The sequence below is a fragment of the Dunckerocampus dactyliophorus genome, chromosome 6, assembly GCF_027744805.1.
Source record: "Dunckerocampus dactyliophorus isolate RoL2022-P2 chromosome 6, RoL_Ddac_1.1, whole genome shotgun sequence".
Lineage (NCBI taxonomy): Eukaryota > Metazoa > Chordata > Actinopteri > Syngnathiformes > Syngnathidae > Dunckerocampus > Dunckerocampus dactyliophorus.
This window is the reverse complement of record NC_072824.1, coordinates 5,992,622-6,136,800: the sequence shown is the minus strand read 5'-3', so window position 1 is coordinate 6,136,800 and position 144,179 is coordinate 5,992,622. Positions and strand designations below refer to the sequence as shown.

At 42.5% G+C, this 144,179-nt stretch overlaps 7 protein-coding genes across 12 annotated transcripts; 3 read left to right on the top strand and 4 right to left on the bottom strand.

Moving 5' to 3' along the window:
• Positions 1-17,999: 17,999 nt before the first annotated feature.
• Positions 18,000-20,770, top strand: LOC129182532 (homeobox protein Nkx-2.3-like). Its single transcript, XM_054778777.1, has 2 exons — positions 18,000-18,616; positions 20,060-20,770. The coding sequence occupies exons 1-2, from the start codon at positions 18,184-18,186 to the stop codon at positions 20,689-20,691; spliced, it is 1,065 nt and encodes a 354-aa protein (XP_054634752.1). The 5' UTR covers positions 18,000-18,183; the 3' UTR covers positions 20,692-20,770.
• A 9,034-nt stretch (positions 20,771-29,804) lies between these two features.
• On the bottom strand, positions 29,805-42,190 carry LOC129183126 (mitoferrin-2-like). The gene is made up of 4 exons (XM_054780020.1): positions 41,733-42,190; positions 31,110-31,338; positions 30,972-31,028; positions 29,805-30,573 (listed from the first exon to the last, which is right to left on the bottom strand). Exons 1-4 carry the CDS (start codon positions 42,072-42,074, stop codon positions 30,002-30,004), a joined length of 1,200 nt encoding a protein of 399 aa, XP_054635995.1. The 5' UTR covers positions 42,075-42,190; the 3' UTR covers positions 29,805-30,001.
• Positions 42,191-42,639: 449 nt separating this feature from the next.
• On the top strand, positions 42,640-52,107 carry LOC129182549 (ectonucleoside triphosphate diphosphohydrolase 7-like). Of its 4 annotated transcripts, none has more exons than XM_054778805.1 (14): positions 42,640-42,809; positions 43,196-43,299; positions 43,371-43,535; positions 44,003-44,208; positions 44,301-44,451; positions 44,584-44,687; positions 44,754-44,813; positions 44,885-45,033; positions 48,644-48,810; positions 48,932-49,136; positions 49,203-49,322; positions 49,391-49,476; positions 49,545-49,706; positions 51,286-52,107. In XM_054778805.1, exons 2-14 carry the CDS (start codon positions 43,292-43,294, stop codon positions 51,500-51,502), a joined length of 1,800 nt encoding a protein of 599 aa, XP_054634780.1. In that variant the 5' UTR covers positions 42,640-42,809; positions 43,196-43,291; the 3' UTR covers positions 51,503-52,107. The 4 variants fall into 4 exon arrangements, with proteins under 4 accessions (XP_054634780.1, XP_054634778.1, XP_054634779.1 ...); XM_054778803.1 differs by having other exon boundaries at positions 44,861-45,033; XM_054778804.1 differs by having other exon boundaries at positions 43,152-43,299; positions 44,861-45,033.
• LOC129182550 (CREB3 regulatory factor-like) lies at positions 51,235-78,970 on the bottom strand. Its single transcript, XM_054778808.1, has 10 exons — positions 78,681-78,970; positions 71,480-71,549; positions 71,332-71,399; positions 71,143-71,259; positions 70,296-70,977; positions 69,305-69,478; positions 68,963-69,152; positions 65,450-65,523; positions 64,740-64,868; positions 51,235-62,591 (listed from the first exon to the last, which is right to left on the bottom strand). Exons 3-10 carry the CDS (start codon positions 71,338-71,340, stop codon positions 62,476-62,478), a joined length of 1,491 nt encoding a protein of 496 aa, XP_054634783.1. The 5' UTR covers positions 71,341-71,399; positions 71,480-71,549; positions 78,681-78,970; the 3' UTR covers positions 51,235-62,475.
• Positions 78,971-79,152: 182 nt separating this feature from the next.
• On the bottom strand, positions 79,153-86,935 carry atpv0e2 (ATPase H+ transporting V0 subunit e2). Of its 2 annotated transcripts, XM_054780269.1 has the most exons (5): positions 86,712-86,935; positions 85,389-85,436; positions 84,738-84,836; positions 82,495-82,537; positions 79,153-80,491 (listed from the first exon to the last, which is right to left on the bottom strand). In XM_054780269.1, the coding sequence occupies exons 1-3, from the start codon at positions 86,813-86,815 to the stop codon at positions 84,743-84,745; spliced, it is 246 nt and encodes an 81-aa protein (XP_054636244.1). In that variant the 5' UTR covers positions 86,816-86,935; the 3' UTR covers positions 79,153-80,491; positions 82,495-82,537; positions 84,738-84,742. The 2 variants fall into 2 exon arrangements, with proteins under 2 accessions (XP_054636244.1, XP_054636243.1); XM_054780268.1 differs by lacking the exon at positions 79,153-80,491 and having other exon boundaries at positions 82,462-82,537; positions 86,712-86,934.
• Positions 86,936-101,093: 14,158 nt separating this feature from the next.
• Positions 101,094-112,453, top strand: LOC129183294 (beta-1,3-galactosyl-O-glycosyl-glycoprotein beta-1,6-N-acetylglucosaminyltransferase-like). Its single transcript, XM_054780381.1, has 5 exons — positions 101,094-101,113; positions 102,848-103,271; positions 104,332-104,425; positions 106,252-106,656; positions 109,178-112,453. Exons 2-5 carry the CDS (start codon positions 103,201-103,203, stop codon positions 109,661-109,663), a joined length of 1,056 nt encoding a protein of 351 aa, XP_054636356.1. The 5' UTR covers positions 101,094-101,113; positions 102,848-103,200; the 3' UTR covers positions 109,664-112,453.
• A 20,029-nt stretch (positions 112,454-132,482) lies between these two features.
• On the bottom strand, positions 132,483-142,016 carry LOC129183205 (beta-1,3-galactosyl-O-glycosyl-glycoprotein beta-1,6-N-acetylglucosaminyltransferase-like). 2 transcript variants are annotated; one of them, XM_054780194.1, is made up of 6 exons: positions 141,695-142,016; positions 141,040-141,136; positions 140,507-140,929; positions 139,353-139,446; positions 137,636-138,040; positions 132,483-135,380 (listed from the first exon to the last, which is right to left on the bottom strand). In XM_054780194.1, exons 3-6 carry the CDS (start codon positions 140,806-140,808, stop codon positions 134,895-134,897), a joined length of 1,287 nt encoding a protein of 428 aa, XP_054636169.1. In that variant the 5' UTR covers positions 140,809-140,929; positions 141,040-141,136; positions 141,695-142,016; the 3' UTR covers positions 132,483-134,894. The 2 variants fall into 2 exon arrangements, with proteins under 2 accessions (XP_054636169.1, XP_054636168.1); XM_054780193.1 differs by lacking the exon at positions 141,040-141,136 and having other exon boundaries at positions 141,695-142,013.
• Positions 142,017-144,179: the final 2,163 nt, after the last annotated feature.

Below are 144,179 nucleotides of genomic sequence, written 5' to 3'. Positions count from 1 at the left end.
TGTTGCAATACAAGAAAGCCAGCAGGATTTAAACGTAATTTTTCTAAAGTTTGTTGATATATATATGTTATATTTTATTTGATTATTTATGCTATTATTTATTTCGCAGATAGATTGCAGTCCTGTGGGAAACACTGCACAGCATACCATAGCACCCCCAACATACTGGCATCATTGCTTACCCTGAACAAAAGTCATGTTTTGTTTGACAGCGACGGTGTTCCATTAAAAGCGGCGACGCCGTCCCGTGGCATCGAAAGGTCGAGCATGAAGAAAAACACCAGTTCAAAACGGCCTCTGAAGTAGGACGTGTTCGTCCACGTTTGGGGATCTAAACGTCTTCCTGGTGAGGTGCTCTTAAGCCGGGCTGCAGCCAAAAGTCGCGCAGGGGTCACGGGGAAAGGGAGCGGCTGCAGCTCATGTGAAAGGAAGCGTGCTAGCGTGTGTTGTCATGTATGTTTACGTATGGCCTCCATGCGCTTTATGATGGATGACACCCCCACTTGAGCGCTCACATCCATCCAGGAGGCTGACGGGCTGGAAATACACAAGCTAGCTAGCAAGCGCAGGGAGACGCCGAATGAGGATTGATGGCTGCTGTTTCCTTGTTGTTTTTTTTTTTTTTCATAGGCCTAAATCACATCTGCTTAATGATCCACGCGATAAGCATGCCTTCGCCGTGAGGCCGTGTGACCTTCCAGGAAGTAAACAGCGCTCGGAGCGATGGAGTCGGGCTGTTGTGGCGAAGTGACAACCTGTTAGCCAGCTCATGTAAACAAACATCCTCACTGGACGCTTGATTCCTCTCGTGTCTGCTGACTGTAGCAAGTGGGAATGGCGGGGGCTGAGCAGTAAACACAGCAGCGCACGTCCGCAGCTGCTGGATGCCGAGCGGATGAAGACCATCAGGCCTCAAGGTCGTCTGTCCGGCTGCAGGAGAACGTCACTCAGCGTGACAAATTTATTTTCACCAGCGTGCTTCATTTGGCCACCGCTGGTCATCCCCAAAGTCGGGGGTGTCCAAAGAGCGGCTTGGGGGGCCATTTCTGCCCTGCAGCTTGTTTTGTAATGGATGAAATGGATGCATAAAACACACTTACACAATCAACAGATTAATCACTTCATTGATCCCATGATGGATATTAATTAACCCCTGGGGGTTGACGACCTCGTATTGGGGGAAAATGCGGCGCAGCATGAGACGCCACCGCAGAGACGCTCTGTTTCAACTCCCGTCCAAAGTGTAGTGAGTTTTTGAATGGTGCAAACCCGTCAAGTAAAACCAGGCTTATGATCAAGCACATTTCTCCAGATTTCATCCTTGTGACGTCGCATTTGTCGCTCATTTCAAATCGAACGTAAACATGCAAGGAAACATGACACCACCTTCCCACCGGCGGGAATAAAGCGCATCCATCAATCAATCAAAGCACTGGAGGCCAACTGACGGGGAGACGCGGGTGTTTCGCTACATTTTCTTTGCGCTCATGACTTTTTAATGATCAGCTTTTATATTTGCATTCAAACTTGTGAGAAGGTTTCAATGCACACGTAAAGACGTTTTTACGTGGTATGAAAATCCCAATCTTCCCTCGTCAGATTTTAGGTTTATGTGTGATTTTATGCCCAGTGTGTTAATACACCACAGTATGTTACAATGAAAACAACAAAATGACTGAAAAAGGAAAGCAAACAAGGCAAGACAAACAATTTGTAAGGGTCGAATACTAAATAATTAAATGATTCCTGTTCTGTGGTGGACTATTATTAGTCAAAGCATATTGAAATACAAGCGATATGTAGTATTCTGGTCACTAAGAAATGACACAAAACATTGAGACATTAGCTTACATTACATTACCTTAACACTGCATCAAGTCACGAAGTCACCCAAGGCATGTCCCACATGATAGAGCGCCTCCCATCCCATGTGGAAGTGGTACGTTTTTGGATTCTTAAGTTTAGAAGAAAGAAATTCGAGGCTCACTGGGTAGCTCGCTAGCTAGTGGCCGTCTCGAGTCTCTGCAAGAAGAATAACAGGAGTGTAAAGATGACATGTCTCCAGCACTCTAGTAATGTTAAAAAAAACGTATTTCAAAAGTCCAAAACAGGTTTTCTATGCTCTAACTACAAAAATATTCCATTTATTAACATTGAATCCCATATTGCGGAAATTAATTTATCGCTGTGGGGTCTGGAACCAATGAACTGCTATAGAATTCTAATTAAGCAAGAATTTTTTTTAAAAACAATAAAAATGGGAATAAAAGTGCAAAAAAGGCAGACAGTAAATGAGAAAATAACTTAGCTACGCGTTGGATCGTTTTAGCCCATTGAGAAGATGAAAAGGACAGGAGGACACCAGCGTGACCAACACTAACATAGCTATGTGATGCTAAAGTGCTAACATAACGCTCTACGCTAGGTTAGCATCGTCGCTGAGGAAAAACAAAATGATCAAACTTACATCTCCCACGTCTGTAGCTGACTGTTAGATGGTGGCAGAGCTTTGTTTTAAGATGGGTAGCGAAGCCTGATTTAATGAATGAATTGACTTATTTATTCTTAACAAACTATAAGCGCGTACACGAGGCCTGCTGACAACAACGCGGCGGACACTTCCTGACATTCCTGTCGTGCACGCACATGCACACAGACAGGTCTATACATGACATGTTCGGTCACATGTGACAACTAGTCACTCTTTCACCACAAACTCCCATAAGGCACGTTGGTAAGTGAATGGAAGGCAGTGCAGTGTGTGCGTGTGCAGGTGATTAGACGTTCCGCAGATAAACAAGCTGCTAATCCGGCGCAGGTCAACGAGGTCAGTGGCAGTGCCGCCAGAAGGAGACACGTGCACACGAAAGTAAACACAACACGTACATACGTGCACGCACACACACACACCCACAATAAAGGTATGTGTGTGTATGGTCAGACGTGGAATTGTCAACACTTGTATCATGTGATCTTGTTGTACATGTCAATGAAACAAATATATGAAGATGACTTTAATAGATGACGAGGATGAGGTTGCTTGCTGACGTAAGAGGAGCTAAACTTTACTCAGATAAGCATAGCTAGGCTAAGCTAAATAAAGCAAGGATACATTCAACTACGTTCCTCGTCGGTATACTAAGATGAGCGAAACCGGGGGCGTCCAAAGGCTGGCCTGGGGGCCATTTGCGGCCAGCGGCTGTTTTTTCCATCGGTCCGCAGAACATTCTAAACATATCATTTAACAAATAATAAAAATAAAGGAAAAATAAACAGTAATTTTACAAGAAGAAAGGTCAAAATATTAAGAAAAAAAGGTGGAATCTAACGAGAAAAATTTTAGTGGCATAAAGCTGAAATGTTTAAGAATTGTTTACATTTTTTTAAAGTCGCAAGGCTAGTTTACAATATTTATAGAGCACAATTTGTACACAAGGTAATGCAAAGTGCTTTAGAGAAAATAAGGGTGAAATCACTTCATAAAACTCATTGCGTAGAACATAAATTCATTCCGAAGTCCATCCATTTTCTTTTCACGAGGGCATGCTGGAGCCTATCCCAGCTGACTTCGGGCGGCAGGCGGGGTACACCCTGGACTGGTCGCCAGCCAATCACAGGGCACATATAGACAAACAACCATTCACACTCACATTCATACCTATGGACAATTTAGAGTCACCAATGAACCTAACATGCATGTTTTTGGAATGCGGGCGGAAGCCGGAGTACCCGGAGAAAACCCACACGCACACGGGGAGAACATGCAAACTCCACACAGAGATGCCCAACGGAGAATCAAACCCAGGTCTTCCCCATCTCCAGACTGTGACGGTGTTGGCCAACATGCTAACCACTAGACCACCGTGCGGCCCTCATTCCAAAATCATTACGTTAAAATTCCATAAGCCACTCCATGAAAGAAAGAAATTAAAAATGAATTAAAATTGAAGAGTGCAGATAAAATACATTCAGTTGTCATGTGCACAGTTGAACAGAAGCCTTTTCAGTCTGTTATGTTTTATGTAATATTAGGTTTTTGTAATATTATGAAAACAAACTAAACAAAATAAAGCTGGATATTTTGGAAAATATGTTTGGGGAAAGAGGTCAAATGCTATGGGAATAAAGTTATTTACCTGTAGAACATGTACAAAGACTGTTTGAGAAGAAAGTTGAAGTACAGTAGACGCCCCTACAACGTAAATAATCCGTTCCGAGAACCTTTATGTTACAGGGTTTTTATGTTATATGAAGCGTAAAATACATGTAAATAGCCTAATCCGTTCCAAGATCTTCCCAAACTCACCCCTTTGGCCCTTCAAAATATTCAAAGTCCACCAAATATGGTGGGAAAATATAAGAAAACATTAGCATAAACATAGTAGAGTAACATTCCAATATAAAATAAGGTAATAAATAAGATTACTGTAAATGAATAAAACTGAAAAACAAAAACAATCCTACCGTTCATGAGATGTCTTGATCAGGAACGCAAGTGGAGGCAGGAAGGAGGAGGAGGACGAGCCTTAAAGAGTCTAAGAGTCAGCTGGTCTCACAGACAAACGCACACGCACTACACGATAATGCTGTGTGCAAAATTTTAATTTGTAACTTCACTTAATTGTTTAAGTTAGTTTAAGGGCGACTACGAAGATGAAGGAGTTTGAAGGGACAAGCCTGTCTCTCACACAAACTCACGTACAGTACGTGCTGTATAACTCAGCCAATGAGATGAGAGCGTAGGCGGTGCCTCGACAATCAGCCAATGAGAGTGTGATGTGAGAAGGTGTCACCAAGTGTTAGACTGAACTTGCAATGACTTGAGGCATTAATAAAGTTGATTGAAAAAAAAAAAGACTTGCACTGACTTGAGGCTTTATGTTATATGGAATTTCTTCTGTAATACGAAGCAAAAACTTTACATAAATTCTTTATGTTCAGTGGAATTCATGTAAAAGGAGGTTTACGTTATGCGAGGTACTACTGTATTTGGAAAATTGCAACCACAAAACGCAATAACCCGCTTTTCCACCCATACGGCCATCCCTTGCTGCATCGCGAGTTGAACATCACGCCCTCACTCCATCGCATTTTTTCACAAAGTCATGAATTAATAAATGATTACTGTTGAATGGCTGAATGCGGCCTGTTATTAGTTTTTAAAACAAAGCATTTTGAGCAAATTGTACTCACGCTTGGCCTAAATGAAGCATTTTCAAGTATAAAGATGGCTAACTGAACTAACTAAACGAACTAAAAGACAAAATACAGGGCAGAAGGAGAGTTGTAATTGTGAATGTAGCATTCTGCAGTGGCCACCGGGTGGCAGGATTGTTCGGTGAGACAAGGTCCAGATGTGATCGCCAGAAAAGGCATTTATTGCAAGTTTAAATGATCTCACAACAGGCACAATAATAACAGCATATTAATCACCTGTTGGGGCCGTAACCCTTGACAAGCTAAAACTCAACTCTGAACCTCCGACGTCACTTCCTGACCTCCACACATCTGTCCACCCGCCCCCAAGGTCGTTTTATTTACGTCTTAAAGGGCTTATTTACTCTTATTATGCCCACTATATTGGGTAACAGACACGGTTACACTACAATTAATTAGACAATAGCCACCACAGGAAGTACACTGTCCAGAAAAACAACAAGAAACTGCTGAAGTGTGAGTCTATGCTATCTCATTTATGTCTAATATGTTTTATTTTCTCTAATTATATCTACTATATTGATTATAGGGGTGTTATTTCATGTCTAGAGGGCTCTAATAATGTTAAAAAGAGATCGTAAACAGGTTTTCCATGCCATGACCCCAAAAATGTCTTGACGGCATTATTTAAAAAGTGAGGGCACATTTCACCAATCAAAAGGTTTGCAAACAAATATTGCTGAAACGCGCCCGGAGAATGTACGTTTATTTCCACGCATCATGTGTACCAAGGACGTATGTTCAACGGGTCATGGTGTCACATGACTGCCTGTCACTCACGTGACCTGTCATCTTGTCATCCTGCTCAGTGAGCGGCCTCATTACAAAGCCGTCTCAGATCATTACAACCTCGTCAGCCGCACGGGAAACTTAATCACCACCATGTGCATGCACGCGCACGCGCGCACACGTACACACACAGCTGCAGGCTGTTTGTTCTTGAAAAGAAGCAAATAAAAGAAAATGCTAATTAACTGCTAGCATACAAAGAAGCAAATGCAAAAGTCAACTTTCATGCTAACAATTTTTTATGTTTTATTTTCTTACCTTTCCGCTTTGAAGTCTGAAACGTCCTGTTTAATAAAAAAAAAAAAAGAAAGAAAAGAAAAACGATTAAAGAATAAAATAAATCAATATGGACATCTTTTTCATACATTCATCAAATTCAATAAACTCATTGCTTCATTTTGCCTCTACAAAATAAAGGCATTTTTGGGGCTTGTCCAAAAATAATCACGTTAAAGAGGGATAGCAGTGTTAACTTCAAAAAATTAAAAAGTATATTGAGAAATCACACCATTGAATAGCATAATACGTTTAAAATAAGACCAATACTACTACTATTTTGGACTTTTCAAAATAAAAGCTTTTTTTCATGCATGAGCGAATAATCTACAAATTTCCAAAATAAGGAAGATGCTTTTATACAGGAAAAAAAAACAAAAATATTAAATAAGTAAACGTAAGGGTATAAAAATAGGTTTAAAAAAAGTTCCTCCTTGAAAAATGTCCTTCTCAAAAGGCAGATGTTTTATTGTTAACTTAACCAAAAACAAAGCAGGCCTTTTCAAAATAAAGGCTGAATTTAATTGGTTTATTTTTTTCTTTTTTTTTTTTAAATAAACTTTGTAACACGAACAAAACTACAACTCTGCAAAAGCAGTTGTAAGATTTTTGGACTTCTCAGTGAAAAACTTTTTCATAATGAATACACATTTTAATTGTGGTGGGGTAACATTTTACATATTGATATATATATTCAAAAATAAGAAACAAAACATATTCATGAATGAATAGTATCAATTGTAAATATGACCTTAAAAGGGAAATAATATATAAATACGATTTATTTTTGGGGGGACTTTTAATATTTTGGGAAAAACATATATAATATATATATTTTATATATAATATATAAAAAAGCCTGCCTTTTTTTTCTTAAAAAAGGGCAAAAATATTTCATAAGCAAAAAATGACTTTTCAAAAAGCAGATTTAACTTTTCAGTTTCAAAAATAAAGCCTGATTTCTTTGCACATGTTCTTCTTTCTAAACTTTAAGTAAAAATAATAAAAAAAAACAAATCTGCAGAACCTTTTAAAACTGCTTGTATGCTATTGTGGTGTACCTAATCAAGTGTCCAGTATGGGTAGCCAGAGTTGAAAGGTCACATGGTCCACACCTTTCACCACACACATACCCACACAATCACAAAGTGTGGAAGGTGAGAGAAGTGAGAGGAAGTTGGTCCTGCCAAGAGAGGCCAGAAAAAGCTGGTCCAGGCTGGTCCATGAGCGCCGTACTCCGGAGGCTCATGTTGGTCTTTTCTAGAAAACAGAACCTTTATCCGCCTAAACACCCGAAGCCCCTTTTTTTGTGTAGCGGTGTTGGGGGCTCTTTAGGGTGCTTGTTTTACCAGACAGTCATGACAAGTGTCTCCGTCTCTGTCCATTTGAAGTCCTAACACAGGCCCGTCCCTCACTAAAACTTCTTGTCAGACTTTCAAAAATACAAAGAAAGAAAAAGTCAAAGACTTTTTAGCCTTGTGGCACATTTATGAGGAGAAAACTAAAGAAATGCGCATGAAAAATTCACACGCTGCCAATGTTCCGTACACAGTGTATCGGCCACTTCATTAGGTACGCCCTCTGATACAACACAAGAACTTTGAATTAATTCAAATACTGTCAAATGAATTAGATCTTTGTATAGGATGTCATTCAGTTATTGCAGTTATTTCTTTCATAAATTGTTTTTTTGGAAGGCAGGGGTGTCCAACGTGCGGTCCCAGGCGCCAACGTGGCCCGCAGCTGTTTTTCTTTTCTTTACTGGGCAGCAGCATATTAAAAATAAAACTTAATAATAACAATGGATAACAATGGAGGATTTACTCTGATCCCAAAACGTTAAATGCCAACATATGCGTATATTATATATACGCATATGTCGGCCGATACCGCAGGATTCTTTTCGTGTTTTCTAACATGCAAAGTACTTTTGTTTCCATTTTTAATTCATATTTTTATTTTTTACTGCGACCATCAGTGGGAAACATTTGTACTTTGCTTTTAGGCTTTACATGAATAGTTGTACTTTTACAATGTTACGGTGAAAACTCCTGATTTCAATGCATTTTTATTTGACACTGAGATAATATCTTTGTCAAAAAGATGGCAGTGGTTGGCAAAAAAATTCATATGCATGTGGAAATTGTGTCCAAATAGAAATTGCGCTCATCAATCCAACTACCGATAGTATGGATACCAACGGTAGCATATGTATCAGGTGGATACTCGTGGAATGAGATATTCATAAATATAGGTGGGTTTTTTCTACTGAGCCCATTTCCACCATTGAAAGATTAAAAATATGCCAATGGTAAGTCAGAATTATCAGATAAAATGTCATAATTATGATTTAACATCATAATTATCGGATGGAAAGTCAAATTAGGAGATAAAAAAGTCATCATTATGTGATCAAAAGTCAAACTTATGAGATAAAAAGTCAAAATGATGAGATAAAAAGTCATAATTATGAGATAAAAGATGAAAATGATGAGATAAAAAGTCGAGGTAAAATGTCAAAATGTATTAGATAGATAAAAAGTTGAAATTATGAGATAGAAAATCCTAATTATGAGATAAAAAGTCAATCTATGAGATAGTATGTCATGATTTTGAGATAAAAGGTCGAAAATGATGATATGAAAAGTTGCAATTTATGAGATTAAAAAGTCACAATTTATGAGATAGAAAGTCATAATTATGAGATAAAAGGTCTAAAATGATGAGATAAAAAAGTCACAATCTATGAGACAGAAAATCCTAATTATGAGATGAAAGGTCGAAAATTATGAGATCAAAAGTCAAAATTATGAGATAACAAAAGCTATAATTATAAGATAGAAAGTGATAATTATGAGATAAAAAAAACTAAATTGCTGCCTTCTTTACTGGAGCCTTTGTCACATGGCACATAATTTAAACTTTTTATCTCATAATTATGACTTTCTAGCTCGTAATTCCGATTTTTGAGCTCAGAATTTTGGTTTGGTTTGGTTTGGTTTGGTTTAGTTTATTTGAACATGAGGGTTACAATGGAATACATCTCGTGAATCATTCTTTGACAGTTCCACATGTCCAAAAGGAGTAGGAAGAAGCAAAGCTTATTTAATCCTACCCCCCATCCGTTCTACATCTAGTACAGTACATGTAGTTCACTTCCTGGATTCCATGTCATGTTTTCTGTGATAGTCAGGATAACACATAATAGATAACGGTGAGATAGCCCTCCCCCCAAAAAAAGAAAGAACATTCATAATAATGATAATAATGATGACAATACTAAATAAATAAATAAATAAATAAGAACAAAGCTTTTTTTTTTTTTCCCCTTTCCTTTTTTTTTTTTTTTAAACACAACAAAGAAAATTATAAAAAAAAAATAATAATAAATAAATAAATAAAAATAAATAAATAAAAAATAAAATTTAATTAAATAAATAAAAAATAAAATAAAATAAAATAAAATAAAATAAAATAAAATAGAAAATAAATAAATAAATAAAATAAAATAACAAACCTGACAGAACAATCAGGACTCTTCTGCCTTGTATTTAGCAAACATCAACTGCTTGTATTGTTTTTTGAATTTGCTCATCTCTGTACATTGTTTGAGTTCTTTACTCAATCCGTTCCATAATTTAATTCCACACACGGAAATGCTGTGGCTTTTCAGCGTAGTTCTCGCATATAAATGTTTTAGGTTTAATTTTCCTCTAAGATCATATTTCTCCTCTCTGATTGAGAAATACTTGATTAGATTTTTGGGTAACGAGTTATTATTAACTTTATACATTATTCTAGCGGTTTGAAAGAATACTAAATCTGCGAATTTTAATATCTGTGATTTTAAAAATAAAGGGTTTGTATGTTGTCTATACTTGACATTATGAATGATCCTCACCCATCTTTTTTGCAGTACAGTGAGTGAGTGAAGATTGCTTTTGTAATTATTTCCCATATCTCCACACAATACATGAAATATGGTAATACTAAGGAACAGTACAGAGTGTGGAGTGATTTTTGATCAAGAACATATTTTGCTTTATTCAATATAGAGATATTTCTCGCCACCTTTTGTTGTATATTTTTAATATGAGATTTCCAACTCATTTTTTCATCTATTACAACCCCAAGGAATTTATATTCTTCCACTTTTTCAATATCCGTTCCATTAATTTGTATTTGGTCGTGCGTGTCCTTTCTACTATTACCAAATAACATTATTTTAGTTTTACTTAAATTCAGAGATAATCTATTCTTGTCAAACCATGACTTTAATATGACCATTTCATCCTTGACCTTTTTAATGAGTTCTTGTGTGCTTTCACCAGAACAGAAAGCAGTGGTATCAGTGGTATTTTGACTTTCCAGCTCGTAATTTCAATTTTTAATCTCATGGTTTTGACTTTTTATCTCGTAATTTCGACTTTTGATCACACAATTTTGGCTTTTTTTTTCTCATGAACTATTTTTTTTTCTTTCAGTGGCGGAAACGGGCTTGCCTGACATCTTGGTCCCGTGTTTTGGTTATCATTTTCATGAACAAATGAAAGGCTAAATCACAAAATCATTTCATGACCTTGAAAAAGTACCAGCATCAGTATCGGCAACACTGGCCCTGTATTTGCTTGGTTTCGGATCGATACCAAAACTTACAGTGATATTGAGGGCAATAAGATGAATTGTTAACTTGAAATACAATAAATGCATTTTGAGGTATGAATCATTTTATGTATGGAAAGTTCTCCAGGACCTTTGTGACATTTCAAGCGGCTCCACGGCACTCCTCCACCAACACGCACGCAGGCCGGACTGCACGTGCACGGCTGAGCGGCGGAAAGACGGAAGTAAAAGAACAACGAATCATTTCCCACATAAATCATACATTCCTGTGGCGGGTAAAAAAAAATGGGAGGGCGCGGGGAGGAGAGGCTATGTGTGGCGTGGCGCGTGACGAGAAGCAGAAGCCCGCCAAATCATCGTTCCACGCCATCATTTACGACGTGCGCGTGCACAGGTACACACGCGCGCGTTAGTATTTGGGATGATGACGACGTCCAAGCGTTGCACGTATTCCCATCAACAAAAATGTCATAAATGAATTCATTTATGAATGAATGAGTGATCATTATTTTAATTATTGTTGTTTCGAATCTAGTAATTATATTCCCTGAAATAAAGTTTGAATTAAACTCCGCTGGGGATATTTTGGATGGGTAAATAAGGATGGATTTTTAAACATACTTATTTGAAAGTATACAGTATAGTCCATTTTACTGTTCGAAAGGAGGCACGTTTATTTGTGAAATTATTTCAATATTCAAAAAATGATATTAGATAAGAGTATAATATAATATAATAAAATACAATCATATCAGATGGAACATAATTAAAAAGAGGATAGAACTGAATTAGATGTCATTGAATGGGAAAAACTTGATTATTGAATAAATCCAATCTATTTTTACGATGATCATAATTATTATTATTAAAATACAATTCCATTTAAGGTAATGCATTGAAAGATGTTCGCTTCAAAGATTTTGTTTGACTTTTGACTTCAGCTAAGTGGCTAAAATCAAGTCATAGCTTCTGAAAATGAAAAAAAAACGGTAGGTAAAACATCTTTAAACAGATAGAATTCAATGCAACAAAAACATACAGCATAAAATAAATAATTTAATTAATATAAATATTTTATTATGAATATTTTAGTTTGGTTTGGTTCTTTTTTTTTTACTCGTATTATTTCGTTCATGAACATCAGTGATGACGTCCTGTCTCATTCCAAAGAGTCTTTCATTTGATTTATTTAGTGGTATTATTATTGTTGTTATGTTTTTGCTTTGGGGTTCTGCTGCTGGTGCACGCGCACGCTGAGATTATCCGAGCGTGAAGAGCAGCCTGGCGCCTCCGAGAATGACAGCAGACAAGAGGTGTAACCTTTCCCATTGTCGCACACACAAGCTAAAGTAAACACTAACTACTGCAAAAATCTACATTTAAGTCAATCATGTTCGTTTCCATTTTCTCAAAAGTGCACTTAAAAGTAGTCGAAAAGTAATGAACTGCAAATGTTTAGCAAACCAAACTTGAAATAAATTTAGAAGGAACGAGTCACACTGAAAATATATGTTTACATAAGCGACTGTTGGTGGCCTTGACAATATACAGTATACATCAGGGTCAGCGTATGTAAGTCATGTGACTGTGTTGGACACACACAAAGGCTGCGGCAACACCGCAAACCAATGAATAGTCTGCAAATGAGTGTGAATAATTAAATGAGTTACCTGGCTTCACTTTTATTTTCGTCCCGTCGTGCACCGGTACATGTGAGGCTGCACGTCCCTGAAGGTCACACACAAAATAAACACGTAGTCATGTCTCATAGTTTGCACACCACATACATGACTTTAATACCAAAATAGAAATGGCTACCAACATTGGAGCTTCCATATTATGTTATTTTGGACCTATTTTAAACACGCATCCGAGGTGCCACAATAGTATGTTGGAAGCATGTTAGCCTTGATGCTGGATTTGAGACCGTCCAAAAGTGCTTTGAGTAAACCCTACTGTGAAGAGACCGTTTGTGTGTGTGTGTGTAGCTTTAATGCGAATGAGCTGTGTTTGTCTCCACAGAGTGTGTGTAGCCTTGATTCACCTTAGACATAAACACTGTAACTCTGCACTTGTCCAAGGTAGGGTGGTGAGCGATAACAACCGGATATCCATTTTGGTAAGCGAGAGATAGGCCTGTGTCGGTAGCAGCCTCCTGGATCGAGAACAATCAGCCATAAATCCTTAAGATGAATCCTTAAGATGTAGAGACATTGCACTGGGTATCGTGAGACTAGCAACCGGTTGACAGTGCGTCTCTTAAACAATGCAAGAGCCTCAGCTTCTAATGTTGCTTACGTGCTCCGTAGCTTAGCATGACTGAAGACGAGAATGGATCTAAATAGCAATAAAGCAGCGTTAGTCAGTCAACAGGGAAAGATTTTCAACACATCAGCAAAACATAAGTACATTATAGCAATCTAATTTATCTTATTTATTATGTATTGTGTAAAACTAAGACAGGAACAACATCAAATTAAAAGCACTAAATGAATACAGACCCACCATCCACCAGTACGAGCCTGGACTTTGATTTTCAGAGAGGTGCACCGAACCAAAATGCATATTAGCACCCAATAAGGTCATCAATTCCCACATAGTATCAGCGTTTGGGACCAAATATGAGGTGAAAGAAAAAGGGGAAAAATACGGTATAGTAGTCTATCTGTGCAGTGTGGGAGAAAGTCAGATGGTGCGTTCAAGGAACATCAAACAAAGTGGGAGAAGTCGCCACTCGCATTAAACATGCAAAAACTGTGGGATGTGAGTAAATTATTTTTTGAATAAAATAATGGCTCATATTTCCAAAATTTATATTATTCCTTTACATAAAATGTTATGTAGTATTTACATTGAAATGTAAGAATGCCACTTTTATACAACTGGTCTACATCAACAAATGTTTAATCCATCAATCGATCAAACCTGATTTATATAGGCCTTTACATCAGCTGTAGCTGAACAAAAGTGCTGAACAATGATGCAAGATAAACAGCAAAAACTAAAGCAAGAATAATATAATAAAACAATAAGTAACAAATAAAGAAAAGTGTCATGATGCTCTTATGTGCCAAATGCAGCTCAGAACAAATGAGTCTTAAGTTTTGCCTTAAACAAATGTAAGTCTGTGATGCTCCGCAATTCCACAGGTAAGCCGTTCCAAAGCCCGGGAGCGGCTACAGAAAAGGAGCGACCGTTCAAGCAGCTGTTGGTTGGCAGACCGCAGAGCTCTGCTGGCTCTTCTGGGGCGATGAATGTTTAAAAGCTGACATGAATAAGACGCCGCAGCACCATGAACTGCCTTAAAAACAAACATGACAAGTTTAAAACCAACTCTGACAGGGACTGGAAGCCAGTGCGGAGAGCACAGAGCTGGGGTGATGTGGCTCTGTCTGCGAGCGTTGGTCAAAATCCGCGCAGAAGCGTTTTGAATTGAACGGAATTGTATCGAATTGTTCCGTTTTTAAAATACATTGTTTTTTTAATTGTATCTTAACGCATGTACAGTATCGAGATGCCAATCCCTAGTACAACATAATAGATGCCATATATCACATACAACAACGGAACATGAAGGACAGGATGACACCCATGTGAGCGACACTAGCATAGCTACTGTACCGCATATGAGCTAAAATGCTAACATGACACTCACATTTTAACAGCAACATCGTGCTAGGTGTAGAGACTATATTCACTGAAGGAAAACAACATGATGAAACTCACGGCTCCCATGCCCGGCTGACTGACAGCAGAGTTTTATTTTAAGATGTGTAGCAAAGCCTGCTTTGAACCCAGAACTTCAGAACCCCACAAACAAGTGAGCCAGATGATTTTTCTCACGTTTGGTGCTCATAAGCAGGCTCTAGGGACACTACTACTGTTAAATATCACTGAAAGCACAGAAGACCTTCAACAATCATCTTTACTCTCGTCTTCCTTGTACATCCCAGGAACTCAGCATGATCTAAGAGAGAGAGAGAGACGTTAAAAGCTGCTGGGAAGTGTCGGCCCATTGCTGCTTCAGCCTGCTCATGGCGTGCTTAGATTTAGCGTTTATTTAAAGTGCGCGGAGGTGTCGTTGGCGTGCCAGCCTAAACAGGGGACGTTCTTGTTTGCTGCTTTTTTACGACACTGCCGCCATGATGATGATGATGATGGGAATGAGAGAGGGGGAGTGTGTGATGATGGGTGTGGGGCGAAAGCCAGGCCAGCGGAAACACGCATTGTTCCCATAAGAAATACTCTGTTCCAAGGTCAAGCTGTGGTCATCATAAAAATAATTTAGATGAATGTGGTTGAAAACATCTTCCTTAATATGTACAGCGTTCCCTTGTTTATCGTGGGGGATTGGTTCCCAAAATAGCCCGCAACAAGTGAAATCCGTAAAGTAGCCAACTCACCATGCACTTGATACACTTTTCTCAGACAGGCATGAATATTTTCTCACATTTCTCTCTTGTTTAAACACTCAAAAGAGTTCAAACCTTTGTTTGAATTTTAATGATCGACACACGAAATAATTAAATCACTCACTCGTATTTCACTCCAGTGACCGTGCCTTTTCGTCCCGGCGCCGTTCTGCTGTACTGTAGCGTTTTTGTATCCTTGTCAAAACATATTGCTGCAGTACTCCTCCTGTTGCAGTCCTCCTCCTTCCAACCAAAGATTCATTCACAGGCTAGCGAGCAAGCAAGCTAGCCTTGACACAGGAGACACAGCAGAGCGGCACAAAGGAGATTGGTTGACAATGGTCCACAGCCAATCAGGAGACAGAAAACAATGGGTGGTGCAGATAGACGAGAGGGAAGAGAGAGACACTCACTTCCCACAATGCAATTCAGCATTCATACGCTGTGATAACAAAAAAGAAGCACTAAAAAAGGTGGTGAAGATGGCTTCACGGAGGGCATCCACTGTCTGGAAATGATGTCCATTTTTGTAAACTTCCCTTGCCATCCATCCCCAAATGTTCTCCATTGGATTTAGATCAGGGGAACACACAGGATGGTCCAAAAGAGTGAGTTTATTCCTCTGGAAGAAGTCCTTTGTGAAGTGCAGCGTTGTCTTGTTGAAAAAGCCAGTCATTACCACACAGATGAGAGCCTTCAGTCATGAGGGATACCCCCTGCAACATCTCCACACAGCCAGCTGCCATTTGACGCCCCCGCACAACCTGAAGCTCCATTGTTCCACTGAAGGATCGTGATGGTGCCTCCTCCACTGTACTGTGTGGAAAACATCTCAGGTGGATCTCCTTGTCATGCCAGTAACGTTGGAAGCCATCAGGACCATCAAGCTTTCATTTTTTCTCATCAGTGAATAAAACTTTCTTCCACCTTTCAGTGTCCCATGTTTGGTGCTCTCATGCAAATTCCAAATGGGCAATTTTGTGGCGTTGAAGGAGACGAGGCCTTTGAAGACCTTTTTTGTTCTTAAAAGCCTTCTCTCGTAGATGGCATCTGATGGTAATTGGACTGCAGTAGGCACCAGTAACAACCTTCATTTGGGCCGAGGATGGTCCCGTGTCTTTTTAGACAGCCAATGGGATCATCCGGCTCAGGGCCTTGTGACTTTATTTGGGTCTACCACTTGACTCTTTTGTTCCAAAACCCTCAGGATGTTTGAAGACGTTTGAAACGACTGTCTTACTGCGTCCAACCTCAGCAGCAATGGCGCGAATATACGATGTGAGAGCGTTCATCAAGAGATGATGACAGTGTGAATACCTGACAGAGACCAACATTTTTGCCAAGATTTGGATTTTTAAAGGCTGCAGTCTTAAACTTTTGATCAGCTGATGAACAGCCTATGAAATTGCTTCGTCAAAAACATTTTTTGTCTCACTCCAATTTCTTCTTTTTGCATTTTGTAGCTTTACTTAGAACCTCCTTAAGAGCCAACAGTGCAAAAATTCTTGCAATTTTTCAACTCATGTTAAATTTGTGATCAGAAGTGTATTGACCTACATTAGGTTGCTTTTAGCATATTTCATGTACGGGGTGTATCAAAAGTATATTCTTTCTTTAAAAAAGAATATTTGGTGCCAAATCAAAACAAGTGTGCAAAAGGCATAAGAAAACACTGTTACTATACCTGTGGTTGAAGTTGTGGAGCTCCAAAGTCCTGAGGGGCAGGTGTTATTTGGTTAGGTTACATCCGTTTATTGGTCCCACTGTAAAAGAAAATAAAAAAAAACAAAGTGGAGCAGACAGAAGCAGATTAGTTTGTGCTTTTAAAAAAGGCACTCGGTTTTTTCCTGGAGGAATTTTAATTGCTCCCTCTGGGGGGGCCGGGGGGGGGTCTGCTTATCGTCCCAGGGTGGTTATTAATACAACAGTCCAGATAAAGAACGCCGTAGGATAAAGGTTTCTCACGTTGCAACTCTATATACATGCCATATATAATACATAATATAGTTGATAAAACTGTTGTTAATAGTCAGATCTAATAAGTTAATGAGTCATTAAATAGGCTTCTCTATCATTTCCAAATATGTTTGACTATTTGTTTTTAGCTTTGGACACTTACGGCTATCATTTTGTTTTGTTTCAAAGATAACCGTTATGTTTGAATGAAGTACTTCCTGTTTACAGCTAACATCACAACCGGAAGCAGTGAACAATAAAAAGACAACCGTCCGCCGCGTATACATGTGACAAATAGGTCTTTGTGTTGAGTTGACAAAGAATGCAGCCACAGTTTATGTCTAATTTGCTGCTGAAAGAGGAAATGTTATGGCAGTTTCGCTTTGGACACACGTGGGGATTTTTACGCACAAACGTTTTTCTGCGCACTTTAGAGGGGGCGAGATGCTTGTGGACAACAAAAGATGACTTTAGACAAAAACACACGAAGAAGAAGAAGAGTTGCTGGGTAAATATTTGCAGTCACTGTGAAGAACTTTAGCTGCTTGTTTCCTGAGTGCGTGAAAGCGCGCAGTGGTTGCAAAAGGGACAAATCGCACGCATGCACGTGCGCGCACGTCACTCGACGCACCCCTGATTCCCCCTCCCCCTCTCTTTTATTCCCAAAAGTTTTCCAGACTTTTCTCGTCCACGCCTCCCTGACAGGCGAGCAAGCAGAGGCCCACATCACACAAGTGTCACACATGAGAGCAGCAGCGTGGACCAGGACTAAGACTCCTACCTCGGCCATGATGGCCATGATGGGGGCTTAGAGGCACCTCCAATCACCACAGGGCAAGGCAGGAAGACGAAGGAGGAGGTGGTGGTGGTGGTGGTCATACATTTGCACGACAAGGACCAAAGCGCGTGCATGTTACTCGGAGGGCTCCACGTCGTGCACGGCGGCGAGGAGCAGGACTTGGACGTCATGATGCTGCAGAGCCCGCTCACCTCCACTCCCTTCTCCGTCAAAGACATCCTGAAGCTGGAGCAGCAGCAGCAGGCCTCCATGGAGCTCCAGCAGCACCAGCGGACTCACCTGGCCGCGTCACCCCGACACACGCACTACCACAGCCCGCCGCCCTCCTGCATGCTGGCCCGGGACAGCCCTCCGTCCTTCTCGGACGCCGACGACAACCCCATGGTCTACCTCGGGGCGCTGGCCAGAGGGGGCGAGGAGGACGACGAGGAGGACGATGAAGAACGCGGAGGGGACAGCGGCTTGTCCACGGACGTGTACGCGCACAGAGGCGGGCTGCAGGGGTCCAAACTGGAGACCCCGGACCTGGACGAGCAGGAGAGGAGTGAGTCTCTAAGGCCTGCACACTAAAATGACAAAATAAAACAATAAAGATCATTATAGCAAAACGATGTATGAAACAGAAAAGCAGAATAGTACAGAAATGAGTATTTATATTCGCATTCATAACCAAAAATAATCTTCAACCAAGTGCAACATTGCATTCTATCCTTGTTTATAGTGCACATTAAAAACTCAAATAAACCACATCATCAGAATTTTAAGGTCAATATCTTCAGTCGTATAGTAAGTGAATGCATGAAATAAAAAAGTAGTTTTTTAGTCAAAGTAAGTCAGCAGTTTAGGACGCAGACATACAGTATACCCATATAGTATTATAGTATAACATATAGTAGTATAGTATAGTATATAGTATATATATATACATATACATATATATTTAAGCCAAATAGGACGTGCCGCCTGGTATTGCTATCTTATTAAATACTTAAATTTTTTCTTTTGTGCCTTTTTTGAGGTATTTTCGGGTTGTTTCCAGCAAAGCAAAACACATCAATTATTATTTCACGTCTATGTGCTAAAAGAACAAATCCAGTGGTGTCCAGTGAGACTTTCGCACATCCAGTAGAAATAAGACAGTGTATTTTATTCAATTGAGAGTATTGTACAGCTTCCACGTGGGTCCAGCAAACCAGAACATTATCGTTTAAAAAAGCATGGGGAAAAAAACAAAACTGTAAAATCAGTGTTCAGCAACATATTTCTTTTTTTTATGATACTTTGTGTTATTTTATCATTATTATGAAATCTTACAGCAGGCTTGCAGGGAATGCACTGAGAATATAAACGAACAAGTACTGCATGCTTTCTTTTGCAATAAGTCAAATCAAGAAGTATAACTGCAGTCATAAAAATCCGCCTATAAACAGATGCTTTGTTTCCGTTTTGCTACACAGTATTAATAAGACTGAAGAATCTGAAGTCCTTCAAATTGGAGTCTTTTCTGGGCACTAATAAAAAAATAATAATTTATTATATAAAAAATGATTTCATTAGCTCAGCAGTGTGAATATACAATAACAGGAATAAAGATATGATATAGTTTTGCACTAATTTATATACAGTATTATACAGTAGGATATTTATATAATGTAATCAGAGTGTATTAGAAATAGTACCGCAAGATTAAAGTGCCTTGCATGCCTCAGTGGTTCTTTCATTTATATTAAGCATATGAGGGTAAGGATAATAACGAAATTAGGGGCAAATGTGTTTCCATATAGAAGAGTGAATAGAACATTCAACAACAATGTACAAATAAAGCATAAAGCATGTTCCATTGGTACATGCGTGTTTTCCGTATGAAGTAATTAACAAAAATAAGTGGGATTAGAATTTGAGTTAGAAAGTTGGAGAGTGAATTAAGTCATGAAACAATCATATTAAGAAAGCCAAATGATTGAGTGTGTTTCTCTGCCTCCTTCAGGGCTGCTCGTGTTGGAGCCCCGGGAGGAGGCAGCCGAGGGCGGCCATGGTGACTCTCAGCGGCCGGCACAGAAGCCCCGGAGCCGGCGGCGGCCCCGAGTGCTCTTTTCCCAGGCTCAGGTGTTCGAGCTGGAGCGTCGCTTCAAGCAGCAACGCTACCTGTCCGCCCCCGAGAGGGAGCACCTGGCCTCGGCCCTCAAGCTCACGTCCAACCAGGTGAAGATTTGGTTCCAGAACCGCCGCTACAAGTGCAAGCGTCAGCGGCAGGACAGGACCCTGGAGACGGCTGGGCAGCACCGCCCTCCCCCACCGAGGCGCGTCGCCGTGCCAGTGCTGGTGCGGGACGGGAAGCCGTGTCTCGGCGGTGGGGCGCAGGGCTACGCGACCACCGCGGCTCCATACGCAAGCAGCCCGTACGGCTACGGAGGCTACCCGGCCTACACGTACGGCAGCCCGGCCTACCAGAACACCTACACCTGCACCTACAGCAGCCTCCCCCCGCTGCCCCCATCCAGCACCAACAACGCCTTCATGAACTTGGGGGGGCTGGGCGGCTCTCAGCAGGCCCAAAACCACCAAGGCAGCCCGGTGACGTCCTGCCAGGGCTCCCTGCAGGGGATCCGGGCTTGGTGACGTCATTTAATTGAAGGACAAAGAGGACGGATGCACGATGTGAAACACTTTTATTGTTGCTTTCTCCTTTAAAGCTGTCAGTGAGTTTTTGTGTTGCAGAGAGATTTCACTTTTATTCTAATAAATAAGACAAAGTTTGCTTGACTTTGTGGACGTCATTGTCACATAAAGTGCTGGTCCACTTGGGACCTCTTTGTCCCGGTGCCAGCGGACGTGCTGAAAGGGGGAAGACAAGCTGGTTTCATGAAAGTAGTCCAGCACAATGGCTCTTATTGGACCGGCAGGGGAGGCAGGAGGGGGTGTGCAGGGTCCTCAGCAAAGACAAAAGGGACGCAGGCCTTCTGGAGATTGACGTCCTAATATTCCCACATGAGAGCGCATAGTGCAAATGTGCCCACTTTTGTTCCCCCTCGTCAAGCTTTTTGTCCCCCCCAGAAAGGAGCCGCGTGGTGCGAGGGGCAGCCGGGCTGGAGGTGGTGCCAGCAGGCGGGAGGGGGGCTTCTTGTCAAAGAAATGGGTTTTTATTGCTACAAGTTGCACCATTTAGCCAAAAAGAGATGGGGGGGGGGGGGGGGGGGGGGGGGGGGGGGGGGGGGGTACGGGCGTGGGGTGGTTCGAGTCCTGTGGTCCATTATGTTGGTTTGGGGTGGAGGGGGCTTGTTCTCACAGGTAACATTTAAATAGAATTTTAAATATGTCATTTAATAGAAGAAATAGCACAAACGATAAGAATACATCATTAATAATTGTTCACGTGTGTCCCTCAATGGACACACTTGAATTGCTCTTTAATGAAGTGTGTTAATTAGGCATTATAATGAAATGGAATAGGAGACATTCCCTCTATTAACTCATTGTCATTCTTCCAACTTGCACGTTCAACCAGTTAGTATACATTTTAAATATCTACATAACAAAATTTAGCAAAGAAAATTCTGCTTTTAAATAAAAAAAAAACTTTAGGGAATTATTAACATAGTTTGTTAAAAAGAGCAACATTCGATGGGGTTTTTATGTCCAAATTTAGTCATTTTAAATCAACTTAAGAAATGAAAATTGTATCATTTGGAAAAACAGCTGAAATAAATAAAGCACAAATAACTAAATCATTTAGTCATTCAATAAATATAGATGTTCAATTAGCATTATTGCTATGACAAAAATCCTCCACATGAAGAACAAGAAGGTAGTCGTTAAAAATGGATGGGTAAGATGCTAATTTCATGTTACTCATTGACGAGCAAACAAGTGCAGGTCAATTATTAACAACATGGAAGTGCAGGGTGTCAATTAGAGGGGAGGGACATCAATTATGCATCATTTGTCCCTCCTGTTGTGCTCTAATTGGACTCCCTCCAGTGTCACAAGCTTGTGGAAACATCTCCTGACTCAACAGTGAGCTTCTCAAACAATTGGAAAGCACCATAAAAGAAGAAGAAATCCAAAAGTGCCCCCTCCAACCCCCCATACAAACCCATGCTGACAGTCTGATGGGCTCCTTGCTCAAATTGAGATCTTTGGATGATCTATTTGGGATGAGACAGCGTTAATGGAGGATTGTTGAAGAGCTGATAAGGACGTGTGCCCTCAGGTGACGTACACAGACACAGGTGAGACACCGTCTCTGTCAGCCACTCAGGGGACACTTCATGAGGCACGCCACCTCATGCCAGAAATACTAAGATGACAAATAATGATTTTTACACTTCTTACAAGGTATTACTTAAACATGAGGTTTATTATTGCGCTTGTATCTTACTGAAAACTGCTTCTAATATTCGGAGCCTCTCAACTCTGCACTCGCCCAACACAGTAAACAACGTAACATTAAGGAGTGGGACAGGAGGACCCAAATGTTAGCAACACTAGCATAGCTATGTGAGCTACATGCTAACATTACATCTTAACAGCAACATCATGCTAGGTTAGCCTATACGCATTGAAGAAAAACAACTGATCAAATTTACAGCAACAGATAGTTGGCAGATCTCTGGGTGGCATTTTAAGATGTGTAGTGAAGCCTCCTTTTTTTCTGTGGGCGTATTCACCGGGCGGGCTCATCTTCCTTAAGCGTGTTTTTGTAGCAGATTCCTAAACCATGCAGAGTGCTCCTGTTTTACAGATGATCTTTGACAAATGTTTTTGCAAAAAAAAAAAAAAAAAAAAAAGAGCTCATCCCATTATACACTGCTCAAAAAAATTAAGGGAACACTAAATTAACACATCCTAGATCCGAATAAATGCAATATTCTTATTAAATACTTTTGTCTTTACATAGTTGAATGTGCTGGCAACAAAATCACACAAAAATGATCAAAGGAAATGGATTGTATTAACCCATGGAGGTCTGGGTTTGGAGTCACGCTCAAAATGAAAGTGGAAAAACACACCACCTGTTGTCTGTTCCATTTGCTCAACAGATTGTGAAAATGGTTGTCAATCTGTGTTGCTTCCTAAGTGGACAGTTTGAATAATGGTGCAGCACTTTTGACTGAGTGTGAATTGCGTGTTCCCCCTTTTTTCTTTTTTTGAGCAGTGTAGATGCCATATATCACGTACGACACAACGTTAAGCAGATGGACATGGGGACACAAATGTTAGCAACACTAGCACAGCTATGCGAGTTACATTAGATTTGAACAACATCCTGCTAGGTTAGCCTATTAGCCGAAGAAAAACAAAACGATCTAACTTTCAACTCTCCCATGTCTGCACCTGACTGACTGACAGTTGGCAGAGTGCTGGGCATCATTTTAAGATGTGTAGTAAAGCCTTTTTTTTTTTTTTAAACATACACATCAGGCTGGCTTATCTCGCTAAGGGTCCAAACAAAAAACGTTAGCAGGACTCCATCACACAAGAAAATAAATGTTTCTTTTTGTCAGCACAATTACACTAAATGGGTTTTCTTTTAGGACGTGTGGTGAAGCCTGTTTTTTTCCCCCCTCATGTTAAACACACACACTGACCATCATCAAAAATTCACTTTTGCATCATTTGGGTGCCTTTAAAGATTGCATCTGCAGTAAATATCACACACCATCAGTGTATCATCGCCATGGAGTGGATCCCAGCTATTATGGGATGCCAGCGCTGCATTTAGAAGAGTTCTGCTCATCGTCGTCTCCCGTCAGACTTCCTGACAGCAGCTAATAGATTTCAGCACGGACGGGAATGTTTGGTTTAGCTTCTCTCGATGGTTTCCCGTGTCCGCGGTGGGAGAGCGCGAGGGCGGCCAAGTTGGAGACGCTCCTTTGGCTCGTCCATCAGCCTTCTCTAAATATTTGCACGGCCGTCCACATTTATCCTGCGAGCGCCGCGGCTTTCTGGGGCAAAAACATGGCGTTCCTGGGAAGATAGCAGCACGTTTGTGTCCAAAAGATTTATCCCAAAGTGCCAAACACACATAAATTCACTGGGAGGCGTGTTTCTGTAAAAGTCATTAGGATCATTTATCAGCTGCAGCTGGGAGAGAAAAAGCACAAAAAAAAATCATCAGCAGCTGATAAATAAGAGTCACTCAAGCAGGGGTCTGCAAGGTGGGGCCTGGGGGCCTTTTGAGGCCTGCAACTCCTTATTTTTAGTTATTTTTTTTTATTCTACAAACAAAATTAGTCTCAGAACATTGTACAGAAAAACTGAAAGTGGACCAAATCCCCCCGAAACATTGGAACGATTTGAGTCGATTGAGAAACATGGAATATGGAAAACATTGTTCTTTTACTTTCAATAGGAATTTTGTCCCAAAAAATATGGAATTAAGCAAAATGTGGACATTTTTTGGAATGTGTGGCTCGCTGTGTCAACACAAATACCATTGCCATCATGTCCAGAATGAGCTGAACATTTTGATGTTGGAATGGTTTGTATGGGTTGATTGGCCCACACCACAGTTTGAGGAAACGCAGCGGTGTTGCAATTAATGTTGCGCCACAAGCGGGAACAAATATTGACAAAGAAAAGGGTATTTTGAATGGTAAGTTTAGCTTCAAAGCCCTGGCAGATAGCTCTCGCGACAAGACCAAAGTTATTTTGATCTACTGTCGCTGCGAGTACATCGAGTCCCAAATGCCACTTGCTGGACTCGGATGGAGGACTGAAGAACTGACAGAGAATACGCTGGAGCACTGCGGGTATTTTTTATTGTCATTTATACCGTGGCATACGAGCGTCCCAACTAACGGGTGCTTTTTATTTACGAGCCGTCTCTTGGATACGAGCTGCTAGTTACCGGCAGGCATTGCAGAAGACGGCTATTTGGAGGGCTGGTGTCACCTTAGCATGTGGGGACAAAAGGTGGAAGTGAGCGAGCGCACACACAGCGCTCAATGAGATGGCAGTAAAGGCTCGCGAGGGAAATATATTGCCGTTGTTATATTATTATTATTTATTAGCAATTTATTAGCGTTTGTGCTTGAACTGCTGTGTTTGCCGGAGGACAGAATAAAACTAAGAAAAGTGTGATAAAGTGTGTGTAAAAGTGAAGTATAATCTGTAGCCTGAATACAGTAGGGCGCCGTCCTACTTCTGTAAACGACTGACTGTTCTTGAGCACGTTATTTTTTGTAACTTCTCAATATTTATTTTTCTAACACTTATTTATTATCAAACCTATTTTTCATTTCACTTACTTGGTGGGTGTTTTTGCAAGCCTTTATTGTAAGAGAATTGAGAATTGCTGGAAGAGTATTAGATTTGAGTGATGGACGTTTGCCTTCCCAATGTCTGCTTTTGTTTGTTTTTTTAATACACTGGGGTCCATTTTGTGTTGAGCTGTTTAAAAAAACAACAGCCTTTAATAAACAAATTTGCATAAATCAAACATTATCCAGTCTTATGTTGGTAGGTGTATTAAAAAGGTCAATGATCTTTTCAAAAGGTACACTTACAGTATAAACACATTTCTGTGATTAATTGCAAGTTAACTATGGACAAAATGAGATTTTTATTGATTGACAGCCCTAGCTTTGACATATTATTGAATTATTGTGCTTTTACATACAGTATTTGTTTTTACACATTTGTTTTCACATATTGCATTTTTTTATTACTGTATTGTGTTGTTACATATATCATTGTTTTTAAATATTGTTTATACATTCTTGTTTCGTTATATTTGTACATATTCCATTGTTTTTTTTACATTTATTTTTTATTATTGTGTTCTTATATATTATACTACTACTTTTTATTTTTTTTACATGTTGAGGTTTTCAATATTATCATTATATCGTTTTTACATATTGCGTTTTTATCTATTGAAATTCGAAGAATATCAAACACATTTGTCATGTTGCGGTCCTCAGAGGAAGAAGTTTAACCCCCTCCACGAGTTTACAATGTGAGAGGCGAACATCACTCCTCTACTATCATCCACCTTTGATTCCGCCCATCCTGTGTGTAAACCCCGCCCCTTCGCCGACTTCATAAAAAGTTTCAAGAGCTCAACTGACTGCTCGTTATTGTCGCCCTGGAACATTCCAGGCAGTGGTTGCCATGGCAATGCGCTCACACACGCCCCCTATTCATCAGCTGTCTATCAACGCCGTGCCTCCTTCTCATTGGCGATTCACGGCATTGACGTGACAGCCACTTTACCGTCCACACTGTACGCTGACATGTGTCGCCATCTTGTCCTGACGTCACGGCCCACGCGCTCAGATTTAACCAAAGCCATCGCTGGACGCCGCATCTAGTGGGTTTGTCCACTGCTTGTGATGCGGCAACGTCGCCGCCATATTGGATGTGTCAAGGATGCGCTGTAAATGAATACAAGTAAATGTAGTACTTACTTTCATAAGGCGCCTTTCTACAAATAAATTTAAGTTAATTCCTCTCGATTAGACATTCACACACGCACTAATATACTTGGGAAACAGTTGGGCACCAAAAACATTATATTTGATCTTCTCAAATTTTTGGTGCCTCAGCTCTCGATGCGGCATCTATCTGTGTCTATGCATTTAGCAACAGGAAATACAAAATCATGCTAACATCATGCTAGCCACACCCACACCGGCTTAGGCGAAAACTTCAGAAGCGGTTTATATATATTTTTTGGTAGCAGTAATATACCCAAAAAGATTAAACCTATTTTTTGTCTTGTCCTAGCAGGATTATGCTTTATTATGGAAAAACTGCAGAGTTGATTTGTTTGTAATGCAAATATTACATAAACAATTGTATAAAGTTAGCAGGGTTACGCAGAAACGTCAACACCAATTGTTCATTCTTAACCAGACACAACTTTGTTAGCAAGGGTGTTTGTTTATAGTGCAAAGTAAAGCGTACAATACAATGTTTGTCTGTTTGCTAGGAGCATTTCGCAAAAAAAACTAAATTACCTTGTTTCTTACAAATACGTAAAATCTTTACGCAATTTTGGGCTTTTTGTTATCAAGATTACACAAAAACTAGAACCCTTTTTTTCAAGCAGTATTGTGCAAAATTACAACCGATTTTTTGTTTGATTAGAATGTAACGCAAAAAATACATCGACTTTTGTTAGCATTGTTATGTATTAAACATGTTTGTACAAACGTTGCATGCTTTTTGTTAGATTACACAAAATGACACAGATTTTTATTGGTATTATGCAAAAACAAGAGCAAATCATTTTGCTAGCACTATGGCACAAAACTACACTACCAATATTTTGTTTTATCGTGTAACACAAAAACCGCATCACCAATTTTTGTTATGCAAAAAAAAAAAACATAAAAGTTTGTCACTTTGATTTACCTACAAACTTTGCAATTGTTGCTCCTGATAGCAAGGTAATGCAAAAAAAAAAAATTAAATACGCAAAAAAATCAGTTTATTGCATACGATAAAAACTACATCAAATTTAGTTGCAACAGTATCATGCAAAAACGACAACAATTTTTTTTTTTTTTTTTTATCTCGTAACGCAACAACTACATCATCGATTTTTCTTTGACTTGAGCAGTTACGCAAAAACTACACAGCCAATTTATTTATGTCAGCGAGACCATGCAAAATAAAACTACTTTTTTTTAGTGACACAAAAGCATTACATTAAAAAAACTTGTCACATACACCAACATATACACAGCAGTTTTTTTGTGTTTGCAAGATTAGGCAAAAACACAACTAATGGCTCCTGTTTATCAGATAGTGCAAAAGATTTGCTGTTTTATTCATAGGATTACACAAAAACTAGCCAAGATTTTTTTTCTTTGTATAGTAAACGCAAAATCGTAGCAAGCGATGTTACTTTTTCTAGAGCTGCTGTATTCGTGAGGGGGTGTGTCCGGTTGCTGTTTACCTCCAGGCAGCCCCCATGGCCAAGAGTTGCCCGTCATGTCTCACTTTACCTCCGGGCTCGAAAGCTGATCAGTTACGTTGGACAGGAAGTCCTCGGAGTGGGAGGTCACGACATGCCTCCACCCTCAGCCTGGAGGGCTGCATGGCAGCAGCTGAGGTCGCAGCCAAGGTCAACATAAGGCGCGTGGATGAAACACAAGACAAATGAGGTGGACACGCAAACTCCAAAATCTCCCCTCCCGATTCGTGTGAGGAGCACCATCCTCCTGTCCAGCTGTGATAAATGTTCCAATTCGTGAAAACCTAATCTTTCCATCGACGCCCGCAGCTGACAAAGTTCCCCTTTTCTTTTAATCACTCGTGAAAGAAAATCCATTAATCTTCATTCACTGCTAGCAACGCGGCACGCGACTGGCGACGCCATCTTGTTTGTTGGCCACCCTCAACGTTCAACACCAAAGAAACCATTTACTGGCCTAGTAAGAAATAATGAAAATACAACTAATGTATAGTTTTAAGTCACATTCTTCGGTGACACATAAATGTAAAAAGAGGTGAAGCAGTGCTGGTAGTATGCAGAAGTTTGCTAATAAGTGAGTTCACGTTCGTGCAATTCGCCATCCAGAGTGCGCCGTCATCCGTCATTGGGGGCACATTTGCTTGATAGCAAACACAATCTGAAAAGTTGTCGTAAAATGCTGATAACTGATAAAATGATAAACGTAGGAAAAGTAAAACATGCAGTGTTCGTGCATTTGATTGTGCTTTACTGGCTTCGTCTGAACCACTTGTTTGACGTGGTCTTGTCTTGCATTCGAGGTATTGTTTTAAACATTTTTATTTTCATGCAGCCCCCACGTAGTGCAACACATACGTCTGATGTAAAATCCATTGTGACTGAAAACACTGACTGTAGTAAATCGAGCTCTAAAGTTACACGATACTACCCTCTGCTGGACACATGCGAGTATTACACCGGAACAAACACTACTTACCTTAAAGTGCGTGCGACTTACACCTGAAATGAAGTCACAGAAGACACTCAAGCACAACATGCGGGGGAATCAAATTAAACTAAGACTAAACAACAGAACAATGCAAACAATAAATGGCTCTTCAGCACAGAAAATATTTTGTACAGCTGTGGTGGTAGATGCTCACTCTTAAACACAGCTGTTTATAATATTTGGAAACACTTGCTGCTAAATAAAGCAGTAAAATATTAGAAGGTGCTGTGAGTGTGCTGCAGTTGAGTAGTTATGTAGTCAAAAGTAGAAAACACGAGGCGTGGACAAGTGGAATTGTGTCTTGGAGCACCAAGAGAAGTCCCTGCTTCTGCGAGGAGCTGCCTTAGCGACTTTATTTACAAGCAAACAAAAATAAAGGCGTCGCTTTCTAGCAGCGTTCAATCAAGCGTCTTGTTTTTCACATTACACGTTAGCTCTCGCTTTGTCGTCTATCGGGCTCTTTGGCTTGCCAGCCTTCTTTTAAAAACTTGGCAGAACATCGGTGAGCTTCTCCACTCACATTTCAACTTCTAGGAGCACAGCTCAAGAAAAGACAGACTAGTCTCTAGACAAGTTAGGTAGCGGTTTAGAGCTTCATTCAAATATACATTTCTATTATTATTGTTCTTATTTACACTGCTGTATGGCTTCCAAAAAAATGAAGTCATCCAAGTATTAGTGAGAGTTGTGCGTTGGCTGTGTGGCGGCTAACTGAAGGCAAGGTGTGACGTTACGTTCATCCAAACGTTATTTCCAGGTTAGCGGTCGCTGCTAACCGCTTGGCTCGAGAGAAGAAAATCAAAAATCAAATCAAAAAGAGACCGCTAATTTATTTTAATGAAAATGGGAAGACTTGAAGGTGTTTTGCTAAAATGTACTAATGGCGTGTGAGTGTGTGTATGTGGCGACACCTGCTGGCAGGGCACTCGCATCTCTTCTGAGAATAAGAAAATTCTTCAATTTCTTGACGCCCGAGAGCTGTGTGGGTGAGAGATTGCAGCAGGTAAACGGACCCTTCACTTGTCGCCGTCTCCGCGCAGTCGCCTCTCGTACTGCCGCTTGGTGATGGCGTACTTGAAGAACTCGTACACGGACCAGCTGATAGCCGTAGATGGCATCTGGTAAATGACACGGGCCTGGACTCCCTTGAAGAAGGCCCCCACGCCACCCGTCCTGTACACCGTCCGAAAGGCTTCGCCCAGACCGGAGATCTGGCGGGCGGTCTGTCCGCTGGAGGCAGCAGCGGCTCCTCCCACGTCTGCTTGGATAACGTGCACGGCGGCCACTTCCTGTGTGTTGAGCAGCGTCTTGCACACGTCGAGTGGCGTGGTGGCAGCAGCGGCCAGCGCTCCGGCCAGTGCCCCCGACACCACATGGGAGGTGGGGTTGTAGTGTCTGTGAGGGTTGAGCACCTCCTGCAGGTACTCGTAGGTCATGAAGTGGAGCGCCTGGAAGGGCACGTTCATGGTCAGCTGGGTGGTGTAGCTGCGGTAGAATGCCGCCACCCCCTCCTGGCGCAGCGTGGCGCCCACACAGTCCAGAACACCGCGGTACGGGGAGTTGAACATCTGAATGCGCTGCTTGACCACTGGAGGACAACGAGATGAGCAATGGGGGACAGACAGAGACAATGGGTGACGTTACTCTGGGGTGTCAGCAGGAAGGAGGGAACACTCGGGAGGAAGTAACTAGAAAACTACTCTGAGTCACTTAATTAACATTTATTAATTACATACACAAAAAAAGGCTGAACTCTGTTTTTGTAGCATCCAGACTATTGATGAAATAACAAAAACAAATACTCTATACTTCATATTTTACTGCATTTCAACTTTAGCCTTTTCTGATCTTTCATATTTGCACTGTTTCGATATTTCTTTACGAAAAGCCACACTCTGTGCTGTACTTTGCCTCCCCCATGTGTTCTAATGAGGAAATTACATGAAGTGTGAAGAATTGTCTGGTGGGGTTGTTAGTGTTGTTTACCTTCAGCTGGGTTCATGACGGCGTCATGGAGCACCGTAGCCATGCAGCCTGCCACTCCTACACAAAAACACACAACAGACACGCTAAAGACCACAACTACGCCACAGCCACACTGGATCATGTGACACAAACACTGACCGTTGGCAAAGTGGCTGTTGGCACCCGGGTGGACGGCGTCGCTCAGTGTGACCTTGATCTTCTCGTAGCAGGCAAAGTAGAGCGCGTGGGCGGGCCCCGCCCCCACTGCCAGGACGTTGACGCCTCGGATGGGCCGCCACATGCCCTCGGTGCGCACGATCTGCCGCAGAGCGTCCATCACGTTGCGGTAGCGTGCGCCCGGCTCGGGATGGAGGCTCTGCATGCGCGTCTGGGCAGAGAAAAATCAACGTTATTATGATCACGTTTACTTTCACAGACAAACGTTTCATTCATTTCACTAAAAAATGGGGAAAAATACACAAGAGTTTACTTGTGATATTTGGCATTTTTTAAACACATCAGCATCAACCTTTTTTTAATCCGATGGCCGATAAGAGATCAAAAGTGGAACAAATGCGACGCAACGTTTTACAACCCTACACGGCTAAGTTAGAGCGGCGCACCCAAACGCTGACATGAAGGTTGTAACTTCCGGAGTCCAAAAGACTTACTTACTTACGTACTTACCTTCGTGAAACAAGGTTGGCCTAGCATCCTTTTTTGCCCCAGTGATGCAAACAAAAACAAATAGGAGTATGACAAAATATCCATGTAACTCATTAACAAAGACTGGGAAATAAACTCATGTACTTCAGAGCCAGTGCTAGCATGTAGCACTGAAGCAAACAAGCTCCAGTCACGTACGCCGGTGCAGTAATTCTACACTTAATCGCATATATATATATATATTTCCTTGACGGGGAAGGACGTGTATGGCAGGAGCTCTGTTGATGATACTGGAAATTTTAACTATTTTGGTGCTTTCCTGACGATACCTCATGAACACAAGATCAGTGCTGCTTGCTGAATCCCCCAACTTTAACTTGGATAGTCGAAAAGTACAGATACAAGTATCGATACCTGCTAGCAAGTCTAGCTAACTAGCGAACTGCTGAAGTTCAAAGAGGTTGCTTAGCAACAATGCCAAACACAAAGGAAAATGATTCTGGCTCTGAATTCGAAGTGGGATCAAGATACCTAAATTTTCCAGGATACCTAGAGTGGAAAAATTCTACCAAAAAGTTCAACGAAACCTTTGCTAGTCACTTGGAGAGTAGAGAGATCACTACCACAAATAATGCGAGCAATTGAGAAGCTGCATTCAACTGCAGAGATACAGTCTGAAGAAAATAGAGCACAGAACAAGTATATAAAAAAACTAAGAAAAGAAGTCAAGAAGTTGCAAGATGAAACTACAGACCTGAGCGCTGCTCTTAAGGAGGTTAAATACCCTATGGAAGATATCAAGGCCCTGCAGGACGACATTAAGGTACTGCTGAATGACAATGCTGCCTTGCGCTCTGCTCTTCAGGACGCGATAAACCGCAGAGAAAATACAGCAATATGCAAGGATGTTAGGGTTCTGCAGGATGATATTAGGGCTTTATTGGAAGATAACGCTGCCTTGTGCACTGTTCTCAAGGAGGCTATAAACCATATGGAAGCCACCTCATGTACTGATCTTAAGGATGCTAAAGACCCCAGGGAAGAAAAGAGAGCACTATGCAATGATATCAACATTCTACAGGATGATATCAAGGCACTATTGAAGGATAATGCTGACTTTTGTACCACCCTTGAGGAAGAGAAAGAAGCAAAGGAGAATATCAAGGAGCAAATTAAAAACTTCATTGACGAGATGGATCAGATGGCACGAATGAATGATGTGGTCCTCACAGGGCTCCAAATCACACCCAAGTCAAGAGATGTTCCTTCAATAAAGCAACAGATTGCTAACTTCCTACACTCGAAGGAGGTGGATGTCGATGTCAACAGTATTGACACTTGCGTCCCACTCCATGGCAGGAACAACACCACACCTGTCATCATTAAGTTCACCAACAGGGAATTCAAAACTGCACTGCTGAAACAGGGAAAGAAGCTGAGAGGCACTAACGTCTACATGAATGAGCATCTCACAAAACGCAATTCTGACATCGCCAAAAAAGCACGAGACCTGAGGAAGCAAGGAAAGATACAAAACACTTTGAGCACTAACGGGAAAATCTACATCAAACTAAAAGGAGGTCCAGGAGTCGCAAGAGTGCTTGTTGTCCAAGATATCAGCGATCTGGGAACATATTAAAGACCATATGACTATGACAATAAGCATAATTGCAATAACCTTGACATAGTTAATAAAAGGAATTCTTGCATACAAACCCAGCGTCACTAGCAGTGCAAAACCAAAGAAGATGTGGATATCAACAGGAGAGGAAGGACAGGATAAATAGATAGGGAAAAGGAAAGGAAAAGGAGGAAAAAAGGGGGGAGAATTTTTTTTTTTTTTTTAGCATTTGTGTACCTGTATACTGTATATGTGTATACCGTATATGTATATATGTGCATTATTGTGTAGGTGCAGATGTAAGTGTATATATATGTATGTGCGTGTTTGTATGTGTATGTATACATATGTATGTATTAGCAATTGATGTGCTACAAAAAGGGGATAGGATTAAATAAGATCTGCTTCTTCCTATTCCTTTTCGGACATATGCATGTTCGAAATAAATTAAACCAATAATAAAATATTTCACACAGTACGTTTGCACACCTTGCATAACTGTATGAACCCTAATGGCGCACCACAACCAAGTAAATGTCTGCTCGTAGTACTATACATACACTTACTATACATACTGTAGTACTCTGATGAATTGTACTGCATGGAATAAGCAAAATAATTTAATTGTTGCCCATGTTTTCACTTTTACTGAATGAATATCAGCTGCAATTATCAGTTATCAGCCTCCTTCACTACTAAAAATCGGTATCAGTAGTGGTATTGGCCCTGAAAAACCATATTGGCTGATATCTAGTGTTTGCTAGTGGTGCATGATAATTATCGATCCAATAAATATCGGACTGATATGAGGAATTATGAGTATATTACAGCGCTGTAGACATGTAATAACACTCCTATAGTCACTTTTACACTCCTATTGTTGTTTATGGATACATATTGTTCAACTCTTATGCTGCCGGGACTTGAGATGGTCGCTAGCTAGCAAGTTAGCAAGTTAACCAGTTAGCCTCCCTTTTTTCCCCACTCTATCATGTCGGACATGCCATGGCTGACTTCACAACCTCATGCAGTGTTAAGGTAATTTAATGTAAGATAAGGCCTCAATGTCATTACTGCTGCCTAGTGACCAGAATACTACATATCACTAGTCTTTCAATATGTTCTGACTCACAATAGACCATAGTCTACCACAAAACAGCAATCATATATAATTAATTTCTGAAAAATAAGGGAGCAATAAACCAGATGCAATATTGCAAGGGACAAAATAGCTCAGATTAAAAAAAAGAAAAAAAAATTCTCCAATGAGGCAAGATTACCTGTACTGTGGTGTGTGTGTGTGTGTGTGTTACTGGGTTAAGTTGAGCAAATCACACCTGCACACCTTCCCTGAGCTCACTTGTAAACAACAACCGGGTGAGACTCGCTTACCTCATCAGCCACCTGAAATGCCAGCATCGTTACGTCGGTGTTTTGAAAGCCTACAAAGACACCAGCCGTGCTAAAGAAGCGGCCACACAGCCTTGCTCATGCAGCTCCACAAATCTCCCCCGCGTTCAGAGAGAGAGAAAGCTTTTTTGCCTTTGCAGGTGAATACCTGACAGAAAATCACATTGAATCCACATTGAATCCTTATGAAGGCTGTGGTTTTGAACTTTTGATCAGCTAATGAACAGCCCATTTCACTTTAATGCTTCCACCCATCTTCTACCGCTTATCCGAGATCGGGTCGCAGGAGCAACAGCCTAAGCAGGGAGGCCCAGATTTTCCTCTCCCTGGCCACTTTGTCGCTTCTCACCTTATCTCTAAGGGAGAGCCCAGCCACCCTACGGAGAAAACTCATTTCGGCCGCTTGTACCCGCGATCTTGTCCTTTCGGTCATTACCCAAAGCTCATGACCATAGGTGAGGGTAGGAACGTAGATCGACCAGTAAATTGAGAGCTTTGCCTTTTGGCTTAGCTCTCACTTCACCACAACAGACCGATGTAGAGTCCGCATCACTGCAGACGCCGCACCAATTCGCTTGTCGATCTCGCGTTCCATCCTTCGCTCACTCGTGAACAAGACCCCAAGGTACCTAAACTCCTCCACTTGGGGCAGGATCTCATCCCCGACCCGGAGATGGCATTCCACCCTTTTCCGGGCGAGAACCATGGACTCGGACTTGGAGGTGCTGATTCTCATCCCGGCCGCGAACCGATCCAGTGAAAGTTGAAGTTCACGGCTTGATGAAGCCAGCAGGACCACATCATCTGCAAAAAGCAGAGACCCAATCCTGAAGCCACAAAACCGGAACCCCTCAACGCCCTGGCTGTGTCTAGAAATTCTGTCCATAAAAATAATGAACAGAATTGGTGACAAAGGGCAGCCCTGACGGAGTCCAACCCTCACTGGAAACGGATCCGACTTACTGCCGGCAATGCGAACCAAACTCTGACAATGGTCATACAGGGAACGAACAGCCTGAATTAGCTGGTCCGATACTCCCGGAGTACTCCCCACAGAATTCCTCGAGGAACACGGTCGAATGCCTTCTCCAAGTCCACAAAACACATGTAGACTGGTTGGGCAAACTCTCATGCACCCTCAAGGACCCTGCTGAGAGTGTAGAGCTGGTCCACAGTTCCACGACCAGGACGAACACCACACTACTCCTCCTGAATCCGAGATTCAACTAACCGGCGGATCCTCCTCTGCAGAACCCCTGAGTAGACCTTACCAGGGAGGCTGAGGAGTGTGATTCCACGATAGTTGGAACATACCCTCCGGCCCCCCTTCTTAAAAAGGGGCACCACTACCCCAGTCTGCCAATCCAGAGGTACTGCCCCCGATGTCCACGCAATGCTGCAGAGTCGTGTCAACCAAGACATGCCTACAGCATCCATGGCCTTAAGGAACTCCGGGCGGATCTCATCCACCCCCGGGGACCTGCCACCGAGGAGCTTTTTGACAACCTCAGCCCCAGAGATAGGAGAGCCCACCGTGGAGTCCCCAGGCTCTGCTTCCTCATAGGAAGACGTGTCGGTGGGATTGAGGAGGTCTTTGAAGTATTCTTTCCACTGATCCACAACATCCCGAGTCGAGGTCAGCAGCACACCATCCCCACCATACACAGTGTTGACTGTGCACTCCTGAGACGCCGAATGGCGGTCCAGAATCTCTTCGAAGCCGTCCGGAAGTCGTTCTCCATGGCTTCTCCGAACTCCTCACATGTCGGAGTTTTTGCCTCAGAGACTGCCAGAGATTCAAGATTCAAGATTCAAGAGAGTTTTATTGTCATGTGCATGGTAAAACAGCAGTTATACTATGCAATGAAAATCTTATTCTGTTCATTCTCCCAAGAAAAGAAAGAAAACACAAGAAAGAATAAGAACATCAGAAACATAAACATATATGGCCTGCCGATACCTGTCAGCTACTTCCGGAGTCCCATGAGCCAAAAAGAACCCGATAGGACTCCTTCTTCATCTTGACGGCATCCCTCACCACTGGTGTCCACCAAAGGGTTTTGGGATTACCGCCACGACAGGCACCAACCACCACTTTAATGTTTGTTTGCAATAAATTGCTTACTCAAAATATTTTGTCTCCTTCCCATTTCTTCTATACTTAGTACCTCCTAAAAGGAAAACTGCACTTTTTTTGTGAGACATGAACACATGTCTTTCTCTTTTCTGTGTGTTCTAAAGATTTAAAAACAGATAAAAGAGATGGCTCATTCATTACTGCACATAACGGGACACACTTCTGCTGCCAACAAAGCCAACTATTAGAACACCTCCAAAAACCTCCACCATGGTTGTATATCCATGCTGTGACCATGTAGTAGAAGGTACATTCATGATAACATGTAATATCTACAGTAGGGATGTCCTGAGCCGAGCTGCTGTATGTAAGATCGGATAATATCGGCTTCCGCCACGAGATCAAGCCGATCCGGTTGGCGTATTACGTTTGTAACCCTGAGCCACACTCCAACATGGCAGGTGCAGTAAAGCGCCTCAAAGCTGGTTGCCACTCGACTCCCGCCACCCCACAAGATGAAGAAAACTCAACATAACCATGTGGACATGTACTGTGGTGAAGTTAGTTCCACGCTGGACGTTGGATATTCGACTCTGTAGCTACAGCTACACTGTGCCCAGACTGTTGCATCATGGTGGAGGGACCTCGCACAGGAAGTGCCGCTCTAACCGCTGGTTGTTTATACTAGGGCCACACAGACACTACTAAACATGTCAAAACGGCAGCGAAAAACCTTGGAAACTCCTGTTACGGAGCATGAACGGAAGCTAGCAGGGTCCGCTTTGTTTAGCTAATGCAGCTGTGTTTGTGCACGACTCAGACTGGATTGCAATGTCTGGAGACATTGCGTGTGAATGCGTGAGCCTGAATGCGTGAGCCCCCCCCCCCAAAAAAAAAAAAAAAAACACAAGCAAGCAAGCAAGTTTTTAATATCTTTAGAACACACAGAAAAGATAAATACGTGTGTTCATGTCTCACATAAGGATTGTGGATGATAGGCAAAATTCCAAAAAAAAAAGGTGCAGTTTTTCCTTTAAGATCCAACAGTGCAAATTTTAAATTATTACAATTTTCTAACTGCTCCTAAAATTTTGAGTGTATTTTGTTCAATAGCAGTGCTGTCATATTTGGTTAGGACAAATCTACCAGTCTCTTACTTCCAGGTGTGCACAAATTACAGTTAAGTGAAAATTGAAAAAAAGAATTTCAGTTATCGTAATGGTATCAATTGGGGAAAAAAATATATAGTCCATTCCTCGTAGTTACCATACATTCATCTATTAGTGACGGTGGCAGTACCTGTACGACTTTGTTCAAACACCATTTTGCTCACTTTTCGTCCCCCACAGCGTCCATAAAAATGACACGCACATGCGTTCTGGTCAATTATGCAAATTAGACCCCTTCCCTCCACGCAACCCACTGTCACAAATGGATTGCAGTCCTGTGGAAAAAACTGAAAATTCATACAGTTCAAAGGAAAAAAATGTGCATTTGAAGAGCGCAAGGTCAAAGTTGACATGGACTTAGCTCCAGAACAAGTCAAAGTGCAGATGAGGATGATGCAACACTCAAGCTTTTGTGGCTGAGTAAACGTCCTGGAAATACCCACTCTGTGCTCCTGGGAAACAGGAACTCAGGTGGAATGTGTCCAGTCATCCTGAGTGTGTGCACTGCCCAAACTTGGTTTATCTGGCGCGCTGGCGTCAAGACAGGAGGGACGCACACACACATTACCATGTTGAAAAATGGTGCAGAGCATCCAGACATCTTTGACACAGATGGGGACACAATACGGTCACGTTAATATGTCCGAAATCTAAACTAAAAATTCTTACTTCCTCTTCTGTCACAAAGTTGCACCAATGAAAAAAAATAACTCCAAATTCAAAATACATAATTTCTCTCTTACTGCTTGCTCAAAAACCTTCAATCTCTGCAGTGGAAGCTGTTAAACAACTTGATTCGCTTCCATGGTGTCCACAGCACGCTACATCATTGCCAACCTTGTGTTCATACTAGGCTACCATAACAAACACCACTTGGACCTGTCGACAACAAGGAAGAATCGACTGACAAGATGAACTTTAGCATTAGCGCTCCAAGCGATGAGGAAAGAATGGAGAGAATTCTCTGACGCGTTGTTCAGGCTGCAAAGTTTAATGACTGACATTTCTCTCATCCTGAAGCGAAAAACATCTTCTTAAATGACTTCCTGGTACACACCTTCTAATGGCATCGCCATTTCTCTACAAAGTATCAAATGTATTTTGGTAGGCTATGACTGGGGGGAAAAAGGGTCATATTTTGGAATTTTTCTTCAAGAAGGTCAAAAGTAAGATTATGGAAAGAAAGTAGAATTATGATGCGACACCGATAAATCCAATAACATTAAAAATAACTTCGATAACAGTAAAAAAAAAAAAAAAAAACCCTCCAATGAGGTGAGATTACCTGTACTGTGCAGGTGAGCTAATGAAGCGCTCCTTTTTTCTCCTGTCTCTGACATTAGCGGCCAGTCGTAACTTCCCGAGCTCACTTGTACACAAACAGTCGCTGTTTCAGAGGAAGACAATAGTACCAAATGCTGGCAAGACAGAGTGGGAGGGGGGGGGACCATCGAGCACACAAAAAAACGTATCAGCTGACTGAAACGCCAGAATCGCTATGACACCTTGGCCTTGTTGTGCCGCAGTGTTTGAAAAGCGCATAAGGTTTTCCTCGAGACCCCGTGGCGTCACACCGGCTGCTCGGAGCCCGAATACAGTGCACCCTGCTGGGCCACACCAGGTGGCTCCCCCCGCTCTACATACAAAATTGATTACATTTTGTCACTCGTCTGCATTCTGTGTGTATGCTAGCAGCCCCGCCTCCACCCACCCAGTCAAAGAGACGGTATGACAAAAAGGGCTCACACCGTTCATTAGGTTTGGGTGATATGGACCTTAACATGTACGACAATATTTTTTTGGGACGTGTCACAACATGATATAATAAAATTCAGCAGCGTTTTGTATAAAAAGCTCCGCACCTTAACCCATATAATTACATTAAAAGTAAGTTTACCTATGGCACTGTGTAGAGGGTGTCCAAAGCAAGCCAGTGTATTCCAATTGTTCAGCGCAGCTGCATTCACAACATTTGATCCACTGTCAGTTGTTACACACACTTGTTTCTTCTCATCTAAGTCATTTGCAATGTTTTCACCTGTGTGTTAATTTATTATCGACCCAGGCCTAGTTCCCATGAGACAGCTTTTTTTCTGATGAGAATGAGGTAAGCTGGAGCCTACCCCAGCCCTATATTTAAAACACAAATCTTTGTGTTATTAGTTGTTGGGTTTTTTCGTCACATTTTTGTACTTTCACTCCTTTTTTAATGTTGTTTGTTAATGTTATTTCTGCAATGTTCCACATTCTCGCTAGTCAAAAAGGTTGGGCTGTGTGGCGCTGTTCTGCAAGCCTCCACATGTCGCCTCTCAAGGCGATGGTAATGCACACTACCCGGGCTTGTGGAGGTGCCCTGCACGTCTGGACCTCCGCGTCTGGACCGCCGCTCTTGCGGCCAATACTTCGCCTTTTGTGACTGCTTGCATTTGATCACAGAGTAAATGCATGACGCACAAAATGGTTCCTGTCTTTCACTTTTAATATGGAACTCGGAGCAAAGTCACGATGCATACCACCAGAGTAATTCTATGTATGCTTCCTAAGTTCACGTCTCCTTCAACGCTAACTGGACAACAGCTTGACTTCTACTTGTGCTTGTGTTTCTATTACATGCGCTCAATCCTTTCCTGTGCATCAATTTGGCCTTGGTCTCACTTTATGGTGTCTACCAACAGCCAGCTAGCTATGAATGTGTAATACAACCAAGCAGCTGTGGTCATATTTCAGAGAGAGTTGCTTGGAGGGGTGACGATTTACTAGTTTGGACTTTATGCCTGGCCGTAGCAAGTTTGCAGACAACTTTGACATGAATTTTATGTTCGTGATTGTGGTTGCAGTTTGCATTGGTGTACCAATTTATGACATCACACTGTTCCTGCAAGTTTGACCATTGCATGGAGCAAAATAAAGCGCTAACACTAAGTAAAGATTGGTGATAAGCATTACTGATGTTATTAATGTTGTGGCCACTGACTGACCCCTTCAAGTCCAAACTAACAACATGAAGCCTTGTTGCGGTTAAAGGACCTGCTGTAGATGGGATGAATGCTCATGGTTGCATAAGCAGACACACTAATGAAATATGTCTTACTCACTTACCTTGTTAAATCATTAATAGAATATATGGCTGTTCAGGTGGATGTTTACAATCACTCCTACGCCAATCACTGTAAAGTCATCCAGTCTTTCAACTTGAGCCGAGACAATCACCTCTTCTTTACATTGAATCATAAAATGATCTCAAGAGCCAATCTTATTTAAAACGATAAAGTGTGTATCTTCTCGCTAAAAGATCCAACTTTAACGAGTGTTTCCCTATTCAACAAGTAGTCAACCCAGCGGTGGTTTGTGCGACAGTAAAGACTTCCCGGCGTAACAGCTAAATTCGGTCAACGAAAGCTAAAAAAAAAAGTGTTGCAATAAAACAATAAAAGTGCAGCAATAAAAGTTAACAGGAGGGGGACACGTCCGATAATGGATGCATGCTTGCCTACTTTCTCTAGCTAGCGAACGCATGCTAACTTAGCAAACAACTGTCAAAGCTGCTACCCAGTGAGTGACGACTGTAACTATGACATTCGCGTGTAAATATGCATTGTACGTTTCAAAAAGCGTATCACTATATCAATACATTTGCTTAATTAGTCGTGTACTTAGTTTCTTGCCAGCTAACAGTTAACTGACCTCTGACAGCAAGGTTACCTAGCTTGCTAGATTGCGGCACACCGGATCAGGCTTGTGTCGCGGCCTACAAGCTTTACGCAACTTCCCTTTATATTAAATAAAAGTCTGCACACGTTTTAAAGTGACTGAAATTGTGTCGTTATGTGCAGTAGTACCTTCACACAGTCGATGGGGTACATGAGGCAGTGCTCCATGATTCCAGCCACGGCTCCCGCTAGCATGTGAGTGCCAGTGGTTGCTCCCTGGGGCAGCCCTTCATAGTCCACTTCTGCCTCGGTCGAAGAAGAGCTCTCAGGTGTTGTCCGAAGCAACGCCGGGGTAAAGTCCTGTTCCCCAGACACTCTTGTTGGCAACACCCCGACGAAGCCTCCGGTGGTGCCAAGAAGTCTGCCACCCAGCCATCGAATCTCTGCCCCGGTGGCGACGCCTGCAACTCGGTTGTCGACGCCTGGTGCTTCCAGGGACGTTCGCCGAGACACGAAACCGTCCACTTCCATTTTGATGGCGGACGGAACGGTCTCAAAAACAAACAAGCGGCCGTCCTGTCCGCGTAGTCTTCTCGGCACCACCGCCGGGTGGTTACACACTTGGCGGGTCTCTCACGTGTGAATGAACATCCGGGGAACGTTATATATCTGGGCGGGACATCAGTGGCGACGGCAATAGATATGTAGCAATTGATTGGATAGCATGGCTGACAATTACTTGCAGACCTTGCCATTGGTTAGTATGTCAATGCAGAAAGGCGGGCAGATAAATATACAAATAAAGATGACATTTATGATACTAGAATTATACAATTTAATGCTTTAGGCGCCGTTTGTGTAATTATAACTTTGTAACAGCTTACCAAAACAACAACTTCCTCCATAGAACAACATGTAATGTGTTAAAATGCAGCAAATGTAATACTTGACATCAAATCTTAAACATACTTCTTAGTAAGTGTATGCCTTCATAGTAACAAGATTCGACAATCCTTTACATTGGCACTACAACTCACTTTTTCCTACGGTCCCTGAATGCAGCGCTCCACTTGGCCCACGTACTCCATGACGCAATGACGTCGTGCCGACCGGAAGTTGGACGTTTGCATTCTTTACAGACACCTTTTGTCGCCTTCTTTGAAACTATTCAGTATTGCAGGCGAATAAACTTCGCAGTGTATTGTCTTTCGAAGAAGCAAGATTCAGCCTACATCGTCATATAGCAGAGGATCGGCTTTTTTTAAGGTAGGTTTAAATTCGACACTGAAACACCATATGGCTACACTTGACGTTAGCTGTGTTGCTAGCGAATGCTAGCTTAATAACTACACAACTGTACGCGAAATTAGCATATTTTAGTCTTTTGCTAATATACCCACAACATAAGGAGGTCTTTATGTATCACAACATTAATGGCAATCGGAAGGTTTTATTGTTTGTTCCACAGTGTGATTGAAAGTGTGACGTGGCTGTCTTGTTAGAAAGGTCCATGAGGTTAAAGAGTAGACTGGATTAATATGTGGACAGTGTTAGAGTTAGAACACAAGATTAGAGCAAGTTTGTAACCACTGTGTGCTGTTTTAACAGTGGAAAATAGTCCCTTGTCCATGTGTTGGAAATGGTGGTCACAGGTGAGCGTCCCCAGGTGTGGGCGGGACCCTTAGTAAGGCTGGCGGCGCCATGAGGTGACGACTGTGACAACGTGTACTTGAAGCCTCTGCGGACATATGGCAAGGTAACGCACCCCTGTCAGTTGCTGTTGTGTTGTCCAAGATGGCCGTTCTAACAATTGTGTGTGTGTTCCAGGATCACATTGTGGTGCCTTCCGGCGTCCTGGTACTGCAGCGTGGCCCCCAGACAGAAGCTGCTCCTACTGCTCCTTCTCTTGGCCACCTCAGCCCTTCTGCTCCTGGGTTCCTACCAGAGGCACCTGTGGGGCCCCCAGAGGGCACACGGGGCCCGGGTCAGCAAGTAGGTGGACTGGGTTTGTTTCCTCTTTTAGGATGACCTCATGTGCTACAGGTTGCTATAAAACATGGAGACAAACAAACCTGGCTGCTTAGTACAGTATGAGCAATAGAACTGTTGAAATAACAACTACAGATGACATAAATACTCTTATTCCTATTTATTCATTCCAGCAATACCTACCAAACACCACTAGACGGCAGCATCACTCTGCAAACACTTTCCCTTGATTTGTCTTCAAAGGCTGAGTAGTTTTAAAGTATTTTACTTTTATTTTTGGACAACAAAACAAACAAAGTTGTTTAGCTGAGGTGGAAGGGGCAGTCCTTAGTGAAAGCAAACATTTATTTGCGATAAGGTCTCACCTGGAAGGTCACCGTGAGTGCAGCTGGTATTTCTCACAAGGACTCGGATCAAGTCTACAACGTTACCGACTCGTCCTCAAAGCCCGGACTCTGTGTGGCCGGCAGGTATCTCTCCAGCTTGGAGTCCATGGAGGCCACCGACGTCCTGGACCCCGCCCTCAACTATGGCATCGTGGTGGACTGCGGCAGCAGCGGCTCCCGCGTCTTTGTCTACTACTGGCCCCCCCACAACGGCAACCCCCACACTCTGCTGGACATCCGACAGATGAGAGACCCGGACCGAAAACCTGTCGTGAAGAAGCTCAAACCAGGTGAGCGCATCCCTGCGGCGAGCGTCCAGATTGTACGTCGTCCGTCTGTCCACAAACACTCCAAAGTTGACCTTCGTCTTCTTGGTTGTCAGGAATCTCCACGCTGGCGACGGCGCCGACGCAGGCCAGCGACTACCTCTATCCCCTGCTCAGCTTTGCCGCCGCTCACGTCCCGAGAAGCAAGCACAAGGAGACGCCGCTCTACATCCTGTGTACGGCCGGCATGAGACTGCTTCCTGACAGGTGGGTGGCGGCCATGTTCCTTCTTGCTTGCTACTTTGGTCCACTTCTGCAAACGTTTGACAAGGAGCACAACAAGTCCATATAAAAGCCATTCATTGGTCTTTAGGCGTTATAAAATGCTTGTTCCTGCAGCCAGCAGGCAGCCATCTTGGACGACCTGGTCACGGACGTTCCTCTGGACTTTGACTTCCTGTTTTCCCGGTCGCACGCTGAGGTCATCTCGGGGAAGCAGGAAGGTGAAGGGACACTTTTTGTGTTGCATTTGACCCGTGTGAGTGCGGCGCTAACGTGTGTGTCTTAAGGCGTGTACGCGTGGATCGGCATTAACTTCGTCTTGGGCCGCTTCGACCACGCCGACGAAGGTGAGGACGCCCGACACCGACGCAATTTTAGGTCTGACATCAACCAGAAAGGTCTCCTTTGTGTCCCACAGAGGACGCGACCGTCGAGGTGACTACAAGTTCACAACACCAACAGCCAATCAGCCGCCGCCGCACAGTGGGCATCATGGATATGGGCGGAGCCTCGTTACAGATCGCCTACGAGGTGCCCAGCGCCATCACCTTCAGCTCCCCACAAGAGGTCAGATGACATCTCTGTCATTGCACATAACGACTAACGAACCACCTTACTAAGTTACAAGGTGACTTGTTAAAACATAAGCAATCAGCCTTAACAGCCATTTACATAACCATCCAACTAACTTCAGCTAACTTAGTCCTGTTGCCCTATAACCATCTCAGGAACTTGCTAGCGTTAACCAGCAAACAAATACCCCAACATATCAAGAAACAAGCGAACTAACTTGCTAAATGACTAGTTAATTACTTCATGAGCTGAAAGAAAGCCATTCACTTCTTTAGTAACAAAACAAAAGAAATTGATTACTAATTACATTGCTGATTAGTTACTAGTTGACTCGCAAACGTCCCCTAACATCAAGTAACAAGCTAACTAACTTGTAAAATAACTAGTTAACAACTTCACTGGCTAAAAGAAAGTCACTAACTTAAGTAGCAAGCTAACTACCTTGTTAAATTCAAGATTCAAGAGTTTTATTGTCATATGCATAGTAAAACAGGCAGTTATACTATGCAATGAAATTCTTATTCTGTTCATGTTCATGTTCATTCTGTTCAAATGGCTAGTTAATAATTTCAGCAGCTGAAAGAAAGTCCCTAACGTCTTAAATAACAAGCTCATTTGCTAGCTAAAATGCTGTGTTGAATTACTCACTAGTTAACTAGCAAACAAATTCCCTAACACATCAAGTAAAAAGCAAACAAACCTGTGAAATGATTAGTTAATTGCTTTACTAGCTAAAAGAAAGCCATTAACTTCTTAAGTAACAAAACAAAAAATAGCTTCCTAATTACATTACCAGTTTACTAGCAAACATCCCCAACCATATCAAGTAACAAGCTTGTCGAATTACTTACTTACTAGTTTAAAGGAAATCTCTTAAGTCACACACTAGCTGAGTAATTAAATACCCTAACATATCAAGTAACAAGCTAACTAACTTGGCTAATGACTAGTTACGTACTTTACTAGCTTACTGGCTGACTAACTAAATTACTGGTTAATCACGCACAAGTTAACAACCAAACAAATTCCTTGACAAAGTAAGACGCAAACTAACTTGTTAAATGATGAGTTAATTCCTCTTTACTAGCTAAAAGAAAGTCTCAAAATGTAGCTAACTTGCTAACTAAATTGCTGGTTGAGGAAAAGGCTTCTTGAGACGTCATCTGTACTTCTGTGAAGAAGGTGTCGGACGTTTCGCTCCTCATCCAAAGAGCTTCGTCAGCGAACTAATAAGTGCTGGTAGCCTAGGCCTTAAATACAGTAAGAGTTGGCGGAATTGGTGTGCCAACACCCTCCTCCTATTGGTTCCTTACACTAAGTCTGGGCGGAGTAGTGTTCTAATCCTCTCCTGCCATTAGCACCTCCGATAAAAGGGAAGTGTCGCTCCCTGAGTTGGGTATGAACGACTCTGATACTGGCTCGTTAGCATCTATTGTTCTGGCTCGGCCCTGGCTTCACCTCATTTGCAAGACTAAGAGCTGTGGGTTTTGGTGTCTGTAACCTGCTGAACACAGGGTCCAAATTAAACCTCAAACCTGTGGGCTTTTGGGTTTCTTTCCCTACTCTCTTCTTTTGACATTTGTTAAAAGCCCACCGTGGGGACCCACAGGTAGAGAGCGCTCTCTGGACATGTTGTGTCTCCTTTTTCCTTCCCTCAGCACTAGTTGGTATTTGTTCCGCTCTATGTTGGAGGGTCCTAATAACCCCTAGTTTATGTTGTAGTGGATGGTTTGATTCAAAAAGCAGGTATTGGTCAGTGTGTGTGGCCTTTCTAAAGACCTCCTGTAAGTAGCTGTCTGTCCTCTCCTATAATTACCTTGCAGTCTAAGAAGGCTAGTTGGTTCTCTTTACTGTCCTCGCGAGTAAATTTGATATTGGTGTCCACCGCATTGATGTGATCTGTGAAAGACTGAATTTCTTGTTTTTTGATTATGACAAAGGTGTCATCCACGTATCTAAACCAGTGCCTTGGTTTTGTCCCTGAGAAGGATGTGAGAGCCTGTTTCTCCATCTCTTCCATGTACAGATTCGCCACTATGGGTGAGACTGGTGAGCCCATAGCACAACCATGAATTTGTCTGTAAAATTTCCCTCTAAACTGAAAAAATGTAGTGTTAAGGCAAATTTCCAATAATTGGCAGATGTGGTCAGCACTAAGTTTTGTTCTCCGATGCAGAGTTGAGTCCTCGAGCAGTCTCTTCCTCACCACCGAGACTGCTGCTGAGGTGGGGACAGATGTGAAAAGTGAAGTCACATCATAAGACACCAAAGTTTCCTCTGGCTCCAATCTGAGGTCTTTGATGCTCGCCACAAACCCTTTTGTGTTCTCTATATGATGATCAGTGTTGCCTACCAATGGGGATAAGACTGTTTTACATATTTAGCTACATTGTACGTGGTAGAGTCAATGTTACAGACAATGGGTCTGAGGGGAAACCCTTCCTTGTGAATTTTTGGAAGACCATAGATACATGGTGTAGCCTCCCCAGGGTATAACCTATGATACATCTGTCTGTCAATTAGTTCTTCCTTCTCTAACTTTTGGAGACAGTCTATGATTTCTTTCAAAGGGACAATTCTAGTGGTCCTCAATCAGCAGTACATCTACACCTTAAAGCAACCAATCACGCTTTTGAGGACAGCGAGGTAAAGATTTTGGCCAAAGAAAACAGATGGTTTGAAAGGAGTAAAGGAAGCTATTTTTGTCAAACAACAGAACCCATCATTGAATCGGAATGGTGGTTTGAGGTTTAATTTGGACCCTGTGTTCAGCAGGTTACTGAGACCAAAACCCACAGCTCTTAGTCTTGCAAATGAGGTGAAGCCAGGGCCGAGCCTGAACAATAGATGCTAACGAGCCAGTATCAGAGTCGTTCATACCCAACTCAGGGAGCGACACTTCCCTTTTATTGGAGGTGCTAATGTCAGGAGAGGATTATACCACTACTCCGCCCAGGCTTAGTGTAAGGAACCAATAGGAGGAGGGTGTTGGCACACCAATTCCGCCCACTCTTACTGTATTTAAGGCCTAGGCTACCAGCACTTGTTAGTTCGCTGACGAAGCTCTTTGGATGAGGAGCGAAACGTCCGACACCTTCTTCACAGAAGTACAGATGACGTCTCAAGAAGCCTTTTCCTCGATGGACAACTCCTGTACGACTGAGAGCCTACACAGACATAAATTACTGGTTATTTACTCATTAGTTAACTAGCACACAAAGCCCCTAACATATGAAGAAACAAGGTAACTAACTTGTTAAATGACTAGTTATTTATTTCCTGCTAAAAGTCACCAACCTGTGAAGTAACAATCTAATTAATGACATTGCTTGTTAATGACTCACTAGTTAACGTGCAAACAAATCTAACATATCGAGTAACAAGTTAACTAACTTGTTAACTATTAAATAAACATGAGCCAAGCCAGCTAATTTAGTCAGCTGAATGTAACCTGCTGGCTAACTAGGAAGATAAGCTAAGCTAAGGCTAGCTGCAGAGCGTAGTCAGTCCTATAGCTCATTAGCCCAACTAATAGAGAAGTTAATGACTTGCTCGCCAGGTGACTTATGAGTTTGCTAACTGACCCGTCCTGCTGTGGTTGAAGGAGGAGGCGGGTAAGAGTGTTCTGGCGGAGTTTAACCTGGGCTGCGACGTGGAGCACACGCAGCACGTGTACCGCGTGTACGTCACCACCTTCCTGGGCTTTGGTGGCAACATGGCCCGGCAGCGCTACGAAGACCACCTGCTCAACAGCACGCTGGCCAAAAACAGGTGCATGCACGCTAATACGCCCTAGCATGGCTACGCTAATAAGCACTAATGCTGCCTTAAGGGAAGGGGAGGGTAAGGGGCGTGTCCTGTTAGTGACGTCATCCCTCCGCGTGTCAATCAGGTTGCTGAGCACTCAGACGGGTGTCACAGAGGACGAACCCTACCTGGACCCCTGCCTGCCCTTCGCCCTGTCCGACACCGTGATCCGAGACAATCGCACGTTGCACCTGAGGGGTCAGGGGGACTGGGCCCGCTGCCTGGACGCCGTCCAACCCTTCCTGGGCCTGCGCAACGCCACCACGTTGGCAGCAGGGGGCGTCTATCAGGTACTTTTCCTCATTAAAGACGCCGACAATACGTACGTTATCAATAGCATCACTTCCTGTTGACAGGCACCCATCAACTTTAGCAACAGCGAGTTCTACGGCTTCTCTGAGTTCTACTACTGCATGGAGGACGTGCTGCGCATGGGGGGGCAGTACGACAGCGCCAAGTACTCGCGAGCCGCCACGGTAAGAACACACACTCTTTGACTGACTGACGCCTTGTAGGACAATTGACTGTCTGTTTGTGACCGCAGGACTTCTGCGCCACCAAGTGGTCGACACTAAAACAGCGCCTAGACAACAGGCTCTTCTCCCAGCAGGCGGACGTCAACAGACTCAAGTACGTCCTTCCCTGTACTCTTCTGGGGGGCGTGGCCAGCAGCGCCAACCAGTGTCTTTGTGACGCAGGTCTCAGTGCTTCAAGTCCGCCTGGATGTACCAGGTTCTGCACGCGGCCTTCCGCTTTCCTAGTGACTACCGGAGCCTGAGGACGGCTCAGCTGGTCTACGACAAGGAGGTGCAGTGGACTCTGGGAGCCATCTTGTTCAAGACACGCTTCCTGCCTCTCAGGTACGACAGCATGTTCTCTAGCTCTCGCCACTGTTTTGCATTGCTCGCCTGAGCGCACAGGCGTCAGATTCGGCCCACCGTATTGTTTTATGTGGCCTGCCAAAGCCTGCAAATGATGCACTCCAAAAGACACTTCTTAAAGAGAAATGCGTTTATAAATAAAGTATACATTTTATTTTACTTTTTAAATATAGTTACATGTTTATTATTGTTATAAATATTTTTTATGCATTGAAATTTGTATTTGTTTGCACTATATAATATCAAGTAATAATAATTTAGTAAAGTAAAATTTTATAAAAGAAATTAAAAAGTTACATTTATTTTATTTTTTAAAAACTTTCATTTTTTTAATTATAATATTTATAATTAAAAAAATTGTTATGCAATTTAATTTGATTAGTTTTGTTTATATTAAGTAAAACATCATTTAAAAAGTAACAAAAAATCAAGCATTTTTATTCATATTAGAATATTATATTTTTATGCATTTTAATTTGACTACTTTATATTAAGTAAAAATAATTTAAAATAAAACAGAAAAAATAAATTGAAGTCAATTTTATGAATTTATTTTTTTCAAACACATTTTTATTTATATTAGTAAGATTCTTATTTTTTTAAATTATTTTCATGCAATTTAATGTATTAGTTTTATTCCTTTATATTATAAGAAATAAAAATAATTTTAAAAGTAAAATGGAAAAAAGAAAAAATATTACTTCATATTAAGTAAAATTATTTAAAAAGTAAAATAGAAAAAGGAAAATTAAAAAGTAAAAAGTGTCTTTTTTTTAACTTTAATAATTTTATTTATACTGGCATGTTTTTTTATGCATTTTAATTTTATTCCTTCATATTAAGTACAATAATTTCAAAAGAAAAAGGAAAATTAGAAAATGAAAAATAATTTTTACTTAATATTAGTATTCATAGTAGTGTATATTTTTATGCATTTTAATTTTATGACTTTATATTAAATAAAAACAATGTAAAAAAGAAACTAAAAATCGATGGCAATATTTCTTCAATGTATTTCACCTGAATGATACGGTTGCTTACGTTTTTGCTTGCCATGTAAGTTTGCTGGCAAAAGAATAGAAAGTGACAACGATCATGAAATGTGGTAGAACATCATGAGGCCATTGTACATTGATGTGCTTCAGTTGCAAGGCGTTCCTCTCAGGGTAACCACAGCTGCCATGTGGCCCACCGTCAAAACCAGTTTGCCTTGTCAGAACCAATGTTGTAACAGCGGTCAGTCAGCATTAATAATACTGTGGCACCGATGAGCTGATTCTAAACAACAGTGCGCCAATTGTTACAAGCACGACCCCAACATTTTAAAGCGCATGAAGAGCGAGATCAGGCTGCTGGACGGCGACCGCTGATGATGCTCCAAATGCTGCTGCAATCTTGTGGAGTTCATTCGACAAAAAAAAGCTATGGCAGGAGGTTGCCTACAGCCGCAGCTGTTAATGCAAATGTTTGTCTGTCTTCCACCAGCGTTTCAAAGTAGTCGCAGTAAGTAAAGTTGCCAGAATGCATGAGTAGTAAATTGTCTGCCCCGTCCGTCCAGGGACCTCCAGCAGGAGGCGCTGCGCCAGAGCCACCCCAGCTGGCTGCGCTCGTCCTTCGTGTACAACCACCACCTGTTCTCCCTGTGCATCCTGGTGGTGGTGCTCGCCATCCTGCTTTACATCCTGCGCCTGCGACGCATACACCAGCGCGAGCAGCGGCAGGCCGACGCCCTCGACCTCATCTGGGCCGAAGAGGGCGAGGCGCTCCTGCCGTGAGGACGCTGACGGAAGGACTTTAACATTCCTTGATATGGGAAAGAACGGGAGGGGCCACTGTTTTGCTACCAGGATGGGGATGGTGTTTTTTCTTTTTTTCCCGTCCAGACAGTGATCCTGCGCCCTGATGACGTTATCCCGCCGTCCTACTTGAATGATTGCGTTGTTCTGACCAACCTCAACCTTTTTGTTTTGAACTCTACTACTGATGGAACAAAACGCTCCAAACCACTTCTGTCTGTTCTTGTGGCTGATTTTTAAATACTGTGAAGTGCGGCAGGATGTCCGAGAACAAGCAGCTCAATAGTTCATTCTGAACCTTTGCACGATTGGAAAGGGTACCAAAATCACAGAACAGGACCACTTTTTAGCTAGGCTGACACTGCATGAGGGGGCGGAGCTAGACAGCGCACTGTGTTAACAGAAAGAAGACAAATGATCCTTTGTTGTCCTTACACTGCGTGTCCATATGATGGCCCTTTCCAAAAGTGTCCATTCCTTCACAATAAAAGGGTAACCGAGCATGGTGCAATACTGACCTGATAGAATGTTGAGTCATGTGAATAGAAATCATTCCAGACCAATAAAAAAAACATCTTATTTTACCAACTTGTGTTTGCAGTCTGCTTCCACTCACATCATTTACAGTGGGGCCAAATCCAGAAAATCACGTTTGATGATTTTTAAACAATTTTTTTGTATATTCTTGCGAACAATAAATATTTGGACACCTACAAAAAAAAATCAAATTCTGTCACTCCTACACATGTAAGTTCTCCTTTAAGAAACTCCTATGTCCCCCACTTGTCTGTAACGTGTTCCCTCGTTTATCACGTGGGATAGGCTTCCAAAATAGCCCACAATAAGTGAAAATTATTTAAATAATAATAGGCCATATTCAACCACAACACAGCATGATTTATTCTTATATTATTGAAAAACTGATACATTGAAGCCGCAAAATTTGAAGTGCAAAGTGGCGAGGGTTTGCCGTACTGTTTCTCCCTGATGTGCAGGACTGTTCGTGTCTTTATTGGTTTCTGGTGCCAGCAACTCATACAGTGGTTTGTACAGATAAATAAATATTAGGTTGTCAATAGTATTTCAATTCGGGGGGACGTGATGGAAAATAATTGCCAACCACTGATATATGCTAAGCTATCTGACATGTTAGCGCTGTGTTACAGCTGACAAAGCAAATGATGTGTTATCTCTTAATACATCTCAATAATTCTGATATCTGGAATATAAACTATAAACAATAAAAACTACCGGTAAGCTGCGGACCAAAAACGGTCTACGCTGAAGCTGAAAAACGTTTTGAAATATTCAGTTATAATATTTTGAATTACGACTGAGGGCAAAGTGGAGTGGCCTGACCAGCAGGCGCCGCTTGTGAGTGGAACATGTAAAAATAACACACACACTACTTGTTTTTATTTTAAAAATATACTTTTAATACAACAGCTGCATATAAATATTAAAATATACATTATACAGGTTTACAACAAACACACACGCACAAAAAAATATCCGGCTTCTATTTTTACGGCACTTCTGTAATTGTTTCTCTTCTATCTTAAAGGAGTTAAAGGTGTTAACAGGTCCAAATGTTACTGAAGTAGTGTGATTACAGAGGGACACATACAAAGAAGAGTGGGGGTTGCTGTACATTATATGACATGAACTCGTGGAATGTTCGGACAGTCTCTTGGTTCGCTTCCCCCTGCAGGCTTTTGGCGACGATTTGCTATTTCAACCTTGACAGAAGCTGACTGATTTTTGCTGGAAGCCATGCCAGACACCACAAATTCCATCTGACGACAAGGTGGCGTCATATCAAACACCTCCTAGGGTGGGTCTCAATTGCTGCACTCGCAGACTTACACCTCTTTTGAGTGCATAATCGGCATTTCAGGTACGTAAGTGGATTTTTGGGCAGGAATTTGCACACTCAGAAACTAAGTGCACAGTGTACACAGTACGCTTATTGTGTATTAAGTGTACTGACGCAAGTATTCCCTTTGAGGCACAGCCTTAGCTTTGGTTGACTCTCCTGGCTCTCGCCAGACTCGGCAAACTTATTTGGGCCAAGATGGCGGTCCACAAAGGTTCCCAAGCTTGAGGATGAAACTGACACCCCCACATGGACGGCTCCTCCAGGGCTGTGACAAAGGATGGTGGGGGCGGTGATTCCAGCCTCTGCAGCTGTCAGCGTGATGAAGAGTCTTGATGGTGTGTTTTTTTTTTAGGGGGGGGGGGGATTAAAAGGTTTTGGACAGACTACTCCAAGGGTAAGTGCCGCCCCCTCTTCCTCCCTCGCCTGCAGGCTTCGACAGCGCAGAAGCCGACAATACGAGCACTGGGCGGGCGTGCAGAGGTCAGCGGCGTCTCACCGGTGTCATCTTACTGACGCTTCTGAACAAAAACACGAGTGACGCTGAGGACCTCCTCGTTGCTACGGCGGCACATTCTCTCAGGGATAACACTTTTATCGCCCGTTTGTTTCAACATGTTGAAACAGAGCAACAGTAGGGAACACCTGTTTGCTAGCCAAACTCCTCTGTCTTAGGGCATCACGTAAACATGATCATGATCATTTTTAAGCTTGTACAAAACACCACACACAGAGTTAGCACAGACGCTAGCGCTAACACCGTGCACCAAAGTTTGTACAAACAACGCACATGGCCCTTGCGCAGACAAGAGTGCTAACACCATGCGCCTAGTGCAAACAAGTATGCGACACTAGTGCCAAAATTTGTACAAACCCCTTACACAGCCATAGTACCAATGCAACCATGAAAGGTGACCTGGCTGGTCCGCTGCAACATGCTTGAAACCGATAAAAGGCAGTCGCATGTTTCGTAATCAAGAACAACATCGATTGATTTAGCAGGCGGAGCAAAACGTGAGTCGTTTCCGAGATGTAGTCCTCCGTAAGACCACAAGGTGTCACGTTTGTGATTCAGTGGTCCCAAGGATTAATGCACACTGAATGATAGCCGTGTAACGCTAGTAGTAGTCCTCCAGAGGCAGCACACAGACGCTGTTTGGAGGTGAAGCTAAGCTAAATGCTCGCTCGTCATTCAACATTCATGTGTCAACAAACATTCACCAGTCGATTCAGCAGTTGTTCAACATAACGCCGTTTGTCGTTTGGCTGACGCTCCGTTACAATTTTTTCCCTCCTCTCTCTCTCCGCTTTTCCTCTTTGGCTCATTGGCGGACGCGAGCAACAGATGGCGAGCTGGGTTACACAACAGCACTCAGGAGAAAGAGGTTGTGGGGGGAATGGGGGCAGTGGGGGTTGGGGCGCATCTGGTGGAACACCTGACTGTCCTCCAAGATGGCCGATGGTCAGCTTTGGCTGTGTGTGCACTTGTGTTCTTAGCCTTTTGAGTGCATAAGTGCATACTGACAAGTCAAATGTGGTACACTGCCTGTACCCGCTTGTTGCACTGAGTGTGCAGTGATGGACACTGACTACACTCAATAGTCGCCATCTTGGCTACGTAGCAAAAGGGGGGGGGGACTACCTGGAGTGGTTGTAAAAGGGAGAGAAGAAGTGGGTCAATATTGTGAATGTCATTTCAGATAAGTGTAGAATGACAATGGACTTGGGACAGCACTACCCTGTTAATGTTCACACACTCAGGCACTAACTACATTTGTGGCCAAACGTTTTGAGAATAACAAATGGGGGGGGGGTGTCCCGTACATTATATCAATCTAATTGATCTTATTTTTTTTGTATTGTGTAAAACTAAGACATGAATAACATCAAAATAAAAGCCCAAAATGAATGCCGACCCACCATCCACCAGTTCAAGTTCCAGCCAAGTTTTTCCAGAGAGATGATTACATGGCTGTTTGACGTGTGTGGTAAAAGGCAGTGTGCTAGCATGAATTAACTTGAGACAAATGTGCACATTAGCACTCAATAAGTCATCAAAACTTACCTTTATGCATTCCCACATAGTATCAGCAGTAGTAGTAGTAGAAGTAGTACAGTAGTAGTCTATCTGTGCAGCATGAGATAAAGTTAGCACACGCACAATGGACATGCGTCAAGTGAGACGATGTAACAGAGAGAATCCGGCCACTTTTCAAAATAAAACATAAAAAAAAATGAAATAATGGAATTTTTTTTTTTGTTTCTGTGTGGCCCAGTACCAAATGACCCACGGCCTGGGGGTTGGGAACCGCTGTTTTTGATGTTTTTGTCATCTATCCATCCATTTTCTATACCGCTTCTCCTCTTTAGGGTCGCGGGGGCATGCTGGAGCCGATCCCAGCCAACTTCGGGCAACAGGCGGGGTACACCCTGGACTGGTGGCCAGCCAATGGCAGGGCACATATAGACAAACAACCATTCACACTCACATTCATACCTATGGACAATTTAGAGTCTCCAATTAACCTAACATGCATGTTTTTGGAATGTGGGAGGAAGCCGGAGTACCCGGAGAAAACCCACACGCACACGGGGAGAACATGTAAACTCCACATAGAGATGCCCAGGGGAGAATCGAACCCAGGTCTTCCCAATCTCCAGACTGTTACTGTGTTGGCCAACATGCTAATGCTAATGTTTTTGTCAGATGTTACTATGTTGTTGCCCAAACTCTGCCTTTGGTAAAGGCACCGTTCCTCACCGAAATGTTCTCGGATGGTTGGGAGAAACTGCTTTCAGGGGTTGTTTTGGTACCATTATTTAGTTGTGGCTGTTTGCTTAAGCAAAATTGTGAGTGAGCCCATCCCTTGGCTGAGAAGCAACACCAAACATGGATGATTTCAGGATGCTTTACTGTGAACTGGCGTTCAAGCTTTTGTCTGGATGCCCCAAACAATCAAAAGGGGGATTCATGAGTTTTACGCCAGTCTTCAGGAGTCTTTGGCAGAATACCAGTCTGTCCTTGATGTTTTTCCTGGAGTGAAGTGGCTTTTATGGACCATGCTTGACACCAGGCCATCTTACAAAAGTCTGCGCCTCACTGTGAAAGCAGATGCACTCATACCTGCCTGCTATCATTCCTGGGGGGAAGCGCTGCACTGGTGGTGCCCCGATCCTGCAGCTAAATCAACTTTCGGAGACAGTCCAGACACTTGCTGGACTTTCTTGGGTGCCCTGAAGCCTTCTCACAACAATTGGACCGCTCTCCTTCACGTTCTAAATGATATAATGAGTGCTTGGTTTAGGTGCCATCCTACTAGCAGCGATATCCTAGCCTGTGAAACCCTTTTTGTGCTAAGCAATGATGACTGCACGTGTTTCCTTGCAGGTTAACAGAATAAAAACAAAGATTTCAAGCACCCTTTTTCAAGCTTTCAGTCTGTTATTCTCACTCGATCAGGATGACAGAGCCATCTCCAACCTTTGTCCTCGTCAACACTCTCACCTATGTTAACCAGACAACCACTAACATGTCAGCTGGTCCTATTGTGGCAGGGCTGAAATGCAGTAGAAATGTTTTTTTGGGACTAAGTTCATTTTCATGACAAAGCGGGACATTACAATCTTCTCACTCTTCATAACATTCTAGAGCATATACAAATTGCCATCATAAAAACGGAAGCAGCGCACTTTGTGAAAATTCCTAGTTGTGTCATTCTCAAATCCTTTGGCCATGACCGTACACAGTATACTTACTCAAGTACAGTAATCCCTCGTTTATTGCGGTTAATTGGTTCCAGACCCGACCGTGATAAGTGAATTTCCGCAAAGTAGGATTTCTTATTTATAAACAAACATTTTCGTAGTTGGAGCATACATAACCTGATTGCGCCCTTCCAAATACGCTTTTTAACATTAGAGCCCTCTAGACATGAACTAGTATCCCTTTAGTCACCTTTTAGAGTAAATAAGCCATTTAAAACATAAATAAGATGTGTGCTCGTGTGGGTTGCTGCAGGAAGTGACATCCGGAATTCAGAATTTACTTTTAGTTTGGTGTGGGTTACAGCCGCAACACTAGTCCATGTTTTTATTAGGGATGACTGTGTCTGTTGTGAGATAATCCAAACCTGCAATAAAGGCCTGTTGTTCCAGCGATCAAGACATCGGTTTTTAGATCGTTTAGCCATTTTTATGCTTGAAAATGCTTAATTTAGGCAATACATTTTTACTAATAGGTCGTACTCAACCACAAAAGCAGCACCATTTATTAATGAATATGTATGTATGTATGTATGTATGTATATACAGTGGGTTGCAAAAGTATTCATACCCATGAGCAACACTCAACAATTTCTCGGCACAGAACAAAGGAAGTGTGTTTCTCCTGTTTGCATGAAAAGAAATAGCATACACGTGACAATCCGTCACTGTTATTGTTCATAAGCACTCTTTACTACAGATAGGTTGCATAATGTATACACAGTCAAACCTGTCTATAGTGGCCACTAAAGGGAAATGGCAAAAGTGGCCCCTATAGGCAGGTGGCCGTTATAGACAGGTTGGCGGCCATTTTGAAGTTGTGCGCGCACATATTAACATGTCTGTGATTAGAAGCTTGTTGTCTTTGCAGATACATATAATTATACTGTTACATGTTGACCAGTAGAGGGCACTGTGGGACTGCGGATAAAAGTTGTAAAGAACTACTAGGTTAATAAACCGCTGTTAATAAAGCGATTAAAGTGCATCGGCGACGTGAGTCTCTCCTTCCCCACAACAAGGGGCATTACAGTATTGACCAGTGCACATTGTCTCACACCAGGAAATAAACGGTGTCACTGTCTGCAACAGGCTCCAAAAGAAGACGGCTTTTTTGTATGTGGAACAACTGACAGTTTGTGTGGATCTTGTGAATGATTGTGACTGAGCTACGACTCAGTAATTAAAGTCTACACACGATGGCTTCATTGATTAAAAACGAAAGTTTTTCGTGCATGAAGCTTCTGCTTGAGTCGGCATTTTGGCCGCTATATGCAGTCAGATATTGACCAAGGGATACAAAATGGGTGGCCGCTGGCCGCATTAGACAGGTGACCGCTATACACAGGGTCTATAACACGCAAATTATATATATATATAAAATATTGCCACAATATAGGATTCAATGTTAATAAATTGAATATTTTCGTAGTGAGCTCATAGAAAACCTGTCTATGAAAACCTGGCTCTAAATACAGTTTTTAACATGATTAGAGCCATTCAGGCATGAAATAACACCCCTATAGCCACCATTACACTCCTATTATTCATTGTTTACACTGCAGTGCACAACTCTAACAACCTAGCGAGCTAACAGTTAGCCTTTCTTCTAAACTTAAGGGTTTCAAACAGAGTGGGGAAGAAAAACAAAGTAAGAAGCCAAACCCTTACCACTTCCACACAGAATGGGAGGATTACCTTTTTTCACTCGTTTTTTAACTCAGCATTCATGGCTGGCTACATCGAGTACCAGGTAAGGTAATTTTTGTGTGACATTATGCCGCTTAGTGACCAGAATACTACATCATTTATATCATTAATTAATTTTAAAAAACAAAAGTGATATAGTGATGGAATGATAATCAAACCGCGATGTTGCGAGGACAACTGTCGACGTATGAAATTGCACAAATGGAAACAGCCTGTCTCCCCAACGGAATACTTCCATCAGTACACTTCAAGAAGTATACTGTGTACTTAGTTCCTGAGTGTGTGAATTTTAACAGTGTAGTGCTGTCCCAAATCCATAATTGTTATTCCACACTTGACGATCGCATATTTACCTTCTTCTCCTCTTTAGGTGAAATTTGAAAAATTCTGTCCTAAGAAAGATAATGCTTGAAATAAAGACAGAGAACATGAGCAGTTTACCACCTTTGCAAAGGAGTGGCTTCCTGACTGAAACTCCGATACCTCATCGCATGCAAATGAAGGACATCACAAAAGAAGCCAACTTCCACCAGGCGCCGGTGTGTCTCGGGAGAAGAGTTACATCAAAAGAAGCTACTTCCTGCGATGCCGGGATACCAACTTATGTTTCCACGACCCCCTACTGGTTCTTACTCGGGGGCAGACCCAAAGTGGAAGCTTGATGAAACGATGATACTTTGCTAAAGGCTCTCCAGATGCTTATCACACTTATTCAGACTTTGACGTGGCTCCTGCTCCTTGCAAACTTTGTGAGCACCTTGTCATGAGCCTGTGGGCTATGTCCAGGCTCTGCTGGATAGAAGTGCTGGGGCAGACTGCTTGTATCGGAGTGTTGATATCAGCATTTTAGGTGCATGCCAATATAGTCTTCCTTCACTATGTCGCATTTTTTCAAAAAATAATAAATGATCCCTGTTTTGTGGTTGACTATGACCTCTTAGTTAAGAAATACTGAAAGACAAGTTATATGTACTATTGTGGTCACTAGGCGTCAGTAATGTTATAAGACATGACATTAGATTACCTTAATTTTCACACTGCATGGAGACTGGCTACTGAGCCAGCAGAGCTGAGCGGATATAACTACGAAAATATTCTGTGTATTAATACCGGGTCTAGAACCAAATAACTGCGATAAACGAGGGACTGTACTCAGTTTTTTGCTGATATCAGACCAATATCCAATATCCATTGATTAGGACACCCCTTGTTCAAAACCTACAAAAAGTTAGAAAATGTAATTATAATGAATGTTGTTATAAAGGTAATTATAATAATTTCCGGTGAATAAGACGCTACTTTTTTCCCCTCACGCTTTGAACCCTGTGGCTTATACTGTGATGAGACTAATTTGTGGTCTTGCAACATCTCATGTGCTTCAGAACAGTCGCTTTGTGCTTCATGCACACACCCTCATCATGGAAAACGCATGTAGAAATACATATGACCCAGCTTTCAAGTTAAATACGAATAATCTAGCAACTTTCTGCCAGTCTAACAGTAGATCTTGACAGCATGGAGCAGTGTCAAAAAATCCACTATCACCAATGGCTTTGGAAAGGCTGGACATGATTGACAGGACAAGCTCAAGGGCCAATTTGCCTCGAGACCAAAATGACAACTGAGAGCGGCAACGAAAGACAGAGAGAGACTGACAAAGTATGTGATGAAGGAATTATGAGGTTTTTCCAATTCCGACACTGAAGAAGAAGCAGGAGGAAGATAAAGACAGCCATCTGTGACTTTTCTGGTAGGCTGCTGTTTAACCAGCCGTTTTTGACGCGCTGTTGGGCAATGTTTGGAAAAAAAAACATTTCTTTAATTAAAAGTTTTAAAAAATCTGTCTAACATCATATCCCAAGTGAAAATATCAAAGTGAAAACCTGTGGCTTATAGACAGGTGTGGCTTATACATGTACAAATCTTTTTTTCCTTCTTTCTTATATTCTGATGTGCTCAATCGTCCAGGTTTTACGGTAATACATATAAGATAACATGTGACCTAAGTTATACCAGTAAATAATTCATTTTTCACTACATGTTGCTCCTCATGTAGCGCCCCTCTTTCCCCGGCATAGCCAATATGACGACTATTGAGGGTGGTAAGTGTCCATGGCTGCACACGCACCATTTTGAGTGTAACAATCGAGTGCTGACAGTGCACTGCATTTTGCTGTTACTTCTCAGTGTGAACATACTTATGCACTCAAAAGTATAAGTACTCAAGTGTGCCAATTGAGACACAGCCTTTGCAGCACAGTGGACCAGTGGTTCGCACACAGTTGTATGGTTCCAGGTTTGATTGTGTGAGCATGTTCTCCCAGTGCTTTTTTTAAAAAATCATTTTGTTCAAGCGTGAGAGATGTGGTGTCAGGTTGCGGGCAAACAAAAACCAGTCAGCAGTTCTTCAACATTTGGAAAAGGTGCCTAGGGTCTTTTTTTTTGTTGTTGTTAGTTTTTTTTGTTTTGTTTTTTTTTAAAGGAGAACCTGGAGTCCTCTTAGCAAGGTGCGTAGTCGTTTTTAAACCACAGTGCAATTCAAAAAGGGTCCTTGAACTATTTCCGCTTTATGTCCAACAACATTTAGAGACCGTGGACAAGGTTGGTCTACAGCTTCACAGAAGAAAGGCAGACAGACCCACCATGTGGGCTGTGGCATGGCCACCCAACAATACATAGATATATCAAAAGAACAAGTGAAATGCATTATTTGCTGTCTAGATCTACAAGTGTCTTACTTTGTGGTTGCAAGTGAGCAAGGTGCGCTACATTATCAGTTGAAGGAAGAGGCAGGGGAGGGCTTGGCCAGGGGCACTGAAGGTTTTTTTTGGGGGGGGGGGTGCATGCTGGTGAAGTGTTTTGAGTCTTCTCACGTGAGACAAAAGTAAAAAAAACTAAAATAAAATTTAAAAAAAAGGTTGGCAGCATGTCAGAGGTTTTGGTGTTTGGTGTTTTCTTTGGTCGTTTCGGAATAAGGTGCAGCGTTCTAAACATGGGCGGTGATGATGATTATGAGGAGGAAGGTGTGGGAGGCATGTGGGTGTTAAAGCTCAGGGGGCATCAGGATTCCATCATCACTAGCACCTGTCACACAGATCCATCGCAATTGGAGCTGTCACGGTGGATGCGGCAAAGCAGCGACATCACATGATCACATGACGTGAGGGGCTCCGATATGGATGTGTGTGAATGGTGCTGATGCAGCGCCCATGCCCAACTTCAGACAACTACCCGACACACTTCCTTATTTTAAGTCCCCTGGCCCTCGGCTCACTAGCGCCCCCACTGCGGACGACTACGGGCATCTACCAAACAGTGCAATGTCTATTTATAGGCACAATGGGGTACGAGTACAGCACACGGCGGGGGATAGGCGGGAGGGGTCAGTACAGTATTTTACAAGAGCGGCGTACACTCACACACACAAACACGTGGGACACCCAGCATGGCGGCGACGTCAGCAGCAGCAGCAGCACTCTCGCCTGGTTACAGACACCTCCTCATCCTGGTGGAATGGGAGGAGGGTGGGCGGTGCTCGTAGGAGGAGGAGGAGGAGGAGGAGGGTCTCCTGGCACAGGCGGAAGCGGAAGTGAGGGGGCAGGATTTAGCCCGACGCCTGGTCTCCTGCTTGCGGGGGCCTCTTACTTGGGCTCTGCCCCCCCGCACTGGCTGCCAAAATCCTCTGCACGAAGTCTTTGGTCCGTCCAGCGACTAAAGGACCTGTGGTTGCCATGGCAATAAATGGAATGAGACAAACAAGACGGGATAAGAATGTAGCAAGGACGTGGATGTCATAAGTATTATACTACAAGAAAAAACGTTGAAGCTGTGTCTCAAATGGAGTACACTTCAATGAGTGTACACTGTGTACTTAGTTCTTGAGTGCGCCAATTTTGACAGTTTACTGTAGAGCAGTGACTGTCATTCTGCATTCAGTAAACCAGAAATGACAATCACAATATTAAACCACCTCTTCTTCTCTCCTTCCCAATGCTCAATTGCAACCACTGGATGAAGCATTATCACCAACATTAGGATCGCCCCATAAAATACCTGACTGATTTTTTCCCCCACTTCTCCGTTGTACAAAAATGAACATTTTATTTGCTATGATGTTTCTAGCCTGCGCGTACGCCCTACTTCAAATGAGGCGGAAACTACGGCGTCACTTTTTGTTTGGTAGTCCCTCCCCTTCTGGCACGCAGCCGAGATGGTGACTACTGAGGCTGTTTAGTGGGCAGCAGTGCGCACTCACCGTTTCGAGTGCAAAATCCAGGTAGTCATGTTGCACTGCATTTTGTCATACTTCTCACTGTGAATGCATTTATGTACTCAAAAGACACTGACTGTCTCTCAAATGGAATACTTCACACTTCAGTAAGTATACTGTAGACACTGTACTTATTATTCTGAGTGTGAAAATTTTCACAGTGCTGTCTCAAATCTGTTAGTGTCACTATTGGAAATGGCATATTGAAATATAATACAGTGGTGTGAAAAAGTGCTTGCTCCCTTCCTGATTTCTTTTTTTTTTTTTGCATGATTGTCACACTTAAATCAGACCATCAAAAAAATGAAATATTAGTCAATGACAACACACCTGAAAACAAAATGCAGTTTTTAAATGAGGGCGAAAGGGAGATTAAGATATTAAGGGAGAAAAAAAATCCAAATCTACATGGCCGTGTGTGAAAAAGTGATTGCCCACCTGTTAAAACATAACTGTGGTTTATCACAGCTGAGTTCAAGTGGAAAAGGTTATAAAGTCATTTCTAAAGCTTTGGGACCCCAGCAATGATGCCACCATATGAAAGACAATAAGACAATGGGAAAAACGGCCTGCACGGGAGAGTTCCAAGACAAAAACCACTGCTGAACAAAAAGAACATTAAGGCTCGTCTCAATTTTGACAGCAAACATCTTGATCCCCAAAATACTCTGTGGTCTGATGAGACAAAAGTTAAACTTTTTGGAAGGTGTGCATCCCATCACATCTAGCATAAAAGTAACACAGCTTTTCAGAAAAAGAACAAAATGGTGGTGGTAGTGTGATGGTCTGGGGCTGTTTTGCTGCTTCAGGACATGGAAGACTTGCTGTGATAAATGGAACCATGAATTCTGCTGTCTACCAAACAATCCTGAAGGAGAATGTCCCACCATCTGTTGGTGATCTCAAGCTGAAACCAACTTGGGTTCTGCAGCAGGACAATGATCCAAAACACACCAGCAAGTCCACCTCTGAATGGCTGAAGAAAAACAAAATGAAGACTTTGGAATGACCTAGTCAAAGTCCTGACCTGAATCCTATTGAGATGCTGTGGCATGACCTTAAAAAGGCGCTTCATGCTGGAAAACCCTCCAATGGGACTGAATGACAACAATTCTGCAAAGATGAGTGGGCCAAAATTCCTCCACAGCGCTGTAAGAGACTCATTGCAAGTTATCACAAACACTTGATTGCAGTTGTTGCTGCTAAGGGTGGCCCAACCACTTATTAGGTTTAGGGGGCAATTACTTTTTCACACAGGGCCATGTAGGTTTGGATTTTTGAAATATTTAAGTGTGACAAACATGAAAAAAAAATTTATCAGGAAGTGAGCTTTTTCACACCACTGTATATATTTATCCGCTTCTTAGCTGCCATCATTTCAAGTTAGTCAAGGTGGCGGCTATTGAGGGTGGAATGCGTCCATCACACTCACCATTTTGGCCATGTTGAGTGCGGGTACTGAAAGTGTACTGCATTTTGCTATACTTCTCAGTGTGAACATGCACTGAGACTAGTATGCGAGTGTGCCTACTGAGACACAGCATGCAGTCTAACGTTGCCCTGTTCCTTTTACTGTAAATCCCTGAAGCGTGTCTCACCGCTGGACTCGCCAAGGATGTCCTCCAGACGCTGAGTCATCCCTCGTTCGTCCGTGTCGTCTTCCTCGCTGCTCTCCACCTTCTGCCGAATGACCTCTTTGATACGCAGCAGCGCCCCCAGCAGGTTCTCTGCACCGCACACAACATAGCAAGAGGAGGCAGGCTTTAATGTTGCTGTCATGTCACATCAAATTTAACAAAGTACGAGACATGTGAGAAGAATTCTTATTTAGGATGTTTTTAGGAGCCTGACAGACGTCTTGACGTGTTTGCCGTTGTCTGGAATGTGTGCTAATGAGCGAGAAACCAGCGTGAGTGAGCTAAAAAGAAGGAAGTGGGAGGTTGAAGAGACGGCTTCCTGGTGACGGAGCTAAAATTTGCCGGAGCCACTAAAGCCCTGGCAATGAGAACAGGAACGACTGGAATGTAGGAGGAGGGAAAAAAAAAGTAAAAACAGAATTACAAAGGAGGTGGAACCAAACAAATGTTGCAAGGACGAGAGGCCGCCAGGATGGAGCTGGCACATTTTGTTGTGTGGAGGCGTTGATGAAGTCACACATGCCTCAGAGGGTGTTACTATCACAGAAGCTACTTTGTTATTGGTCCTGAAGACATGAAGAAGAAAAAAATAAAGTGGGGTTTTTGTGCCAAAACAAACTAATCTGATTGGGGGAAAGGACTTAAAAAGGAGAGGTCCATGACGGACTAACCATATTCCTGGTTGAGCCCCCACAGCTTGATCTTGTTGGCCTCGTGCTGCGCCTTCTTCTTCAGTCTGCAGGCCCTGCAAACCAGAAGACACAAAGAGAAGGAGAGCGAGAGAAAGAGAAAGAGAAAGAGAAAGCCGTCATTGTCGAAGGACAAAGTGTGCTCTGAAGGGTTTGTCACCCAGAAGATGAGGCAATGACAGACTATCTTCACTGACCACTGTGTGACAGAGAAAGACTCCATCAGTCAAGGGGAACTCGTCAAGGCTCCATCGAGTCAAAAACATGGCACGCACACATTCACACACATTCAAGAACATAATAAAGACAAGAAAAGTCATTTAATGCAATTGCAATTGGTTAGGATAATCCCACCACAAACTTTGACTTGGCGGCGAGCCAATGTCAGCCTCCAAAATTCCTGCATATTTAATTCACAACAAAAACACAGTCCTGCTATGACGTTCCCCTTCGCAGTCTCAGTGCTGAGACATGTTCAACATATTAGCTGAAAAATAAAAACAAATTCCCAGAGTTCCACTCCAACATAAACTGGCCTTCTCTGTCTGCTCCTCGGCCCCTCCCTCCTGATGAATGAACTCCATATGACCTCGCCCATCCTGCCCTGGTTTCCTTCCATTCCTCCACTCGCATGCATCACCACAACAGTGCTGACATGATAAAACGACATTGCATCCTATTGACAATGGCTGTGAACTTTGAACCCACGACTTTACGCATAGGAGTGGTTTTGTACCCCGAGTTTATAGCTGTTTCTATGAAAAATGGATCAGTTTGTGTCGACGTGTACTGTAGTATTGTTAACATCATTATTGCTGAGCAGTGTGAAACCACAACAGCAACACACAACTACGTTACGAGACATTAAAACACGGTATACAGTGACTTCCTCTTCAGTGCAAAATAAGTTTACATATAAAAGCACGGCAGTAGTGCGTAAACGTCACTTTGTAGAGACATCAGTCAGCTGACATTAAGCTCCCCTCTTGCACCCCCGTGGCGTTTCAAGCTACACACACAGATGCAGCTTTCATCTTTATTATACTGATTACGGATAAACTAACTCAGCAGTAAGATGCTTATACCTAAAGCAAAAGTTATCTGTTCACTTGTAGCGGCTAACCTTTTCAATATGTTGCCTTGACTTGGGCTGCATTGTCTTTCGCATCATCATTTTAAATTCTTGTATATGGCTAATGTTTGATAGCAAATGCTAACTGGATGTAATACATGAACTGTGTGTCCTAATGAACGTTACATAGCTTATTTTGACTGACATATTACCAGTACTCAGGTTATGTACACAACTATTTAGGAGTTATGTGGAATTATCTTTATTTCCATATTGAAGTGAATTATGATAGCAACTACTTTGATTACCTGTAAACTTTGACAATGTGAGTGTGAAATACCACCCCTGGCAAAAATTATGGAATCACCAGTCTCGGAGGATGTTCATTCAGTTGTTTAATTTTGTAGAAAAAAAAGCAGATCACGGACATGACACAAAACTACAGTCATTTCAAATGGCAACTTTCTGGCTCTAAGAAACACTAAAAGAAGTCAAGAAAAAAAGATGTGGTAGTCAGTAACAGTTACTTTTTTAGACCAATCAGAGGGAAAAAATTATGGAATCCTAAAAAAAACAACAACAAAAGAATACTTCAACACACCACTAGTACTTTGTTGCACCACCTCTGGCTTTATAACAGCTCGCAGTCTCAGAGGCATGGACTTAATGAGTGACAAACAGTACTCTTCATCAATCTGGCTCCAACTTTCTGATTGCTTTTGCCAGATCAGCTTTGCAGGTTGGACCATTTTCTTCAACTTCCACCACAGATTTTCAATTGGATTGAGATCCGGACTATTTGCAGGCCATGACATTGACCTTATGTGTCTTTCTTCAAGGAATGTTTTCACAGTTTTTGCTCTATGGCAAGATGCATTATCATCCTGAAAAATGATTTCATCATCCCCAAACGCCCTTTCAATTGATGGGATAAGAAAAGTGTCCAAAATGTCAACGTAAACTTGTGCATTTATTGAAGATGTAATGACAGCCATCTCCCCAGTGCCTTTACCGGACATGCAGCCCCATATCATCAATGACTGTGGAAATGTGCATGTTTTCTTCAGGCAGTCGTCTTCATAAATCTCATTGGAACGGCACCAAACAAAAGTTCCAGCATCATCACCTTGCCCAATGCAGATTTGCGATTCATCACTGAATATGACTTTCATCCAGTCATCCACAGTCCACGATTGCTTTTCCTTAGCCCATCGTAACCTTGTTTTTTTCTGTTTAGGTGTTAATGATGGCTTTCGTTTAGCTTTCCTGTATGTAAATCCCATTTCCTTTAGGCGGTTTCTTACAGTTCGGTCACAGACGTTGACTCCAGCTTCCTCCCATTTGTTCCTCATTTGTTTTGCTGTGCATTTTCTGTTTTCAAGACATATTGCTTTAAGTTTTCTGTCTTGACGCTTTGATGTCTTCTTTGGTCTACCAGGTATGCTTGCCTTTAACAACCTTCCCATGTTGTTTGTACTTGGTCCAGATTTTAGACACAGCTGACTGTGAACAACCAACATCTTTTGCAACATTGCGTGATGATTTACCTTCTTTAAGAAGTTTGATAATCCTCTCCTTTGTTTCAATTGACATCTCTTGTGTTGGAGCCATGATTCATGTCAGTCTACTTGGTGCAACAGCTCTCCAAGGTGTGATCACTCCTGTTTAACTGCAGACTAACGAGCAGATCTAATCTGATGCAGGTCTTAGTTTTGGGAATGGAAATTTACAGGGTGATTCCATAATTTTTTCCTCAGAATTGAGTGATTCCGTAATTTTTTCCCTCTGATTGGTCTAAAAAAGTAACTGTTACTGACTACCACATCTTTTTTTCTTGATTTCTTTTAGTGTTTCTTAAAGCCAGAAAGTTCCCATTTGAAATGACTGTAGTTTTGTGTCATGTCTGTGATCTGCTTTTTTTCTACAAATTTAAACAACTGAATGAACATCCTCCGAGACTGGTGATTACATAATTTTTGCCAGGGGTTGTACTAATCATGAATATTTACAATAGTATAGCTTAAGTTTACCGGCTAGATTTTATGTTATGTTTTATAGAAAGAGATAGAACATTTTGACTTGCATGCTGAGAATGTGTGTGCACCCCTGACATACATGCATAATGTACATTAAGACGTACTCATATTTTTTAAATAAATACATATATTTTCTATATTTATAGTAGGAGGTAGATCTTTGGGACTTGGTCATTTTAAAAGTAGCTTGCAGGTTGAAAAAGTGTGAGCACCCCTGATCTAGCAACAACAACGCCACCGGAAGAAAGATTTGTGTATGTACAAAAGCTTATTGTCACTGTAGTCAAGACACGTTTCAGTCCGAGGGGAGTCGAGTTAAACGGGCTCTACTGTATTTTAAATATCCATGGATGATATTCTGGCAAAAAATGAAAACCCCGCGCGTACCTGGAGGCCAGTTTGTTCTTCTCTTTGCGGGATCGTGCACGGGCCACGGCGGGCAGGTCGTTGACTGGGCCCATGCCATCGATGGCAGTGTTGAGCTTCTGCAGCTGCTCCCCGATGTTGTGGAGCTTCTGCGGGTTTGGCGTCAGGTCGCTTGCGTCTGTCTTGCGGGCTTTGCGACGACCTTTCTTGCCTGGATGGAGCAAAAGTAGCATGAAGTGGCTTACAATTTATGCTTGATGCTATGGTTACCAAACACAACAAAAGTGATCTATGGCATAGGTGGCAGACAAACAACCACAAAGTCAATGTATCCCAGCAGGACAAAAGAGTAAATAAGCTCACCTTCTCGGCGGTAAAGCGTGCTCGGAAGCGTGCTGGAGCTCCAAGACAACGACCAGTGCACGTCGCCACACAGCTTCTTCTTGGTGGCCGCCTCCCGGGAGCGTCTGTATTCCCAGAAACAGCGGCGTTTCGACGGACGCTCGCCAGACTGCCTCACCGGCTCTGCCTCCACCTCTGGAAGAGCAACCAACACAACATTTTTTTTTTAAAATGTAATTAGGGTTTGAGACTTTCATCTTTCTCTCCCACACAGCACATTTATTAGCATTTGTTAGTCTTCAACTTGTAGAGCCCACATTTATTATTTAAATCACTTTCAACATGTGAATAATGGAGTCATAAATAATACAACAAAGATCCTGGAACAGCAGAGAGATGATTCCTTGCACACAAACAGACATGGCTTATGTAACATGTCGTCTGTCCAATGTGCATATAATATTGTCTGAAGTCTCCTTGCCCCATCTTGTACTGTCAGTCTCTCTCTCTCTCACACACACACGAGCCTCCCACATCGCCATCCATCATACGACGCCTTGTGATCTCCTTGAGCGATTACACACACCCAAAACAATGAAAGGAGGTCAGCAGCAGCATTGTGTCTGTGGACGTCACTGACAGCAAACCAGCATCCTTCATTCTTGTAACAAGGATAGTGAGGGCTGGTCGAGGACATTACATGTTACAATTGCTTTCTGATGTCTCAGGTTTCCCCATGTCATAAATATATATGACACGGAACAAGAGATGTAGCATACATAGGTCATTTAACGCTTGCAGATCCCAAACATTCAGTTCAATTCAGCAAAGCGGGATGTTGTCCAGGAGTTACACCCGCGCCTTTGCTCGTCCACGTGCTTCTGCATGGTCATGGAACACATACGATGTGGTCTGAGGTCTAGTCTAGACCGGGAACACGGTGGGATGCTTGCCATGTGGGCAGCAAGCGCAGAATCAAACAGAGTCGGACAAAAAGGAAAACCCGACTCACCGCATTCTGTTTCCGATGAACTAGAGAGGTCGGCCGTCGTCTCATCTGCACCGTCCTCTCCATCCTCTTCCTCCTCCTCCTCAGCTTCCTCTTCCTCCTGCTCCTCGTCCAAGTCCAGCTGGGCATTTTCCTCGTTGTCAAGCTCCTGCTGCACCTCCTCCGCCTGGACCCCCTGGCTCAAGGAGTAGTTGTGCTCCACTACCAAGCCTGACGTTGGCGCCGCCTCTTGTGTCACCTGATACACCTCCACTGTGGACTCCCTCCTCATGCCACCATCTTGGTCTCCCCCAGACGCTCTTCCCGCAACTGTCGACTCCTTCTTTGTTGCCGTAGCAACACGGTGGAGCCCCTCCCCGCTTGCTCCTCCTTTGGCCTGTGCTTCCTGTGTGGTGGTGGGAGGTGCTTCGTGTGTCGTCAGCCCCTGCTCCTCCTCCTGCTGTTGCTGCTCCTCACGGCTCCTCCCCCAGCGGCCCATCAGGACGGCCTCTTCTGAGGTGGCCAGTAGCTCCCCACTGACACCGAGGCCCAGCTTGGTATAGCGCGCCATCTCGTCCAGCGCGGAGACATCCCAGCGCTCCGGGTGCAGGTCCTCGCCCAGGCCGCCGTCGTCCACCAAGTCGCTGAGCAACTCAAAGGGCCGTTTCCGTGGGGATGCCGGGGAGCCCAGCATGAGGAGCACGCTCTAGAAAAGTTCAATTCAAGTTAAAAGTGTGAACATCTACAGGCATCATTGAAGTCAATAAAACGTGGCTTCCCTTTGACCCAGGAATTTATTCTTTTCATTATTTCCTGTGGAATTTAAAAATCCCAACAAAAAGGATCCACTGTTACGCAAACACGGCCTCACCTGGTCGTACTCCGTCCTGCCCCCTTGTGGTGACATGGCCAGAGGGTAGGGGCTCAGCAGAGCCCGATGGCACCCGTAGGCCTCGCCAAAAGCAGGCTCCATCCCGTTCATACCCGGCTGAGAGGAAGCAGATAGTCAGGTGAGAAGGAGCTCTACCAGGACTAAAACTCAAGTACGCGACTACTTTACCTGAGGCATGCCCGAGTCCTGGAGGGGGGACCAGGTCGTGGTCACAAAGTCAGTTCTAGTGAGTTTTACTGCCAAAACATACAAAATACACATGTATCAAGACTACGGCCTGTTGTAGTGCATCATACTAATATTGTAACTCCTTTACCTCAGATTCAGAGTAGAAAAGGTCAAAAGGTCAGTGCTACTTCACATGACTCAGCGTCGTAGCTTGTGTCCTGTATTATGGAAAAAAAAAAAAAAAAAAAGAACAAGCAGAAACAGAAACAGGAAGTGAGTTCACCCAACGGACAACACTGCACTTGGACAGGAAGCAGACATACAGTATATACTGTACAGTTCAGTAGGCAACGCAGTCAAATGCATGGCTGTAGACAACCACAACATATCCCACTAGACATTCACTTCTGATTTAAATGATTGCCTGCTGCCCCCCTCCCCCAGCTTCCTGCTCGCATTAATGGCATGTGGCATAATGAAAGCCCAATTCATGAGAATTTGAATGTATCATATCTATTGTTACAAAGACTAAAGACATGTAGGCTGATGGCTGAGGAATAAACGCATCCCAGATTATGTTATTTGGAGCCAAATGTTGCTAAAGCAGGTTTTGCCGTGGACTATTTTCAGCAGCACACTCATACGCAAACTTTGGCCACACTGGGCCACTCGCGGGCTTCAATTCACAAGCTTAACAACAAGCAAACCACAGCTATCTTTATTCTCGGCCCGACTGTAGCTAACGTGCCCTCTGAATGCTGCCTCTCTGGCTCCGCCTCTCGCGGTTCAGCTCCACCAATGAGATCACTTCTGCCTACCCAGCACCTCCACATCCAAAACTCAGCAGAGACGAGGAGGCAGCGGGCGGTGGAAAGTAACTGATCTCGGCGAGCCATGATGAAACACAGAGAAGCACACCCACACATCTACAACTCCCACACACACTGTACCTGTCAAAAAAAAAAAAAAAAAAAGAGTCTCCTGCTGACCCAGGTTCAGCAACTGGAGTACAATGCCATCATTTTCTGTGGCTTGAGCTCAGGCGCACACAAGAATGAGGAAATGGAGATCGGCTGGGCGTCCGTGACACGGCCTTGGCACGCCTTGTGGAAAACTTGTATTTGGCACCAGGAGCCAGCTAGCTACTGCCGATCTGTGTTACGCAAACACTTAAACGGCGGTTGCAGGAAGCAACGCCAAACAAATGTGACGAGGAATGCAGCGATCCCATCGAGACTGTAAACGTACCAGCAGTCAGGGCAGGTGGGATTAAAACATTACTAGAGCTGCAACAATTAATTGATTAAATCTACGATTAAATCGATTATCCAATTAACTATTTTGGTATTCAATTCATCATTTTTTTATTATTTAAAAACGTAAATATCCTCTGATTTCAGCCTCTCAAATGTGAATTTTGTATATTTTCATAGTAATCCACGAAGGGAGACGTATTATATTTGTGTTTTAGGCAAAACAAGATATTCACACAGATCAGCTTTGACTTTGGAAAACAGTGATTGGCCTTTTTGCCTCTTTTCTGATTCTCAGGGCATTGAATCGATCCCAACTGGGCTGTTCAGGTTGTCTTAGTCGCCTCTCATCCGAGCAGGCTTTATCACTTCATGCTCAAAGACTATGTAAGACACACACCGGTCAGACTCATTACGACCTTGCTTAGCGTCAATTTGTTCCAGAAGGTCCAAAACGGACATTAATCAAATCAATTTTTCCCATCAGAAATAATGTATATGCAATCACAGTCATCCCTCATTTATAGCGGTTAATTGGGTCCAGACCAGAACGCGATACATTAATTTCCGCGATATAGCATTCAATGTTAATAAACGGAATAATTTCATAATTACAGCATAGAGAACCTGTTTACGACTTTTTAAATATGGTTTTAAATATTACAGCCGTCTAGATATAAAATTACACCCATATAGCCACCATTACACTATTATTCATTGTTTACACTGGATTGCACTACTATTATGCTAAAGTGACTCTAGATGGCCGCAAGCTAACCAATTAGCCTCAAATGTATTTCTTCTAAAACTTAACGAGTTTCAAACAGAGTGGAAAGACGGACAAATTAAGAAGCCAAAAACTTACCACTTCCACACGGAATGGGAGGATAACTTTTTTTCACTCTGCATCCAAGGCTGGCTACATTGCGTGCAAGGTAGTGGAATAGAATAAGGATGGATGTCTTATTCATGTAACACTACTGCCACCTCGTGGCCAGAATACTTTCTGAAAATCTGAGCGATAATTGAACAGTGATATTGTGAGGGACGACTGTCATTTGTTCCAGAAAGCCAAAAACGTCACCACAAAACACATATTTATAATTTTATAATTATAGTTTTACATGCAGAGACGAATTCGAAATGCATATAAGTACATATAAATGATGACTAAAAGGGATGAATGAACATTTAAGGTTACTTTTACTTTCATTAAAAGACGTGGAAGTCACATCTTCAATGACGGTAAACATAACCTTAAATGTTTATTTATCCCTTTCGTTCGCCATTTATATGCATTTGGAATTGTTTTATGCATGTAAAACTAAAATGGTAAAACTATAAAAATGTGTTTTGTGGTAACATTCTTGAGAGTCAACCACTAATGACATCACTAGCGATGTAACTTCTGGTTGCCATTTTTTTAGCTAGCCAATAGGATGTTAACAAGGGAGGACGTTTTGTGATATAAAAAAAAACATTACGAACGCTGTTGGATTCACGCAGGGTAATAACATGAAAACACGCACGCCATATTGTTTGCTAACCGGAGAATGCATGCAAATTGAGGCAAAACTGTGGCGTACATCTGACGTCAACCAAAAACACGCCAACCGAGAAGACACACCCACACACAAAAGCAGTCTCCTAGAGACGATCGACAAATGACATTCACGTTGTTGTTACAATAGCCATCATTGAATGTATAGCCTAATGCGAGTAGCGCAACTTTACCAAATTCTATCATTAGCTGACAACAAATATAACTATTGTGTGTGTGTGTGTGTGTGTGTGTGTTAGGAAAGTACATTTGAATGTTGGTACGGTCCCTTTGGATGATGGATGCAAACACTTTGCAAGCTTTTTTCACGACAGCTCAATCTGCTGGCTCTAGTGGGTCACTGCCATACTTTGCCCGGATGCACGCAGACCACAAAAAACTAACTGTAAATAAAAATTGCTCAATCTGGAAACTTGCTTTTGCCTCATCCTGCTAACAAATCAAGCAGCTGCAATTAAAACCCACTAATGTCTCATTTCATTCACGTGGCGGAGGATATTTGTTCCAGACAAGACAAAGAGCTTCATCTCACCGTCGTCCTCTCACCACGGTCTGACATCAGCCAACGTTTCTGTCAGTTCACACGGCAAACTGATCTGCTTACATGTGCTTTGCCAGGCAAGCTGATATAGGAGGCAGGCGGAAGCGATCATTTGTTGTGTGTAGGTTTCACCATGGAGCAAAGGTCCAAAGGTCTCTGAGCTCATAAACACAGCGACTGAGTTCTAACGTCTAAAAGCAGCAATGACAACAACAACAAGTACTTTGTCCTGAAACGATGACTGCCAACAAGGACTTGACGTTAAGAAAACTAAACAACACAACACAAATGGTATGATTATGTAACAGCGCACACTGGCTAGGCAAACATTCGCAGCGTCACAAAATTACACCTTAGCACACACACTCAACAACACAAATGTTTGTTAGCGAGTAGGCTACTTCCTGCTTCATCAAGGATGCTAGAAGACGGACAAAGTTCCCCTGCAAATAAGCCGTGCTGTCTTGGTGTAATCCTGCTAAGTATGACTCACACTTTCAGAGAGATTTCAAATATTTTGGTGGCCTACTTCAGCTACGTAAGAAGGTCAAAATACTACAAACTACAGTGTATACACTCACGATAATAAACATACTGTTAATTGACTTAGAAGTCTTCAGGTGAATTGATAACATCTCCACGGTGACAACAACCAACAATGCTATTCTTAGCAAATGACATTGAAAGCACCGCTTCGACCGAATGAAGCTGAACAAAACACAGCGACCGATTCAAACCAGAACTTTACCGTGCCTGTGAATTTTCTCATTCATCCAGATCATTGTGGTTATCCTCCTTTAGATGAGAAATAGACTGGATTTTGCACCAAGTGCTCAGACTAGAGCTGTCCTAGCTAGTCTGACTGGTGTCCCACCTAGTCTTTGAGCATCAAGTGATGAAGCCTGCACGGATGAGAGGTGAATCGTCTTCTAAGACAACCCGAACAGTCCAGTTGCGATTGATTGAATGCCCTGAGAACAGAACTTTAGCGGTACACCAACCCTCCTACCTGGTCAATCAATACATTTAAAATATATGTAAATAAAAATATACAGTGGATCCCCACTTATTCACAATTTAGCAATTTTTAAAAATTTAACCCAACCATTCATGCTTTTTTAGAAAATAGAAAATGCATGGATGGACGGATTATTAATGGAGAAAAAAATCCAAACCTACATGGCATCTTCTTCCGCTGTGGAACATGCACGTAAACAGGATGGCCACGGCGCTCCGTCGTGTAAGAAGATGTGAGCGTCTTCATCACATACACAATAATGCACAGGCAACATTGGGCGGGGATATGTCGGGAGGCAATGTAAAGCTGAGTGATTTGTGAGGTCCGATTTTTTTTTTGAGGAGGCATTTTTATGACGCAAATGTATTACTCTTTTGAACGCATGTTGTTTTGAGAAGCCAAACTCTTTACTTAAATGGCCACAGCAACTTCAGCATAACTGCGTTCCTTGTCACAGATCTCCGACCAGAACTGGGCTCACAGGAACAATTAGGGGGCTGCTGATGGGGATGTCATACAACTTCATGTCAAAAAATCCAAACGTGTCTCAATTTTGCCAGAAAACATCTTGATGATCACCAAGACCTTTGGGAAAATACTCTGTGGTGGCTTAGAAATGGCTTTATAACCTTTTCCAGACTGACAGACCTCAATTAAGTTATGTTTTAACCCCCCCTGTTAAAACATAACTTTTTCAATCACTTTTTCCACACAGAGCCATGTAGGTTTGGATTTTTTTTTTCCTCATTTGAAAAATGCATTTTAGGTTCAGTTGTGTTGTCATTGACAAATATTTAAATTTGTTTGATGATCTGAAACATTTAAGTGTGACAAACAAAAAAATACGAAATCAGGAAGGGGGCAAACACTTTTTCACACCACTGTATCCTCTGAATTCAGCCTCTCAAATGTGAATATTTTTGAATGTCCTTAGTCATCCATGAAAGCAGACCTATTATCTTTGTGTTTTAAGCAAAACAAGATATTCACACACCACCTTTGACTTTTTTCTGATATGTTGCAGACCAAACCATTGACTTGTGTTTGCTACATATTGACTTGGCCTGTCAACAGCCAGACCGATTACTCAATTAATCTGATAAGAAAATAATCAGTTGCAGCCCGAAAAAAAACAAAGTTAATATATGATTGTACGTCATTACTGGATTACCGCATGGAAGTAATGTGGATTATGTAGACACGGCATTGAGGAACACCTGCTTCATCTCAGATTGCCAGCCAGGAAGACCCAGCAGCCTGCGGAACAGCGAACTGCTAGCTGCTTGAGAGGACGATGGAGGCGGCAGCGCAGGAGACGGAAGTGCAGTTCTCATGGTAGCCTGACGACCAGGTTAAAGGCTAGACCGTGACCATCTCTTCTAGCTATCATCTTTCATTATCATTTATTAGTGGGGAGTCCGATACATTTTACAATTTATAATGTGTTAATTATGCGTTATTACAGGGCTCTTAGTGTATACTTGATAGAGTTGACAAAAGGTTGAGGGAAAAAGTAAAAACTGATTGCTTCTATAGAATATTCCTGGCATCCAAAGTGGGTTTACATAAGGAGTCTTGTGTGCTATCAGCCTACTGTATATAAGCAAGTCCTTGTGGGCCATGTGACCAGACAAAGAATTTAGCAGCAGGGGGCTGCTAAAACAGCTCTCTGGTCAGAAAGGGGACAGCTTGTTGAGCAGTGCAAATAAATGACAGTGACGGGGAAAAGCTGGATGGAACAGGAGCATGTCGAGGCCGCTGTTGGTCGCCATGTGGCCGAAAGTAGCGTGCAAGAGACGGAAGAGCGAGGAGGAGGGGCCGGCCTCTCTGTCTGGAGGACAGCGTGACACAGTTAGGCCACAAAGTCTACATTCTGCATTTACTTATGAGAAAATATACTTTATAATTGTACTATTTAACACAGATGTGGCCTTAATCTCCCCGTCCGTGTCCTTGGAGCTCCGGTTCTTAGGGAGCAAAGTAGCCCAGTTCCCCTGCCCTGGTCTCGGTCCAAAACTGCCCCCGACCAATCCCCTTTGGAGGAAGTACAAATATAGCGGCAGTTACATCGCTGCTAATAGGGCATGACGGCGCCGTGTGCCCGCACAGCTGGAGCCAAAAGCAGCGGATCGGAGGACAAGAGGAAGCCCAGCCTATAGTCCTGGCAGCCGCCCGTGCGTCCAGCATGGCGAGGGGCACAAGGCGAGCCGAAGGGACACGCTCTCGCATCCACGGTGCTCTCAGACACTTTGCACAAAAACGCAAAAAGACATGCAACTCGACGCTAAAACACAAACAAAGTCTTACCGAGGAGCATCCGCCGTGCGTGGCGGAGCTTTGCAGCTCTGGGAGCAGACAACAATAAAATGGACCCCGCAGCTGGCAGTGCCACCGGATGTCCAACATGAATTGTTAATAGCAGCGCCCACATTCTACTAGCAGCACCTTTAAAGCCTCACAAAAAACCTATTGCCTTAAAAGGTGCGAGGAAGACATTGTTTGCAAAAAGGTAAGAGTAGAACAAGTTGAACTGATGTGTGCCCACCTGCAGGTGGAACAGGCCCAGACCACCTGGGGAAGAACCAGCCACAATATAGCCTTGAAAACCACCCAAAACTGTCAACCTAACCGAAACACACAACAACAAATACAACAAAACAGTGTTGACTAGATGCAGTACTGCAAGAGAAGCTGCAAACAATACTCAACTTTGTTCAACTTCTAAAAGTGTAACTTTTCAAATTGTAAATATGTAACTTAGAAAATTGTAACTGTGTAAGTTGTGCTGGTGAAGCTTGAAGAACTTTCGTGTCACGTTTGCTACTCTGACTTCTTAGAGGACATTTTCTTAGCCTGTAAGACCGTTAAAAGTGCTTGTAAGCAGCTTGTTTCCTCACAAATTCCGCGAAAAAGAAGCTGAGTGTTTATGAACAGGAGTGGTGGTTGTGTGTGAGGGAGAGTGAGAGGAGGTTTTACCTCTCCGTGTCCTCGGATGTCCCTTCTCGGTGTGAAGACTCTTCCAGACCCGGGGTTAAGACAAAATTGTCGGCCTAGGCCTTCTCCTGGTGCTATCGGCGCGCACCATCCACGGCCAGGCGGAGGAGGTGGCCGACCTCCGTGGACGCTGCTAAGCCAGTGCTGCTTTGACCCTGGGGTGTTGAAGCCGAGCTAGCTTCGCTCTATGGCGGACACTGTACAGAGAAAACAGTGGTGGGACTAGAGAGACCTCCTCCTACTCGTCGTTGTCTGCTATCTCGGCTCTTCATTGGTGCGCCAGCCCGCGGAGGTCGACTAGGGGCGGGGGATGCGCGCGCAGGCGTCCGTTCTCCCCCGCGGCCTGGCGACATGGTGCCGTCCACACCATGGCGGACATGACACAGCAATAAGGCCGCAGACGAAACGAACGTGACGAGCGAATAAACGGGGGGGACATGTTGATTTTTCTCCTGCATCTTTGGTGTTTCATTGAGGGGGATAGATGGTTCAAATGTAAACACTTTGCGGCTCTCCGTGAAGCAGCTAAGAGTTCACCTTGGCGGGAGATGAGCGTACACACTTCCTCTTCGGGGTGTCACAATAAAAGTCGCCATGCTGAACGCTAAGGTACTGTCTTGTCCTCCTGCTCAATTGCGTGTTTCGACGATTCTAATGTAAGGTTTTCAGAACAAATCAGGAGTCGCCAAGCATCACATATCGCATACGTCCACGCTTGTAGTTAGCAGTTTTATTGTGAAAACTCGATTTCACGTTAACGTTTTTTATTCGCCTTTAAGCAGCCGGACCACTTCGAGTCATGTGAAAGCGGAAGTATTTTTGTATACAAACGTGATTTGACAGGAGGCGGAGTCACATGACCTGCGCTTGAGGACACCCAAGCCTGCAGATGTGAACCCGATGACCCCTTCTTGGCAGCGTGAGTGCAGGGCCCTCCAGGACGAACTTTACCTGTGGATCTACGACTTTTAACGGAGGTATACTACATGTACAACCCACCAACCACAAAAAGCTTCAGTCCATCGTTTTACTCAGGGGTGCCCAAACTTTTACCACTGATGGCTACAAAATACTGAAAAATCATAGTGTGTTATTTTTGTACATTTTTTTTAATGACATATAAAAATGACAACCAAAAGTGTGAACCCCACAGGTGTTGTAATTTTATGTATACAGTACTACAGTATACTAGTTATTTGTACTTTTTACTTAGTCTTTCATGTTTGAATTATTTTTGGCAAGTGACAAAAATATGCATCAATAGTTTTGCAGCTACTCTGTCATCTACTGCACTGCCTGTCTTATTTAGGCCATCTCATATGGATGCGCGCATAAATATAGTTAAATCTTAATGTATTTTTGGAGAAATGGGGTTGGCACATCAGCACATCATGGCCTATTTATGAATATTACAGAGGATAAGCTGCGTATTTAGCTGATATAAAGCCCATATGTGTGGGCCTGCAGGCGCTCTGTGTGAGTGCGCGTATACATTTGTGTTCATCTGTTAGGAAAATGTGGGTCAAGGCTTAAAGCCTACAGTCTGGACAATAACATTTTTTTTATTTGAATACAACCCCCTTGTCTAGCTAAATAAGGTAACCAGGATATTAGAAACAGTTTGTTAAAAGCACACATTATTATCCTTTGTTATGTATCTCATTACAGCGTGTGAAAACATAGTTTTTTGGTGTCCTCTGGAGAAATGCTGAGTCACTTGAGGAATGGCAGCATTCCGGTGGCCTTCAGCTGTGTTTGTGTTTCGTTCAACATGGCCGCCCACACGAGGGATACTGGTAACACAACAATGTAATGGAACAAGACAAGTTATTTAATTGATGTAGTCTTTTCGTCACGCACAAAGAAGCACATACAGTAATAGTAATAATAATAATATTACAATAAAGGGCATCTCATATCCAGAGGGGAGTTACAACTGTGCTTTACATTTGTTACCACGGTGACTCCCCACACAGTTTATGTGCAGATATTCTAAAGAGAAAGCAGTTAAAAGTGTTAAGTGGCTGTCAAGTGACTTCTTCAAGTAGAGGACTGTGTACACTATAACATGGCCTTGGAATGTTTTAAAATGAATTCACAGTACACTGGAAACGAGAGCGCCATAAAACAAAAGCTATCTAAAAACACGTTTCCACCAAGCAGTATACAGATCAGCTCCCTTTCCTCACCAATGGGACCAAAATGACAAATCCATAGCACATCGTGGTGGTAGGGTCGCTCAAGGGGCGGAGCTAGGCTACAGTCACATTGCGGGTCAGGTCCAATTTTTTTGCTCAAATGTGGCCTGTATTACATTTTTTTCATGTCAGCGTGAACAGCAAACTTCTTATTTTCAAATGCAACTCCGGCCTCATTGTATGTAGATATAAATCAGATACGTATGCAATGCTACTGCAGTCTGAACGGTCAGGTCGCATATATGCAACCTGTACGTCATCAAAAGGCATGTTTTGCCGAGCTTACCAAGACTTCCATAAAAGTACTCACCGATGTAGGAAAAGGCTTTTCTTGTCATCCGTGTCCCTGCACTGACATGCGTGGATGTCGGAGCCATCCACCCACACGCTCACGGAACAGACATCACAGCAAGTTCTCCACAAACTGCCATAGCCAAATTGCCACGGGAATGCGTGTGACATTGTGCTTTTGCGCATGCACGTCCCTTCCCAGACGCTTTGCGCTCACATTGACAAGTCCCATTTTTTTTGGTAATGTAAATGACCACATAAAAATGTTTATTTTAACAGAAAAATCTGAATTGGGCATCATACCCTACAGTGTGAACGTAGCCCTAGACAAAGTGCAGTGTGTTGATCGGTGGACAGAGAACAGTCAATTACAGAATGGGAAGACGACAACAAGAAAGATGTCCTTCATTGCTGTCCTTTGTTTAGTGTTTTAAACCGAGCCGTGACCGCTTGGTGGAAGCGTCATTTTAATAAAACGTGGCAGGAGTAAAAGCAGCAAAAGTATGTCAGATGTTTGAGGACCTGATTCAGGTGTCAAGGTGCAGGCCAGTACCACAACTGGACAGAAGATACAACGTAATTTGGTCTTTCTAAAAAGTAGCTGTATTTTGATTTTCATTCTTTTTGGCTGAAGCATAGTGGATTCAAGGAGGGGAAAAAAAAAAAAGAGTGGGGCACAGGGGCGTTGAGGGGACGGGAAGCTGGGGGTGGCATTGTGGTAGTAGCTAGCAGCTAATTCTAAATACAGCCAGATAACTCTATTCTCTTTCTGCTTTGGATTATTTCCTGCATCTTAAATAATTGTGTATTTAAACAATAAAATACATTATGAGTTCCGAGGGTCCTAATGAAATGTACAGTGTGTCAGCAGGGTTTTAAGCAGAAAAAAGGGTGTTGAATTGGGACAGCAGATCACCATGGCAACGAGGAGAGGGATGTGCGAGGGTTCTTGTGAGGGAACGAGTGGAGGAGAGTGGCTCTTCACTCCTGGGTGTTGAGGAGATCCTCATGGCGGCCATCGGGAGCGCTCGTACACATCACAGTTGCATAACACCGCCACGTGGACAACGAGAGCATTACAGGCCAAAATAAACAAAACAAGCACAAAAAAAATATGCCTGCTCAAGTATCAACATAAAACTACTGTATAATTGCACGTTTTACGGATGGAAGATCAGAACAGACATTGAACACTATTTCATTCATTGAACATAACTGTACATTAGTCTTCATTTTACACATATATTATGACTGCCTACGTGCGTGTGTGTGTGTGTGTGTGTGTGTGTGTGTGTGTTGGGAGTTACATTGAAGTCAAGGTTGGAACCAGGGAGAGGATGACAGAGGTCTCTGAAAGACATGAAGATGCCAAAATTACATTAGCTCCCAGTAGTTTGTGACCTCCTATGCGCGGTCTATGCCGGTGCAGCATGATGACGAAGCAGCCACACAGGCACTCACTCACTAAATGGTGTCAATCAGACGTGTGGGTGTCCTGGTCCGACATCAACCAAAAAACAGTATCGGATTACATCAACCTGCATCCATCCATCTTCTATGCCGCTTATCCTCACGAAGGGTCGCAGGTGTATGCTGGAGCCTATCCCAGCTGACTTTGGGCTAAAAGCAGGGTACCCCGGACTGGGCACAGTCCATCTATGTGCCCCTTGCAGGGCACATAGAGACAAAGAACGATTCACACTCACATTCATACCTATGAACAATTTAAGAGTTGCCAATTAACCTAACACGCATATTTCTGGAAACCAGAGTACCTGGAGAAAACCCATGCATGCACGGGTAGAGCATGCAAACTCCACACAGAGATGCCCAAGTGGAGATTTGAGCCCAGGTCTTCCAGATCTCCTCGCCAACATGCTGACCACTAGGCCACCGTGTGGCCCCAGCCTGCATCTAAAACCTAAAAATACTGGCACTCCGATATAGGGGTGGCAATCTCACCTCACGATTCGATGTGATTATGATTCAGAGGCCTGCGATGCGATGATAAAACGATTATCGATGTATCTTTTTTTGTGATCAATAGTTTGTCAATTTTTTCAAGCATAATTTTATTCTATATATATATAATTTCTTTTTACTCACTGTGTACTACTAAAACAAAGCATATTTGTAATGATCCACAATTAAAATAAACATGAAACAGATACATTTCCTAGAGTTATTTGACATTTCTAAAAAAAAAGAATATAGAGACATACAGTAAAGAAAAGAGCAGCAGCATGGGAACTCGTTGGCACCAGAGTAAACATATTGGCTAAGTTTACATTAATTTAAAATCTTCAATACTAGCAAGATCTGGTACTAGCAAGAGTATTTGATCAACGCCGGCCACTTTTCCTCCTCTGAACTGCTTTGACACCCCAAAATTCCCTCCACATCTGACAGCCAATCAAAAGCTTGGGAGACTAGTACAATTTGCTCTGGATGTGAACGCGTCACTCACTAGTGTAGCTGGTCACAGCCGCTCGTCGCCACCCGTATGCAGGGTTTGCTACAAGTTGGCGATGAGTTTTCGCCAATCGCAGTTGTTTGTCGCCTCCCGTGTGTGTCGGCCATTACACCACCATAAACTATCCAGGTGGCAATTCCGCTTTCTGTCTTTGTTCCGCTTTTTTGTGCCGTCAGCATTGATTATTGTCATTTATGAATCGATTAATGGTCAATGTCTGCACTGCGATGCATCTAAGAATCGATTATTACCCCCACCCCTACTCCGATACAAGCAGCCCATTATAGACTCCGCACCAGCACTTCTATTCAGTATGCAGAGCCCATGTGATCACAGCAACATGTGCTAGCCTGTTTAGCAAGGAGTAGGAGTGATGTGAGCCGTGTGGTGCAAAACTTGTCATGCACACGCCTTCCATGGTGGCACAGAACCGGGGATGTTTAATACAACCAACCTCATCGCGCATTTGAAAAAGAATTTTCGCAACGCCACAGCTTCCTGAAACATCCACAGCTGTATGGAACACTTGCAATGCATGAGAAACCTCCATGTGACGGCAAAAGGTCATTGGCTGTAAGACAAAAAGAGCCAGCCCCTGTGGGTGGTGAGTAATGTGGGGTTAAAACGCTTCACTGAGCACGCTGAGCCTCGCTGCATTACGCCTATTGCTGCTGGCTATTATTCTCTGTTTGAATAATATCACTTCATCACGCCTTTTCTAATATGCCACACTACTAAACAAGTAATAAAAGTATGTATGATCTGTGCTGATATCGTATTGACATCAGCTGATATTTAATGCTACAATATCAGAATGACATATCGGCTTTGAAAACCAAAGTAAACAGGCAATGACACCACCTTCCAAGAGGGTGGGAGGTAAGTCAACACTGCTGTCAACTGGCATCCATGCCTTTTGAAATTCCTACACAGGAACACATACTTGTAAAAAAAAAAAATTCCTACACAGGCCTGACACTTCAACAGAGTTACATTCAGCTTACTTGAGGTGGACAAAATTATTTCCATTGACATAATTTCCAACTGACCAATAAATTCCATCATATCGGGACTCACCTGGTCTACTCCCAGAAGTAGCGCAGGTACCATATGGTTTCATTCTTCAGCTGAGGGCCAAATAGAGGGTTGGTCTGAGCGAGGATGGCTATCAACCAGCTGTGGACACACACGCACACATGTACAAAAGGATCAAATATGGTCATCCACCGTGCAGTAAAGGTTATTTGATGCTTCTGTAGGAGGGTGAATATCTTCTACTGATGTAAACTTCCCAAATGTCCACTCATGATTGGAGCGGTGAGTCAGGATGAACCCAACCAAGCATGATGATGAAGTGTGGGCTCCCTCTAGTGGATGAATTATTATCCACAGTGTCTACTGGCATCTTACATGAAAAGTCCCAACATGTTGTCCATTGTAAAAAAGACACTTTGGAGACAACTTCCATACACTTTTGGATCATGTAGCCATACAACCACTGCGGCTATTTCTGAGTGATCGATTTAACCATTTAGCCATTCAACTATGAATGATGCCAAAATTTCACGGAAGAAGAGGAAGAAGTAAAGTAAGAGGAGGAAGAAGAAGAAATAGAGAAAGGTAAGCGTGAGTAGGAAGATGAAGAAGAGAGTGAAGAAAAAGAAGAGAAGGAAGGAAAAAAGATGAAGGAAGAAAGAGGGAGAATGAGGAAGAGGAGTCAGTACTCACAAGAGGTAGCAGCAGATGGCGGTGAGGATCAAACTGGTGACGATCACGCTGGCAGAGACAAGACAGAAAAGACATAGCAGAACGTCAGGAACAAGCAGCGGTGTGAGGACAACGGCGCCATCTGCAGCATGACAGTGGTCACACGCCGAGCAAAACCTTTCAGAAACATCCACCAGGAAAGAACTAACTTCACCACAGTACATGTCTGCATGGTGGTGTTGCGTTTTCTTCTTCTTGCAGGTGGCGGGAGTCAAGCGGCAACTAGCTTTGAGGCGCATTACCGCACCTACCATGTTGGCGTATGGCCCAGAGTTATGAACGTTATACGGCAACCGGATCAGCCCGATCTCGTGGCGGAAGCCATATTCGAGCCTCAAAACACAGCTGATTGGCAGCCGATCCTGATCCTGAAGATCGGTTAGGGATATCCCTAATAATAGCTATAATATAAAACTAATTTCCGCCTCTAACTGGGAGGAAGGAAGGGTGGAAGAAAGAATTGGAGCATGGATGCGAGGAATTTTGGAATGGAAGGGAGGGTGGAAGGAAAGATGGAAGGATGAAAAGTATGGAAGGAAGTTGGAGAGGAAGATGGAGAGAAGGATGAGAGGAACGATAGGGGAAAACGATGGAGGCAAGGAAGGAAGAAAGGAAATATAGAAGGGTGGAAGGCTGGGAGGAAGGGAACAAGGAAAGATGGGAGAAAGGGTGGAAGGAAGGATTAAAGCATGGATGGGAGGGAGAATGGGAGGTAGGATGGAAGGATGAGAGGAAGGATGACAAAAGGAAATATGGGAACAAATGATGGGGGAAGGATGGCAGAAGGATGAGAGGAAGGACGGAAGAAGTTTGTATGGAAGTATGAAAGGAAGGATGGCAGAAGGATGATGGATATAAGGAAGGAAAGAGTGGACGAAAGAATTTGTGAGGAAAGATTAAAGGATTGATGGAGGGAGAAGGAAGGATGAGAGGAAGAATGGCAGGAACAATCGGAGGAAAGACAGGAGGAATATTGAAAGGATTGGAGGGAGGATGAGGAAAGATGGCAGAAGGATGGGAGGTGGTATAGAAGGTAGGATGAGAGGAAGGATGAAAGGGAGGACGGGAGGAAGGAGGGAATAAAGGATGAAAAGAATGTTGTACGGAAGAACGACAGGAAGGACGCAAGGATTAAATGAAGGATGAGCGAAGGGGAGAAAAGGACACAGGACGGTGGACGGTGATTGTGGTAATAAACGTTGGATGAAAACACCGTAAAGATTGTTATGCTTGTCGGCATGAAGCAGAGACGGAATAAAACGCCGTTACGGCGAGCGCACCTACCCTCGATTCGGTCCTTTGGGTACCAAGAAGGGAGCCACGACCCCCACCAGCGCCCACAGCGTGGTGAAGCAGATCATGGGCAGGGCGAGGGAATGAGAAACCATGACTCCAGTCCTCAAAAACGTAAATTTATGAAGAAATTGTCAATTTGCTAGTGTAGTTGTGTAGCATCAATGGCTGCTGAGCTAACTTGAACCGTCACTGCAGCCCCGCCTTCTAAACCCAGGCGTCATGTGAATGGTGAAAAGGAAACGGTAGGTGTTTTTTGATTGGTCGAGCCGGTTGCCTTTCAGCATTAATAGCGTGAGTAAATTTGTGTGTATTTTAATACTCATCCTAATGCTTTAAACATGATTTCAAAGGTCTGCTGGCAAAGAGTGTCATATCAACGGCGTGGTTTTCGGTCTCCAAGGATGCATTGGTTTGGAGCGCTCAAAGAACACGGCAAATTGTCCTCTTTCGGTGGATTAATTCAATCTGCGGCAACAAGCGCCGATAAACTGTTCTCTTTAGGCTATATGCTGTGGTACTGCAACAACATGGAGGGAGGGGGGATTGATCGTAAATAGAAAGTTAGAAATTTGCATGCAAAGATTTGACCTTGTCTCTTGACATGAGTATTTTGTATTTATAGATATTTTATAGGGCCGCACGGTGGCTACAGTCAGGCTATTTTATATCATATATTTGTAACTGTTCATCCATTTAAATAATAAACCTCTGATATCATGTATTTTTTACATTACACGTTTTTTTTCATCACATTCATAATTTATTTTACACAATACACATAATTTCGTAAGAAATTAACCAAACCAAAAAAATCTGAGGAGCTACTTGGGAGCTGAAAGAGCCGGCTCTGTTTAGTGAGCCGAGCCAAATGAACTGGATCTCTTTAAAAAGAGCCGAAATGTCCGTCACCAAGTCATAAATAAGTTTCAGTTGGTCACAGCACACAACTGCGGTGCGTTCACCGACGGCCGAACACAGTGGGACCAAACAACGCCCAAAGCCAAACATTATCACATTGTCAAAGTGCGAAAGTTTCCTATAAGGGCTCTATTTTTTTTTTTACTCGCGCTTAACGTGCGCATGTCCTGTTTGACCCTCGGCCCACACCTGACTGTGTAGCCACATGCGCAGTGGCAGAGCTACGCCCTTGGTCACTCTTCGGCCACCCCAGTGGCCACCCCCACGGCTGGAAAACAATTGACAAATGCGGCTCTGTGGTGCGGAACAGTAGTTCAGCCTAACCGCCGTTTCTGCTTGGACGCAATCCATTGCAGCACACAACTTTCCGTGTAGAGCTGTCAATAAAACCGCGTCTTGCATGAACTGCAAGCAGTAGGTAAGTTTACCTTGATTACTTTGGTCGGTTCCGGTCAGGTTTTCTCACTATGCTGACTTCTGAAGCAGGATTCAGCACATAAAGCTGTTAATATTGGAAGCTCTCTGAAGGAGCATGAGTGGGCATGTAAACCAAGAAGTCAAAGAGCAGTGGCGGAGCTACAGCGTGGCCGTGGCCACTCTCCACCCACCCCAATGGCCATCTAGACAATTCAGGTATCAACTTATTGCCACCCCTTTGTGAGTAATGGTCTCACCTTGGCCACCCCAATGAAAAATGTCTGGCTCCGTCACTCACCAGGAAAGATTTTCAACATACAGTATCAGTAAAAAGTACACTATAGCTATACACTATAGATCTGATATACAGTATCTTATGATATACTGTACAGTATCTTATCTATTGTGTAAAACTGACAGGAACATCATCAAATTAAAGGACGAAATGAATACAGTGCCACCATCCACCAGTACGAGCCTGGAGTTTGTTTTTCAGACAGGCTGTGTACCACAAATATGCACAATAGCATGCAATAAGGTAATCAAATCTTATCTTTATGCATTCCCACACAGTGTCAGTGTTTGGGACCAAATATGAGGTGAAAGAAAAGGGGGAAAATACAGTCTAGTAGTAATCTGTGCATGGGAGAAAGTTAGGTGCGTTCAAGAACCGTTGTAGGGCAAATTGCCAGGATTTCTAACTGTATATTATTTTTATTACACAGTATATATTTTTTTACAACAACACTTTTTGAATGGCATATTTTGTGTGTACTTCATAGCTACAGCTACAGCTTTAATATTTAATGTTTTAATTCATTCACTTTCCATACCGCTTGTCTATGGGAAATAGCAAGAAATTCCGTTTTTGCTGTGTTTCTTTGAACGGGAGACGCAAAAACTGCCTCCTCCTCGTCTTGTGGCTGCAACTTGTAGATGCACACATTTATACTTGTTCACACACTCCAATATGAGTTTAAAAAAATATTTTCAGTCCTTCTCAACATGCAAGGTAGTAGACGTCAATTTGCATCTGAGCATTTTCATTTGAGATGATATCATTAAACAATTCATGGAGAAGTTCAGACATTTCATCCAGAAATAACTCTAGTTAGCACCCTCATTTAAACCATGAAAACATTTATGAGCCTGCCTCTAAAAAGCATCGGAATCGAGAATCGTTAGGAACTGGAATTGAAACGGGGAATCAGAACCGGAAATGTTCAAATTCAAACGATACCCAACCGTAGTAACAAGACACAAGGCACAAACAAGAGCCATTCTGGAGATGAAGCTGAGTGACACCTTTCATCACACATACAGTAGTACCTCGCATAACGTAAACCTCCTTTTACGTAAATTCCACTGAACGTAAAGAATTTATGTAAAGTTTTTGCATCCTATTATGTAAGAAATTCCATGTAATGTAAAGCGTCAAGTCGGTGCAAGTTTTTTTTTTCAATCAACTTTATGAACAGACTAACGGCGTACACTTGGTGACGCCTTCTGACGCTTCACGCTCTCATTTGCTGATTTTCGTGGCACCGCCTCCAGTCTCATCACATTGGCTGATTATCGGGGCAACGCCTACGTTCTCATCTCATTGGCTGATTATCGGGGCACCGCCTCCGCTCTCATCTCATTGGCTGAGTTATACAGCACGTACTGTACGTGTGTTTGTGTGAGAGACAGGCTGCTCCCTTCAAGCTCCCTTCCCTTCTTTGTAGTCCCTCTTAAACTAACCTAAACAATTAAGTGAAGTTACAAATGAAAATTTTGCACACAGCATTATCGTGTAGCCCGTGTGCGTTTGTCTGTAAGACCAGCTGACTCTTAGACTCTTTGAGTCGCATTTCGACTCAGGCTAGTCCTCCTCGCCCTCCTACCTCCACTTGCGCTCCTGATCAAGACATCTCGTGAACGCTAGGATTGTTTTTGTTTTTTAGTTTTATTCATTTACAGTAATCTTATTTATTACCTTATTTTATATTGGAATGTTACTCTACTATGTTTATGCTAATGTTTTATTATATTTTCCCACCATATTTGGTGGACTCTGAATATTTTGAAGTGCCAAAGGGGTGAGTTTGGGAAGATCTTGGAACGGATTAGGCTATTTACATGTATTTTACGCTTCGTATAACATAAAGGTTCTCGGAACGGATTATTTACGTTGTAGGGGCGTCTACTGTATGTGGTAACTTTTTTGGGAGAATGAACAGAGCAAGAATTTCATTGCATAGCATAACTACCTGTTTTACTGTGCATATGACAATAAAACTCTTGAGTCTAAACTATATTAAATGTTGCATTATTACAGTAAAAGCGTTGCAATGATTCACTTCTTAGGTAATAATCTCCCCAGGAGGATTTTAAGGACTATCTCAGGAAATATAATTTTCTCAAACATTGGGGAAGAGGGGGGGTATTAAAACCTACTGTATGTAACTAGGAACTTTAGCTGAGAGATCAAAACATTTTCCAAGTAATGTATTTAGTTGTATATACATCACGCTACACATTTTGAAAATGAGGGAACACTTTACAATAAGGTATACAAAATGGCAACCGGAACCGGAGGTCGGCTACATGTCGCTATTTTTCTTTATTTTTGCTGTCTGTTCATTTATTCATTCGTTGCATTCTACCTAATTTGTTATCCAAAAGTCAAACACCACACACATTGCTGTTTTAGTTGGTTTGGTGCAGCCAGTGTTTTTTTTTACACAGAAAGATCCCACAAAATAATTTTGACAGGTCAATTTTGGGCCGTTTTTTCAGATTTCAAAGCAGGAAAAAAGTGGCCGAAATGCCAGGGGAGACCACTCATGCCAACTTAACGACTTTGATACCAACATCCCGTAGCACATATGGAATAACGTGAAATGCTATATAATTATGGAAAAACACATCACAGGGGTGTCACCCAATGTCTGGCAGGAACAGGGCAGCCAGAAGCCAATCAGACTGAACTATGGCATTGCTACTGTGAATGATAATATGCATAGTATGGAAGTGGCAGTGGGCCAGGCATGATTGGAAGCACACACAGTACTTTATACACACACACTAGAAACCTTGCAATCCAACCTGCATTCTGCGTTTCCAGCGTCACGCCACTCGGACTCAGTTAAATAAGTCTTGTTTGTACAGTCCTATAATTTCCTAACTAAGGTTAAAATCGTCTGGTCCTCTGAAGCCAATATCGTGTATGGTGACGCCCCTATTTAAATAACTCAGAGTATGATAAACAATGTAGAAATACTCAAGAACTCCATAGCGGTTTCAAAGACAACAAAAACATCTATGTTCCAATTAGCATAAACATTGTCGCACTGACAATTTGGAGTCATGTGGTTGTGATAGGCTATACATTCAAGGAGTTAACATTTTGCGGTTGTGATAGGTTGTACATTAAATGACAGCTAACATTTGCAGCTAAACTTTGCCATGTAACATAGCTAGTGTGCGAATTACGTGGGCGGGGCTTATGTGCTCAAGATGTAATGCGTGCAACACCTTCCAAAGTTCCAAAGCGTCCTCTAGGCAGCCGCCCAATGGTTGCCAACAGTCCTTTTAAGGGTTAGATGTGAAAAGTACACAGAAATACAAGTGTACACTATGATTGGCATCGGCCCATATGTGTGCACAACCAGCCGACATCATGCATTTACTTACAACACACATCACATTACGCCCAAGAAAACACTGAAGTAGCCATCCCATATCCATACCAGGGTCTAAGCTACATGAAAAGGATGACAATGTTTCATATTTGAAGTTGTTCATTGATGGATAAATAATGCAAAGTAATCATAATATCAAAGTGACCAACTAACATCATGAAACTAACGCCACAGCACTTTTCAGCATTCTTTCTTTGTAAAAATCTGATTTGTGCGGTTTCTTGAAATGGATCCTATCAGTACATCGTTTTGCAGATATGCTGAAGGTTTGGGGTGCTGGTGCATAGAAAATGTTTCCCTTGGGTCAGGGGTGTCCATACTATACATAACATGTATTTCAAGAAAAAACTGCATCTCAGCTTCAGTCATATCGGTGAAAAAGCCCATTATTAATATCAATTTCATTCTGACTTTTTAAAATTTTCCAAAATGAATTTTAATTTTCTTAAATAATTTTCATCAATTTTCTTTTTTCATATTGTTAACCTAATTTCTCCAAATTACATAAATACAATTTTGATGCTACTTAAATGACATCTAATGCCGTCAAATTGCTACTTTTGTTTTTCTCAAAATACTGACTTTATTCTTATAAAATTAGCTGCTTTTTCCATGGTCATTTTAAAACTTGTTAATGTTATCATAATTTGTCTTTATTTCCATCATATTTTGACCTCATTCTTATAATTTACATTCATCTCATACATTTACTTTTTCAGATTTTTCCATTGTTTTAAGTATGTTTGGATTGTCCTCTCTTTTTGAGAAAAATGGTGGCCCATTGTTGGGAAATGTGGATGATCAGTGAATTTCAACTGATTCATTGGTACTGTAGAGTATGTTGGTTGAAAATATGTTCACTAAAATGTGCTTTTGTTTTAATTGATTCATTTTCTGTGTAATTGTTTCTGTTAGCTCCTGAACTGCAAATAGTGCTACCTTTAGTTTGTAAATTGGTGTTTTGTCCCCAGTCTGGGAGATTGTTTGGGATAATGTGCACACTGATCATGATTAGGATTCATGAAAGCAACTGAATTGAATGCAGAGTGATGATCTTTCAGCACTGACGTCTTTGCAGGAGCAGCCAGATCACACAGCAGAGACAATCCACATCACTTCTGACAAATAAATGGTTCTTTGCTATTGCACTGGTAATCATGAAGTCCATCATCTGAAGAACTTGGGGAAAAAGTTACAAGATTGAAGATGGTTATCAAAATCTTCAGAAATCCTAAAAGCATTTCTGCAACCTTACCAATATACACCGTGTCTCCACACAACCTTGGTTACCATTGTTATTGGGCTGCTATTGTCCCCAACCAACGTCATTGCTTTTCTTCCTTTTATACTTCAAACTTGGAACCATCAGTCCATTTCCACTCACCATTCTGAAAAATGAAAAGGATTAATTCAACCTATGAAATTGGCATCCTATAGAGCAGTGCTCTGACCGTTTTTCTTGTAAGGGCTACTTTTACAACATGAAAATGTCAGAGAGCTACTCATCTTCATGATTTCAACCCAACTAACTTGTTTTACTGCAACATTAATGTACATGTTTGAGTACATAACACTCATTTTCCATTTAAAAAAACAGCATGTCTTAATGAAGCTGTGATTACTAAATCACCCACCTGGTCAGTAGCCCTGTAGCCCCCAACCCAAGTATCATATCCATATCCATTAGTCAATCCCTTGAAGTCGTACATGGTTTGGGTGTTAACTGAGGCCAAGTGGCCGCTCCTGGTTACGCAGTACACCTGCGTCAACTGTCACTAGGGGGGAGATGCGCCGATAATAGGATCCCAGAATGCAGAGATAAAAAAAACTTCAGTGTTACAAAATCTATGAACAAGACCAGACAAGGTGGAATAACAAAAATGATACAGCGCAAAAAGGTTAACAAACACTCCGGGCCGAGCCGCGGGAAAAAATCCATACAATAGAAAAACTAAAAGCCCTGCACACATGGAAAAAGGGCAGGAATAAAAAACATTGGAATTAACAAAACACACTGCAGACAAAAATAGCTGCTGAAAAAAACTAGCAGTGTATGTCCATACAAAAAGTCAACTGCTGTTAATGAAAGCAAACAGGAAACTACAAGTACTCACGGTAAACAAGGCAGGATGGCCAGAAAGCTAGAATGCTAAGCAATGCAAGAGCAACAAGGCAGGTAGCAGGTAACATGGAGAGACAATCTGGCAACAGGTGAGTGGTAATGCAGGGTATAAGTAGTCCAAGACCGATTGAAAACAGGTGTGTCAGAGCTCCTCCCACAGGTCGCTAGGTGTGCTGCAACGACAAACCGTTAGGTGGCAGCAGAGCAGCACCCTGGCTCATGACATCATAGCTGAGGAAGGACAAGTACTTGATCTCATATTTACCAGAGAATATGACTTTGAAATATCATCTGGGTTTCTGATGAGCTGGGTTTGAACTAAATTATCCCTCTGACCTAGTTTCCCCCAAAGAGAATTCAGAAAGAGCTTAGACATTTGTGTCTTTGCCTCTTTGTCTCTTTGTCTTTAATTTGATTTTGGCGGGGTCTAATTGAATACCTTGATGGGTCTGATAGCTTTGTTTAATTCCACCGTGACCCACACCCCCGTCAGCAACCTCTCTTCACCATTATGGACACACGCCCCTTCCTGGTTGTTTACTTCGGCGCAAGTACGACAAAGCCGAAACACTAGTTTAGCCCTGACTGTTTTATGTGGTAAAACTGGAAAAAAAAAGACGTCTCGCAGGGATGACTGTCGCTTCAATAAACCCGTAATAGGCTTGAGGTTCATCAATGTCTGTGCATAATGACCTGGTGACCTAGCAGGTAAGCAAAGTTGCTGTTTACATAAGGATACAGAGAGGTGACATCAACGTACAACACGCATTCATTTTGTGCAGCTGTGTACCTGACAGTAAATGCACTTGTTCTACCTCCAAAAAAACCCTGACGAGGCGAAAGGGGCTTTGGGGCGTTGTCATCAAGCAGGAACCCCCTCAACCTCGGGCGTGACTTTTTCATGTTATTCCAATCATGTTCCTTCATTACTGTAAGTCGCACCCCATGTTTGGTCCTTCATGTGTCTAATTTTTCCTGGGTTTTGTCACGCAGCTCCTGAAAGCAACGCCCCGTTAATGGACAAATCTCAGATGGCTGAAAGCAGTTGGAGCATCCGTGAAAAAAACACCCCAAAAACTCCCACACATACTTTACACCTTCAGACTCGGCATAACCATCAACAAAGTACTCGGCAATCTTTTTTTCACCAGTGTTCAATGCATGTCTGATGAATATGTTTTCGCTGTGGGCGACCCACTCCAAGTATTGAATGCTGGCTTCAGAGTGTGATTTGTGTTGACGTGTGTAATTGTCAGGGGGCGGTATAGCAATCGTGTTAGGTTTTAAGAACCTGGTCCTGAACACTTTCATGCTAGCCGAGGCTATGGTGACGCAGCTCATCGAATCTACAGCCAGAAGATACAGAAATAAGGTATGAAAATCATTTCTACAAAAATGAGTAGCTCGTGGCCATTTTCATTTTCTAAAAGTAGCTCTCACAAGAAAAAACGTTGTTGACCCCCATCATATACCAAATGTAACCAGTAAACTCTGAAATTCTATTGTAAATATGAATGATTAGTATTTCACATTCACATTTTCAAAGTTTACAGGTAATCAAAGTAGTTGCTATCATAATTCACTTCAATAAGGAAATAAAGATAATTCCACATAACTCCTAAATAGTTGTGTACATAACCTGAGTACTGGTAATATGTCAGTCACATTAGCTATGTAACATTCATTAGGACACACAGTTCATGTATTACATCCAGTTAGCATTTGCTATCAAACATTAGCATATACAAGAATTTAAAATGATGATGCAAAAGACAATGCAGCCCAAGTCAAGGCAACATATTGGAAAGGTTTCACCAATGGGCACATTTTTAATTTCATCATGAAATAATAGTTTAAGAAGCCAACGTGTAGAAAACACTGATTTCTGTAGTAGAGTTCATGACGCCCAGCAAAGCCAGTAAACAATACTTTTTTTCTACGTAACTAGCCTCTACAAGTGAACAGATAACTTTAGTTATAGATATAGACATCTTACCGCTGAGTTAGTTCATCCATAATCACAATCATAAAGATGAAAGTTGCATCTTCGTGTGTAGCTTGAAACGCTGCGGGGGAGCAAGCGTGAATCAGGAGGGGAGCTTAATGTCAGCTGACTGACTGACTGACGTTTACGCGATCGACCCAAACTACGTTGGCGATCGACGTAATGGCCACCCCTGCAGTAAGGCTTCCTTCTCAAAATGAAATGTACCCTTGCATTTTTTAGCATACCAAGTGAGAAACACCTCGTTTTCAGCTGGAGTCAGACTGTACACTCCAGACCAGGGGTGCTCACACTTTTTCAGCCTGTGAGCTACTTTTAAAATGACCAAGTCCCAAAGAGCTACCTCCTATTATAAACATAGAAAATGTATTTATAAATATATAAATGTGTAATACAAGTATATTTATAAATCTCCAAATAAATATATAAATATGTGTCACACATATTTATATATTTATTGTGTTGCATAACCACGTATGTTGCACAACACAACATAATTATGTACATTTTTTGCCATTATCCGAGTTCACTCTGATGACTTGCACTGAATTGGATCAGCCAGGGATGCATAGCCCGGACAGTAGCTGCTGACAGGCAGCCTCATGCACATTTCCAAATGCTCATCAGTCATAGTGGAGCAGTACTTGAACTTAATTATCTTCAGGTGTGGAAAAGGCTGACTCACATAAATAAGTGGAGCCGAAAAATTCAGTCAGGGAGGTAGCACATTTCCTCATGTTGGGGTACTTTCCTTCCGCTAGCAAGTTCCAGAATTGTTGAACTCTGTACTTCAGCTCAACGTCGGCTTGTAGTGTGAATATCTCATCTTCCACTCCAGAAGAGTTCAGGTAAAATAATGTTGCAATTTTTGATGAGAATGAATCAACCTCCACATCTTCCCGAAACGGAAAACACATGAATATAGTAACTGGCTCGAGCAAAGAAAAGTCTTGAAAGCGTTTGTCAAACTCTGACAGACAGTTGTCAATCTGCTCTGTGTAGCGTGCACTGTCAAGTTGCTCACAGGCCTTCCCTTGCATCTCCAACTCTGACGGCAGGTTCTGGAAGTTTGCCAAATCATCAAGCCACCTCACGTCAGTGTGTAGCAACAAGTCAGAGCGGTCGCAGTCAGCCTGCTCCAGATGTGCACGGAATAACCGTCTTTGAAGAGATCGGGCTGAAAGAGCACAGGCGATCTTCGTTGCGCCAACCATGATTTCTTTCATGTTGAGCATTTTAGCGCGTAACACTTGTTGGTGGATGATGCAATGGTAATTCAGAAAGTCTGGGAAAGCATCGTCCTGCCTACACTTGGCAATAAATCCATTCACATAGCCAATCATTGCAGGTGCACCATCTGTGGTGATAGACACCATTTTGTACAACGGGAGCTGGGTTTTCTCAATAATGTTTTTGAACGACTGAAGTATGTACTCTCCTCGCGTCTTTTCTTTCATGGGCAGTACTGTTAACCGTTGGTCTTTTGCAGTCGTAACACTAAACACCATACGAATGAAAACGCACATCTGGGCTGTGTCACTCACGTCCGTAGATTCATCCAACTGCAGTGAGAAACACTCGCAATCTCTGACGTCCTTCCACATTTGCTGGGTTAAGTCCTCAGCCATGGCTTCACAGCGCCGTGTAACTGTATGTCTTGACAGCTGGAGAGCTTTGATCGATGACAATATTTCTGAAAAATGGCCTATTTTGTGACCATCAGGGCAGTGAATCCCAACCATATTTTGCTGTAAGCACTCGGGGGCGGTACAGACAGAACAATGCCACTGACAGTGATGGGTGTGGGGGTTGTCATAACTTTTGTAGCAGAAATGACAAATACTTGTGGCCAGTGAAGAAGTAGATAATTTTTATTATGCATAATTCATATATATTTACATCATTTAGTTGACTTACATTGCTATATATCATAATTAACACATGAACATCTATATTACTTAGTTGATTTACTTTGCTATGCGTTATATTTACATCACTTAGGTCCCTGTCACACCTTGACAATTTAGCCAGCGCATGCCTGACATGATCATTTTGATGGCATACGCTGAACTGACGATGTTTTTTTGCAAATTTGGGCGTATACATAGCGTATTCATAACGAGTTTGACGTATACATGACGTATTAGTAACTTATATAGAACGTTTCTCTAACTTATAGACAACTTATATCAACAAATGCGTAGCGTGTTGCCGGTGTTCACAACTTATGCCCAATGCCCAACGCCTGTCACACCTTGACGATTTAGCCAACGCCAACGTATGAAAAATTTGGCCAATACACTGGCGTACGTTGTAGTACGTCTTCAGCCAAAAATTTTGTGCATGCACAAAACTTTTCGACATCCTGCATCCGCGGGCAATAAGTTATGCAATCATTGACACCCGTTCACACACGTTATTTGTAAGTTACGCACAAGTCGTAATATGTCAACATACCTTGAGACAAAACTTTATCTTCTTGGTGAGCGTTGGCTGAGAGGAGATGGAGGCTGTTGTTTACATTTGCAGATAAGTTTGCAGTTTCACCAGTAGAGGACACTGTGACACTGGAAATGGAACTAACCACTGGAAATAAATAAATAAAACTAAAACTAGCAAATAAATAAATAAATAAAGTACATACAAAATGGAACTAACTTTTTTTTTTTCAATCAACTTTATTAATGCCTTACAAATTACACTAACAGTGCATCAAACCATGGGCATTAAGAATTAACAGTTGCATAACAAAAACACGGAATGGAACCAACAGGAGGGAAAGGTGTTAGAACCTGCGTCATCTCCATCAGAGTGAGAGTGGGAGGGGGAGACTGTGGGTGGTGTGGGTTAGTTCCATTCCCCAAAGTTGTTTGAGTATTACACTATTATTATACTCCTATGCGCTTTATGTTGACGTGATCAATAATGCTTGATTAAAACGTGCATTGTTTCTCTCAGACAAAGAGCAAAAATAAATAAATAAATAAATAAATGTTAGTTCCATTCCCAGTGTCACAGTGTCCTCTACTGGTCAAACTGCAAACTTATCTGCAAATGCAAACAACAGCCTCCATCTCCTCTCAGCCAACACTCGCCAAGAAGATAAAATTTTCCCTCAAGGTATGTTGACGTATTACAACTTGTACGTAACTTACAAATAACGTGTGTGAACGGGCGTCAACGATCGCATAACTTGGTTTGGTTTGTTAGAAATAAAACTTCTGAATTGGAATTGAACTGCCTTCGTCTCCATCATCCCTCGATAGAACTCCACGCTTCACCAGCGAAACCCGCAGTTGATTTTATAGCCTAGTAGTGATTCTACGCCAAATACAGAAACAAGGTGTCTGCGGATTTTGGGAAATTTGTCGCAAAATGACAAAGAGGTCTACACCCCTTTTGTCTGTACAATACAACGATTTTACGATTCAGAAGTGTCTCAAATTTATGAATATCATTAAAACCCACAGGTGTCTGATCACTCAACCCTACACATCGTTGTAGGTACCTCTCCCGCTGCTTGGCTGATTCTAACACCTGCTCGCTATCTACAGTAACATGAGAGCTTTTTGGGTGGCAAAGCATAATTGATCGTCTCTATTGTATAGAATGTACACGTATCGTTTTTTCTTTTTCGTTATTTCACAATCAAGCGTTTTCTCCAGCTTGTGTTTGCCACCACCTCTACAGTGGTTGCGCACCACCTGCATGACAAGCTCTAGACTGGCATAGACCATGACGTCTAAATTGGATTGTACCAGGCGATCCAGTACATTTTGAAATGCAGCATTATGAACAAACCTAACAATGTGGCTGCTTCACATGACCAAACTTCAACTAAGATGTCAAGCATGTGGGTGAGAAGGCAATACTTACTTATGAGGACAGCTTTCGGGATGTGCATGGATTTCAGCTCATACAGCAATATCTACCAATATAATGTTTGATTTGATTTGATGCCTACATGATGTTATAAAAAGTGGTGTATATTCACCACGATTCATCATGATAGGCTGTGAGGTCTCTGTTGTAGTGGATCCAGGTGTCAAGTAGGTCAGACTATTGGCCATAGGTTTTGAGTGTCTCTTTTTATAACCCCAAACACACACGCACACACACACATGGACACACACGGTGTGCGAACACTGGAGATGTGTTTTATTTACCGAGTCCGATCCCAACCTCTGATGTTGTGACTTTTTAAAAAATAGGGCATGTCCGTACATGCTACATTGTCCCTGGTCGGAGTAAAACACGCACGCACACACACACACTTGGGGTAAAGACATGGACATCAAATAGTCTGCAGACCCCCGCTGTGTCAGGCTAGACCAGGGGTCATCAACGTGGTGCCCGCGGGCACCAGGTAGCCCCCCACGACCACATGAGGTGCCCGCAAGCCTGCTTTTCATTCAAGTTTTCAGTTAACAATGTGAGAACACTAGAAAGAAAAGTATTCCGAAACGTAAAATGTGAGTTGTGGATACCAGCATTTTGTGAATGTTTTGGTAAAACAAGCATATTTGATCTGTTTGGGTTGAAATAAGATATGAAAATCATTTCTACAAAAATGAGTAGCTCGTGGCCATTTTCATTTTCTAAAAGTAGCTCTCACAAGAAAAAACATTGGTGACCCCCGGGCTAGACTATTGTCTTGACCAGCAATTGATAGGTCATGTGACTTTGTCATGAGGGTGATAAGACAATTGGCCCAACCTTTGTGTTTTATGATTTCCTCCTCCTCCTCCTTTGATCTTATAGTTTTGTTTTTTGTACTTTCCTGAGTCTTTGATATTATGGTTTCCTGTTTTTTATGGCTTCCTGACTGAGTTTTTGTAAGTATCACTTTATCACACACACACACACAGGTTAATTGATAAGTTTTATGACACAGGCCTGTCTGTCATATGTTCAAACAGTCTGCTGGCTAGACTATTGTCTTGAGCTGCAATTACAGCTTTGATCTGGTTGTTTTAAAAAACATATAAGAGCAAATAGTCTGCAGACCCCTGCTGTGTCAGGCTTGACCAGCAATATGTGACTTTGTCATGGGGGTGATGAGACAATTAGCCCAACCTCTGTGTTTTATGATTTCATGACTCTGTGGTATATTGCCTTTATTGGCTTTCATGTATAACGCCTGTTTTATCCCACTCCGTGGAAACCCAAAGGGGGAGTGGCCTAGATGGGCATTCCTACTTTGCTCTCGGAGAAACAAGGCTGGTGGATGGACAGCTAACAGGTAATATTCAAGATTCAAAATTCAAGAGAGTTTTATTGTCATGTTCATGGTAAAACAGCAGTTATACCATACAATGAAAATCTTATTCTGTTCATTCTCCCAAGAAAAGAAAGAAAACACAAGAAAGAATAAGAACATAAGAAACATAAACATATAAACATATATACCAATAAATTAAGCAACAAAAACAGAAGAGACATTAATACAAATAAATAAATAAATAAATAAATAAAGTGCTATGAGTGTGTGCTTGTGTTGCGAGCGGCGTGTGTGAGTGCTTCATTGAGAAGCCTGATGGCCTGTGGGTAAAAGCTGTTTGCCAGCCTTGTGGTCCTGGACTTCAAACTCCTGTAGCGTCTGCCTGACGGTAGGAGTGTGAATAATGAGTGTTGTGGATGTGTGCTGTCCTTGATGAGGTTGTGTGTTCTGCGTAGGACTCTAGATTTATAAATGTCACCTACGATTGCGTGGCCTCCCAGAACAACACCAGCATCATTAAATTTGCGGATGACACTACAGTCATCGGCCTGATCACTGGTGGTGTTGAAACATCATACAGAAGAGAGGTGGCGGACCTCATAGCTTGGTGTCGTGATAACAATCTCCTTCTCAATACAGATAAGACTAAAGAGATGATCATCGACCCAAGAACAAGGGAAAAGGAGCCGCATAGACCCCGGTTTATTGATAAAGACCATTGATATTGCATGAATCTTTAACAAAATAGCTGTAGTAGAATGGTGGGAGCTCAGGATGTAATGTTTTTTGTAAAAGTACATAATAAATTAGGTCTTTTAAAAACAATAAATATAGATTATAGTTGTAAAAGTATCGGGTGGACTAAAATACAAGAAAGCGGTAAAAAAAAAGTTTGCAATTGACTGTTTTAGATCTTTACTGGTTTGTATTGTTTAAATAGGAAAACTACATTTTTGAGACACACGCACACAGAAAACAGTCACGTGGACGTGATTCGAATTTTTGACTTCCAGATCTTTTGATAGTTTATGACCTCCAGATGTCCCTTTATGACGTCCTGACGCTTTGATCTCTGTCACAAAGGTGTGATTTTATTGTTTTAGTTTTATATTGTTTTATTGCTTAATGAGGGGGCCATAAGAAAATCATGGCAGGTGCCCTAAATCATTTTGACATAAAGTGGACTTTTATTTCTCTGCTATTAGTTAAAACTGCAGAGTAATGAGTAATAATTTGATCCTATTCCTCTCTGATTCTAAGATTATCAACCTAACCTGTGCACCTGTAAATAGTTGAGGTGTAAAATAAAACTCAAGAAAATCTACTGGAGTTGACTTGATAAAGCGTCGTCTGCAATCTTCTCGGCCTTCTCAAGTTAAAGAAGAGGTGTCCACACTTTTGGCAGCATTTGATGAAAGCTTTGATGTAATCTATCAATGAAATGAATTGCACCTATGGTGTATGTATGTATGTATAATACTGTATTAATCCCACAGCAGGGAAATTCACTTGTTACAGCAGCAAGCAAGATACGCAAGTAAAGAATACATAGTGGCACATGGTTCAAGTGGTGCAGGTGTTGTAGAAGGACCTGCGGAACGTCTCCTTATTACACTGTGGGTGTAACAGTCTGCTGCTGAAGGAGCTGCTAGGGGAACCCACAGTGTCATGTAGGGGGTGAGAGGTGTTATGATAATGCCTTGAATACAATATAAGTAACCACTCATGCCAAACGCTTGTTACTTCCTTTCACAGGTAACCAAGGTGACCAAGCTGCTATAAGGAAGTTCCCACAAATCTCTCTTGTGCCAGTTATTGTCCCGTCAAGACATCTTGGTGTATCTGAGCATCTTGTCAGCTTGCTGGCACTCCAAGAATGACACCAAAAAATATTCTGTCATTTGAGGCGGAAGCTGGTCATCCTTGTGGCATCACTGTGGCTGCTTTTCTTACTCTGCAGCCAACTCTGGAATATCAGCTCCACCACCAAGTATGACTGGTTGGACTACACGGACGACAATGATGTCGCTAACCCGGAGAAGGTTTGCAACTTCACAGCCATCCTGCAGGGAGAGCAGGATGAGCTGGACCGAGCCAAGATACTCACCATGACTAAGGACTTCCGCAAGAAGGTCCACATCCCTGATGAGTTTTACATCAACGCTACGAAAGACTGCAAGTGTGTTCACGTATATTTATAAAACCATATTTCTAGTCGGAAAAGGGTGGATCGCTCCCTGCGGGTTGGGAATAAGGTCCTGCCCCAGGTGGAGGAGTTCCAGTATCTCGAAGTCTTGTTCAGGAGTGAGGGAAGGTTGGAGCGTGAAGTCGATAGGCGGATCGGCGCAGCATCTGTAGTATGCGGTCCCTGTACTGGACCGTCGTGGTGAAGAGAGCTGAGCCGGAAGGCAAAGCTCTCAATTTACCGTTTGATCTATGTTCCCACCCTCACCTATGGTCATGAACTTTGGGTCGTGACCGAAAGAACGAGATCGCGGATACAAGTGGCTGAAATGAGTTTCCTCCGTAGGATGGCTGGACTCACCCTAAGAGATAGGGTGAGGAGCTCTGTCATCTGGGAGGAGCACAGAGTAGAGCCGCTGCTCCTTCACATCGAGAGGAGCCAGTTGAGGTGGGTCGGACATCTAGTCTGGATGCCTCCCGGACGCCTCCCTGGTGAGGTGTTCCAGGCATGTCCAGCCGGGACAAGGTCCCGGGGAAGACCTACGACACGCTGGAGTGATTATGTCTCACAGCTGGCCTGGGAACGCCTTGGTGTCCTCCCGGTGGAGGTGGAGGAGGTGGCCGGGGACTGGGAAGTCTGGGCTTCCCTACTGAGGCTGCTGCCCCCGCGACCCGGACCCGGATAAGCGGAGGAGAATGGAATGGAATGGAATATTTCTAGTTGTTTACGAGCAGCATATACCGTAAATGCTTTACTTACACCGCACAGAGGATGTGCTGTTAACTGTGCAACAAGGTTAATACTTGAAGTGCAGGAAAAAGTAGAAAGGGAATTATTGCATTACACAGCAACAGCAGAACCAATGTTGTAATAGTGCTATGCAGCAAATGAAAACTGCCTAACTATCAGGGGTTTGCGTTCAGCCACAGCTGCTAAACACTTTTTGAGCCTAATTAGAGACCTTGGTGGGTATTTGCTTTTGTGACCCTGGTTAACTGAGTAGAGGTGTTAAATGGAGCATTATTTCATTTGTATTAATTACTGAATATTGCAGGAAGTTCAGGTCAAGCAGGAAATATTTACCATTCCCGTTAAGCCAGGAAGAGGAGGACTTCCCCCTGGCTTACTCCATGGTGGTCCATCACAAGGTATGCCACTCATACATCATCATAACCATGACAATGAATACATGTAAAAGCCATATACAGCACAATGCTACACATGTCACATGGAAATAAGACATGATGTCCGAACCAGTGGTGTTGAAAAAAATCCATTCATGTCTGAAATGTGATTCTTATATTACTATTCAGAACGTTCAAGAATGGTTCTTTAAAAAGACATTTTTCAAGCCATATCTGTGCTTACCCGCTGCGTGTGCTATTCGTCAGCAAGCAGATTTCATATTTCAGAATGTATTTGGAATACAGGAAGTGAACAAATCTATTGCAATTGATGTAAAACGGATGGGGGTAGTATTAAATAAGCTTTGCTTCTTCCTACTCCTTTTGGGCATGTGGAACTGTGAATTGTAATGCAACTTGTATGCATGTTGAAATAAATTAAACCATTACCATAGTGTTATCTTCTGGCAATAAGGTGAGCCACTCACAGTAGCTAGCAGGCTAGCCTTAGACGTTGGTGATGTTTCGACATGGTCTTTGCTGAAGGTTGTTATTTCGGTGCACAATTTTCCGGGTAAGAAGGAGCTTGACATGGACGTGCTTTACAGTGTGCAAACTCTGCCAAATCAAAATTAAGTACTTGGCTACTGCCACTACTGTTGCAGCAAAGAGCCTATTCTCTACTGTAGGACATACAGTGACTGCACAGAGGAGCAATCTACTTCCATCCTGTTCTTTCTGCAAAAGAAAGTAGACAGTGTTAGCATTCTGCAAGCACGATATAGTGTTTCAGTGTAAAAAAAAACCCATCACTCACACACACACACACCTGCATCTTTATCAAAATGTTTACATTTTCAAACTACAGTTAAGTTGTTTTGTAGTCTCAAAGTTGAGTGTGTTGCTCTGGTCCACACATCAGGAGTGGGGGCCGGCAAGCTGGCACTCAGGGGTGTCAGAAGTCCGATTGGCTAAAAAAACCCAACAAAAGAACAGCCCCATCGCTAATAGTGTGTATGTGACAAGGGACCAACACTCCTGAAGGCCCGGGGCAGATTACATTGATATGGCAACACCTAGAAGCTCCAATCTGATTGGACAAAAAAAATCTAACATTCACATACACTATTGGAAGCAGTGCCGCCAAGAAACACACTACTAATTGAAGGTAATAGACTGTTGGGAATAAATGAATATTATTTAATGGAATAAATATTAGAATTGAAGGTAAATGTAGGTCAGTGCTTCTGGTAAGTGGTTAGGCCAGCAGAGAAGGCTTTGCTGGCCCTGGCTGCACACCACTGGCTATATGCTACCAAAGTGAGTACTCTTTAGATTTTGTAGTATCATAAAATTGAGATGTACTCGTTTCTGTTTGACTCAACTGATAAGAAAGTACTTAAATGTCATATTTTAATTTTCATGCCATGCAAATGTCAAAAGAAGTTAACATTGAGAGAGTGCCTGAGAGGTCAGTCTCTTCACATAAAGACAAACCACAGGTGACGTTTCGCTGTCTTTGGTCTTCTTCCTTTGTGATTAGTCACTGCAGCCGTATCGTACTGAGCAGCCAGGACGTGTGTTTACTGCTTTCGCTGCATTGCCATAAGTTCCATTTCCCAGTGTTAGGGAAAATAAACTGGTTTCCTCACCAAAATGTTTGGACTGACACCGTACTCAACCGCTAAACAGCGATGATTTATTCATGACTATGTTTTTGAAAAAGTGTGATACAGTGAATTTGTGAAATTGGAAGCCCAAAGTGGCAAGAGATGGCTGTAGACAAATGTGTTGCATGATGGGAAATATATCATGGCAAGTACAGTATTGATTTACAATTGCTCCGACAGGTGCAGAATTTTGAGCGTCTGCTGCGAGCCATCTACACGCCTCAAAACATCTACTGCGTCCACGTGGACAACAAAGCCCCAGCGTCTGTCCGATCAGCCATCAGGTCTATTGTCTCCTGCTTCCCAAACGTCTTCCTGGCGAGCCGCTTAGAGACCGTGGTCTATGCCAGTTGGTCCCGTGTCCAGGCCGACCTCAACTGCATGGCCGACCTTTTGAAGGCCAGCGTCACATGGAAGTACTTCATCAACCTGTGTGGACAGGACTTTCCTCTCAAGACCAACTTGGAGATGGTGCGGGCCCTCCGCTCTCTGGACGGAGCCAACAGCTTGGGGTCCGAGAAGATGCCCAAGAATAAGATGTGGAGGTGGAAGAGCGTTCACCACATAGTTGATGGACATATCAAGGTATGGGTTTCAGTTAGTGAATGGAATCTAAAATTGGTTCAAAGCATAAATAAAAATCCAGAACCTAAAAGCGGCTTGATATTGTGATCCTATCATTTGCAGTTATTTCGTATACACGGTCTGACAAAGTGAGTACACCCCTCAAATTTCACTGATTCTAAGATATCTTCTCTCAGGACAGTACTATAGAGAGTCAACTTGAACATACAGTTTAACCTCAGTTAGCGTACGTCCCGGTTAGCATGTTTTTCGGCTAAAGTTGAAAATTGACACCTAAATGTTGCCTCGCTTCGTGTACATTTTGTACATTTAGTGTACAACATGATGCTCATCTTGTCGTGTTATTAATACACTGTGTGAGTCCAGCTGTGTTCTTAATGCATTTTTATCACAAACCGTCGTCATAAAAATGGCCAAATGAAATAAAATACAAATATAAGGCATTCAGAAGACACATTTAAAGACGTTGTGATGATATGTGGTATAATGTCAGTAATGTTACTGTACAAGTCACTATAATCCCAAACATGGGCTACTCAACTGTGAACCCCCGATGTCACTTGCTGTCCGCGAACTATCCGAGGTTGCACTATGCTTAAAGTAGTCAGTGTTTAGCTTGTATTGCAGTGTATATTGACTAGCCAGTGAAAAGGAGTCAATACACACCCAATATTGTCCAGATAGCTGGTAACACAAGTGAGCAGAAAGTAGCAACTTGCTTACAGTCAAGCATGGTGGTGGTCACGTCACAGCAGTGGGGGAGCTGCACTTCTCTGTGGGAAACATGAATTCCAACATGTACTGTGACAACATGAAACTGAGAAACCAATATAATAACCACCTCAGGATACACCTCAAGATACAGTAGTGTGAAACTGTGTTTGCCCGCTTCCTGATTTTTTTTGCATGTTTGTCACACTTAAATGATTCAGATCGTCAAATAAATGTAGATATCAATCAATGATACACAACTAAACACAAAATGCATTCTCTAAAAGAAACGTTTTATGATTAAGGAAGAAAAAAAATCCAAACCTACATGGCCCTGTGTGAAAAAGAAAAGTAATTGAGATCTATGGAAAAGGTTATAATGCCATTTCTAAAGCTTTGGGACTCCAGCAAACCACAATGTGAGCCATTATCCACAAATGGCAAAAACATGGAAGAATGGTGAACCTTCTTAGGAGTGGCCGGCCAACCAAAATTAAGAGCACAGTGACGACTCATCCAAGAGGTCACAAAAGACTCCACAACAATATCCAAAGAACTGCAGGCCTCACTTGCCTCAGTTAAGGTCAGTGTTCATGACTCCACCATAAGAAAGACACTGGGCAAAAACGGCCTGCATGGCAGACTTCCAAGACCAAAACCACTGCTGAGAAAAAAAGAACATTAAGGCTTGTCTCAATTTTGCCAGAAAATATCTTGATGATCCCAAGACCTTTGAGAAAATACTCTGTGGTCTGACAAGACAAAAGTTGAACTTTTTGGAAGGTGTGTGTCCCATTACATCTGGCGTAAAAGTAACGCTGCATTACAGAAAAAGAACATCGTACCTGCAGTAAAATATGGTGGTGGTAGTGTGATGCTCTGGGGCTGTTTTGCTGCTTCAGGACCTGGAAGACTTGCTGTGATAAATGGAACCATGAATTCTGCTGTCTACCAAAAAATCCTGAAGGATAACATCCGACCATCTGTTGGTGACGTCATGCTGGAACCAACTTGGGTTCTGCAGCAGGACAATGATCCAAAACACACCTCTGAATGTCCACCTCTGAATGGCTGAAGAAAAACAAAATGAAGACTTTGGAGTGGCCTAGTCAAAGTCCTGACCTGAATCCTATTGAGATGCTGTGGCATGACCTTAAAGGAAAAATGCACTTAAAAAAAAAAATTGGCCCATCAACCACAATCCTTATGTGAGACATGAACACATACAGTATGTCTTTCCCTTTCCTGTGTGTTCTAACGATTTAAAAACAGAACGTATGGAACTCGGTTATTCCGCCTATAAAGTCGTCTGAAAAAGTCTCCCAAAAAGTGCCAACAATGCTCCATTTACGTATAATGTGACGTGCATATTAAGCAAGTTACAGCACCATAGTTAAAATCATTAACATTGTTACGCCGATTGAAGTACGTTACTGGCGCATTGACACTGAGCCATACCACACAAAGTAGCTACTAGCCGGCTGGCAACGAGCTTCACTACATTATTAATATTTTAATTTGTTTGATCTGAAATTTTTAAGTGTGACACACATAATAAAAAATAAGAAATCAGCAAGGGGGCAAACCCTTTTTCACACCACTGTATATCCAAATTACATTTCTGTTTCATCTCCAGTGTATGGTACTCTTATCTCCATATTTCACCAAAATGGAATGGGTTCTTGCTCTCACAGCTATGCTAAAGCATCACATGACCATATTTCAATGTTTTATGGCAGTGAAACCAAGTTGTACTGTATTCACGCTTGAACTAACATGAAGTTCCACTGATTCCCATGTTCCTGTGCAGAGAGTGGGAAAGCCAAAGGAGCCACCACCCTTCAACCTCCCAATTTTTTCTGGAAACACCTATATTCTGGTCACCCGAGCTTACGTTGGTAGCGTCCTGGAGGACAAACGCATCCAGGCACTCATGGACTGGGCCAAGGACACGTACTCGCCTGATGAGTTCCTGTGGGCGACCATTCAAAGGATGCCCGGCATCCCCGGCTCCACGTGGCTCCACCCCAAATATGACCTCAGCGACATGAACGCCTTAGCGCGGCTCTGCAAGTGGGAGTGGCACGAGGGCGTACGGGCCTCTCTGGATGCCGTGTACCCCAAGTGTCATGGCACCCATGTGAGAAACATATGTATTTATGGGGCCGGAGACTTGCAGTGGATGCTGAAGCAGCATCACCTCTTTGCCAACAAGTTTGACATCGACTTTGACGCTGTGGTTGTTTACTGTTTGGAAAAATACCTGAGGCAAAAAGCTCTGGCTGCCTTAGAGTAGATGGAAGTGGACTTTTTCTTTCTCCGAATAGGGCTGTCCCGATACAACTATTTCGATTCCAATACCTTAGTGTTGGAGATGAAATTCTCCACAACCTACTAAAGGTCAAAGGACCACTTTGAAAAATTAATTAAGCCAATTTGACCTCCCCTTACTGTTTGTTCATCTCCAGTTAGGAGAAGGAAAGAAGACTCACACACCAAATTAGATTTACAAAACGTATTGAAAAATAAGTCAGACAGAATAATTTTACAGCTACGGAGCTCCGAACCCCGTTACATGCACCAGTTCCCTGCGCCTCCAGCTGAATGAGAAAGAGTGTTCCGATACCTGTACGGGACTTCTGACTAACAATTTTAGTCTGTTTTGCCTAGCACCTAGAACGCTTACTGGGATCAGGTGGTTTCTTCACTGACATTGAGATGAATCCGCCGTATTTAACAAATCCCCCTTTGTAGTCAGACTTCCCCACAGCAGCCATTCTCGAGTGTACGGACATGCCTAACTAATCTAGCTTTGCCATTTTACTATTTTCGTTTACTTCTAATTCATGCTAACAAGGGTGCAATATGTATTTACAAAATAAGACGTGACAAGTCAACCTCGCACCACTCTGTCCAACTCCCACGGTCTTTCCCCCACAAAGGCCTGTTGTTTGGTGCCACTGACGCAGCTTGTCTGCTCACGCAGAGTTTGAAAAACATGTTAGCACATCAGGACAGTGTTTCAGAAGACAATCTCTGTGATTTTTTATACAAAGCCTTTTTTTTCATGGTCAACACTATAAACATACATGTCACCCATATGTGTATGATAGAACATTTGTCACTTGCCAGTTTGCATGCTTACATTTCTATGAGATAAGGGAAGCAGAGTACAGTATCTCCTGATTCAAAACATGGGCATGTGACACTCCTGCTGTTATCTAATTGTGGTACCAAAAAGTGAAATATCAAGTGGTTTTTCAAACATTAGAGCAATTTGGACTAAATTATTGACATGAGTACATAAGTGATGCTACTCTTGTTCATGTTTCCGTAGCTTCACACTAGGACCAACAAGAGTGAAGGCTACTGGCACGCACACACAAAAGGATGTCAAACACTGTGCATATTTTGTTAATTTTTGTTTTATTTTCAGTTTCGGTCTATATCCTCAAACAATTAACCTAGCAGAATTACAACTCCCAGTGCCACTTTAATTGATAATATTCTTTCAGATGAAGTTGAAAACAATATAATGAGTGGATTAATGATAAATTAAAGCAATCACCTTCCAGATTTTACTCTTTACAATAACGAATGTCCAAAAAATAAACAGTAAAATGTTCATTGTTTTAAAAGGGTAAAAACAGAGGAATCTTATTGATGCATTTATAAGATTATGATCCCTAGAAATGTATTTTCTTTCATGCTTTCAATATCCACTCCGTTTATTTGTATTTGATCGTACGTATCCTTTCTGCTATTTCCACATAGCATTATTTTGTTTTACTTTGTTAAAATGTTGTGATTAATTGTATCAAAGGATTTTGTGAGATCCATGAATACTGCAACTGCACACCTTCTGTGGTCTATAGCATTAGTAATTTCCTCCGTGATTTTGATCAGTGCCATAGAAGTTCAAATGTTAGCTCTGTATCCGTATTGACTACCTGCTAGCAATTTGTTATTAAAATAACAAAATAGTTTCTCGATAATTTTAGAAAATTTAGGTAATGAGGAAAGTGGACGGTAATTTGTAAATTGATGTTTATCTCCATTTTTGGAACCACGTTAGCTATTTTCATTTTGTTCAAAAATGTTCCAGTCTGAAATGATAAGTTACTGATATATGTTAACGGTTCTACAATCTCATTGATAAGCCTTTTTATTGTTTCCATTTCGATTCCATTACAATCAGTTGATGTTTTTGCCTTCAAGTTGTTGACAATGTCAGTGGTTTCCTTTTTAGTTTAGTTCACAGTGAGAAACATGGAATTGAGATCCCTATCTATGGTATCATTCCATTTGTCCATTGTCTGGAGTTTTAGAATTTATTTCTCCAGTTTTGGTCCAATATTTACAAAATAGTTGTTAAAAATTTCAAGTACCTCATTCATATCATCCTTATTAGTGTTTCCAACCATGAAATAGTGAGGGTAGTCTGCTTTCTTAGTGCTGTTCCTTATAATACTTTTTAAGATGCACCAAGTTGCTCTCATGTTATTTTTATTCTTATCAAGTACATGACTATAGTATTCCTTCCTGCACGCTCTCAAGATAGTTGTCAACTTATTTTTTATAAGTCTTATACTTTTTTCCTGCTTCTTTAGTTTGTTGAATAATAAATGTCCTGTATAAAGTATTCTTCTTCTTACAGGCGCTTTTTAGTCCTTTTGTCATCCATGGCTGGTTTTTCTTTTGCTTCTTGGACTTTTCTTGCCAGAGACAGTTGTTATCCTAGAGCTCCGTGTAAGTGTTTAGAAAGCCATCATATGCTTCATCCACATCTTTTACACTGTAGACACTCTCCCATCTTGTTCTTCTAGATCTTTCCTGAAAGCGCTGATGCTATCTTCTGTGCGCAGTCTTTGAAAAGTCTTTTTAGCCACCATCTGTCTTTTATTATAATGTTCATTGTAAATTGTAAAGACTGGAAGATGATCACTGATGTCACTGTTTAACAGGCCACTAGTTGTGTTATTGTCAAAGTCATTGGTGAATATACTGCATTATCCATAAGGGTGGCACAGTGGTCTGTTATTCTGCTTGGTTTAATAATTTTAGGATATAGACTAAAACTGTACATTGTGTCTGTAAAATCATCTATTTCCTTGTACTTATGTGGATTCACACACATATTAAAATTGTTTTTGGACCTATGTCTGTAAAGGTTGTCTTAATCCAGTCCTTAAACATTCCAGTCCTTGACTCTGGAGTTCTATACACAAAGCCTATTAAGACATTTTTGCTTTTTTCTTTACAGATTTCAATGGTTCCACATTCTAAGATGTTGTCAATAACAAATGACATGTTCTTTACCATTTTGTAGTTCAGATGTTTATTCATGTAAACAGCCACACCTCCTCCACTTGAATTGTTCCAGTTTATACTGTACAGGTCATTTCATATCCTTCCAGCCCAAAGTCCATTCCTTTGTTAGCATTAATCCAAGTTTCTGAGATTGCTATTGCTTTGAAGGGTTCCTTGAATTGGTTCAAATACTGTTTGATGTTATTAAAGTTTGCATACATGCTTCTGCTGTTTATGTGGATAATGGACAACTTATTGCCGATATTAAAACTGTTGTTGTATTGCTCCTCAGTATAATAACAGTCATTAGTAATGGGAGAAACAAAAATTTAGATGTATGTCTTTTTCCATATCCAATTGCTTGTGATCTGTGAAAAAGTGTCCAATTGTAGATCTTCTTGTGGTATATTAAAGCCGTTTTCCTCCATGTTGGGAGACCTCAGTATTTATCTAGATCCTTGATGTCTTTGACAACAAGAACTCTAGCCCCTGCTCCTCCATTTAATTTGTTGCAAGATTTTGCAGTTTGCACTCCATGTTCCTTGGATCCTTCCTCGCTTCCTCAGATCACGTGCTTTCTTCGCAATTTCAGCATTGCGCTTTGTCAGGTGGTCATTCATGTAGACGTTTCAGCAGTGCAGTCTTGAATTTCCTGTCAGTGAACTTGACAATGATGACGGGTACAGTGCTTTTCCTGCCATACAGTAGGATAAATGTATCAATAGTGTGGATGTCTACGTCCCCCTCCTGAGATTGTAAAAAGGTGACAACTTCTTGCTCCGTTGAGGCGACATTGATTTCATCCGGTTCGTCAGTATTTGCCTCTGTCCTGGCATAGGACCTAGGTTTGATCCGAAGCCCCGTCACTACTTGTACCACATCATTCATTCACGTGTTCTGATCCATGTCATCTATGGTGGTTTTCAATTGATTTTGTCTTTTTCTTCAGAATCTTTTTTTGAGAGTGGCTCTCAATGCTGCATTACTTTCCTGGAATTCTTTGTTCTCCACCCTGAGAAATTGAACCGGATATCGGCGTCTGGGGGGTGGATACTGAACCGGCACCTTCCATACTTATAACTGAATCCGGAGTGCTTTGACCTGAACTGCTCCAGCCACCGCTTGATCCACTTCTTCTCTCTTTTATCTTTGACTTTATTGGAGGTGCTTAGCAACACTGAGCTTGTTTTACAATGCCTTCGGTGTTTAATATTAGTAATAGTAACAGAGTTTGTGTCTCACCAGTCCTTGTTAGCCGGAGATGTCTCCTCAAGAAGACTCCAAGATGTTTTAAGAGTCCGGCTTCGTGAGCAGCCGTCAAGCCGCGGCTAGCTTGATAGCTCCAACTAAATGTTTGTTTTGGTGAGTTTAGTCCACTCGCTGGTCCGAATGAAGGCAGAAGTCTCAGCACTCACTTGCAGAGTTGTAATCTCAAGATGTGGTCTCAAAAAGTCACAAAAAGTTTAAAATTCCGGTAATAAGCGTCCTTTCCGTACAACAGGAAGTTTATCACAAATATGTGGTAAACTATATTAAATGTTGCATTATTACAGTAAAAGCGTTGCAATGATTCACTTCTTAGGGAATAATCTCCACAGGAGGATTTTACGGACTATCTCAGGAAATATAATTTTCTCAAACATTGGGGAAGGGGGGGGGGGGGGGAATTAAAACCTACCTGTAACCCACATTTAAAACAAGAAGTCTAACCCATGTGATCAGTAATTACAAGTGATCAAGATTTATAAATAATAAACTATTAAAATGAATAAAATGCCCTTTTGAATTACACAAATGAGCCTTAAAATTCATAAATATGTCTTAAAATATTGAAATGTGTGCATATTCTTGATAAAAAGTCACCTTAAAAGAGAAAATGTTTTCATATTCCTTTAAGAATAGTAAAAGTCCCTGGACACAAAACAGAGCACTTCCCCTTTAAGGGAGCGAGGCTTCTTAGCGCTAGCAGTGCAGTCGAAGAGCTGAGAGCACAGAGGCAACTGCCGAGAGGAAAAGTGAAATGTAAAGTGATTAAGGATCGCTAAAAAGATACTTACCTGGTCGATGAGCCACCAGAACCACATCTTACTGAGCAAGAATTGACTTTTGGTGAGTTTTGTATTTTGGAACTTAGTTTGAACTGTTTAGTTATAGTGCAGGACTAATGTGTGTATGTGCAGAGAGCTACAAAGCACAATAGTTGTGACGCAGTTAATATTTTGCCCTTCTGAGAATGTTATATGTGAATATACTGTATATGTGTTAATATATATATGTGGTGTGAGGTGGGAAAATGTTTATTTGTGCTATATGTTTGAGAACGACAGTGATTTTGCCAGTTAAAACCGTCCGTAGCCAACACGATGGAAACGTTAACCGCCATTTTAGGCTGAGGTGAATGTCATAGCTTTGTTGATATAAGTAAATGTGAACTTGTGATTTATGTACAGTATTTGTAGTGACTTATTATCTTCATGACCTGTCATGCAGGTCAGGTTTTTTTCCGTTTTGTACCTTTTGCATTGGATTAAAGCACCTGTAAGAGTGTGGGAGACACCTCTACAGTGGAGACAAGATGGCGAGCCAGATCCATGGACTACAGTTTTAGAACCTTCGTGGTGATTACAAGTGAATCCGTTTCCTATTGGTGAACATTGCTGCCAGTGCGGTAGGAACATTGACTCTTTTATTTTCCTCATCTCAACCAAGCTTTGGATTTCCTCACCTGGATTCTACTTCAACATTTGATTGGAAGTCAAATACACTTCTGAACTGAGTAGAAAAAGACTGAAAAGTGTATCACGCTGTGTATCCTTCAAGATCTTTGCAATTTTGTGGTGAAAGTGTGATTGTTTTGAAATTGATTTTGGGTTGAATCATACTTGTAATTGATTCTTTCCTAAACAAAGAGTTAACTCAACAAAAATAGAAATATCATTAGAAATTATTTACCTGTTAACCTAACCAGGGAAAAGTACTCACAGACCGGTCTGATAGATAAAATAACTCAAGTTAAAATTAGAGACATTGGAAAAATATTCTCTCTTTTATTTACCTTTCATTTTCCTGGAGTGTTTTATGCTGTTTATATTGTATGATTTTCTGAATTTTCTTGTTAGTAAATTGCCGGCTCAAACTTCAACTTTTGGTCTTTGGTCTATTCACACATTCTCATTCCACTCCTTCTGAACCTAGATCTGGTCCTGTAGTATTGTTAGTATATCGGTGTATACAAGTGCTACATACAAACTTTTGGCGAGCCAGCCAGGAGTGGAAACAAGGTGTGAAACTAGTAACCAGAGACCAGACTACATTGTTTACACTGACTCAAAATGGAAGTCATTCAGGCATCAGGTGTTAAAATTCCAAATTCGGTCCTTGTTAGTGGTTTGACAAATACAATAGTAGATGAAGAGTTTTATAGCTTTTTAACCCAGTATGGCTCTATTCAGAGAAAAATCCCAGTAGACTCAACCCAGACAGAGTCAGACGTGCAGGCAATGATAGAATATACATATGGTACAGCCCTACAGTCACTTTCTCCTTTACTGCCACACAACCTTGTTAGCAAAACTCAGGCAGATGTTACTTACCATGTGAGGGCGCTAACAAGTGTCTACACACCTGCAGTTAGCCAGTCAGCTACACAAACTTACCTTACAGAGCTAAAAGACATTGCAAAGCAGGGTGGCAAAGACTCTGCTGATGTTCTGAGGCAGGAACTCTCCCGCATAAGTGAAACTGTTGACCAAGATAACTCTGAGGACCAAGAGGATACAGAAGCAAGTGAGGATGATGTCAATGGAAATGTTTCCGAGAACCAAGCACAGGTGAGCCCTCAGCCAAGTGCTCCACATGCTCATACTTCTACATCAGATTCTGCACAGTTGCAACAACCCCCCAAAGACAAAACAAAGCACAATTTAGGCATCACTACTATTTGCCCACCTGAAGTGCAAAAAGTCGTTGTCGAACACATCGTTAAATACGAAGATTCAGCACAAGCACAGGCTACTGTGAGACTCCGACCTTTCTCTGGATGTGTACCCAGGCCAAGCAATGAAGTGGACTATGAGACATGGCGTTCCAATGCTGACTTTCTGCTGAGAGATGAGCGACAATCAGACTTGCATAAGTCCCAAAAGATTCTCGACAGCTTGTTATCACCAGCTGTCGATTTAGTGAAACAGTTAACTCCTCACTCACCCCCATTAATGTATCTTGACATTCTGGACTCAGCTTTTGGCACAGTTGAGGATGAAGACGACCTCTACGCCAAATTCCTGAACACACTGCAAAACTATGGTGAAAAATCATCAACCTATCTTCAACGGTTGCAAGTGATGCTGAACACCACCCTCAGGAGAGGTGGTGTAAGTAGAACTGATCTCGACAGCCAACTGTTAAAACAATTCTGTAGATGATGTTGGGACAATGCCCTAATATCTGAACTAAAGCTGGAACAAAAGAAACATAGCCCACCAACTTTTGCAGAACTCCTTCTGATACTTCACACTGAAGAAGACAAACGCACCTCCAAAGAGTTTTGCATGAAACAGCATTTTGGCACCTCGAAGCAGAAAGTGTTTTCACTTCAAGGCAAGAAAGGCCCCGGGACCGGGCGGCATCAGCCCTAGAATCCTTAAGGACTGTGCTGACCAGCTCTGTGGAGTTCTCAGGCACTTGTTCAATCTCAGCCTGAGCCTGGAGAAAGTCCCGGCCCTGTGGAAGACCTCCTGTGTGGTCCCGATCCCAAAGACACCGCGTCCCAAGGAGCCTAACCACTTCAGGCCTGTTGCCTTGACCTCTCACCTGATGAAGACCATGGAGAGGATTATCCTGCAGCACCTGCGACCCCTGGTGGCCACTCAGCTGGACCCCCCGCAGTTTGCTTACCGGCCTCGGATTGGAGTGGATGACGCAGTGATCTACCTGCTGCACAGATCACTGCTACACCTGGAGGACAGCGGGAGCGCTGTGAGGGTCATGTTTTTTGACTTCTCCAGTGCCTTCAACACCATCCAGCCGTCACTACTCAGAGTGAAGATGGAGAGTGTGGGAGTAGACCAACACCTGACTGCATGGGTTATAGACTACCTCACCAACAGACCACAGTATGTGAGGCTCCGTCACTGTGTGTCTGACATGGTACTCTGCAGCACAGGTGCCCCTCAGGTTACGGTGCTCTCCCCTTTCCTCTTCACCCTCTACACCTCGGACTTCACACACAACTCCACACAGTGTCACATCCAGAAGTTCTCCGACGACACAGCCATCGTTGGTTGTGTTTCAGAGGGGAATGATCTGGAATACAGGACGGTCATCAGGGACTTTGTCAGCTGGAGTGAGCTTACCAGCTGCAACTCAACACCAGCAAGACAAAGGAGATGATCATTAACTTCCAGAGGAAAACATCTCACTTTACACCGGTGAACATCCAGGGAGCGGACATAGACTTGGTAGACAGCTACAAATTCCTGGGTGTTCACCTTAACAACAAGCTGGACTGGTCCGTCAACACCCACGCCCTCTACAAGAAGGGCCAGAGTCGCCTCCACCTGCTGAGGAGACTGAGGTCCTTTGGTGTGTGCAAGACTCTCTTACGGACCTTTTATGACTCTGTGGTGGCCTCAGCCATCTTCTATGCTGTGGGCTGCTGGAGAGGGGGCAGCACGGAAATGGACAGGAGCAGGATCAATAGGCTGATCAGGATAGCGAGCTCTGTCCTGGACGGTCCTCTGGACTCCGTGGAGGAAGTGGGGGAGAGAAGGATGTTGGCAAAGCTGACATCCATCATGGACAACACCTCTCACCCGCTACATGACACTGTTGTTTCCCTGGGCAGCTCCTTCAGCAGCAGACTGTTACACCCACGGTGTAAGAAGGAGAGGTTCCGCTGACCGCTGTCAGGCTCTACAACACCTGCACCACCTGAACCATGTTGTAGTCACTATGCATCCTTTACACTGTAGTCTTTACTTGCGTATCTTGCTTGCTTGCTGCTGTAACAAGTAAATTTCCCCGCTGTGGGATAAATAAAGTACATACATACATACATACATACACATTTCCAAGGTGCTTATATTCCATCACCTGAAGAACACAGTACACAGCAAAGTACTGACCAAAGACAAGAGACTAAATCTGAAATACAAGACTTAAAGAAACAAATAGCTGATTTGCAGTCCCAACTATCAAAGATCAAACAGACCAGTAAGACCAATTCAGAGAAAGCACCTGCCCGAATTGTCCGCAACAAATCCCTCACAGAGAGTTGTAAAGTGCGAGCAGCACAACCTACCAACCTCAACAAGAACAATCAAAACCACAAACCCAGACCGTGGTAATGTTTCAGATGTGGAGAAGATGGTCACATAAAGCTCCAGTGTGATGCTAAACCCAATCCCTCTCTTGTAGATTATAAAAGGAGACTGTTGCGAGAAAAACAATCAGAATGGGAAAAGAAAAATGTCCTCTCGACTGCTAACCAGTTAAACTAGCAACAGCCACTATTGAGGGACAAATGGGGGCTGAAACATCAAAAATGTGTCCCAAAAGCAGACGACATGCCTTACTAGCAAGCTCGCAATCCAAGCAGCAGCGAGCAAGCCTACAAAAGGGACTGGTTGGTGCTAAAACCACAGCCCAAGTGACCATAGCAGACAAAAACTGTAACTGCTTGTTAGACACCGTGCTTGTTAGACACCAAGTGACAACAATTCCAGTCTCGTTCTACAAACACAATTTATCTCATTTACCTATGGAATCTTTAGACAAGATCTTAGAAGTAGAAGCCGCTAATGGCGAAGGTGTCCCTTACTTGGGGTATATTGAAGAAAAATATCACCTTTCCCAAAAGTGCTTTTGGCGCGGATATTGAGGTGTCCACCCTAGCCTTAATCGTGCCTGACATGCGTTCCACCCTGTCATCAGTCTTGATAGGTACCAACACCTTAGATGTTCTTTATGAGCAGTACTCAGACACCATATCCCAGTGCTCAATGTCATTGTCCTGGGGATACAGAGTTGTCCTTCAAACTCTTGAAGCGAGAAGACGACATAAAGACGATTCTGGCTTTGGCGTCTTTTGCAAAACTTCTGAAGTCATTCGCCCTGGTGAAACGAGAGTTGTGGAAGGATCTTTCAACTGCCAAACACCAGATTTTGGAAAATGGGTAGTGATTGAACCACCAAAAAACTATTCCCTACCAGGTGGCACAATGGTCATAAATGTTCTAACGAGCATCCCACCCAAATATCCTTGTTGCATACCAGTAATCCTTAAGAATGAATCCGATCACAAAATAACCATTCCCTCAAAGAGTACAATTGCTGAAGTCAATGCGGTTCAAATGGTTCAGTCTATCACCAACACTACCGCAGATCCATCAACAAGACCCAACCAGAAACCACCCACCAACTTTGACTTTGGAGACTCCCTAATACCAAGTGAATGGAAGGAGCGGATACTCAAAAAGTTGAACTCCATGACAGATGTTTTTGCACAAAATGATCTTGACTTTGGTCGCACTGACAAAATAAAACACCATATCAAGCTCAATGACGAGACACCATTTAGGCACAAAGCAAGACCTATACATCCACAAGACATGGAAGCTGTGCGAAAACATTTACAAGAGCTCCTCGACAGCGAAATCATCCGTGAGTCCGAGTCACCTTTCTCCTCACCCATTGTAGTCGTCAGGAAAAAGAATGGCAATGTTAGAGTCTGTATAGACTATCGAAAACTTAACCTCCAAACTGTAAAAGACTCATATGCCCTTCCTAATCTGGAAGAGTCCCTTTCAGCCCTGAATGGATCTAAATGGTTCTCTGTGTTAGATCTCAAGTCTGGATTCTACCAAATTGAGATGGAGGAGTCCGACAAGCACAAAACTGGCTTTATGTGTCCACTTGGGTTTTTTGAGTTTAATAGAATGCCGCAAGGGATTACTAACGCCCATAGCACGTTCCAGAGGCTTATGGAGCCTTGTATAGGAGAGTTGAACTTGAAGCAAGCCCTTGTCTTTATCGATGACTTGATTGTGTTCTCTTCCACCTTAGAGGAACACGAGGAGAGACTGCTGAATGTACTCACCCGATTGAGAGAGTACGGTTTGAAACTGTCTCCTGATAAATGTAAGTTTTTCCAGACTTCTGTCAAGTATTTAGGCCACATTGTGTCCGAAAAAGGCATTTAAACTGACCCTGAAAAGATCTCAGCCCTTAAAACATGGCCAAAACCAAACAATCTTAAGGAATTAAGAACTTTCCTAGGCTTCTGTGGCTATTACCGCAGATGTATCAAAGATTATGCAAAGATCGTGAAACCACTAAATGCACTCACCGCTGGATATCCACCAGTGCGCAAAAACAGTCATCTCAAAGCAAGTGCAAGGGAGTACCACAACCCGAAAGACATTTTTGGTGACAGATGGACACTGGAATATCAAACAGCATTTAACACTGTGATTAACAAGCTAACAACAGCTCCTGTCCTTGGTTTCGCTAACCCTAAGCTCCCCTACATCCTACATACGGATGCAAGCACAGTTGGGTTAGGTGCCGCTTTGTACCAAGAGCAACAAGGACAGAAACGAGTCATTGCTTACGCAAGCCGTGGCTTATCACAGTGTGAAGCGAGATACCCAGCTCACAAGTTGGAATTTCTTGCTCTTAAATGGGCAGTTTCAGAGAAATTCCAAGATTATTTGTATGGAAGTCAATTCCTTGTGGTCACTGACAGTAATCCATTAACATACCTTCTCACGTCTGCTAAACTTGATGCTACAAGCTACAGGTGGTTAGCTGCATTGTCAACATTCGAGTTCAAACTGCAATATAGGGCAGAAAAGCAGAATCAGGATGCAGACGGACTGTCTAGGCACCCACAGGATGGTCAGACCAGTGATTTCACTTCACAAAAAGAGATGGAAAGAATAAGACAGTTTGCACAGAGGCACTTGTCTGAACCTGAAACTTGCTGACTGAGAATACAGTTAAAGCCATCTGTGACAAACATTTAGTCCATTACATTGACAATGACCCCACAGAGACATTGCCTAGTACCACCTTGGTCATGTCACTTGCCCACAATTCAAAAGCCATACCATCAAACTTCAGTAATGACCATTGTGATGGTCTACCTGTCATCCAGCACTTCACAATTGATGACTTAATAGAAAAACAAAGAGCTGATACCTGTATCAGGGAAGTCATACACCAGATTGAATCCGGTGAGATACCCTTTTCATCCGTGAGGAAAGAAATCCCTCAACTAGGTTTGCTGTTAAGGGAATGAAACCGACTGGAACTATTGAATGGTGTATTGTATCGAAAACGACAACAAGGTTCGCAAACAAAAAAATCTTACCAACTTGTGTTACCTGAAGAACTCAGATCCTCTGTCTTAAATAGTCTACATGATGAAGTCGGCCACATGGGCATAGAACGCACTTTGGACCTTGTAATAGCACGGTTCTATTGACCCAAAATGTCAACCGACGTGTATGTAACTAGGAACTTTAGCTGACAGATCAAAACATTTTCCAAGTAATGTATTTAGTTGTATATGCATCACGCTACACATTTTGAAAATGAGGCAACACTTTACAATAAGGTATACAAAATGGCAACCGCAACCGGAGGTCGGCTACATGTCGTTATTTTTCTTTATTTTTGCTGTCTGTTCATTTATTCATTCGTTGCATTCTACCTAATTTGTTATCCAAAAGTCAAACACCACACACATTGCTGTTTTAGTTGGTTTGGTGCAGCCAGTGTTTTTTACACAGAAAGATCCCACAAAATAATTTTGACAGGTCAATTTTGGGCAGTTTTTTCAGATTTCAAAGCAGGAAAAAGGTGGCCGAAATGACAGGGGAAACCACTCATGCCAACTTAACGACTTTGATTAACTGACTTTAATTTCTGCTACATTAAAAACTAACTTCCACCAGGTTATCACCAGTGCTTGTGAAGTTGGCGCTGATCCAAATGTAAAGAAGCATAAATAGAAGCGCAAGGTGATTAAGCCCCAACATCTGTGTGTTTTCATCTGGCTAATCTTAAATAAGTGTGATCAAATGTGGAATTAGTACAGCTTCTGTTAGGACATTAACAGAGCGCCACGGCTGTTCAACTCCAGTGGACAACATCCACATGTCACTCCTTGACACTGGGAACACTGAGCTAGCTTGGATTGCAAGGCAAGGCCTATCGCATATAGCACTTACTGTACCTATTAATGAGTGAATTGTACACAAGTGCGCGGCAAGTGTAACATGCATTTGATTTGAAAGCGCATGCAGAGCTGGATAAAGCTGCTGGACGCTACTTCAAATGCAGCTACTGACATCTTGTGGAGTTCATAAAAACTTGATCAGGAGGTTGCCTACAGCCTATATTGCTATTTCAGGCGTACTGCGTAGCCAGGGGTGGCCACTTGGCCTCAGTTAACACCCAAACCATGTACGACTTCAAGGGATTGACTAAGGATACGTCACTTCCTGTTGTATGGAAAAGACGCTCACGGAAAAGCTCCGTCTACCATTACCGGCGTTTTAAACTTTTTGCGACTTTTGGTGACTACAGTTCGTGATCACAACTTGTGATTACAACTCTGCAAGTGTGTGCTGAGACTTCAGCCTCAATTCGGACCAGCGAGTGGATTAAACTCACCAAAACAGACAGTTAGCTGGAGCCGACAGCCATTAAAGGAAAGCTATCACGCGCGATTTGACAGCTGCACACGAAGCCGGATTTCAAAACATCTGGTGTTATCTTGTGGAGCTTTTTTTCTGGGAGATACTGGTGAGAGACAAATTCGCTGTTATAAGTAAAATTAATCACCGAGGGCATTACACCACAAGCTAACAGCTAACTGACGGCGTTGCTAAGCAACAGTAACAATGTCAAAGGCTTGAGGGAGAAGAAGCGGATTAAGCGGTGGTTCTAGCAGTTCAGGACGAAGTACTACAGATTCAGTCAAGTATGTGGAAGATGACGATCTAGAACTGACTCCTGAGACAACCCGAGGAGCTACCCGTGTACCTCAACTGCCGCCGAGACCTAACAACGATGACACAGTTAAGCAGATGAAACAACTGAGTGGAAATATAGATTCAGCAACAGCGAGAGCCGCACAGACGATTAATGACCACGCGGGAAAGGAAAAAAGAGATTTAACGGAGTTGTGTGAGGCTACCGTAGCGAAAGTCCTGGGGGCTTTGGAAGGCAGCTGCAGCAACTTGTGGAGAGCTGAAACTCTCCATCTAACTCTTGTGGAGAATTCCAACTACACACAAAGAGAAATTCAAGGTATGAGAGAGGAATTTCAAGGTCTGAGAGGAGTCAACGGTGAGATGCAAAAAGAGATAGGGTCCCTAAGGAAAGAAATTCAAGGTCTGAGAGTTTATATCCTAGTGATATAATACACCTTGAGGTGCAACCTAGACACATCGTCAGTGAACGGACCTGGCGTCATCGGGTGTTTCGGGTCTTAGGTCCAGACACCCTCTTCCAGGCGACCCAGCCGGGGATGATCAGCCCTCGACTTGTGTCTAGGTAGCAAAACTCCGCCACTCCTCACCCCTTTTTATCCAGAGCCACCTGGAAGCTTTCTCAGCAGCTTCCAAGATGTTCTTGATGGCTCTTTCTTTCTGCTGCTCACAGATCCCAAAGAGACCCAGGACCCGATACAGGGATTGCCCCTCACAGCCCCTGCAGCCTACTTCCACAGGCTCGCAGCGGGCCTTCCATCCCTGCCTCCGACATTCCTCCACCAGAGATGCATACTTGGCTGTCTTCCTCTCTTGTGCCTCTTCCATCCTGTCTTCCCAAGGGACTGTCAACTCCAAGATCACCACCTGCTTGGTAGCACCAGACATCAGGACAACATCTGGCCTGAGTGTGGTCTGGGTAATGATGTCCGGGAACTTCAGCTGCCTTCCTAGGTCAACCAGGAGCTGCCAGTCTCTTGCTGTAGAGAGAAGCCCTCCCTGCGCCCTTGGACGGGGCTGAGGCTTCTCACCAGCGCGAACAAAAGCGATGGAGTGCTTTGCTTGAGCTGATGGCGGTGCAGATGGTATCTGCCACTGCTTGCAGGACCTTGTCGTGGCGCCAGCGGTATCGTCCATCTACCAAGGCCTTGGAGCAGCAGCTCAGAATGTGTTCCATCGAACCCCTCTTCTTGCAGAGCTGACAGGTAGGTGAGTCTGCCAGGCCCCAGGTAAAGAGATTCGACTGGCTCGGGAGGACGTCATAAACTGACTGAACCAAGAACTTGATACGGAATGGATCCGATTTCCACATATCTGCCCAAGCAGTCTGTTCCCACTTGGTCCAGGCCCCCTGCTTGCCCATGCCCACCATCCTGCTTAGGCGAACTTTCTCTTCTTCTGCCCGCACCTCCCCCTGAATGAGATCTCGCCTCTCCTTCCCCCTGGCTTTGGCGTAGGAAGGTGTTAGAATGCTCCCGAGCCCAGCCCACCCGGATGCCACCGTGCCCACCAGCATTTTATGCTGCAGCCTCGCCTCAGCTCGGGTGACCGCTTCCTGGGCACACCATTTCCTTCCTGCTCGGACCTCCACTCCCGCTGAAGAGACCTTAGTGTCAGAGGAGTCTCGGTAGAGCAGGGCCTCTCTGGCTCTGGTGACCTTGAACTCCTCCACAAGGCTGCTAAATGGAAGCTGCAGCTTGGTGTTCCGGCGATAGAAGGCTATGCTGCTGAGGCTCTTTGGGAAGCCTAGCCACCTGCGGAGGAAGTGGTTGATCGTCCTTTTTGAAGCTCTCCACGGTGGTAATGAGAATTTCATAAACCAGAAGAGGCCAGAGAAGACGGGGCAGAATTCCGTGCTGGTAAATCCAAGCCTTGAATTTTCCAGGGAGTCCTGACTTGTCCAAGGCAGAAAGCCACGCACTGAGGTCTTCAGCGGTTGACTGGCGAGCTGCAGAGTCCTTTAGATTGCTGGTGAAGAGCTTCCCCAAACTTTTCACCGGCTTCTCAGACACGGATGGAATCTCAGTGTCCCCCAGAGCAAAGCGGAACTTGTCTGTCACCTTGCCTTTCCGAAGAACAAGAGACCTGGATTTCCTAAAATCATTAGACCTAGTAGAATAACAGACCACGAAGAAGGAGAGGAGGAAAGTGTGTCCGTAGGAAGAGAGAGAAGAGGAACACCAAGAGTATGGGACTGAGAGTTGGGACGTTGAATGTTGGAACTATAACAGGAAAAGGTAGAGAGTTGGCTCACATGATGCAGAGAAGGAAGGTAGACATACTGTGTGTCCAGGAGACCAGGTGGAAGGTAGCAAGGCTAGAAGTTTAGGAGCAGGGTTCAAGTTGTTCTATTTATTATCTTGAAGGAGGGGTTTGTTAGGAATGTCCTGGAGGTAAAAAGAGTGTCAGATAGAGTGATGAGTCTCAAGCTAGAAATCGAAGGTGTGATAGTCAATGTTGTTAGTGGGTATACTCCACAGGTAGGATGTGAGCTGGAGGAGAAGGAGAAATTCTGGTTGGACTTGGATGAAGTGATGCAGAGCATACCTGGAAGAGAGAGAGTTGTCATTGGTGCAGACTTCAATGGACATGTTGGTGCAGGAAACAGAGGTGATGAGGAGGCGATGGGCAGGTTTGGTATCCAGGAGAGGAATGCAGAAGGAGAGATGGTGGTTGACTTTGCAAAAAGGATGGAAATGGCTATAGTGAATACTTTCTTCCAGAAGAGGCAGAAACATAGGGTGACCAATAAGAGTGGAGGTAGGAGCACACAGCTAGACTACATCTTGTGTAGACGGTGTCATCTGAAGGAGATCAATGACTGTAAAGTAGTGGTAGGTGATAGTGTAGCCAAACAGCATAGGATGGTGGTGTGTAGGCAAGACAGAGAGACAGAGATGGGAAGGACGTGCAGCAGGTTAGGGTGACTAAGAATAGGGATGGAAGTCTATTGACAAGTGCCAGTAGTGTGATGGGAAGATGGAAAGAATACTTTGAAGAGCTGATGAACGTGGAAAATGAGAGAGAACAAAGACTACAAGAGGTGACTTTTGTGGACCAGGAAGTAGAAAAGATTAGTCAAGATGAAGTGAGGAGGGCATTGAAGAGGATGAAGAGTGGAAAGGCCATCGGTCCTGATGTTATACCTGTAGAGGTTTGGAAGTGTCTAGGAGAAGTGGCAGTAGAGTTCCTGACTGGGTTGTTCAACAGGATCTTAGATCATGAAAAGATGCCTGGGGAATGGAGGAGAAGTGTGCTGGTGCTCATTTTTAAGAACAAGGGAGATGTGCAGAGCTGTGGCAACTACAGAGGAATAAAGCTGATGAGCCATACAATGAAGTTATGGGAAAGAGTAGTTGAAGCTAGACTAAGGGCACAAGTGAGCATTTGTGAGCAGCAGTATGGTTTCATGCCAAAAAAGTACTACAGAGGCAGTATTTGCTTTGAGGATGTTGATAGAGAAGTACAGAGAAGGCCAGATGGAGCTGCATTGTGTTTTTGTAGATCTGGAGAAAGCTTATGACAGGGTGCCCTGAAAGGAACTGTGGTATTGTATGAGAACGTCTGGAGTGGCACATGTGTGTGAATGAGAGGGACCCAAATGGAAGAGTGAGCTTACAGGGAGAAGAGATCAAGAAGGTGGAGGATTTTAAGTACTTAGGGTCAACAGTCCAGAGCAATGGAGAGTGTGGAAAAGAGGTGAAGAAGCGTGTACAGGCAGGATGGTACGGGTGGAGAAAAGTGTGACGTGTGAGAGAAAAGTTTCAGCTAAAATGAAAGGAAAGGTGTACAAAACTGTGGTTAGACCAGCGATGTTGTTTGGTCTAGAGACAGTGTCAATGAGGAAAAGGCAGGAGACAGAGCTGGAGGTAGCAGAGATGAAGATGCTGAGGTTCTCTCTGGGATTGACCAGAAAGGATAAGATCAGGAATGAGTACATCAGAGGGACAGCACACGTTAGAGGTTTTGGAGATAAAGTCAGAGAGGCCAGACTGAGATGGTTTGGACATGTCCAGAGGAGAGGTAGGGAATATATAGGTAGAAGGATGCTGAGTTTTGAACTGCCGGGCAGAAGGCCTAGAGGAAGACCAAAGAGGAGGATGATGGATGTAGTGAAAGAGGACATGAAGGTAGTTGGTGTGAGAGAAGAGGATGCAGAAGACAGGGTTAGATGGAGGCAATTGATTCGCTGTGGCGACCCCTTAAGGGAAAAGCCGAAAGGAGAAGAAGAAGAAGAATAACAGACCACTGTGCCACCATATTATCAATAATATATTCACCAATGACTTTGATAACAAAACCATCAGTGGCCTGCTAATTATTGGCATCAGTGATCATTCTCCAGTGTTTACAATTTACAATGAACATTATAATAAAAGACAGGTGGACGAAAAACAGACTTTTCAAAGACTGCGTACAGAGGACAGTATCTGTGCCTTCAGGAAAGATCTAGAAGAACAAAGATGGGAGAGTGTCTACAGTGTAAAAGATGTGGATGAAGCATATGATGACTTTCTAAACACTTACACGGAGCTCTAGGATAACAACTGTCTCTGGCAAGAAAAGTCCAAAAGCAAAAGAAAAACAACCAGCCATGGATGACAAAAGGACTAAGAAGCGCCTGTAAGAAGAAGAATACTTTATACAGGACATTCATCATTCAACAAACTAAAGAAGCAGAACAAAAGTATAAGACTTAATTATAAAATAAGTTGACAACTATCTTGAGAGCAACTTGGGGCATCTTAAAAAGTATTATAAGGAACAGCACTAAGAAAGCAGACTACCCTCACTATTTAATGGTTGGAAACACGAACAGGAATGACATGAATGCGGTAGTTGAAATGTTCAACGATTATTTTGTAAATATTGGACCAAAACTGAAAGAAGAAATTCCAAAACAAGACACAATTGATGAATGGAATGATATTATTGATAGGAATCTAAATTCTATGTTTCTCACTGTTGTAACCAAAAAGGAGATTATTGACATTGTTAAACATTTTAAGGCAAAAACATCAACTGATTGTCATGGACTCGAAATGGAAACAATTAAAAGTGTCATCAATGAGATCGCAGACCCGTTAACGTATATAAGTAACTTATCTTTTCAGACTGGAATATTTCCCAGCAAAATGAAAACAGCCAAGGTGGTTCCACCGGGGTGGGTCAACACCCACGCCCTCTACAAGAAGGGCCAGAGTCGCCTCCACCTGCTGAGGAGACTGAGGTCCTTTGGTGTGTGCAGGACTCTTTTACGGACCTATTATGACTCTGTGGTGGCCTCAGCCATCTTCTATGCTCTGGGCTGCTGGAGAGGGGGCAGCACGGACAGGGACAGGAGCAGGATCAATAGGCTGATCAGGAGAGCGAGCTCTGTCCTGGATGGTCCTCTGGACTCCGTGGAGGAAGTGGGGGAGAGAAGGATGTTGGCTAAGCTGACATCCATCATGGACAACACCTCTCACCCGCTCCATGACACTGTTGTTTCCCTTAGCATCTCCTTCAGCAGCAGACTGTTACACCCACGGTGTAAGAAGGAGAGGTTCCGCAGGGCCTTCATACCGACCGCTGTCAGGCTCTACAACACCTGCACCACCTGAACCATGTTGTAGTCAATATGTATTCTTTACACTGTATTCTTTACTTGCATATCTTGCTTGCTGCTGTAACAAGTGAATTTCCCTGCTGTGGGATAAATAAAGTACAAATACAAATACAATTTTTAAAAAAGGAGACAAACATCAATGTCACACCTTGCTGTGACTATACTGGTATGTTTGGGTCATTGTTGACTGTCACTGTTTTGGTGCATTTACTCAGGCTGATGTTTTGCATTCAGACCCTGGTCCCTCCTGCCTGGGGCGGAGCTGCGGGATGTGCTGCAGCTGCTCATCATTAACTAACCTACTTATACTCACCTGTTGCTGTTTCCGGCACTCAGCTATTCCTCCGGATCACTAGGCTACACCACGCTTCCAAGTCCTTCTCCTGAGCAGTCCTGCTACATGTCCCGTAGCTCCTTCCAGCCTGGTACAGTTTTTCCCTTTTTGTCGCGGTGCCCTTTTGAGTTTTCTTATTGCACCGTTGTTTTTTGTTCTGTCTGGTAACAGAGACTATTAAAGCCTGTCCTACAACCTCTTTTGTCTTCTGCATCTTGGGATCCATTACAAACTGCTTTCCTGCGCACGTCGCGCAACAATCAATTTACAAACTATCGACCAGTTTCCTTGTTACCTCAGTTCTCTAAAATTGTGGAGACGTTATTAATAATAGGTTGGACAAAGTTATTAATAAGAATGAACAGAATTGGTGACAAAGGGCAGCCCTGGCGAAGTCCAACCTTCACTGGAAACGGGTCCGACTTACTGCCGGCAATGCGAACCAAACTCTGACAATGGTCATACAGGGAACAAACAGCCTGAATTAGCTGGTCTGATACCCCATACTCCCGGAGAACTCCCCACAGAATTCCTCGAGGAACATGGTCGAATGCCTTCTCCAAGTCCACAAAACACTTGTAGACTGGTTGGGCAAACTCCCATGCACCCTCAAGGACCCTGCTGAGAGTGTAGAGCTGGTCCACAGTTCCACGACCAGGACGAAAACCACACTGCTCCTCTTGAATCCGAGATTCAACTATCCGGCGGATCCTCCTCTGCAGAACCGCTGAATGGACCTTTCCAGGGAGGCTTAGGAGTGTGATTCCACGATAGTTGGAACACACCCTCTGGTCCCCCTTCTTGAAAAAGGGGACCACCACCCCGGTCTGCCAATCCAGAGGTACTGCCCCGATGTCCACGCGATGCTGCAGAGTCGTGTCAACCAAGACATGCCTACAGCATCCATGGCCTTAAGGAACTCGGGGCGGATCTCATCCACCCCCGGGGCCCTGCCACAGAGGAGCTTTTTGACAACCCAGCCCCAGAGATAGGAGAGCCCACCGTGGAGTCCCCAGGCTCTGCTTCCTCATAGGAAGACGTGACAGTGGGATTGAGGAGGTCTTCGAAGTATTCTTTCCACCGATCCACAACATCCCGAGTCGAGGTCAGCAGCACACCATCCCCACCATACACGGTGTTGATTGTGCACTGCTTTCCACTCCTGAGACGCCGAATGGTGGTCCAGAATCTCTTCGAAGCCGTCCGGAAGTCGTTCTCCATGGCTTCTCCGAACTCCTCCCATGTCGGAGTTTTTGCCTCAGCGGCTGCCAGAGCCGCAGACCGCTTGGCCTGCCGATACCTGTCAGCTGCTTCCGAAGTCTCATGAGCCAAAAAGGCCCGATAGGACTCCTTCTTCATCTTGACGGCATCCCTCACCACTGGTGTCCACCAACAGTTTCTGGGATTATTGAGGAGCAATACAACAACAGTTTTAATATCGGCAATAAGTTGTCCATTATCCACATAAACAGCAGAAGCATGTATGCAAACTTTAATAACATCAAACAGTATTTGAACCAATTCAAGGAACCCTTCAAAGCAATAGCAATCTCAGAAACTTGGATTAATGCTAACAAAGGAATGGACTTTGGGCTGGAAGGATATGAAATGACGTGTACAGTATAAACTGGAACAATTCAAGTGGAGGAGGTGTGAACAAGGGAGAACAAGAACAAGAACAAGGGAAAAGGAGCCGCATAGACCCCTGTTTATTGATGAGACTGAGGTGGAGAGGGTGAAAACCTTCAAGTTCCTTGGCACACACATCAGCGAGGACCTCACCTGGTCTCACAACACCCAACAAATTCTGAAGAAGTCCCAAAGGAGACTGTACTTCCTGAGAAGACTGAGGAAATTTGGCATGCCCGCCACAATCCTGAGTTGCTTCTACAGATGCACTCGAAAGTGTCCTTACCGCCTCCATCACTGTTTGGTACGGTAACTGTACAACACGTGATAGGAAGGCACTCCAGCGGGTGATCAAGACCTCACAGAACATTGTTGGGGCAGCCCTCCCCTCACTGCAAGATATTTATAAATCTAGAGTCCTACGCAGAACACACAACCTCATCAAGGACAGCACACATCCACAACACTCATAATTCACACTCCTACCGTCAGGCAGACGCTACAGGAGTTTGAAGTCCAGGACCACAAGGCTGGCAAACAGCTTTTACCCACAGGCCATCAGGCTCCTCAACGAAGCACTCGCACACGCCGCACGCAACACACGCACACACTCATAGCACTTTATTTATTTATTTATTTATTTGCATTATTTACTTGTATTAATGTCTCTTCTGTTGTTGTTGCTTAATTTATTGGTATATATGTTTATGTGTTTATGTTTCTTATGTTCTTATTCTTTCTTGTGTTTTCTTTCTTTTCTTGGGAGAATGAACAGGATAAGATTTTCATTGCATAGTATAACTGCTGTTTTACCATGCACATGACAATAAAACTCTCTTGAATCTTGAATCTTGTGGCTGTTTACATGAATAAACATCTGAACTACAAAATGGTAAAGAACATGTCATTTGTTATTGATAACATCTTAGAATGTGGAACCATTGAAATCTGTAAAGAAAAAAGCAAAAATGTCTTAATAGGCTTTGTGTATAGAACTCCAGAGTCAAGGACTGGAATGTTTAAGGACTGGATTAAGACAACCTTTACAGACATAGGTCCAAAAACAATTTTAATATGTGTGTGAATCCACATAAGTACAAGGAAATAGATGATTTTACAGACACAATGTACAGTTTGAGTCTATATCCTAAAATTATTAAACCAAGCAGAATAACAGACCACTGTGCCACCCTTATGGATAATGCAGTATATTCACCAATGACTTTGACAATAACACAACTAGTGGCCTGTTAAACAGTGACATCAGTGATCATCTTCCAGTCTTTACAATTTACAATGAACATTATAATAAAAGACAGATAGTGGCTAAAAAGACTTTTCAAAGACTGCGCACAGAAGATAGCATCAGCGCTTTCAGGAAAGATCTAGAAGAACAAGATGGGAGAGTGTCTACAGTTAAAAGATGTGGATGAAGCATATGATGGCTTTCTAAACACTTACACGGAGCTCTAGGATAACAACTGTCTCTGGCAAGAAAAGTCCAAGAAGCAAAAGAAAAACCAGCCATGGATGACAAAAGGACTAAAAAGCGCCTGTAAGAAGAAGAATACTTTATACAGAACATTTATTATTCAACAAACTAAAGAAGCAGGAAAAAAGTATAAGACTTATAAAAAATAAGTTGACAACTATCTTGAGAGCGTGCAGGAAGGAATACTATAGTCATGTACTTGATAAGAATAAAAATAACATGAGAGCAACTTGGTGCATCTTAAAAAGTATTATAAGGAACAGCACTAAGAAAGCAGACTACCCTCACTATTTCATGGTTGGAAACACTAATAAGGATGATATGAATGAGGTACTTGAAATTTTTAACAACTATTTTGTAAATATTGGACCAAAACTGGAGAAATAAATTCTAAAACTCCAATGGACAAATGGAATGATACCATAGATAGGGATCTCAATTCCATGTTTCTCACTGTGAACTAAACTAAAAAGGAAACCACTGACATTGTCAACAACTTGAAGGCAAAAACATCAACTGATTGTAATGGAATCGAAATGGAAACAATAAAAAGGCTTATCAATGAGATTGTAGAACCGTTAACATATATCAGTAACTTATCATTTCAGACTGGAACATTTTTGAACAAAATGAAAATAGCTAACGTGGTTCCAAAAATGGAGATAAACATCAATTTACAAATTACCGTCCACTTTCCTCATTACCTAAATTTTCTAAAATTATCGAGAAACTATTTTGTTATTTTAATAACAAATTGCTAGCAGGTAGTCAATACGGATACAGAGCTAACATTTGAACTTCTATGGCACTGATCAAAATCACGGAGGAAATTACTAATGCTATAGACCACAGAAGGTGTGCAGTTGCAGTATTCATGGATCTCACAAAATCCTTTGATACAATTAATCACAACATTTTAACAAAGTAAAACAAAATAATGCTATGTGGAAATAGCAGAAAGGATACGTACGATCAAATACAAATAAACGGAGTGGATATTGAAAGCATGAAAGAAAATACATTTCTAGGGATCATAATCTTATAAATGCATCAATAAGATTCCTCTGTTTTTACCCTTTTCAAACAATGAATATTTTACTGTTTATTTTTTGGACATTCGTTATTGTAAAGAGTAAAATCTGGAAGGTGATTGCTTTAATTTATCATTAATCCACTCATTATATTGTTTTCAACCACTTGATATTTCACTTTTTGGTACCACAATTAGATAACAGCAGGAGTGTCACATGCCCATGTTTTGAATCAGGAGATACTGTACTCTGCTTCCCTTATCTCATAGAAATGTAAGCATGCAAACTGGCAAGTGACAAATGTGCTATCATACACATATGGGTGACATGTATGTTTATAGTGTTGACCATGAAAAAAAAGGCTTTGTATAAAAAATCACAGAGATTGTCTTCTGAAACACTGTCCTGATGTGCTAACATGTTTTTCAAACTCTGCGTGAGCAGACAAGCTGCGTCAGTGGCACCAAACAACAGGCCTTTGTGGGGGAAAGACCGTGGGAGTTGGACAGAGTGGTGCGAGGTTGACTTGTCACGTCTTATTTTGTAAATACATATTGCACCCTTGTTAGCATAAATTAGAAGTAAACGAAAATAGTAAAATGGCAAAGCTAGATTAGTTAGGCATGTCCGTACACTCGAGAATGGCTGCTGTGGGGAAGTCTGACTACAAAGGGGGATTTGTTAAATACGGCGGATTCATCTCAATGTCAGTGAAGAAACCACCTGATCCCAGTAAGCGTTCTAGGTGCTAGGCAAAACAGACTAAAATTGTTAGTCAGAAGTCCCGTACAGGTATCGGAACACTCTTTCTCATTCAGCTGGAGGCGCAGGGAACTGGTGCATGAAACGGGGTTCGGAGCTCCGTAGCTGTAAAATTATTCTGTCTGACTTATTTTTCAATACGTTTTGTAAATCTAATTTGGTGTGCGAGTCTTCTTTCCTTCTCCTAATTGGAGATGAACAAACACGTAAGGGGAGGTCAAATTGGCTTAATTAATTTTTCAAAGTGGTCCTTTGACCTTTAGTAGGTTGTGGAGAATTTCATCTCCAACACTAAGGTATTGGAAGCAAAATAGTTGTATCGGGACAGCCCTATTCGGAGAAAGAAAAAGTCCACTTCGATCTACTCTAAGGCAGCCAGAGCTTTTTGCCTCAGGTATTTTTCCAAACAGTAAACAACCACAGCGTCAAAGTCGATGTCAAACTTGTTGGCAAAGAGGTGATGCTGCTTCAGCATCCACTGCAGGTCTCCGGCCCCATAAATACATATGTTTCTCACATGGGTGCCATGACACTTGGGGTACACGGCGTCCAGAGAGGCCCGTACGCCCTCGTGCCACTCCCACTTGCAGAGCCGCGCTAAGGCGTTCATGTCGCTGAGGTCATATTTGGGGTGGAGCCACGTGGAGCCGGGGATGCCGGGCATCCTTTGAATGGTCGCCCACAGGAACTCATCAGGCGAGTACGTGTCCTTGGCCCAGTCCATGAGTGCCTGGATGCGTTTGTCCTCCAGGACGCTACCAACGTAAGCTCGGGTGACCAGAATATAGGTGTTTCCAGAAAAAATTGGGAGGTTGAAGGGTGGTGGCTCCTTTGGCTTTCCCACTCTCTGCACAGGAACATGGGAATCAGTGGAACTTCATGTTAGTTCAAGCGTGAATACAGTACAACTTGGTTTCACTGCCATAAAACATTGAAATATGGTCATGTGATGCTTTAGCATAGCTGTGAGAGCAAGAACCCATTCCATTTTGGTGAAATATGGAGATAAGAGTACCATACACTGGAGATGAAACAGAAATGTAATTTGGATATACAGTGGTGTGAAAAAGGGTTTGCCCCCTTGCTGATTTCTTATTTTTTATTATGTGTGTCACACTTAAAAATTTCAGATCAAACAAATTAAAATATTAATAGTGTAGTGAAGCTTGTTGCCAGCTGGCTAGTAGCTACTTTGTGTGGTATGGCTCAGTGTCAATGCGCCAGTAACGTACTTCAATCAGCGTAACAATGTTAATGATTTTAACTATGGTGCTGTAACTTGCTTAATATGCACGTCACATTATACGTAAATGGAGCATTGTTGGCACTTTTTGGGAGACTTTTTCAGACGACTTTATAGGCGGAATAACCAAGTTCCATACGTTCTGTTTTTAAATCGTTAGAACACACAGGAAAGGGAAAGACATACTGTATGTGTTCATGTCTCACATAAGGATTGTGGTTGATGGGCCAATTTTTTTTTTTAAGTGCATTTTTCCTTTAGGTCCTGAAGCAGCAAAACAGCCCCAGAGCATCACACTACCACCACCATATTTTACTGCAGGTACGATGTTCTTTTTCTGTAATGTAGCGTTACTTTTACGCCCGATGTAATGGGACACACACCTTCCAAAAAGTTCAACTTTTGTCTTGTCAGACCACAGAGTATTTTCTCAAAGGTCTTGGGATCATCAAGATGTTTTCTGGCAAAATTGAGACGAGCCTTAATGTTCTTTTTTTTTCTCAGCAGTGGTTTTGGTCTTGGAACTCTGCCATGCAGGCCGTTTTTGCCCAGTGTCTTTCTTATGGTGGAGTCATGAACACTGACCTTAACTGATTCAAGTGAGGCCTGCAGTTCTTTGGCTGTTGTTGTGGAGTCTTTTGTGACCTCTTGGATGAGTCGTCACTCCTAAGAAGGTTCACCATTGTTCCATGTTTTTGCCATTTGTGGATAATGGCTCACATTGTGGTTTGCTGGAGTCCCAAAGCTTTAGAAATGGCTTTATAACCTTTTCCATAGATCTCAATTACTTTTCTTTTTCACACAGGGCCATGTATGTTTGGATTTTTTTTCTTCCTTAATCATAAAACGTTTCTTTTAGAGAATGCATTTTGTGTTTAGTTGTGTATCATTGATTGATATCTACATTTATTTGACGATCTGAATCATTTAAGTGTGACAAACATGCAAAAAAAATCAGGAAGCGGGCAAACACAGTTTCACACAACTGTATCTGAGAGTAGTCAGTGTACAGCCTGAGGTGGTTATTATATTGGTTTCTCAGTTTCACATTGTCACAGTACATGTTGGAATTCATGTTTCCCACAGAGAAGTGCAGCTCCCCCACTGCTGTGACGCGACCACCACCATGCTTGACTGTAAGCAAGTTGCTACTTTCTGCTCACTTGTGTTACCAGCTATCTGGACAATATTGGGTGTGTGTTGACTCCTTTTCACTGGCTAGTCAATATACACTGCAATACAAGCTAAACACTGACTACTTTAAGCATCGTGCAACCTCGGATAGTTCGCGGACAGCAAGTGACATCGAGGGTTCACAGTTGAGTAGCCCATGTTTGGGATTATAGTGACTTGTACAGTAACATTACTGACATTATACCACATATCATCACAACGTCTTTAAATGTGTCTTCTGAATGCCTTATATTTGTATTTTATTTCATTTGGCCATTTTTATGACGACGGTTTGTGATAAAAATGCATTAAGAACACAGCTGGACTCACACAGTGTATTAATAACACGACAAGATGAGCATCATGTTGTACACTAAATGTACAAAATGTACACGAAGCGAGGCAACATTTTGGTGTCAATTTTCAACTTAAGCCGAAAAACATGCTAACCGGGACGTACGCTAACTGAGGTTAAACTGTATGTTCAAGTTGACTCTCTATAGTACTGTCCTGAGAGAAGATATCTTAGAATCAGTGAAATTTGAGGGGTGTACTGACTTTGTCAGACCGTGTATATGAAATGACTGCAAATGATAGGATCACAATATCCAACCGCTTTTAGGTTCTGGATTTTTATTTATGCTTTGAACCAATTTTAGATTATATTCACTAACTGAAACCCATACCTTGATATGTCCATCAACTATGTGGTGAACGCTCTTCCACCTCCACATCTTATTCTTGGGCATCTTCTCGGACCCCAAGCTGTTGGCTCCGTCCAGAGAGCGGAGGGCCCGCACCATCTCCAAGTTGGTCTTGAGAGGAAAGTCCTGTCCACACAGGTTGATGAAGTACTTCCATGTGACGCTGGCCTTCAAAAGGTCGGCCATGCAGTTGAGGTCGGCCTGGACACGGGACCAACTGGCATAGACCACGGTCTCTAAGCGGCTCGCCAGGAAGACGTTTGGGAAGCAGGAGACAATAGACCTGATGGCTGATCGGACAGACGCTGGGGCTTTGTTGTCCACGTGGACGCAGTAGATGTTTTGAGGCGTGTAGATGGCTCGCAGCAGACGCTCAAAATTCTGCACCTGTCGGAGCAATTGTAAATCAATACTGTACTTGCCATGATATATTTCCCATCATGCAACACATTTGTCTACAGCCATCTCTTGCCACTTTGGGCTTCCAATTTCACGACTTCACTGTATGACGCGTTTTCAAAAACATAGTCATGAATAAATCATCGCTGTTTAGCGGTTGAGTACGGTATCAGTCCAAACATTTTGGTGAGGAAACCAGTTTATTTTCCCTAACACTGGCAAATGGAACTTATGGCAATGCAGCGAAAGCAGTAAACACACGTCCTGCCTGCTCAGTACGATACGGCTGCAGTGACTAATCACAAAGGAAGAAGACCAAAGACAGCGAAACGTCACCTGTGGTTTGTCTTTATGTGAAGAGACTGACCTCTCAGGCACTCTCTCAATGTTAACTTCTTTTGACATTTGCATGGCATGAAAATTAAAATATGACATTTAAGTACTTTCTTATCAGTTGAGTCAAACAGAAACGAGTACATCTCAATTTTATGATACTACAAAATCTAAAGAGTACTCACTTTGGTAGCATATAGCCAGTGGTGTGCAGCCAGGGCCAGCAAAGCCTTCTCTGCTGGCCTAACCACTTACCAGAAGCACTGACCTACATTTACCTTCAATTCTAATATTTATTCCATTAAATAATATTCATTTATTCCCAACAGTCTATTACCTTCAATTAGTAGTGTGTTTCTTGGCGGCACTGCTTCCAATAGTGTATGTGAATGTTAGATTTTTTTTGTACAATCAGATTGGAGCTTCTAGGTGTTGCCATATCAATGTAATCTGCCCCGGGCCTTCAGGAGTGTTGGTCCCTTGTCACATACACACTATTAGCAGTGGGGCTGTTTTTTTTTTTTTGTTTTTTTTTAGCCAATCGGACTTTTGACATCCCTCAGTGCCAGCATACAAGTTGCATTAAAATTCACAGTTCCACATGCCCAAAAGGAGTAGGAAGAAGCAAAGCTTATTTAATACTACCCCCATCCGTTTTACATCAATTGCAATACATTTGTTCACTTCCTGTATTCCAAATACATTCTGAAATATGAAATCTGTTTGCTGACGAATAGCACACGCAGCGGGTAAGCACAGATATGGCTTGAAAAATGTCTTTTTAAAGAACCATTCTTGAACGTTCTGAATAGTAATATAAGAATCACATTTCAGACATGAATGGATTTTTTTCAACACCACTGGTTCGGACATCATGTCTTATTTCCATGTGACGTGTAGCATTGTGCTGTATATGGCTTTTACATGTATTCATTGTCATGGTTATGATGATGTATGAGTGGCATACCTTGTGATGGACCACCATGGAGTAAGCCAGGGGGAAGTCCTCCTCTTCCTGGCTTAACGGGAATGGTAAATATTTCCTGCTTGACCTGAACTTCCTGCAATATTCAGTAATTAATACAAATGAAATAATGCTCCATTTAACACCTCTACTCAGTTAACCAGGGTCACAAAAGCAAATACCCACCAAGGTCTCTAATTAGGCTCAAAAAGTGTTTAGCAGCTGTGGCTGAACGCAAACCCCTGATAGTTAGGCAGTTTTCATTTGCTGCATAGCACTATTACAACATTGGTTCTGCTGTTGCTGTGTAATGCAATAATTCCCTTTCTACTTTTTCCTGCACTTCAAGTATTAACCTTGTTGCACAGTTAACAGCACATCCTCTGTGCGGTGTAAGTAAAGCATTTACGGTATATGCTGCTCGTAAACAACTAGAAATATTCCATTCCATTCCATTCTCCTCCGCTTATCCGGGTCCGGGTCGCGGGGGCAGCAGCCTCAGTAGGGAAGCCCAGACTTCCCAGTCCCCGGCCACCTCCTCCACCTCCACCGGGAGGACACCAAGGCGTTCCCAGGCCAGCTGTGACACATAATCCCTCCAGCGTGTCGTAGGTCTTCCCCGGGACCTTGTCCCGGCTGGACATGCCTGGAACACCTCACCAGGGAGGCGTCCGGGAGGCATCCAGACTAGATGTCCGACCCACCTCAACTGGCTCCTCTCGATGTGAAGGAGCAGCGGCTCTACTCTGTGCTCCTCCCAGATGACAGAGCTCCTCACCCTATCTCTTAGGGTGAGTCCAGCCATCCCACGGAGGAAACTCATTTCAGCCACTTGTATCCGCGATCTCGTTCTTTCGGTCACGACCCAAAGTTCATGACCATAGGTGAGGGTGGGAACATAGATCAAACGGTAAATTGAGAGCTTTGCCTTCCGGCTCAGCTCTCTTCACCACGACGGTCCGGTACAGGGACCGCATACTACAGATGCTGCGCCGATCCGCCTATCGACCTCACGCTCCAACCTTCCCTCACTCCTGAACAAGACTCCGAGATACTGGAACTCCTCCACCTGGGGCAGGACCTTATTCCCAACCCGCAGGGAGCGATCCACCCTTTTCCGACTAGAAATATGGTTTTATAAATATTTGTGAACACACTTGCAGTCTTTCGTAGCGTTGATGTAAAACTCATCAGGGATGTGGACCTTCTTGCGGAAGTCTTTAGTCATGGTGAGTATCTTGGCTCGGTCCAGCTCATCCTGCTCTCCCTGCAGGATGGCTGTGAAGTTGCAAACCTTCTCCGGGTTAGCGACATCATTGTCGTCCGTGTAGTCCAACCAGTCATACTTGGTGGTGGAGCTGATATTCCAGAGTTGGCTGCAGAGTAAGAAAAGCAGCCACAGTGATGCCACAAGGATGACCAGCTTCCGCCTCAAATGACAGAATATTTTTGGTGTCATTCCTGGAGTGCCAGCAAGCTGACAAGATGCTCAGATACACCAAGATATCTTGACGGGACAATAGATGGCACAAGAGAGATTTGTGGGAACTTCCTTATGGCAGCTTGGTCACCTTGGTTACCTGTGAAAGGAAGTAACAAGCGTTTGGCATGAGTGGTTACTTATATTGTATTCAAGGCATTATCATAGGTGCAATTCATTTCATTGACAGGTTCAAAATGCCCAACAAACCATTGAGGAAGTTGGCAGTCATTCAAATGCTGCCAAAAGTGTGGACAGCTCTTCTTTTATTTAAGAAGTGCATCGGGTGTCTTTTTCACGTCAATTTCTGCAGGAAATGAGCAGTTACTACAAAGCCATTGGGGCAGGTAGTATTGTTGAACTAGATGCCATTACATGCTAAACAGATTTGCTGAGCAAAAAGTGTAAGATACTCTTCCCCTGTTACATAGATTTTATTTGATTTGTATTGTATTGCAAATTTGGAGCAGCGGCACCGGAGCAAGAGGGGATAGAGAAGAAGCAAAAAGAAGACAGAGGGGGGAGTGTGGGTCCCAAACTTTGAACGCTGGATCTGTTTCAAACCAACCAACGTATGTGGGTCTTTTTCGGAGTTTGATCAGGACTTCAGGCCCTTCATAGCACTCACATCCCGAGTAATCTCGCCGATAAAACAACAAACTCAGAGATCTCACACGCAATACTCTTTGCTCATTTCTCAAAACTCTTTTCTCATATCTCAAAACTCTTTTCTCAGTAACTCATACAACGATTCTGTAATAACTTCCAGAATTGATATGATAGTGTCAAGTAATCTCTCACAACAAGCTTCCTCCACAATCACGTACAAATGACAGAAATTGAAATGAACAGGTTTTCTGCTTACCTTTTAATTTAGATGTTGTGGCAGCTGACTGTGAAGAAAAGTATTGTGGTGTAAATCTCTCCAGGCCCCCAGTTGAAACGAACATACTCTTTCTTTCCGTGTAGAGGGAAAGAGAGCTGAGACGGACCTCAGTTTCTGAGTTTTCAATCTCAAGTTTCAGCCTCAAAACGAGGAAATAACTTATCTGCACGCTGGAGCGAGCAGATAAGGTTGTCAAGCAACCTGTGTGTATACAGTTCAACCAACATTACTTCAATTGTGTAGTGAAGTGTGTTACTCTTGTGCTAACTTACAATGCAAAACTCAACAACACATTGTTGAGTTTTGCACAGATTTTGATCCACTAGCTCTGTGTTACACAGGGGCAGGGGCGGGGGAAAGTTAAGACAATTCCAAGCGTCCATGACTGACCGAAGCCCAAGTAAATAAGTAAATAATTTTGCTGTCTGGTTGTGATTTTTTTTTTTGGACGATGGCTGTGTTATCGCAATGACATCTTGCGGACTGAGGCGCCAAGATGAGGCACCAAGATTGTGTGCTAGACGGAGCGAATCTCAGGCTTATGCACACACACGCATCCACACACACACGCATGTACATACAGTATGCTACACACACACCCTCCCACATCCCACGCTTGTGCCTATGTTGCTGAGGATTTTTTTTCTCTAGGCGCCCCTGGTGTTATGTCCTCCTGCTCAGCCCAACAACACCCGAGATGGTAAGCTGTGAAAAGAACTTCACCATCATATATTGGAATAAATAGAGCGCACCATATGATTTTTCGATGCAAAGAAGAGAAAGAATAGTCTACATTCTGTCAAAATTACTTATGGCACCTGTCATGAATGATTTATGGCCTTCGATTTATAACATGCACCCCCCCCACCCACGCCCAATACTCCTCCTCCCGCCTTTCTAGGTGTGTCTCAGCGTGTGTGACTGGTCCCAGGTGTCATTTATTTTATTGGTTTGTGATTTATTTGATTGTTTTATGTTCCATCCTTGACCTTTTTAATGAGTTCTTGTGTGCTTTCCCCAGAACAAAAGTCAGTGGTCATCATCCGCAAATAATACCAACTTTAAATCCTTTGTTACTTTACAAATGTTGTTGATATACAAATTGAACAGTTTTGGTCCCAATATGGACCCCTGGGGTACTCCACATGTAATATTTATATATTAATATTGTCTGTGTGTGTCCTGTGATCCTGTCGCAATTACACATTAAACTGCATAAAATTTTGTAAATTTTTGTTCAGCTGGAATAAAATAACTTCCAACTTACTTTACAAATGTTGTTGATATACAAATTGAACAGTTTTGGTCCCAATATGGACCCCTGGGGTACTCCACACGTAATATTTAAACTCCCAGATGTATAGTCTCCTAACTTTACAAATTGCTTCCTGTTTGTTCGGTAGCTTTTAACCCAATTCAAGACTAATCATCTGATTTCGTACCTTTCTCATTTTGTTATTAAAATATTGTGATTAATTGATCAAAGGCTTTTGTCAGATCCATAAACATTGCAGATGCAAATCTTCTGTTGTCTATAGCAGTAGTAATTTCCTCCGTGCCATAGAAGTTGAAATGTTAGCGCTGTATCCATATTGACTAACTGCTAGTAATTCATTTTTATTGATAAATTCGTCCAACCTGTTATTAAATAACTTCTCGATAACTCGATAAAAGGAAATTTTGTTGGGAAATTTTCCAATCTGAAATGATAAATTACTGATATATGTATGTTAACGGTTCTACAATCTCAATCTCATCGATTCCATAACAATCAGTTGATGTTATGCTTTAAGGGCTATTTACTCATTGACTGAATAGCATAACCTTCATTTTAGAATGAGTGATTACTTTTTGTCTAGTTTAGTTCAGAAATATTAAAATTGAGCAAATAACTCTCAAAATAAGTTATTTTGTTTTTCCCAACTAAAGAGTCCATAAAATCCACAGGATGCTTAATTGAAAAACTGCTAAACAATGTTTTAACATTCAGTTTATTAAATAGAAAGGTAGTGGCATACTGAAAATAATTTTTGATGATCAATACAGACGAATGACTAAATGACAAAATTACAGACTTTGTAGAGCAACTCTGTATACTAGTAAAGGAAAATACATATTGATGTTATCAAATTAGCAGTTGTCATTTTTAATAGTATGAGTTAATGTATACAGTATATTTGTGGAACAAGTACATTTTTTTGTAAAGACTTTTTGGCGTACTTGTAAGACTAAGTCGGGCTTATTTCAAGATCCACGAGCTTCAGGATACAGTTTATTCCTTTTGCACTAATATGTAATTTCATTTTCACTTCTTATTGGTTGTCTGAAGTAGTTTGTTCTGAACATACATGTAAGTATTTCCAGCTTGAAGGTCCTGCTTATTTTTAGATATAGAAATCTTAACTTAGGAATTGATGTGTATTTAGGCCTTCCATCTTCCCAGACTAGAAGATGGTGATGTTGT

What these genes read in the sequence shown, in the direction of transcription:
- LOC129182532 (XM_054778777.1), top strand. Translation starts at nt 18,184, where the DNA reads ATGTTACTCGGAGGGCTCCACGTCGTGCACGGCGGCGAGGAGCAGGAC. An exon ending in CCTGGACGAGCAGGAGAGGA is followed by an intron (nt 18,617 to 20,059) that starts GTGAGTCTCTAA and finishes TGCCTCCTTCAG; the next exon opens with GGCTGCTCGTGTTGGAGCCC.
- LOC129183126 (XM_054780020.1), bottom strand. Translation starts at nt 42,074, where the DNA reads ATGGAAGTGGACGGTTTCGTGTCTCGGCGAACGTCCCTGGAAGCACCA. An exon ending in ACCCCATCGACTGTGTGAAG is followed by an intron (nt 31,339 to 41,732) that starts GTACTACTGCAC and finishes TTCTCTGCCCAG; the next exon opens with ACGCGCATGCAGAGCCTCCA. An exon ending in CGTCATGAACCCAGCTGAAG is followed by an intron (nt 30,574 to 30,971) that starts GTAAACAACACT and finishes GTTGTCCTCCAG; the next exon opens with TGGTCAAGCAGCGCATTCAG.
- LOC129182549 (XM_054778803.1), top strand. An exon ending in AGCACGCTGGCCAAAAACAG is followed by an intron (nt 48,811 to 48,931) that starts GTGCATGCACGC and finishes CGTGTCAATCAG; the next exon opens with GTTGCTGAGCACTCAGACGG. An exon ending in CAGCAGGGGGCGTCTATCAG is followed by an intron (nt 49,137 to 49,202) that starts GTACTTTTCCTC and finishes TCCTGTTGACAG; the next exon opens with GCACCCATCAACTTTAGCAA.
- LOC129182550 (XM_054778808.1), bottom strand. An exon ending in GCAGGACGGAGTACGACCAG is followed by an intron (nt 70,978 to 71,142) that starts GTGAGGCCGTGT and finishes GAACTTTTCTAG; the next exon opens with AGCGTGCTCCTCATGCTGGG. An exon ending in GGGGCTCAACCAGGAATATG is followed by an intron (nt 64,869 to 65,449) that starts GTTAGTCCGTCA and finishes TGTGCGGTGCAG; the next exon opens with AGAACCTGCTGGGGGCGCTG.
- atpv0e2 (XM_054780269.1), bottom strand. Translation starts at nt 86,815, where the DNA reads ATGGTTTCTCATTCCCTCGCCCTGCCCATGATCTGCTTCACCACGCTG. An exon ending in CCCAAAGGACCGAATCGAGG is followed by an intron (nt 85,437 to 86,711) that starts GTAGGTGCGCTC and finishes TGTCTCTGCCAG; the next exon opens with CGTGATCGTCACCAGTTTGA. An exon ending in GCCATCTGCTGCTACCTCTT is followed by an intron (nt 84,837 to 85,388) that starts GTGAGTACTGAC and finishes GTGTGTCCACAG; the next exon opens with CTGGTTGATAGCCATCCTCG.
- LOC129183294 (XM_054780381.1), top strand. Translation starts at nt 103,201, where the DNA reads ATGACTAAGGACTTCCGCAAGAAGGTCCACATCCCTGATGAGTTTTAC. An exon ending in CCATGGTGGTCCATCACAAG is followed by an intron (nt 104,426 to 106,251) that starts GTATGCCACTCA and finishes TTGCTCCGACAG; the next exon opens with GTGCAGAATTTTGAGCGTCT. An exon ending in TAGTTGATGGACATATCAAG is followed by an intron (nt 106,657 to 109,177) that starts GTATGGGTTTCA and finishes GTTCCTGTGCAG; the next exon opens with AGAGTGGGAAAGCCAAAGGA.
- LOC129183205 (XM_054780194.1), bottom strand. Translation starts at nt 140,808, where the DNA reads ATGACACCAAAAATATTCTGTCATTTGAGGCGGAAGCTGGTCATCCTT. An exon ending in AACGCTACGAAAGACTGCAA is followed by an intron (nt 139,447 to 140,506) that starts GTGTGTTCACAA and finishes TGAATATTGCAG; the next exon opens with GAAGTTCAGGTCAAGCAGGA. An exon ending in TAGTTGATGGACATATCAAG is followed by an intron (nt 135,381 to 137,635) that starts GTATGGGTTTCA and finishes GTTCCTGTGCAG; the next exon opens with AGAGTGGGAAAGCCAAAGGA.